This window comes from Chiloscyllium punctatum, chromosome 10 (assembly GCF_047496795.1).
Source record: "Chiloscyllium punctatum isolate Juve2018m chromosome 10, sChiPun1.3, whole genome shotgun sequence".
Lineage (NCBI taxonomy): Eukaryota > Metazoa > Chordata > Chondrichthyes > Orectolobiformes > Hemiscylliidae > Chiloscyllium > Chiloscyllium punctatum.
This window is the reverse complement of record NC_092748.1, coordinates 76291229-76435407: the sequence shown is the minus strand read 5'-3', so window position 1 is coordinate 76435407 and position 144179 is coordinate 76291229. Positions and strand designations below refer to the sequence as shown.

Here is a 144179-nt window from a genome sequence, read left to right as displayed (position 1 = left end):
CGCTTCTATCTGTCTCTCCAACCAATGCACTCGATCTGATAAGAATCGCATCCAACAGCATTTATGGCAGATATAATCCACAGTAACCCTTAAATTCTCTTTCAACTCCCACATCTGACAAGAAGTACATATCATTGTAAAGGCCATTTTTGCTCCTTCACAATCTACAGATCCAGAAAATAACACCGTCTTATTCCTCTCCAAACACTGCCCCAGGTTAAATTAATAGCTATGGCTTATATTTTAAGTTCAATCAAGAGATTTATCTCCAAAAACATATAATCAGGAAAGAACTCATTGTACTTACTAATACAGCCCTTCTCTTGGACAGACTTAAAACAACAAAGTTTGGGAGAAGATTTGTAGCTCGGGTGCTCATTGTTGTGGTTCTGTTCGCCGAGCTGGGAATTTGTCTTGCAAACGTTTCATCCCCTGTCTAGGTGACATCCTCAGTGCTTGGGAGCCTCCTGTGAAGCGCTTCTGTGCTGTTTCCTCCGGCATTTATAGTGGCCTGTCTCTGCCGCTTCTGGTTGTCAGTTCGAGCTGTCCACTGTAGTGGCCGGTATATTGGGTCCAGGTCGATGTGTTTGTTGATAGAGTCTGTGGATGAGTGCCATGCCTCCAGGAATTCCCTGGCTGTTCTCTGTTTGGCTTACCCTATAATGGTAGTGTTGTCCCAGTCGAATTCATGTTTCTTGTCGTCTGTATGTGTGGTTACTAAGGATAGTAGGATCAACAGATGCCTAAGGGCGAGACAACGGAACGAGGACATGCCGCAACCCAAAGGACTAGCCACACTATCATACATCAGCATTTCTGAACTGACAGCCAGACTACTGCGACCACTAGGACTCATAACAGCACACAAACCAACAGCCACGCTCAGACAACAACTCACCAGAACGAAGGACCCGATACCCAACATGAGCAAAACTAATGTAGTGTACAAAATCCCATGCAAGGACTGCACAAAACACTACATCGGACAAACAGGAAGACAGTTAACGATCCGTATACACGAACACCAACTAGCCACAAAACGACATGACCAGCTATCCTTAGTAGCCACACACACAGACGACAAGCAACATGAATTCGACTGGGACAACACTACCATTATAGGGCAAGCCAAACAGAGAACAGCCAGGGAATCCCTAGAGGCATGGCACTCATCCACAGACTTTATCAACAAACACATCGACCTGGACCCAATATACCGGCCACTACAGCGAACAGTTCGAACTGACAACTGGAAGCGGCAGAGACGGGCCACTATAAATGCCGGAGGAAACAGCACAGAAGCGCTTCACAGGAGGCTCCCAAGCACTGAGGATGTCACCTAGACAGGGGACGAAACGTTTGCAAGACAAATTCCCAGCTCAGCGAACAGAACCACAACAACTTAAAACAACAATTAACTTATCTGATTCTGTGCTGTGAACTTCGCCCAACAGTTCCTCCAAGATTAGTTGTGAATTTCACTTTTTGTTAATTTTCCCAGATGCACTCCGATGTCCAGTGATACACGAATTCAAACAGCAAAGGCGGTAATTGTGCTGGTTGGTTGGTTCGTTCGTTCGTTCTCTCTCTCTCTCTCTCTCTCTCTCTCCCTCGCCTGCACTGTCCTCCTTTGTTTCCTTTGTCTGCTCTTCTCCCTTTTAAAACTGCTGTTGTTTTGACTTTTATTTTCCAAAATTCCAAAACAATGCAACAGCTCCTGGAATTCAAGGAAATCACCTCCAACACCTAAATTACCTCAAAAAAAGGAGCAGCTCTTACAGCCAGAAATTTTTCCCATCTTTCATCTTGGATTACCCAGAATCCCCTTAGGACTTAGTATCATCTTATGACTCTGCTTCAATTTTAAATGCTCACTTAATCAGAAACTGCCAGCTTTTCTGTGGCCTGATTTGCTTTTTGGCACAATGGGAGGGGCAGCAGCTTGTCAGGGCTCAGAGCACTGAACAGTTAGGAAGGTGGACATGTTACTGTACTATACCATATTATGTCAAATCACAACGTTTAATTCTGAAGGACAGGATTAATCAAATACTTGGAAAAGCAGAGACTGATTCAGGATAGTTAGCACATATTTGTTCATCGAAAGTGAGAACTGCAGATGCTGAAGATCAGAGTCTAGATTAGAGTGGTGCTGGAAAAGCACAGCAGGTCAGGCAGCATCCGAGGAGCAGGAAAATTGATGTTTCGAGCAAAAGCCCTTCATCAGGAAGGACATCCAGTCTGAGTAATTCAATTGGGTTTTTTTTGAAAAGGTGACTAAATATATTGATGATGGTTGTGCTGTTGACATAATTTTCATGGATTTCAGTAAGGCCTTTGAAAAGGTTCCACATGGACAGCTGCTCCAACGAGTAAGAGATCATTGATCAGAGACAAGTTGGCACACTGGATCCAAAACTGGCTTCCAAATGGGAGGCAGTGGGTGATGATGGAGGTTTGTTATTGTGATTGATCACAGGCTTCCAGCAGTGTACCACATGGATCAATGTTGGGACCCTTGCTGTTTGTTATGTACATTAATAACTTGGGTGTGAAGGTAGAGTATAATTAGTACGTTTGCAGATGATATGAAAATTGGTGGTGTTGTTCTTAACGGGGACAATGGTCTCAGGCTACAGGCTGATATTGGTAAATTGAGTAAAGCAATAACAGATGGAATTTAATCTCAATAAATGTGAAGTGATGCATTTTGCTCGGTCTCAAAGGAAAGCATATACACAATGCATTGTACATTTCTGTTGTACGTACTGAGAACAAAGGAACCTTGGTGTACAAGTCTATAGATCCCTAAAGGTATCAGCACAGGTACAGGGTGGTGAAGAAGGCTTAAAGGATGCTTGTCTTCATTAACTGGGGTGTAGAGCAAGAAAATCTTGTTACAACTTTATAAAACATTGGCTTGGCCATAGATGGAATACTGTGTGCAGTTTTGGTCACCACATGATCAGAAGGACTTGATTGCACTAGACACAGTGTGGAGGAGATTCACCAGGATAATGCTTGGAGTGAAAAGCCATTATGAGGAGAGAGTAGTTAGGCTGTTTGTTGTCCTTGAAGCAGAGGCAGCTGTTGGGGGTGGATTTGATTGAGGCATACAACATAATGAAAGGCATTGACAGAACAGATCATGAGAATCTCTCTCCCATGGCAGCTATATCTGAAACCAGATGGCATCAGGTGAGAAACAAATGGCTTCAAGAAGATCTGAGCAAATATTTTTTCACCCAAAGGACAATGAATATATGGGACATGCTGCCCGAGAGAGGGAGGCAATTATTCTTGCAACATTTAAGAAGCTTCTGGATGAATACTTAAAATACCAAGACATAAGAGGCCACAGACCAAGTGTGCACAAAGGGATTACAGAGGAACCTCGATTATCCAGCATTCAGTGATGTGGCAAGATCACAAGGTCCTGATGCTTAGCTAAACAATGTTATCCAGCATTCAATTAACCAGAATGCGATTAACCGAACAAAGTACTCCCCGCCTGTATCCTTTGGATATTCAAGGATCCTCTGTAGAGTGGTTTGGTATTTACTGCTCAACATGGACATGATGGGTCGAAGGGCCTGTTCTTTGCTGTTTGACTCTGTGACTCTACGTGTCTGCAGCTTATGTTGCAAACACACTGCATGTACTTCAAATGAATAGTCATGTGTGAAAATCAAAGGGGAACTATCCTTAGTAGGATCAGGGCTACTTTGGTCACTGAGAGGTATTGCCACTGTCACTAAAGGAGCTTGCCTGACTTCAGCTCAAGGGTTTGACCTTGGTTAATTCTGCAGGTAAGATACAACCAGTTTCAGGATTTATAGATGCATCATTGGGATGCTTGTGGAGACATCAGTCCAGAGAGTGGAACAACCTTTTGTACAATAAGACAAAGAGAGGGACTGAGCACAGTAATAATGAATGGAAAAACAATTATTTCTGATGCAGGAGCAGAAGAGATGATAATGTTTTTCCAATGAATGAGTAGAAATGAATAAAGACAGGAAGGGCTAACAGTTTGGGAAGATGAGATGGGTGAGACCTGTTGAGTGAATAAGATGCTTGTAACAGTGAGTGTTGTCATTTATAGCCTCAGTGACAGATGTATGCCATGGCAGGTTAGTGAATGGTAGCCCTGTGCATACGGGATAGCAGAGAGAAGATGGTGGCATTTACCTTTGCGGAATGCAATAGCCCACTAATCTTTTCCCTAAACCGATTGCATTGCTTTTCACCCATGTCACTGAACTAATCAGGGTGACTATTTCAGGCACAGGCTGGATGAGACTGCTGGCATGTCCTCCTTTGCCAGTCAGCATGAACCAGCACTGCTGTAGTTTTCATTACATTTTCAAGCACGCCCTTTCTGAGCTGTGTCCTGAGTAACAAGTGTGGAGCAGCAGAATGTGAAGACCAGTTCCTGGCTTGCAGCACTTGACATGCTGTAGGGCAGGAGTATAAATATGATGCTAACAGAACTGAAGAAGCCAGTTCAGATTTAATGGAGATGAAGAATGGAAGACTGTGTGAGAATATTTAAAATGGGCCACAGTGGACTGATCACCATCAATCTCACTCAATAAAACACTGCCAAACAATGGGAAAATTCTGTCTTGAATGTCATTCAAAAGATGAATTTATAGTCAAAGTAAATATTGTTTCATTTAGGAAAGAAGATTCTTCAGAAACAGGCATACAACAATTAATGATAATGTTTGGCCCGTTTTTGATGAAGGTTCTGACAATGAACACCATTCTGCTCAGTTGCTTCACCCTCAAAAAGAATGTGGAAGTGAACAAACTGCATCGCTTACACTTTTGCAGCTTCTTCTTCTGGGAGAACTCAGATTTCTGAAATCCACAAGTCTTCACAGCTGTTCAATACAGAACAGCAATGCTCTTTCACTTCTGCTAATCTGAATAGATCTTCATCAGTGTCTGTGAATGCTGCCACCCCAGGCAAATTGCTGTTTTATTTGTGGTTTGAAAAACAACTATTTCTGGACATTTGGTTAAGAAAGATGTCCACTGTTTTACAATCAACACCAAACATAAACTGGGTGAGGATTAAGAGTTACTTTCTAAAGTTTTGCAAAATAATTAATATCAATGGATGCTTTAAACATGTGAAATTTTTGTCGTATAAAACTGAGCAATTCCTATGATCCGTAGTTTTCTTACTTTGATGACTTACCATTTATTGATGTGAGCCTACTTCTTTGTCGAGTTAATATTTTTAACCTATTAATTTCCTGCAAAAATGCCTAGATACAAAGATACAGATATATTGTCACTATCACAAAACTGTTTTGTTCGCACACAATGGTTCTACATGACAATTTTATTTTCAGTTAAATTTACCATACACAATGAGAACAGCACCAACAATGGTTAAAATTATGTACTTTAACTGATACAAGACAATAACATTGTAAAGATTTAAAAAGTGAACATGTTTAAATTCAGAAAATAATAAATTTGCATTACGAGCAGTGTAAAGTAGAAGTGCTAGCTGGAATAGCAACACACTGAAGAATGGCCAACTTGGAACATTATCGACATCCCTTCACCATTGCTGGGCTAAAATCCATGGAACTCCCTTCCTAAAATGGCCGCACCTTTACAAGTCTGCAGTGATTAAAATAGCAGCAGATTGCCACCCTCTCAAGGGCAATACTTTAAAAATTAGCTGTAAATTACAGTCATTAGTGTTTAATCACATACCCTTTCTTAAAGTAGTCATTTGATTTGAGAAAGATTGTAAGGTACACAGAAGCTGAACTGGTCGGTGGTTTAAAGTGATATGACAGTCTATTATTTGTCATTTGTAATTTTTTGAGAGCTTAGAAACAGTAAGCTTGAACAAATAGAGCATTTTGAACAAATATCAATGCTGGCATACTTCATGCTGCTGGAGCTGTGCCCATGGAACGTGCTACATGTATAGACCACATTGCACCATTTTTATTTCATGGCTTCTATCAACCATGGATTGTCTGGACACTGAGTGTCTGGACTATAATCTTGAGACTACTCTACCAAGCAACAGTGCTCCTGCTTTGAGATTACAGAACCTCCACCTTATTCATTTTGGTTTTATAGTTTTTGGAGATCTAGTTACTAATGTGAACTGTGTTTTCAAAGTAGTGGAGTCTGTCTGCTGAAGAAAAGCTTTCCAACTCTCCTGTTGCTGAAAAAAAATCCCTTGTTGCATGTCTGACGTGGTGCACTGATTCAGCTAATATCAGTAGAAAATGACGACTGCAGATGCTGGAGGTCAGAGTCGAGAGTGTGGTGCCGGAAAAGCACAGCCAGTCAGGCAGCATCCAAGAAGCAGGAGAGTCGACATTTCGGGCATAAGCCCTTCATCAGGAATCTCCTGCTCCCAGAAATGTGAGGGAGTTTGTCTCAATATTTCCTGAATTAAATTGTCTGGAAACATCCCAGAGACAATTGTGTATGTACCTAGTAACCCATCCACATGTGCTAGAATGCCATTTGAACATTCCAGACCTCATCCTTTTAGCCTTCAAGAACCAACAATGGTTTGGCAAAACATGTTTCTTCCAAAATTATCTCAGCAGGATCAGTGTTCTTATTTTTCTTTACCCGGTACATGCATTATGTTGGCTTATTTCCAGGAGCAAATATTTATACTTGCATATCATGAACGATGTATATTAATCAGTTTGTTGTCTTCATGGAATTTTTTAACAAATTTATTGAGAATTCTTCGGTTAATAATGAAACTTGGTCAATGCCTCTTTATTCTGAATCTAACACAGAGAAATTTACAATTGGCCATTTCAGCAACCAATTAAACACATCTATTTATATTGTGACCCATATGCTGGTGGGATGAGAGAGTGCATTCCTCTGTTTATTCATTCATAAGACATGGGGTGCTGCTGCCCTTGACAAGGTTGTAACATATATGGTCCAGCTAGTCCAGTGACTATATCACATGCCACCACCATTGCCTGCCATAAACAGGCACAATGTATATAAGTATCTCCAAAACGGGCTTATAATTTTTGAGCAAAAGAAGCTCTATTCAGATCAGCTACTTAATAGATTGTTTTTCTTATTGTATTTTATAAATAATGATATGACAGGTAGCAATGTAAGAGAAGAATTATTAAGTAATTTTCAAAATTAACTTAACATATTCTAAGAATGACCTACAATACCTCATAAACATCTGTCTCTTCTGGACGAAGCACAATATAAACAGTGCCAAATTTGAAGTCATCACTGCATTCCACATAATTGATTATTTCTTCAAGAATAATATTTGCTATCTTCTTTATACTGAGTGTTTGTGCTGCTTCACTGCTCACAGGAATTGCAATCGAACGAATCTTATCTTCTTTTGTAAGCTCAATACACTTTGTAATAACTTTCTTTAACAGCTATTAGAGAAAATAAAGGACAATATCTCAAATACGATACAGCAAACAACTTCACAATTGTGTGAAAGAATTTAAAATTATGCTTACCTTTTCTGAATCCAAGTGTAAACCAGGAAAATATGCCACATGGTATACATATTCACAGCTCAAATGAAATCCTGGTGTTTTTAATACGTCTCCAAAAGCTATTAGTTCTGTCTTTTTAATTCTATGAAGTTCTTTTTGAAGTTCTGGACCAGCTAATTCTGAAATTGCTTTAGAAATCTTACCCAAATTCAAATTTAGATCCCTGGATATCGTACTCACAATCACATCAGTCTGTTTTAAGACAAAAAGTAACTTCTTTCAAACCTTTGGATTATTCATCGGATTCAGATTAAATTTGAGTAGATATTTATGAGTATTAACATGGTAATATCTGACATAATAAAATTAACAAAATTCAACTGTGATTAAAAAATAATAGCCTAGAAATCCAGCTGCAAATCGATTCAGCCTCAGAGGTTAAGTGCATTAATCCCCCACCCCCGCCCCCACTAATTCCTCCATCCAAATGAAATTATTTTAAGTGATGCACAAAGTTCATTTTTACCTGATTACAATTGTCCATGTTACTCATTGGTGCATGCCTGTGTGAGGTCAGGTATACCTAAAGGCCACTAGAACCTTTCAAAGGAGGAGTATTCCACATAAGAATATACGAATTAGGAACAGGGGTAGATCAATTAGTCTCGCCAACTGCTCTGTCATTCAATAAGCTCAAGGCTGATCTGTTTCTGGCCTCAATTCCACATGCCCACAAGCCTCCAATTGCCACTCACTCCCTAGCAGCAGAGATCAGAAAACATTTGAAGGAGACTTATGGACGAAGTAAGTTCTAAGACAGCACTTAGCTTCACAACAACTGCAGCACAGGGAGAGTGACAATATCTTTCCTCCAGGGCAGTGAGCACATCAGCCATCAAGTCCACCATCAGTAGGAAAAGACCATAGAGTATACGAATGTCAGAAGATAAGTGCTTAAGGTGACTACAATGCTGTAATACATTTAATGATCTTGCCAAAGTTATTAAGGTATAAATATTTTCTTACTCTGTTCACAGTCACTTCACTACTTAACTAATCAGAAGACTTCCACCCCCACCACCCAAACCCCACTAATATCACCGTCCAACAATTATTGCACCTCAGATCTCTGCTGGACATCAATTGATATAAAACATTCCTGCTCTTACATTCCTACATGACAATAATGATCAAGAATTGATTAATTGACTAAAGTGTTTGGAGAGATCACAAATCCATGAAAGGCATGCCATAAATGCAAAGTTTTGGACTGAATTTTATATTTTAAAGTGCGAGTCTCATCATTTGTTGATTTGTTGGAGGAAGATCAAGTGAGTCTTCTTGTTTTACCTTGCCGTGGGCAGCATGGTGGCACAGTGGTTAGCACTGCTGCTTCACAGCGCCAGACACCCAGGTTCAATTCCTGCCTCAGGTAACTGTCTGTGTGGAGTTTGCACATTCTCCCCGTGTCTGCTTGGGTTTCCTCCGGGTGCTCTGGTTTCCTCCCACAGTCCAAAAATGTGCAGGTTAGGTGAATTGGCTATGCCAAATTGCCCGTAGTGTTAGTGGTAAATGTAGGGGAATGGGTCTGGGTGGGTTGCTCTTCGGAGGGTCGGTGTGGACTTCAAATGTATCCACATTCAGGGGCATTCTCATTATTGTGGCTTGTATCTGCTTTCTGCACCATCTTACCACACATTATCCCCAGAAGAACACACCACTCAGCAGACATGTGCCCAGAGACAAGTATACATTGCATCTCTGGCACTTTTAAAATCACCCTGCACCTAGTGGCCTGACATCAGGTAGCTGCCCTGCTCAGTCTAGAAGATGGAGGAGAGGTGGCTAAGAAGGGAAAGCTGGCACTGCATTTCTCTGACAAGGGTCTGGAGGGCCAAATCTGAAGATTCTTCTTCCCAATGGAAGACCAAAGGAGCGCATGGCACCGGACAATGCCAGCCTGGTCGAAGAACACCACCTGGATTTGTGCTGTCTCCAGGATAGCGAGGACTGGGCTGCAGAATAGAAAGGAGGCCAAAGACCTTCTCTGTTCTACCAGGTGAGTGCTACGTTCTGCTATTGAGTACCTTCCATTCACTCTATCTTGCCACCTCACCCAGCTTCCACTGAGGCACATACTCTCGATACACTCAATGCTGTACGCAACGCCTCCTTTTATTCGCTGTCGTTACCCACATCCCATCCTCTAACCCTGCATACCCTCCACATTGCCTCCTCACTCCCCTCTGAACATCTCAATATCTTTCCCCTATATGATCAGCCTGAACAGCCATGCCACCAATTTGCATCTAACTCATTCACCCCCTTTTTGTCATTATAGGGGAAGGCATCCCTGTAAACAGGTGGAATAACATCATGGGTGGGATGAGGGATGGTGGTGCCTGCTTTCCATGTCTTCATGTCCTATGTGGACAGAATGCTTACCTTCACAAGAGAATACCTGGACCCCACGTATGTGGGGATGCAGAGACATCCGTGTCCTGCCAACTGAGTAAGTACCACTTAGCATTTTGCTACAACACCTACATTAGCCAGGGAATGACAATCCTCTCCTCTGGTCTGGACCCTATGGAAACAAAGGCCTAACTGTAACACGTTCTCTGAAATGCAGAGGCATTGGTCCCCTGTTCAAAGCCATCTGACAGGTAGCACGGAGCTCAGTGGTTAGCACAGCTGCCTCACATCGCCAGGGACCCATTGACTGTCTGTGTGGAGTTTGCATGTTCTCCACATGGGTTTCCTCCCACAGTGCAAAGATGTGCAGGTTAGGTGGATTTGCCATGCTGAATTGCCCCATAGTGTCCAAGGATGTGCAGGCTAGGTAGGTTAGCCATGGGAAATAGGAGAAAGTGAGGACTGCAAATGCTGGAGATCAGAGATGAAAATGTGTTGCTGGAAAAGCACAGCGGGTCAGGCAGCATCCAAGGAGCAGGAGAATCGACGTTTCGGGCATGAGCCCTGCTTCAGGAATGAGGAAAGTGTGCCAAGCAGGCTAAGATAAAAGGTAAGGAGGAGGGACTTGGGGGAGGGGCTTTGGAAATGCGATAGGTGGAAGGAGGTTAAGGTGGGGGTGATAGGCCGGAGTGGGGGTGGGGGCGGAGAGGTCAGGAAGAAGATTGCAGGTTAGGAAGGTGGTGCTGAGTTCAAGGGTTGGGACTGAGACAAGGTGGGTGGAGAGGAAATGAGGAAACTGGAGAAATCTGAGTTCAAAAGTTCCCTTAGCCATGGGAATTAGCTGATTATGGGGATAGAGTCAGAGGCCAGGTCTTTGCAGGGTCGGTGTAGACTCATTGGGCCTAATGGCCTGCTTCCACACTATAGGGAGTCTATGACTGAAAGATGGATCATGGCCAAAAGTCTGGACTGGTATGGGAGGCTGCTCAAAACTAACTATGCCAGGGGCTGCTGACTGATGGGTGTTCCCACTGACTTCACTGAGAATTGCAGAAGTAATGGATCAGTTTGAAGGGCTTTTAGAGCACAATAAGGTGCTACGTGAATGCAGGTCATCCCTTTCATCAAAGCTTTCCACAGGAGTTGTGATTTTTGGATTGTTGCTTGACTCTGTTACCTTGCAGTAGTGAGATTTGGAAGCTTAAAAAGTCACTCTGTTTGAAGTGTGTGTATAATCCCTGAACAGAATGCCATCAGTAAGAATCAAGTAAATAAGTGACCCCTCCCAGCTATGAAGGACCAGACTGGAGACCAGATATTTCATCCTCAGTGTGTGCAGAGGTCACTGATCAGTCAGAGTTCAAGAAATAACAGCAACAGCAATGTGCATTCATGTAGCACCTTTAGTACACTCGAAAGCGTAGGCCCTGGAGCAGCAGCATGGTGGCTCAGTGGTTAGCACTGCTGCCTCGCAGAACCAGGGACCTGGATTTGATTCCAGCCTCAGGCGAGTGAACGTGTGGAGTTTGCACATTCTCCCTGTGTCTGTGTGGGTTTCCTCCAGGTGCTCTGGTTTCCTCCCACAATCCAAAGATGTGCAGGTCAGGTAGATTGGCCAAGCTAAATTTCCCATACTGGTCAGGGATGTGTAGGTTAGCCATGGGAAATGCAGGGTTACAGGATGATGTGGGTCTGGGTGAGGTGCTCTTCAGAGGGTGAGTGTGACTCAATGGGCTGAATGGCCTGCTTCCACATTGTAGGGATTCTGTGAAAGTGCTTCACAGGGTGTGGAGTCAGACAGAAGGTTGATACAGAGGGCAGGGCCTTCCTGATTTTGGACTGAGTCCAGAAATGGGAAAGTGTCCAGGACAGAAACCTGTGCCAGTCAAATTGAGAGAGCCCAGCCAATCTCTGGCAATAAGACAGCTAATTGGCTGCCTGCATCGTGAAGTCCATGAGTTATTGGCCAATCTGAAACTGCCAGCCCCAGCACTTGGCAGCAATGTCCCACTCCATAAAAGCAGAAACCCAGGATGAGAAACCTCCCACATGCCAGGGTACATGTGGTCTGGAGGGATCCCACGATGGGCGCGTGGGGTTCAGGTTGCTCAGAAACAAGGCTGGAATGATGGCTCTCAGTGCCTACCATTGGCCTTCTCACCCTGGCCCCCGTGTCCCATGTCCCTACCACCCCCCCATCAAACCCTCTATGAATTGTGTTCAGACTGATGTCCTCCTAAAACCCCAATCCTCCACTCCAACAACCTACCCATATGAAAGAGATTGGCCAACTCTTCCTTCTCCCACCTAGAGCTGAAATAATTATAGTGGGGGACAGGGTGAGGCCCTTAAGTCCTCATTGACTTCAGATGGAGATAAGGAGGACCTTCCTCCCAGAGGGGAGTGGATCTGTGGAACTCTTTACTATAGAAGACTGTCGAGACAGGTCTTTATTCAAGGCTGAGAGTGACAGACTTTTAATCAGTCAACGGAAATCAAGAGGTTTTAGGAAAAGATAGGAAAGTAGAATTGTATGTACAAAATGACTTGCCACGGAAACAGAGCCTTCGGTCCAACTCGTCCATGCCCACCAGATATCCTAACCTAATCTAGTTCCATTTGCCAACACTTCGTCCATATCCCTCTAAACCCTTCCTATTCGTACACCCATCCAGATGCCTTTTAAATACTGTAATTGTACCAACCTCCACCACTACCTCTGGCAGCTCATTCCATACAATCACCACCCTCTGCATGAAAAAGTTGCCCTTTAAGTCCCTTTTATATCTTTCCCCTCTCACCCTAAACCTGTACCCTCTAGTTTTGGAATTGCCCGGACCAGGGAAAAGTCCTTGGCTATTCACCCTATCCATGCCCCTCATGATTTTATAAATCTCTAAAAGGTCACAGCCCCAGCCTATTCAGCCTCTCCCTTTAGCTCAAAATCTCCGACACTGGTGCAAATCCTTTGCACCGAAGTAACTTATTTTCAATAACTTAGTTTTGAATAAATTCCTTTTCTAAGAGTTTATGCTTGATCTGACTTCAGTTAGATGTGGCTCAATAACCGTGTATAATCGAGATACTGCTTGGAGAAAACAAAGAATAACACCACCTATGCAATACCACGGTTGGGATTCATATAACATGGTGATAGTGATTTTACTTGAGATTAGATTACTTACAGTGTGGAAATAGGCCCTTCGGCCCAACAAGTCCACACTGACCCTCCAAAGAGCAACCCACCCAGACCTATTCCCCTAAATTTACCCCTTCACCTAGCTCTACGGGCAATTTAGCATACCCAATTCACCTAACCTGTACATTTTTGGACTGTGGGAGGAAACTGGAGCACCCAGAGGAAACCCACACAGACACGGGGAGAATGTACAAACTCCACACCAACAGTTGCCTGAGGCAGGAATTGAACCCAGGTCTCTAGCACTGTGAAGCAGCAGTGCTAACCACTGTGCTACCCATTGAAGAGTAACCCACACAGACCCATTCCCCACCCCTATTACTCTACATTTATCCCTAACTAATGCAGCTAACCTATACATCCCTGAACACTATGGGCAATTTAGCATGGCCAATTCACCTAACATGCACATCTTTAGATTGTGGGAGGAAACCCACGCAGACACAGAAAATGTGCAAATTCCACACAGTCACCCAAGGCTGGGATTGAATCCGGGTCCCTAGTGCTGTGAGGCAGTAGTGCTAACCACTAAGCCACTGTGCCGCGCCTTCTGGAGCAAAAGCCAGGTTCAAGTCCCATCTGCCCCAGATGTGTGTCGTAACAATCTGAACAAGTTAATTAGAAATATCTACAGTACAGTTCCTGTCAATGAGCTAAATTTACTTTACTGACTAGCAATTCCCTGAAGTTACAGCACTAACCTTTGAGAAGAAAATTCTCTCCTATGGCATCTGTCTACTCCAGAATCCCACAAAACTTGAATTCAAATATCTGAGGCAACCCTTCATGTCTAGACTCTGGTGAGCTGTCAATGACTTACACTGTCAATCAAATGCTCTATCCTAGCTCCTTGGCTCACTAGGACAACTGAATAAAGCAATTTCAATGCTTGACTGAAATGGCAGAATGAACTGCATTGCTTCAAGCTGATCTGATGTTCAAGGGCTGTGATTTCCTCAGCTGTTTCATGTTTATTTATTCTGAATTCCCAGAAATAGGACTTGCTGTTTAACTCCTCGGCTAAATTTTACTTGATCATCTTAATGTTAACTGATACCCATCTTGTGGCCAATAAGCAAAAGTCCTTAAACATGATAAAATCCTAACATTTTATACAGTAAAACAATTAGATTATTTTTCCCTTTCTGAATAAACCTATGGCCTTCTATGATTTTAATATGGCTGAAGGGCCAGATGTTAAATAAAGGAAATTAAGTTGTACATACATTTTGTTCTTCAATTCTTTCTTTCTTGATTTCTATGTGAAGATTCTGAAACCTGAGTATATCACGCATACTATTTGGCACAAAATCCATACGTAGCAAACGTTTTTGATCTGTTTCACCAAGAATATTCGTACAGGCATTTTCCACTGCTGTAGTTGTTGGATCACTGAAGTTTACTAAATGGATCTCTTTTAAAGAATCTTTGGGATTCCATATCCTATGAAAAGCTTTAACTGTACTTACGATCAATTCCACACACCTGTGTAATGGGAAACCATTTCTGGAACCCAATGATGGTATGGCAATTGAGGTCATTTGTAGTTCATTTGCCAACACAAGGCTATTTCTGATGGCAAAAGAAAGTAAGTGATCATTTTCAGAACTTGAATATTTACTCCAGCTTGGTGTCACTGCATGGATGACCTTTTTACATGGGAGCTTTCCAGCCCCAGTGCAAACTACAGAACCAACTGGCACTGCCCCATGTTGTTGAACAATATTGTCACTTTCAATTACAAATGTTTGTCCGGCTGATCTTGCCAAAGCTCGAGCAAGTCCATGCTCATGTTTTAAATATTCATTGGCACTGTTCACAACAACATCCACCTCATGTTTTGTCAGATCATCTAAACATACATAAATACGAAGCCCTCCTGGTAGAGTCTTCAGGTATCTGACTCCAGTAGGAAAAGAGCTTATTGGAGAGTATGTCTCTTCAGGATTAGTTATATCTTCAGGAGAAGATCCTGTCATAGGAACTGATCCTTTATTTTCATTTTTACAGAGTGTAGCAATACAATTAAACTTCCCTTTAATGATTTTACGGAGCAACTTTTTCTTATCCTGAAGAAAGTGGCCAACATCATCTTCAAGTGGAATCTCAATACATATGTCCTGCTGGTTTAATCCTTCAGTCTCAGTTATCATCTGTTTTCCATCTACTTAGGACAAAAAAATTAGAAATAATCTTTGGATTGTGACATGACGTAAGAATTTTTCAGTTTTTAACATCATCTATCTTTTACTTCCACATCAAAATGGAAATGAATTTTCCCTTCCCATTAATAAATTAGAAATAGTTTGGCTAGTCTATTAAGGCATCATCTTGGCACCTTATTGCTTACATCAGGAGATTCCTATTCCCTAAATGCCATGTGGAGAAAAGTATTTTTTTTAAATCAAAGCTTAAGGTCAATTGGAGGAAATAAGTCTGGAAAATGTCATCAACATTCATTCACAAAGCCAAATATCAATGGTTCATATTCATTTTTCTTATGTCTTGTACAGTTTCTATCATTGTTATGCACTGGCCAGTTCCCTATTGAAAGTACACAGTGAACCTGCACACAAGCTGGCAAACCGTTCCATACATCTGTTAATAAATTGTTCTTCTTTTCCCAGTTATTATCGACCGTATTTCTTCACTTGTGCAAATGATGAATACAACCCTATAAAACAAAAGCTAATTTATCACTTGGTGATGCTGGTGTTGGACTAGGATGTACAAAGTTAAAAATCACACAACACCAGGTTATAGTCCAACAGGTTTAATTGGAAGTATACGAGCTTTCGGAGCGATGGTCCTTCATCAGGTGATAGTGGAAGGCTCAATCCTAACACACAGAACTTATAGCAAAAATTTACGGTGTGATGTAACTGAAATTATACATTGAAAAATTGATTGTCTGTTAAGTCTTTGAATACCATGATAGTTTCACTTCCTTCATGTGTAAATCACAAAAGTCTCTTTCTCAGGTTAGCTGTTAACAATGGTACAATATGTTGAAGGCGTTAGCCCCCCTGTGTTCTCTGTCTATGCCATGATGTTTGGATTGATTCTAATCTTAAAAAGTGAGATACCAGAGTTTTACATGAAATCATGCAGTTTTTGAGCTCAGATTTCAACATGAATGCATGCAGTTTTTGGGCAAAGTTCAATGTAATCCTGAAAGTACAAATTCACCCCACAAAATATATGTGTGCATGTGGGTCTTTGTCTGTGTGTGTTTCTGTCTGGGTTGGGGGTTGTGAGTGTGAGAAAGTGTATGTGTGTGTGTGTAGTGAGTGGAGAGTGTTTTAAGTCTGTGAGGGGGTGCATGTAAGGGTGTGTGTGGGTGCCTGTGTGCACATCTGTGTAGATTAGATTACTTACAGTGTGGAAACAGGCCCTTCGGCCCAACAAGTCCACACCGCCCCGCCGAAGCGCAACCCACCCATACCCCTACATCTACCCCTTACCTAACACTACGGGCAATTTAGCATGGCCAATTCACCTGACCTGCACATCTTTGGAGTGTGGGAGGAAACCAGAGCACCCGGAGGAAACCCACGCAGACACGGGGAGAACGTGCAAACTCCACACAGAGAGTCGCCTGAGGCAGGAGTTGAACCCGGGTCTCTGGCGCTGTGAGGCAGCAGTGCTAAGCACTGTGCCACCGTGCCGCCCACATGTATATGTGCGTCCATGTATATGTGTGCATAGGAGTGCGTGTGTGTGTGTGTGTGTGTATGAATGAGAGAGAGAGTGTGTATGTGTGTAGGAGTGTCTGTGTGTGTGTATAGTGCAATGGTGGTCACCTGTAATGTGACATGAATCCAAGGTCCCGGTTGAGGGCCGTCCCTATGTGTACCCAACATAGCTGTCAGCCTCTGCTCGGCCACTTTTCGCTGCTGCCTGTCCTGAAGTCCGCCTTGGAGGGTGGTCACCCAAAGGTCCGAAGTCGAAAGTCCTGGACCACTGAAGTGTCCCCCAACTGGGAGGGAAGACTCCTGTCTGTTGATTGTTGTGCGGTGCCCATTCATCTGTTGTCGCAGCCTTTGCTCGGTTTCCCCAATGTACCATGCCTCCGGGCATCCTTGCCTGCAACGTATAAGATAGACAACATTGGCTGAGTCACATGAGTACCTGCCATGTACAAGGTGGGAGGTGTTCCCACATGTAATGGTGGTATCTATGTCCACACTCTGACACGTCTTGCAGCAACTACCATGACAGGGTTGTATGGAGTTGTCCTGACAGCCGAGCAGCTTGCTACGAACAATGGCCTGTTTGAGGTTTGGCGGTTGTTTAAAGGCAAGTAATGGAGGTGTGGGGAAGGTCTTTGTGAGGTGCTCATCCTCATTGATAATGTGTTGCAGGTCATGAAGAACATGGTATAGTTTTTCAGTTCCTGGGAAATACTGAGCAACGAAATGTACCTTGTCGGTTGCATCAGGAGACGTGTCAGTCTCCTGAGGAGGTCATTACGGTTCCTTGCTGTGGCACGTCAGAACTGGTTTTGTGATTTACACATCAAATAAGTGGAACAATCATGGTATTCGAACAGATGAAAGACTTAACAGACAATCAATTTTTCAATGTATAATTTCAGTTACATCACACTGTAAATTTTTGCTATAAATTCTGTGTGATAGGATTGAGCCCTCCACTATCACCTGATGAAGGAGCAATGCTCCGAAAGCTAGTGTGCTTCCAAGTAAACCTGTTGGCATATAACCTGGTGTTATATGGTTTTTAACTTTATACACCCCAGTCTAACACCGGCATCTCCAAATCATGACTACTATCGACACCACTAACTGCCGGCTTAAAGTGGAGAGGATCTCCAAGAAGATCACACATATCGACACAGACATCAAGTTTCTACAGGAATGCAGGCAAGCAGGAAAGATCTCAAAAGGATTATGGATCACAAACCCACTTAAGTCGACCTACAACACAGACTACGCAGAGAGACTTTGCCACCGCACCTCTCATAAACTCCTCAATCATCTCATGCACCAACTCTACAGCAGGCGCCACAACCTTGAAATTCAAATCGAGTCCACACTCTCAGCCTGCACTCAGGATACATCAGTACAATTACGCAACATTGCAAAACAGACAAGGTGACAAAACTACACCACGTACATGCACGCCAAGAACAAAAAACTGGAGAAACTTGGCATTTTCACCAGTAATAGCAAAGCCCACCCTGGAACTATAGTAGACAATATTATCACTGCGAGGAAGTCTATTATCATCTTATCGGACCACACCCTTCGACCGGAAGAGATTGAAGTCCTGAGTAGGGGTCTCAACTTCTGCCCCACCACCAAAATGGACCCGTCGGTCCTGTTAGCAGACACGGAGGAATTCAACAGTTGGATGAGACTCCGGGAATTCTTTGAAGGTGCCAGCAGTGATCCCAATGAGCCCACTGATGAAATGGAACAGTCATCACAGGGATCTGTAGAGGAGCGACCAAAGAAGGTGTCAACTTGGACCCCACTGGAGGGCCGTTGCCCTGGGCTTGACATGTATGCACCCGTTCACAGCGCAATGCCATCCACGCTTTCAAAACCAATCACAACATTGTTGTCAAACCAGCAGTTGAAGGAGGAGCCACTGTCATTCAGAATAGAACAGATTCCTGCAAGGAAGTGTACCGACAACTGAACAACCAGGAGCACTACAGGCAACTACCAGCTGATCCGACCAAAGAACACACCCGTGAATTAAACACATTGGTCATAACTTTGGATCCAGTCCTTCAGAGTTCCCTACGCGCCCTCATCCCACTTACTTCTCATGTAGGCGACTTTTACTGCCTTCCAAAGGTACACAAAGCCAACACACCTGACATCTCATCGTGTCGGGCAATGGGACCCTATGTGAGAATCTCTCTGGCTATGTGGAAGGCATCTTGAAACCTATTGTACAGGGGATCTCCAGCTTCTGTTGCAACACTACAGATTTCTTACAGAAACTCAGCACCCACGGACCAGTCGAACCAGGAACATTCCTCATCACAATGGACATTTCCACATTGTGTGGGTGTCTGTGTGCACCTCTGTGTATATGTGTGTCCATGTGTGTGTGTGTGCATAGTGCAATGGTGGTCACCTGTACAGCATCCTCCACAATGATGGCATCGCGGCAACAGACTCAGTACTCAACACCAACAACTGCCAATCTCCAAACATCATCCTACAACTCATCCGCTTTATCCTTGATCACAACATCTTCACCTTTGACAACCAGCCACATGGAACAGCCATGGGGACCAAATTTGCACCCAATATGCCAACATTTTTATGCACAGTTTCGAACAAGACTTCTTCTCTATGCAGGATCTCCAACCAACATTCTACACCAGGTACATAGATGGGTCCTCTGGACCCATGGCGAGGAGTCACTGATAAAACTACACAGTGACATCGACAAGTTTCATCCCACCATCAAACTCACCATGGACTACTCTCGGCTATCTGTCTCATTCTTGGACACATGCATCTCCATCAAGGATGGACACCTCAGCACCACACTCTACTGCAAACCCACAGACAACCTCACAATGCTACACTTCTCCAGCTTCCACCCAAAACATTAAAACAGCCATCCCCTATGGAAAAGCCCTACGCATACACCGGATCTGCTCAGATGAGGAGGAACGTGACGGACACCTGGAAGTACTCAGGGATGCCCTCACAAGAACGGGGTATGATGCTCAACTCATCGACCACCAGTTCCGACGTACCACAGCAAGGAACCATAATGACCTCCTCAGGAAACAGACATATGCTGCAACCGACAGGGTACCCTTCGTTGTTCAGTATTTCCCAGGAGATGAAAAACTACGCCATGTTCTTCGTGACCTGTAACACAGTATCAATGAGCATGAGCATCTCACCAAGACCTTCCCCACACCTCCACTACTTGCCTTTAAACAACCTCCAACGGATCATTGTTCGTAGCAAGCTGCTCGGCTGTCAGGACAACTCCATACAACCCTGTCACGGCAAGCGCTGCAAGACGTGTCAGAGTGTGGACACAGATACCACCATTACACGTGGGAACACCTCCCACCTTGTAAACATGGCAGGTACTCATGTGACTCAGCCAACACTGTCTATCTTATACTTTGTGGGCAAGGATGCCCTGAGGCATGGGACATTGGAGAAACCAAGCAAAGGCTCTGACAGCGGATGAATGGGCACCGCACAACAATCAACAGACAGGAGTGTTGCCTCCAAGTTGGGGAACACTTCAGTGGTCCAGGACATTCGACCTTGGACCTTCGGGTGACCATCCTCCAAGGCGGACTTCGGGACAGGCAGCAGTGAAAAGTGGCCAAGCAGAGGCTGACAGCTATGTTGGGTACCCATAGGGAGGGCCTCAACCGGGACCTTGGGTTCATGTCACATTACAGGTGACCACCATTGCACTATATACACACACACACACACACACATGCACCCCCTCACAGACTTAAAACACTCTACACTCACTACACACACACATACACTTTCTCACACTCACAACCCCCAACCCAGATAGACAGACCCACATGCACACATATATTTTGTGGGGTGAATTTGTACTTGCAGAGTTACATTGCACTTTGCTCAAAAACTGCATGCATTCATGTAGAACTCTGGTATCTCACTTTTTAGATTAGAATCAATCTAAACATCATGGCATAGACAGAGAACACAGGGGGCTAACACCTTCAACATATTGTCTTGCTTATCACCATTGTTAACAGCTAACCTGGGAATGCAACATTTTAAAAAAGGTGCAATGATTTACACATGAAAGAAGTGAAACAATCATGGTATTCAAAGACTTAACAGACAATCAATTTTTCAATGTATAATTTCAGTTACATCACACTGTAAATATTTGCTATAAATTCTGTGTGTTAGGATTAAGCCCTCCACTATCACCTGATGAAGAAGCGATGCTCCGAAAGCTAGAGTGCTTCCAAATTAAACCTGTTGGACTTTAACCTGGTGTTGTGTGGTTTTTAATTTATCACTAATCACCTAATTTAGTAACTTTGTAATCCATAGATTAATCAAGTTAATCAAATTGCCTCATACTTTATACCTCTCAGAAGCATATTGAATCACCTTAAGCTTATTTTGAAAACTAAATTGCTTAAACTGGGACTCTTTCTTGTGATTCTCCTCTGAACATTTTCAGAAGCATTATATAGTCTACCGTGTGAAAAGACCAGAGCTCGGTTAAGTGCTACAAATGAATGTACTAAAGTACATACAAAACTAAACAAGATTTTGTTCAAGGATAAAACAGGATGTTTATTTATAGTGTCTAATCCTGTGAATTCAGTCCATTATCCAGGCTTGGGCTGGAAAATAAATGCCGGGGCAATGACCAGCTCCAATTCGAGATCGTCACCCTTGACATTCAATAGCATTTTCCATCACTGAATCCCTAACTATCAACATCCCATGCATTACCATTGACCAAAATCTAAAATGAGAGTGTGGCACTGGAAATGCACAGCAGGTCAGGCAGCATCCGAGGAGCAGGGAGAATCAACATTTCATCAGGATTCCTTGCACCGCACTCTCAACTCTGATCTCTAGCATCTGCAGTCTTCTCTTTCTCCCCAAAACTAAAATGGCCTCACAGATAAATACTGTGGCTAGAAGAGCTAGGAATCCTGCAGTGAGTAACTCATCTCCTGACTTCACATAGTTTGTCCACCATCTACAAAGAACAAGACAGGGTTTTGTGTGATGGAATACAGCCCACTTGCTTGGATGGATGCAACTCTAACAACATCCCTGAAGCTTGACACCACCCAGAACAAAGCAACCCGCTTGAATGGTACCATATCCAATAACACCCACTGACGGTCAGTCGCAGCAGTGTAAACTATCTACAAGATGATACTCACCAAACTCCTTGGACAGCATCTCTCAAACCCATTATCCCTTCCATCCAGAAGGGTAAGGGCAGCAGGTACATGGAACAGCACCACTTGCAAATTTCCCTCCAAGCCACTCACAAATCCTGACTTGGAAATATGACACCATTCCTTCACTGTTGCTGGGTTAAAAATCTGGAATACCCTACCTTAGGATGTTGAGGTCTACCTACAGTACCAGGACTGCAGCATTTCAAGACGACAGCTCACCACTATCTTCTCAAGGCAACTAGGGAAAAAGCAATAAATGCTGGCCAGCCAACAACACCCATCCCTTCACTGAATAAAAAAAAAGTGCTGATTCATCAGCTCTAAGGTGGGGTGGGGGCAAGTGGTGCATTGGTAGCAATCTGTAAGAGGTTTCCTCTCCCATATTTTACATGATGCTCTGAGACTTGGTGTGAAGCAATCAGATTGAAAATCCATTATCAATTCTGTTGTTACATTTTACAGCAAAGGAAGAATAAAATCAAAATCATAACCATCATTTTTTTCTTTTAAAATGGCAGAAGCATTTTCTTTATAATTACTTTTATCCAGGTTTTAATTTTGTGTTTGCAAATAGAAACATAGTTAATGTCCTTGACGTAAGACTATTCAGTAAATCAATAATTCCTGTGGACTGATAAAATTCCAGGATCTATTGGTGGTCTATGTGGAGTTTGGCATTGCCAGCCAACCCATAGTTGGGGATCTGTGATAACCATAGAGCTCCCAAACTCTGCAAGGGGCAGGTTAAAAAAAATCTCAGTAGTGCTGTTTCCGTTTAGTGTCTGTCCAGTTTCTCATGTTGTTATATGCCTAACAGTGTCAGAGATGGTACATTATCAGCTGTGTGCAGTACATGTCAATAGCTGATTGATAACTCACTGTTTTTGATGTCAGTGGCAAACTAGGGCTGGACTGCAACCACCTCGGCAAGGACTCAACACCTTCAGGAAATAGGTTCAAGAAAAGTTGCAAGAAAAGCACAATCATTCAGCATTTGTGTTCCTGCAGACAAACCATTATTTAAGTTTGTCGTAACACCAATGGTAATTGTACTGTGTGGGGAAAAGACTCAATAGAACTTTAAGTATCAAGATTCAAAATTAATGAAGAGGAATTGTTTCCTAGGCTATTGATAGTTTAAGTCAATGAGATATGGTATCCAAAGATATGGAAGGAAGTGAAATAGGAAAATTGCAGATTACTGGCCATAATCTTTCCATCTTCAGGAGAGGTACTAGAAAACTGGAGAATTACGGACATCACACCCTTGCTCAAGGAAGTTTGTAAGAATAATTTCGGGAATTACAAACACAGTTTAACTTCAGTGTTAGGGAAATTCCTAAAAACAATTATTCAAAATTAGTAGTCACATGGAAAAAAGTGGATTGTTTAGGAAGAGTCGGCATGGATCTTTACAGGGAAAAAAAATCACATTTGACAAATTCACTGGAGTTTTTTGAAGTGGTAACATGAAGGGTTGATGAGGGTACTGTTGTTAATATAGTGTACGTGGACTTCCAAAAAGGCATTACCACAAAATAGACTTGTGAGAAAAGGTAAAAATCATGGAATAAAAGGGATAGTAGCAACATGGAAACAAAATTAGCTGAGCACTGGAAAACATAGTGGTCAATGGATACTTCTGAACTGAAGGAAGGTTTGTAGTGGAATTCTCAGAAATCAGGATTGGAATCCTTGCTTTTGCTCTACAGGGAACAATTTCAACAGTTGTGGATGATACTAAACTTAGAAGCATAGAAACCTTGTGAAAAACAATGTAGAAATTCAAAAGGCTATCAACAAGTTTGTGGAATGAGCAGGTAGGTGACAGATAAAGTTCACTGTGGAGAAGTGGGAGGTGATGCAATTTGTTAGGAAGAACGGGACAGATAACAAAATAGGGATGTAATACTGAAGGAGGGGTTGGATCTGGATATATACGTATATAGATCATTGAAGGTGGCTGGACAGATATCAAAGAAGACATAAAAGGGTTTTAGTTGATGAGTAATGGAAGTATGAAAAAGAGAGTTTGCAACAACTGGGGTGAGATAGCAGTAAATAAAGATGATATTGCAGAGGTAGATATTAGCAGTCTTTGTTAATAAATAGGATTTGTTGTAGTCAATTGCTAATTCAAGATTTTGAACAGTCTGCTTCTGATTATGTGGGTGAGACAGAAAATTAGTGACAAGCTGTTATGGAGTAACAATATCCTGCAAGAACTCCATCCTGTTATCCCAATTTCTCCACCTGCGCCACATCTGCTCGGAAGATGAGACATTCCACTCTCAAGTATTCAAGATGTCCACCCATTTTGAACAATATGTTTCCCTCCTTCTGTCATCCACAGCCTTCCACTGTACCTCCTTCATTCCCTGCTCCACTGCTCTAAACCCACCCTGCCCCCCTCCCTCCAAATCCAAGAAAGACAGGGTACCCCTTGTTCTCACCTACCACTCCAGCAGTCTCTGCATCCAACGCATCAGCATTAAACACTTCTGCCAACTCCAGTTAGACCCCACAACTAAGAACATCTTCCCCTCCCCACCCTTCTCTGCCTTCTGCAAGGACGGTTTCCTTCACCAATCCTTGGTTCCTGCCACTTTCTCCACTAGCCCCTCTGCAGCTGTAAAAGATGCAAAACCTGCCGGCATACCATCCCCCTCACTTCCATCCAGGGTCCCAAACAGTCCTTCCAAGTGAGACAGTGGTTCACCTGCCTCTCCTCCAACCTAGTTTACTGTATCCAGTGCTCCCGATGTAGTTTTCTGTACATCATGAGAGACCAAACGTATATTCAGGGCATGTTTCACCGAGCATCTCAGCCGTGCCCGCAGGGGCCAACCTGACCTCCCAGTCACTGTCCATTTTAATTCCCCTTCCCACTCCCTTTCCAACATGACCGTCCTCGTCCTTCTCCATTGCTATGGCGAATCAGACTGCAAATTGGAGGAACAACAATTCATCTTCTACCTGGGCGGCCTACAGCCCAGCCGACTCAGCATTGAGTTCTCCAATTCCAAATAGCCTCCCTTCCCATCCCCTGACTCCCTTTCCAGCCCCACCTCCATTCCTCCGACCGAACCTTCCTTCTAGCCACCAACTGGATTGATTCCAGCCAGGTCATACTTCTACCTACGTTCACCAATCACTACCTCACCACCTCGCATCTCTCCTCACCCAAAACCCTCCCACACAATCCCACCGCCCCTTATCTGCAGCTGCCCTTACACCCATCCCCAGTCCTGAAGAAGGTTTTCACCCAAAACATTGACTTCTTTACCTCCTGATGCTACTTGGCTTGCTGTGTTCTTCCAGCCTCCTGCTTTTCAGTTGAAAAGAAATTTTGACACATTGATAGGTGCTAGATATACAGACTGAGACAATACAGAAGTCTTTGATGAAGATGATAGTGAGATACAGATGGATTTCAGGTGCATCCACGTGGAAGTTGATCTTTAGATCATGTTGCCAAAGGAGCAGATGACAAGCAGGTGAGTTCCAGAAGAACTTTGGAGGTGATAATGCTGGAAAAAGAGAGATATTATGGCAGCTACACTGATTGTGATTCATCCAAAGATTGTCCAACACATTGTCCAAATATTAATGGTGGAGAATGGTTAGTCGAGTGGTCAAGAAGCGATAAGTCTCTATAATTGTAGTCACAGTGGGTTTCTTTTCGGATTAGGATCAGCATAGAATTGACATCATGAACTAAACAGAATATTGCAAATGCAGCATATAGGACATTAAAAGGGCCTTTGAGAGAAATTAACAAAGAAGGCAAATGGTATGGCTTATATCTGCTCCTATTTTTCATATTTCAAATGTTGCCAGAACACTGAGATAATATTATATGACAAAAAAAAGAGGTTACAGATGGGTTTTAACTGGAAATGGGGGAGAAAATGGGAGTGAGGTTTTGAAAAAGAAAAAGATGTTACTTGAACAAAAGAAAGGATTTACATTATCAGCAAGCATTATGAATAATGACAGTCAGGAATTTTTTTGGGAAAGGATTGTGAAAATAGGAGGAATTGTGCCTCATGGAAGAGATCATCTTAGGAACCAAGGGGAGAAATGAATGAGAAATGAGAGGATGCTGGAGGACTAGCATAGGGTTAATGAGGGAAGCTTGAATGGGGGCCTTTGAGCGGGGTTAAAAATACGTAATGTAGAAAAGGTTATTGTAAAACATTTTAAAAATTCTGTTTAAAGGGAATACACTCTTTTATTAATGTGGTGAGACAATATGATGTTTGTATACTGAAGACAGATGACTGACAAAAAGATAACTGTACCTTCTTCTTTCTGCTTGAACTGCTGAGTTTCTATTTCATCAGGTTTGGGCTCTTGGAAAGTCTCCTCCTCTTGCTCAATTGTGGCTTTTTCTTTTGGTCACATCACACATAGTAAAAACACAGAAATAATAATAGGAGTTAGTTTGTTCAAACATTACAGGATTTTTAAAAAATTAAGAGAGTTAAAATGGGCCAAGAAATATCCTTGGCAAGTAGGATTAAGGAAACTTTCAAGGCATTTTTTTACGTACATTAGGAGCAAGAGGGTAGCTAAGGAAAGGGTAGGTCCACTCAAGGACAATTTATGCACTGAGCCAGAGGAATTGGTTGAAGTCTTTAATGAGTATTCAGCAAGGAAAGGACATGGATGTTAGTAAGATGGGGAGGGGTATGCTGATAGGAGAAAGTGAGGACTGCAGATGTTGGAGTTCAGAGTCAAAAGGTGTGGTGTTGGAAGTCAGGCAGCATCCGAGGAGCAGTTTATACTCTAGGACATGTCAATATTAAGGACAAGGTGGTGTTGGGTGTCATGAAAAACATTAAGGTACAAGTCCCTAGGTACTCAAAGAGTCTAAGTCCATCAGAGACCTTGGAGCGCAGGTTCATAGCTCCTTGAATGTTGAGTCACAGGTGGTGAAGGAGTTTGTTCTGCTTGCCTTTATTGGTCAGTGCATAGAGTATAGGAGTTGTGAGTTCATGTTGCGGTTGTACAGGACATTGGTTCAGCCATTTTTGGAATACTGTGCACAGTTCTGGTCTCCCTGTAAATGGAAGGATGGTGTGAAACTTGAAAGGGTTCAGAAAAGATTTACAAGGATGTTGCCAGGGTTGGAGGATTTGAGCTATAGGGAGAGGCTGAAAAGCCTAGGGCTTTTTTCCTTAGTGCATCAGAAGCTGAGGGGTGACCTTTGTGAAGTTTTTAAAATCATGAGGGGCATGAATAGAGTGAATAGACAAGGTCTTTTCCCTGGGATGGAGGAGTCCAAAAATAGAGGGAATAGGTTTAAGGTGAGAGGGAAAAGATTTAAAAGGGACCTGAGGGGCAATGTTTTCCTGCAGAGTGTGGTGCGTGTAAGAGGAAGTTATAATTGTAACAGTTTCCACCAGATTTAAAAGGTTCCTGGATGAGTATATGAAAAGGAAGAGTTTAGAGGGATATGGGCCAAATGCTGGCAAATGAGACTAGATTTATTTAGGATATCTGGTCAGCATGGACGGGTTAGACTGAAGAGTTCTTCAGTGCTGTACATCTCTATGACTCTAGCTGATAGGATCTATCCTATGAAGCTGAAGGAAGCAAGGGAGTAGATTGCTGGGGCCTTGACAGAGATCTTTGTTTGCTCTTCAGCTACAGGTGAGATCCCATAAGTCTGGAGAATAGCCCACGTTGTTCCATTGTTTAAGGGCAACAGGGATAAACTAGGAAATTATAAGCCAGTGAGCCTTGCACCAGTGGTAGGAAAATTTTTGGAGAAGACTATTAGGGACAGGATTTACTTGAATTTGAAAAAAAGAATGGACTTATTAGGGATAGTCCATTGCTATGGCTTTGTGCAGAGGAGGTCTTGTCTCACAAATTTGATTTAGTTTTTTTGAGGTAGTGATGAAGATGGTTGGTGAGAATAGGTCAGTGGATGTTGTCTCCATGAACTTTACTAAAGCATTTGTCAAGGTTCCTTATGACAGGGTAGCCCAGAAGATTAGGTCGCCTGAGATCCATGGGGAGGTGATAAGTTGGACCCAAAAATTGGCTTGGTCATAGAAGACAGATGGTGGTTGTGGAGATGTATTTTTCTGACTGGATGTCTGTGACCAGTTGTGTTGAGAAAGGATCATCGCTGGGACTTCTTGAAAGGAAGCCGGAAATCAGAAACAAAAAAAGAAATTGCTGGATAAAACTCAACAGGTCTGACAGCTTCTGTGGGTTCTGGGACTCTTTTTCATAGACACCACCAGTTTTGAAAAGTTTTTTTATGCAGAAGGTAGAGTGGCGGAGCGGGTAAAGAGTAAATGATAGGTGGAGATAGAGTCCAAAGAGAAAGAACAGTTAGACAAAGGGGTGGATAATGGTCAGCTGAGGAGAATGAATAGCTGCTAATGGGGACTATTTGTGGCTAACAATGGGCACAAATGGGGAACAGCAGATAATGTGATATCAAGACCTAGTGTGTGGGTGGGTTGGGATAAGGACATAGGAGAATATGCCTCCAGCCCTAAAATTGTTGAACTTGATATTGAGTCCAGAAAGCTGTGGAGTTCCCAAGCAGAAAATTAGGTGCTGATTAGTAAGTTTGCAGACTGCACAAAAATTCGTAGAGTTGCAGATAGTGAGGAAGGCTGTCAAAGGATACAGGATATAGATCAGTTGGAAAATTGGGAGGAGGAATGGCAGATGGATCTTAATCTGGATAAATGTGAGGTGATGCATTTTTGGAGGTAAATTGCAAGAGGAAAGGATTTAGTAAATGGCAGGAGCATTGGTAGACAGAATGGTATTGAGGATTTGGAGGTGCCACTCGCATGTTCGTAGCTCCATGAAAGTGGCAACACAAGTGGATAAGGTAGTAAAGAAGGCGTACAGAATGCTTGCTTCATCAATCAGGGCATTGAGTATAAAAGTTGGGAAGTCATGTTGCATCTGTATAAAGCTTTACTTAAGCCACATTTGGGGTATTGTGTGCAGTTCTGGACCACACTAAAGGAAAGATGTGGATGCTTTGGAGTGGATGCAAAAGGATTTTACCAAAATGTTGCCTGGATTGAAGTGTAGTAGCTGTAATGAGAAGTTGGACAAACTGGGATTGTTTTCACTAGAGTGGAAGCTGAGGGGCAACCTAATCGAAGTACATAAAATTATAGAAGGCTTAGATTGGGTGGATGGTCAAAGACTGTTTCCCAGGGTGGAAATGTCAAAAACTAGGGGTCATAGATTAAGGTGAGAGGGGTACGTTTAAAGGAGATGTTCAAAGCAAGTTTTTTTTTTCTTTCACAGAGGATGGTAGGTGCCTTGAATGCACTGCTATGGAAGATAGTAGAAGCAGATACAATAGCAACATTTAAGAGGCAGACCCATGAACAGACAGGGATCAGAGGGAAGCAGATCATGTGTAGGCAAATGGGATTAGTTTAGAACAACATTATCATTGGCACAGATATGGTGAGCCAAAGGGTTTGCTTCTGAGCTGTACTGTTCTATGATCTGTGTTCTAATAATAAATAAAACCTTACAAATAAATAATGCAATCTTAGTTTTAATAAAGTAGAGCAAACTAGAAAATCCTGTAACTGGTTTTCTAGTTGTTCAAAAATACACTAAACTATCTGCCAGTATAATTCCCAACCAAAATAACAAATTCCCTTATTTTACATCATTTTATTCATAGTTCACTGTCTAAAATAGCTTTAGAGACCACAATGAAAGTGTTAATGTAATCAGAATAACAAAATCATGGAATTAGGAAACACTCTTCATTCATATTGCTTACTAATATATTTCTGTTTAACCTTATAACTGTTTACAATTCTGGAGCCATTTAGTTTTACATGCTGCGCATAAATCTGGTCAACTTTAAAAGGACATTTTTGAATATCAATAACTATTTGGAGAACTAAAAAATACTACTCCTAAATTCCATATCATGAAGCTGGGAAACACTTACCAATATCATGTTTATCATCACTCTCAACAACCTGTTAATGAAAATAAGATTGAGAACATTTTTGAATAAAAGCTTTTAATGTAAAATTATTGCAACAGAAACATACTTAGGCTAAGTATCAAGATTATATACTCTGCACGTTTAGCACTTGAGAGAGAAGTAGTTGCTTACTGAGAAATTAAAGAGTTCACCCCTTCTCTGAGTAAAACTCTGGAGTGCCAGGACTTCCATTCACCTCATCTCTGTCTGATTTCTGAAGATGGGGATCAATATGTATGCATTGTGCATTCTCAATAGAATTCCTATCTTCAAGAGGAAGACCACAATTGTGAAGGCTACAAGGGCTCTTGCTATGACAAGATAGCAAAGATAGACATGTGGAGACTGCTTAAGGAACAGTTGTTGCGAGTGATGAATAAATATGTCCCTCTGAGACAGGCAAGAAGGGGTAAGATAAAGGAACCTTGGATGACGAGAGCGGTGGAGCTTCTCATCAAAAGGAAGAAGGTAGCTTATATAAGGTGGAGGAAGCTAGGGTCAAGCTCAGCTCTAGAGGATTATAGGCAGGTGAGGAAGGAGCTCAAAAATGGTCTGAGGAGAGCCAGGAGGGGGCACGAGAAAGGCTTGGCAGAACGGTTTAGGGAGAACACAAAGGCATTTTACACTTTTGTGAGGAATAAGAGAATTGTCAAAGAAAGAGTAGGGCCAATCAGGGATAGCATAGGGAGCTTGTGTGTGGAGTCTGAGGAGGTAGGGGAAGCCCTAAATGAGTTTTTTTGCTTCTGTCATTATGAAAGAAACGAACTTTGTAGTGAATGAAACCTTTGAAGAGCAGGTGTACATGCTGGAGTGGATAGAGATAGAGGAAGCTGATGTGCTGAAAATTTTGTCAAACATTAAGATTGACAAGTCACCAGGCCCAGACCAGATTTGTCCTCGGCTGCTTTGGGAAACGAGAAATGCAATTGCTTCGCCACTTGCGAAGATCTTTGCATCCTCGCTCTCCACTGGAGTCGTACCTGAGGACTGGAGAGAGGCAAATGTAATTCCTCTCTTCAAGAAAGGAAATAGGAAAATCCCCGGCAATTACAGACCAGTAAGTCTCACGTCTGTCGTCTGCAAGGTGTTAGAAAGGATTCAGAGGGATAGGATTTATGATCATCTGGAAAAGCATGGCTTGATTAAATGCAGTCAACACGGCTTTGTGAGGGGCAGGTCATGCCTCACAAACCTTATCGAGTTCTTTGAGGATGTGACTAGAAAAGTTGATGAGGGTCAAGCTGTGGATGTGGTGTATATGGACTTCAGCAAGGCATTTGATAAGGTTCCCCATGGTAGGCTCATTCAGAAGGTCAGGAGGAATGGGATACAGGGGAACTTAGCTGTCTGGATACAGAATTGGCTGGCCAACAAAAGACAGCAAGTGGTAGTAGAAGGAAAATATTCTGCCTGGAAGTCAGTGATGAGTGGTGTTCCACAGGACTCTGTCCTTGGGCCTCTACTGTTTGTAATTTTTATTAATGACTTGGATGAGGGGATTGAAGGATGGGTCAGCAAGTTTGCAGATGACACAAAGGTTGGAGGTGTTGTTGACAGTATAGAGGGCTGTTGTAGGCTGCAGCAGGACATTGACAGGATGCAGAGATGGGCTGAGAGGTGGCAGATGGAGTTCAACCTGGATAAATGCGAGGTGATGCATTTTGGAAGATCGAATTTGAAAGCTGAGTACAGGATTAAGGATAGGATTCTGGGCAGTATGGAGAACCAGAGTGATCTTGGGGTGCAGGTACATAGATCCCTTAAAATGACCACCCAAGTGGACAGAGTTGTTAAGAAAGCATATGGGTTTCATTAACAGGGGGATTGAGTTTAAGAGTCGTGAGAACTTGTTGCAGTCCTATAAAACTTTGGTTAGACTGCAGTTGGAATACTGCGTCCAGTTCTGGTCGCCCTATTATAGGAAAGATGTGGATGCTTTGGAGAGGGCTCAGAGGAGATTTACCAGGATGCTGCCTGGACTGGAGGGCTTATCTTATGAAGAGAGGTTGACTGAGCTCGGACCTTTTTCATTGGAGAAAAGGAGGAGAGGGGACCTAATTGAGGTATACAAGATAATCAAAGGCATAGATAGAGTCGATAGCCAGAGACTATTTCCCAGGGCAGAAGTGGTCATAGTTTTAAGCTGGTTGGAGGAAAGTATAGAGGGGATGTCAGAGGTGGGTTCTTTACACAGAGAATTGTGAGAGCATGGAATGCATTGCCAGCAGCAGTTGTGGAAGCAAGGTCATTGGGGACATTTAAGAGACTGCTGGGCATGCATATGATCACAGAAATTTGAGGATGCATACATGAGGATCAATGGTTGGCACAACATCGTGGGCTGAAGGGCCTGTTCTGTGCTGTACTGTTCTATGTTCTATAGCTATTAAGATCTTATAAAATGGTGCACTAAAGATCTGAAAATTGGGTGTCACTTAGGGCAGAAAGGAATACAGTGGGTCATTACAAGGTTCTCTCATCCATGGCGCACCCACAGTAATTACCAACATTTCCAGGACCTATGCCACCTTTTTCATGTTTCCTCATAAAGTGGTGACACCAAAAGTAAATGCAAGGGAAAGCCACTGGGGTGCAAGTGACACTGTCTCCACAGCTATCTTTGTGCAGCACGTAGAGAAGCAACTCACCATGCACATTTTCTGTCCATCTTCTTTGATGGAAGATAATCCACTACACTGTCTTCTCAGTCACACACACATACATAAGTGCCTGCACATTCACAATAGTTGTCATGTGCTTCCTTCCTGTCAAACATCTTCCTTTCAGCAAACTCATCTTTTGCAAATCTTATTGCCTATAAATTTGATGTAAGTGTTGCAAATTATACCTAATGTTTCAGGAAAGCTTAAATCTAGAAGGATTGCTCGTAAAAGGCAATGCTTTCTTGTATCATATCTAGAACATAAAAGAACTTCTAAAGGAGCTCTGTTGGATTATGACAGTTTTCAAATTTCAGGCAGCCCTGGTACCATCATTTGTCACATGAAAGTGAAACAGATTCAATTGTGCATCAACTAAAAGTAGTGGTATACCTCTAAAGTCAAGTCCAATTCTGATTCTGGAACACGTTAAATTCTTTGCAAAGCCTTCCACAAAGTCATAGGCAATCTTCTATTGCACAATTTCACATATTTTACCTTAGTATCCGCTTAGTTTAGTTAACTTCTATCTTGAACACACTCAACCACATAACATGCACAGTGCTCTGGGTAAAAAATGCCAAAGATTCACAACCCTTTGAGGAAAGAAAATCCTCCTCATCTCAATCCTAAACTGTCAACCCCTTATTCTGAGAATTCTTGTGTTCTAGATCCATTTTCTGGAAATCATTTTGTGTCCAACATGTCAAACCTCTTAAGAATTTTTCAGGTTTCCATTAGATCAAGACCTTTTTTTTACAACCCATTAAATTTAAACATTATTTCCTCAATCCCTCTTATTGGAAAATCCCCTCATCCCCACTAAGGAGATCAACATTTTACACAGTATTTCAAATATGATCACATCATTGCACTGCATAATTTAGCAAGGCATTGCTACTCCTGTACTCCAATTTCTCCATTACAAAAGCTAACAAAACACTTAACCTCATATTTTCTTGATGTACCTGCATTTTAACATTTTGTAATTTATTTACAAGGACATTCAGTTCCCTCTGACTAAAAACATGGCTCGATATCTCAGCATTCAACTCTATTCCACTTTATTTGTTTCCCTATCGAAGTGGATAATTTCACACATTTTAACCTTGACTTCTCATTTGCATTATTCATTTAAACAACTGGTCTGTACCTCTCTGGATCTGTATTTCAACTGTTGGACTATAACCTTTATTCCTGATGAAGGGCTTTTGCCTGAAAGGTCGATTTCAAAGGTCCTTGGATGCTGCCTGAACTGCTGTGCTCTTCCAGCACCACTAATCCAGAATCTGGCTTCCAGCATCTGCAGTCATTGTTTTTACCTCTATAACCTGGTGTTGTGCGATTTTTAACTTTGTCCACCCTAGTGCAACACCAGCACCTCCACATTATCTCTCTGGAGCCCCTGTGCTTTCTCCTCAGATCTTACTTGCTGACTTAACTTTGTATTGTCAGCAAATAAGAATAGATAATATTCAATTTCCTTATCTATGTAATTAATACAGGAAGACGATAGAGTGCTTGGTGTTGTGGTGCGATGATAACAATCTCTCTCTCAATGTCAGCCAAATTAAGGCACTAATCATTGACTTAATGAAGAAGGGAGAAGGACACACCACCAAGTACATCAATGGAGCTGAGATGGAGAGGGTTGAAAGCTTCAAGTGCCTCGGAGTGACAATAACCAACATTCTGTCCTGGACCTCCAATGAAGATGCAACAGATAAGAAGGCACAACAATGCCTCTTCTTCCTAAGCAAGCTCAGGAAATTCGGCATATCAATAAGTAACCTCACCAACTTTTACAGGTGCACCACAAAGTATTCGATTTGGGTACATAATGGCTTGTACGGCAACTAGTCTGCCCAGAACTGTAAGAAACTACAGAACGTTGCGTGCACTGCCCAGAACACAATCTCCCATCTCTGGACTCCATTTAAACTTCTCATTGTGGAAAGGCTGCCAACATCATCAAAGACCCCTCCCATGCTGTAAAACTTTATTCCAACCTCTTCCATCAGGCAGAAGATACAGAAGTTTGAGCACATGCACCAACAAGTTCAAGAATAACTTCTTCCTGCTTTTATCAGGCAGCTGAATGGACCTCTATAATTTCAAATGTAGTGTTTGAAGTGCTTTTGTGCACTTCCTGTGCAGTCATAATCTTGTATGCCTTGCTCTGTCTAAATACCCTATGATCTGTACGTCCTTGTTTGTTATAATCTGCCTGTACTGCTTGCAAAACAAATCTTTTCACTATACCTAGGTACATATAACAACAATAAATCAAATAAAGTATTAATTCTAAATAGACAAGATCCAAGTACTCAACCTTGAGGTACACTGCTAAATACAGCATGCATAAATGACAATGCCTGTTTATTTCTGCACTGTCTTCTGGCTATTAATAAGTCCTTATGTATCCTAATTATGTATAATAATCTCTCCTGTAGAACCTGATGCTTTTTGGAAAACTAAGTACATTAATTGGTTCGTTACCTTATCTGTCTTACTAGTTAGATCATCAAAATTACTTAAAAGTTTCCATAAAATTGTATTGACTCCAGGGAATCTTAATATTATAATAGTCTAAAGTGAAAAGTGCTCTGTACTTTTAGAGTTTGGAATTATGAGAGGTGATCAAATTTAAAGAAACAAAATCCTTACAGAGCTTGACAAGGCAGACGCAGTCTCAGAATAAGAGATAGTCCTTTTAGGATTGCGATAAGGAAGAAATTCTTTACTCAGAGGGTGTGAAGCTGTGGAATTCTCTACCCAAAAGAGTTGTGAAGGATGTTGTTAAGTACATTTAAAACAGAGATCATAAATTTCTAGATATTGAAAATATCATGAAACATAGGGATAGCGTAGAAAAATGGCAATGAGACAGAAGCAAATGACAATGATCCATGATCTGATAAACTGATGGAGCAGGCTGAAGTGGCCAAGTAGGCCTATTGCTTCTTTTCCCTATGGTTCTATTGTCCTAACTACCCTGTTGCAATGGGCTGGATTTTGCACTTCCCAGGTCAGTCTCCACCCTGACCTTCTAGATGGGTAGCTGAAAATGTGTTGCTGGAAAAGCGCAGCAGGTCAGGCAGCATCCAAGGAGCAGGAGAATCGACATTTCGGGCATGAGCCCTTCTTCAGGCTCATGTCCGAAACATCGATTCTCCTGTTCCTTGGATGCTGCCTGACCTGCTGCGCTTTTCCAGCAACACATTTTCAGCTCTGATCTCCAGCATCTGCAGTCCTCACTTCCTTCTAGATGGGTAGGACAGGGACCATGGTGCCCGGTAGAATCCAGCCCACTGACTTCAATAACAGATTGTTTGCTACTGATGTTAGCTAAACTAGCCTATAGTTACCCAGTTCACTCTTTCTCCTTTCTTAAATGACAGTTTTATTAGCTTGCCTCCAGTCTTTCAGAACTGCTTTTGAATCTAAGAAATTCTGGAAGATCAAAATAAGTATGTCTATTAGCACTGCAGTACCTTTTCAAAACCTGAGGACATAGCTTGTCAGGTCCAAAGATTATCACAATTTAATCCTATTCATTTCCCCATTACTATTCCTTTATTTATATTATTCTGGGGGTTGTTTTAGCTCAGTTGTCTGGACGGTTAGTTTTCAAAGCAGTTATGCAAACAGCATGGATTCAATCCCCACACCAGATGAGGTTACCATGAAGTACCCTCCTTCTCAACCTTTTCCTTCACTGGAGCTATGGTGGCCCTCAGGTTAGATCACCACTAGTTGTCTCTTTCTATAATGAGAGAGCAGCCCTATGCTCAGACTATGATGACACACATACTGATTCCTTAGGGAACCCTCTTGTTGCACATTGATAAAGCTAGGCTGCCCAAAGTTAAGGGCACTAAGTCCCACTGCTCCAGAGGTGTGTAACTACATCTCTGAATGGGTTGGTTAGCAAAATAGGGTCTTTTTTTTATTTTAAATCTGATTGTTTTAAGTTTCTTAGAAGCAGCTTTGGCAATGGAAGAGAGTGTTCCAGTTGAAAGTATGAGAGAAGGCGAAGGGATGCTGGCCCTCAAGCACTAAAAGGTAAAGGGTGAGATCACAAAATGTTACTTTTCTAAGTTTCAAAATTAAAACAATACCGTTTTTGTCTCGTCATCCAACGTTTCTTGGTCTTCGATAAAAACGTCGTCAAGTGGGATTTTGATGTCAAGTTCAATTTCTTGATTTTTATATGAGATAAATTTATATTCAGCAATACTGTTTAACACTGAGCAGAGAAAAAAATATCATTATTGCTGTTTTCCAAATAATTTCAAAGTAAACAACAAATGCCGGAGATCACAGCGGGTCGAGCACTTCAGCTCTGATGAAGAGTCATCTCGACTCAAACGTTAGCTTCCTCTCTCCCTGAATGCTGCCTGCCCCACTGTAATCTCCAGTATTAGTTATTTTTGATACAGATTGCAGCATCTGTAGTAATTTGTTTCTACAACTGCAAAATAAATGTTTTTTGACAAAAAAAGTGGACAACATAATGTTAACTAGAAAAATGAATCACCGTTTCGCAGTTATGACCTATCTGAATATATTAACTAGAAAGCAGCAAAAATGGAATGACTGAAGTCTTATTTTCAAGAAATGTATTAATTAACTAAAAATGTTGCCACTAATTAATGGCACTCGACTTTCCAAAAGATACAGAATACTTTCTCCGAATGCACTTTGATTGTACAAAGTTGAGAATTTACCTTGTCTTGTTGTCTTCGTCAAGATAACCAGAATTTCTTGGGAGTCAAGTTTCTTGAGCTCACAGTCGGCTTGAAAGCTGTGCACCAAATCTTTGAAATGAACATAAAGTATCCCTTGGAGTTCTTCCACAACAAAGTTTTCCTTCCAGCTCACAATTAGAGTCGACCTACCGTCCGGAAACGCAACTGCCATCTTGGCCGAACTTTGCACACCAGGGTTTCTTTAACACGTTCTAGTCTTTCTGAAAAGGAAGACTCGAAATTATTGAACGCCGTGGAAGAGACAGTAGGGTATCATCTTTCAGCCACAAAGGCAAATATGCAGCGGGCAGAATCAAGAACAGTTTGTCACTCCCTGAACTGAAACGGAATGGGCTTCACGGTCTGGTTAACCTGACTTTAGTCAAAAGTGTGGCGATGTGAAAAGCACAACAAGTCAGGCAGCTTCCGAGGAGTAGGAGAGTCGACGTTTTGGGCATAAACCCTTCATCAGGATCTCGGCTCTCCTGCTTCTCGGATGCTGCCTGACTTGCTGTGCTTTTCCAGCGTCACATTTTCGACTCTGACTCTCCAGCATTTGCAGTCCTTTCTTACTTTCCACCAATCTTACTTTAGCCAACCTCGCCTTTCACTGACTCCAGAAAGATAACTGAACCCAAAACAGTGGCTAATCCGATGCAAAAGATGGAAATATGTGAACGGGTCCTTTGAATGTCTAGCTAATTAATGTTACTACGGTATGCTGTGGATGCTGGAAGTCTGCTAGGTTAAAAAAAGTTGACAATATAATACTGTACAAGTTTTAAAACGTAGGCTATATGTATAGCCGCACTCGTTCCTTAGCGTGGTTCTTGTCCTTGCCACACGAATAGAGTAAGAAGGACTCACACAGCGTTGGCAGCTGAGCCTGTAACCTGCCTGTTCTTTATACGTCACTAGAACACAATTATTGCGTTGGGGAGAGGGAGTGAACAAGGTTTGGGAGGAGACAATGTTCAAGGTCGGCCCCTGTGGAAATCTTCCTGTTTGCAACTTCCCTGAAGGCACACATGCTTATCCGAGGACGTGAAATTGACCGCTGATTTTACTGGAGGAGAAAGTGAGGACTGCAGATGCTGGAGATCAGAGCTGAAAATGTGTTGCTGGAAAAGCGCAGCAGGTCAGGCAGCATCCAAGGAGCAGGAGAAGGGCTCAGGCCCGAAACGTCGATTCTCCCGCTGATTTTACTGGACCGCCTTTCGTTCAAATAGACCCCCTCTGACCGTTCCGGAAATTGTCCCGTGGGATTATTAATAACATAGTTTCGTTTGCCTGCCCTATCCTTTTCTTCAGGTTTCCGAAATAAAAATCATTACGAATAGATTTGTTTTGTTTTAGCTGAGGCAAACATTGCTAAGTCCTCCTCTGAAACATTGATAGGATACTAAAATTACGCCCGAATATAGTTGGAATCAATTCCCTCTTCTATTGCCAAAGGCTAAATAGTATACATAATGATAGTAGTGATCAGAAAACAGAATAACGGTATCTGCAGAGATGAACTGAAGGAGGCTAGATGGTGGAGCACGATGCATTATTTTTAAATCTTTTAAAACTGATTTTGCATCAAAATTATAACTACACGTTATAGTGAAATGTAATCACTTCAAAATAATTAATCATGTGACTAATTTTGAATGTGAATTGTCAACTGGAACAATAAGTAAGGAGTACTGCGGCTATTTGTGTCAACAGCAAGTTTTAGCTTTGTCCAGCTGTCATATCTCAGCTTGGGAAAGAAAAATATTGGACAGACAGAACTTCCCAAAGGGATTGATGAAGTATGAAGACTTATAATTAGTGTAATGAACCATCTCAGGTAGCATTATAAAACAAAGTATGTCACAAAGTCACAAGAGGGTTATAATGTCAGATGAAAATGCCCAATCAATGATGTGTAGGGAAGGCTATTACAATATCATCAGGCCAATGTTCTGGGGACCCAGGTTCAAATCCTGCCACGGCAGATGGTGGAATTTGAATTCAACAAAAGAAAATCTGAAATTTAGCATCTACTGATGATATGTATCCATTGTCGATTATCAGTAAAACCCAGTTGGTTCACTAATGGCTTCCAGGAAATGGAAATCTGTCACCCTCCCCTGTTGTCTGTAAACCCACAGCAATGTGGTTGACTCTCAACTGACCCCTGAAGCGGCCTAGCAAGCCATTCAATTGTACCAAACACTACAAAATCTTAAAGAAATTAAGTTGGATGGATTACCTGGCATTGACCTAAGCACTAGAAAAGACAACGACAGAAACAGCCCTATCGACCCTGTAAAGTTCTCCTTACTAACATCTGGGGGCTCGTGCCAAAATTGGGAGAGCTGTCTCACAGACTAGTCAAGCAACAGCCTGACATGATCTGTAAGGTATGATTCTGTGTATACGACTATGTCCCCTCCCAATCACATTCCTTGGATATGTCCTGTCTCACCAACAGGTCAGACCCAGCAAAGGTGACGACATTGTGGTATAAAGTTGGGAGGGAGTTCCTCTGGGAGCCCTCAAAATTGGTTCTGATCCCCATGAAGTCATGGCTTCAGGTTAAACATGTGCAAGTAAACCTCCTGCTGATTATCACATATCGTCCTCCTTCTGCTGATGAATTAGCACTCTTCCATATTGAGCAATACTTTAAGGAAGCACTGAGGATGGCAAGGGAACAAAGTATACTCAGGGTGGGAGATTTCAATGTCCACCAGCAAGAATGGCTCGGCAGCAGCACTACTGACCAAGCTGGTCGGGTTCAAAAGGACGTTGCTGCAGCAGGTGGGGAGGGAACCAACGAGAGGGAAAAACATACTTGACCTCATTCTTACCAATCTGCCAGTTGCAGATGGATCTATCCATGACAGCAATGGTAAGAGTGACCACAGCACAGCCCTTGTGGAAACTAAGTCCTGCTTTCACTTTGAGAACCACCTCCATCATGTTGTGAGGCACTATCACTGTGCTAAATGGGCAATCTTCAAACAGATCTAGCAACTCAAGACTGGGCATCCATGAGGTGCTGTGGACCATCAACAGCAGCAGAATTGTACTCCAACCCAAACTGTAACTTCATGGCCCAGCATATCCCCCACTCAGCCATTTCCATCAAGCCAGGGAATCAAACCTGGTTCAATGAAGAATACAGGAGGGCATGATAGGAGCAGTACCAGGCATAGCTGTAGATGGGATCAACCTGGTGAAGACACCAAATAGGACTACATGCATGCCAAATAGTATAAGCAGCAAGTGATAGACAGAACTAAGCAATCCCACAACCAATGGGTCTAAGCTCTGCAGTTCTGCCACATCCAGTCGTGAATGGTGGTGGTTGATTAAACAACTCATTGGAGGAGGCGGTTCCACAAATATCCCCATCCTCAATGATGGAAGAGCACAGCACATCAGTGCAAAAGATAAGGCTGAAGCTTCTGTAGCAATCTTCAGCGAGAAGTGCTGAGTTGATTTTCCATCTTGGCCTCCTCCAGTAGTCCTCGGCATACTAGATATAAGTCTTCAGCCAATTTGATTCACTCCATGTGGGATCAACAAACAGCTGGGGTACTGAATACTGCAAAGGCTACAGACTCTGACAACATTCTGGCAACAGTACTGAAGACTTGTGCTCCAGAACTTGCTGCTCCCCCAGCGAAGCTTGCCCTATCTCAACTCCATCCTCTCCGCCTTAGTCCAGGCACTTCCCCCCCCACATCCACGAGAGTAACCATGCCCTCCATATCTTCAACAACTTCCAGTTCCCTGGTCCAAAATGCTTTCTCTTCACTATGGACATACAATCCTTATTCATATCCATACCCCACAAGGATGGCCTCCAGGCCCTCCGCTTCTTCAACTCCAATAGACCCATCCAATCCCCCTCCACCAATACCCTCCTCTGCCTAGCCAAACTGGTCCTCACCCTCAATAACATTTCCTTTAACTCTTCCCATCTCGTCCAAATCAAGGGGATGGTCATGGGTACCAGTATGGGCCCAGTAAGTCCGCCTTTTTGTTGGCTATATTGAACTACCCCTCTTCAGTACCTACACAGGCACTGTGCCCCAACTCTTCTGCTGCTACATTGATAACTGCATTGGCGCAGCATCCTGAACCCAGGCTGAACTGGACTCCACCCCACCTTCAAATTCACTTGATCCATCTCGAACATCTCCCTCCTCTTTCTTGACCTCATCATTTCCATCTCTGGTGGCAGTCTCCACATGGACATCTACTACAAACCTACAGACTCCCATAACTACCTGGACTACACCTCCTCCCACCCAGTTTCCTGCAAGAACTCCATCCAATTCTCCCAATTCCTCCGCCTCTGCCACATCTGCTCAAACAAGGAGACATTCCACTCCCAAGCATCCCAGATGTCCACCTATTTTGAACAACATGCTTTTCCTCCCTCCGTCATCCAGACAGCCCTCTGTCCCACCACCTCCATTCCCTGTTCCACTGCTCTAAATCCGCACCCCCACGCAACAAGGACAGAATCCCCCTTGACTTCACCTTCCACACCACTAGTCTCCACATCCAACGCATCATTCTCAAACATTTCAGCCAACTCCAAATAGACTGCACCACCAAGAACATCTTCCCCACCCCATCCCTCTCTGCCTTCCGCAAGGACCATTCTCTCGGATAGTCCTTGGTTCACACCAACCTGCCACCGAACCACCCTGCAAACAGAAAAGATGCAAGACCTGTCAGTACCCCACACCCCCACCTCCATCCAGGGTCCCAAACATTCCTTCCAGGTGAGACAGAGGTTCACCTGCCTCTCTTCCAATCTAGTTTACTGCATCAGGTGCTCCCATTGTGGTCTTCTCTACATCAGAGAGACCGTACGTAAACTTAGAGAACAGCTGGATCTGCAGTCTGGACCTCCCAGTCATTGCTCATTTCAATTTCCCCAACCGCTCCCTCTCTGACATTACCATCATTGGCCCCCTCCATTGACAAAACAAACCACAGTGCCTATGGAGGAACAACACTTTATCTCCCTCTACCTTGTCGTCACCAATAACCACCTCACCACCCTGGCCCTGCCTCTACTTTACCTGCAGCTCCGCCCACATCCACCCCGAGTCGTGAAGAAGGCTTAAACCCAAAACGTCGATTTTTGCACCTCCTGATGCTGCCTGACTTGCTGTGTTCTTCCAGCCTCCTCCCCAGTACAGTTACAACACTGAGAAGTACCCAATAATGTGGCAAATGTCCCAAGTATGTCCTGTAGATTAAAAAACAGGACAAATTCAACCCAGCCAGTTACTGCCCCATCAGTCTACTCTCGATCATCAGCAAAGTGATGGAAGGTGTCATCAACAACACTATCAAGCAGCATCTGCTCAGCAATGACTTGCACAGTGACAGCCAGTTTGGGTTCTGCCAGGGTCACTCAGTTCCTGACCTCATTACAGACTTGGTTCAAACATGGCCAAAAGAGCTGAATTCCAGAGGTCAGGTGAGAGTGATAGCCCTTGACATCAAGACTGCATTTGACGGAGTTAAAAATCACACAACACCAGGTTGTAGTCCAACAGGTTTAATTGGAAGCACTAGCTTTTGGAGTGCTGCTCTTTCATCAGGCGGTTGTCAACCACCAGATGAAGGAACACGCTCCGAAAACTAATGCTTCCAATTAAATCTGTTGGACTATCACCTGGTGTTGTGTGATTTTTAACTTTGTACAGCCCAATCCAATACTGGCATCTCCAAAGCATTTGACTGAGTGTGGCATCAAGGAACCCTAGCAAAACCGAAATCAGTGAGTATCAGGAGGCAAACTCTGCAGTGGTTAGTGTGATACCTGACACATAGGAAGATGGTTGTAGTTGTTGGAAGTCAGTCCTCTCAGCTCAAGGACATCTCTGCACGAGTTCCTCAGGGTAGCGGCCCAAGCCCAACCATCTTCAGCTGCTTCATTAATGACCTTCCCTCCATCAAAAAGGTCAGAAGTAGGAATGTTTGCCAATGATTGCACAATGTTCAGTACGATTCACAACTCCTCAGACACTGAAGCAGACCAAGCTGGCTGATCCCATTGTGAAGGGCAGTGACCACATCTGCAGCAAGTGTTGGTTGCTGAAAGAACTCCGAATCAGAATTGATGATCTGGAATCTGAGCTTCAAACACAGTGGCATATTCAGGAGGGGAAGAGTTACCTGGACACTTTGTTTCAGGAGGCAGTCACACCCGCTAGATTAAGTAATTCAAATTCAGTTAGTGATCAGGAACAACAGGGTGTGAGGCAGGTAGGGGGATTCTGGAGTTCAGGAGTGGAAGAGCCACAGCCCTTGACCTTGTTCAACAGAAATGAGATTTTCGTTCCCTGTATGGATGAGGAAAAGGGCCTGTGGACAGGATGAGTAGCTGACCACAGTACCACAATGCAGACGGCCATTCAAGATGGGGCAGCAAAAAGACAAGTAGTTGTTATAAGAGATTCTACAATTAGGGGGACAGATAGTATCCTTTGCGAGCCAGATCAGAAGTCTTGCATGGTGTGTTGCCTGCCCAGTGCTAGGGTGCAGGACATCTTTGACCAGCTTGGAAGGATATTGGAGTGGGAGGGAGAAGATCCAGTTGTTGTGGTCCATGTTGGCACTAACAACATAGGCAAGCCTAGGAAGGAGAACCTGTTTGGAGAGTATCAAGAGTGGGGGGGGGGGGAGGGGGGGTTGGAGTTAGACAGCCATGGCTGACAAAGGAAGTCGGGAAATGTATCAAAAGAAAAGAGAGAGAGCCCATAAAGTGGCCAAGAGCACTGGGCAATCAGAAGATTGGGAAGACTACAAAAACAAACAGCGGACAACAAAGAGAGAAATAAGGAAGGAGAGGATCAAATATGAAGGTAAGCTAGCCAGTAATATTAGAAATGCTAGTAAAAGTTTCTTTCAATACATAAGAAAGAAACAAGAGGCAAAAAGTAGAGATTGGACCGCTCCAAATTGATGCATAAAGGCCAGTGATGGGAGATAGAAAATAGCTGAAGAACTTAATAATTACTCTGTGTCAGTCTTCACAGTGGAAGACATGAGTAATATCCCAACAATTAAGGAGAGTCAGGGGGCAGAGATGAGTATGGTAGCCATTACTAAAGAGAAAATGCTAGAAAAGCTGAAAGGTCTAAGAATTGATAAATCTCCCGGTCCCAATGGGCTATATCCTAGAGTTCTGAGGGAAGTGGTTGAGGAAATAGCAGAGGTGTTGGTTGCGATCTTTCAAAACTCACTGGAGTCAGGGAAAGTCCCGGATGATTGGAAAATCACCATTGGAACCTCCTTGTTCAAGAACGGATCAAGACAAAAGATGGAAAATTACAGGCCGATTAGCCTAACCTTGGTTGTAGGTAAAATTCTAGAATCCATTGTTAAGGATGAGATTTCTCAAATTCTTGGAAGTGCATGGTCGGATTAGAACAAGTCAGCATGGATTTAGGTATGGGGAGGTCATGCCTGACCAACTTGTTAGAATTCTTTGAAGAGGTAACAAGTAGGTAAGACCAGGGAAACCCAGTGGATGTTATCTATCTAGACTTCCAAAAGGCCTCTGATAAGGTGCCTCCCGGGAAGCTGTTGAGTAAGGTGAGGGCTCATTGAGTTCAAGGTGAGCTACTGGTATGCATTGAGGATTGGCTATCTGACAGAAGGCAGAGAGTTGGGAAAAAAGGTTCTTTTTTGGAATGGTAACTGGTGACAAGTGGTATCCCACAGGGTTCAGTCTTGGGGCTGCAGTTGTTCACTTTATATATTAATGATCTGAATGAAGGGACTGGGGGCATTCTGGTGAGGTTTGCCAATGATACAAAGTTAGGTGAATAGGCAGGTAGTACTGAGGAGGTAGGGAGGCTGCAGAAAGATTTAGACAGTTTAGGAGAGTGGTCCAAGAAATGGCTGATGAAATGCAACGTGAGCAAATGCAAGGTCTTGGACTTTGTAAAAAAGTATACAGGCATGGACTATTTTCTAAACAGTGAGAAAATTTATAAAGCCATAGTACAAAGTGATCTGGGAATGCTAGTCCAGGATTCTCTAAAGGTTGACTTGCAGGTTGAGTCCGTGATTAAGAAAGCAAATGTTGTCACTTATCTCAAAAGGGTTGGAATATGAAAGCAGTGATGTGCTTCTGAGACTTTATAAAGCTTTAATTAGGTCCCATTTAGAATACTGTGTCCAATTCTTAGCCCCACGCCTCAGGAAGGACATTCTGGCACTGGAGCGTGTCCATGGAGATTCACATGCATAATCCCTGGAATGGTAGGCCTAACATACGATGAACGGCTGAGGATCCTGGAATTGTATTCATTAGAGTTTAGAAGGTTGAGGGGAGATCTAATAGAAACTTACAAGATAATACATGGCTTAGAAAGGGTGGACTCTGCGAATTTGTTTCCGTTAGGTGGGGAGTCTAGGATCTGTGGGCACAGCCTTAAAATTAGAGAGGGCCAATTTAGAATGGAAATGAGGAGACATTTCTTCAGCCAGAGAGTGGTGGGCCTGTGGAATTCATTGTCAAGGAATGTAGTGGAGGCCAGGACGTTAAATGTCTTCAAGGCAGAGATTGATAAATTCTTGATCTTGGAGGAATTCAGGGCTATGGGGATAAGCAGAGTTGAAATGCCCATCAGCCATGATTGAATGCTGGAGTAACTCGATGGGCTGAATGACCTTACTTCCACCCCTATGTCTTATGGTTTTATGTCCAAATGCAACAAATTCTGGATAATATCCAGGCTTGCTTGAGCTGACAAGTGACAAGTAACATTCACGCCACACAAATGCCAGGCTATGACCATCATCAATAAGGGGCAATCGAACCACCGTCTCTTGACATTTAATGGTGTTACCGTCACTGAATCCTCCACTATCAACATCCTGGAGATTATCAGTGACCAGAAACTCAACTGAACTCACCACATAAATGCAGGGGCCAGAAGAGCAGGTCAGAGTCATAGAGTCATGGAGATGTACCACATGGAAACAGACCCTTCGGTCCAACCGTCCATGGCGAGCAGATACCTCAACCTAATCTAGTCCCACCTGCCAGCACCCAGCCCATATCCCTCCAAACCCTTCCTATTCATATACCCATCCAAATACCTCTTTAATGTTGCAATTGTACCAGCCTCCACCACTTACTCTGGCAGCTCATTCCATACACGTACCACCTTCTGTGTGAAAAAGTTGCCCTTTAGGTCTCTCTTCTATCTTTCCCCTCTCACCCTAAACCTATGCCCTCTAGTTCTGGACTCTCCCACCCCAGGGAAAAGACTTTGCCTATTTATCCTATCCATGCCCCTCATCATTTTGTAAACCTCTATAAGATCACCCCCCAGCTTCCGACGCTCCAGGGAAAACAGCCCCAGCCTGTTCAGTCTCTCCCTGTAGCTCAGATCCTCCAACCCTGGAAACATCCTTGTAAATCTTTTCTGAACACTTTCAAGTTTCACAACATCTTTCAGATAGGAAGGAGACCAGAATTGCATGCAATATTCCAACAGTGGCCTAACCAATGTCCTGTACAGCCGCAATATGACCTCCCAACTCCTGTACTCAATACTCTGACCAATACAAGAAAGCATACCAAACGTCTTCTTCACTATCCTATCTACCTGCGACTCCACTTTCAGGGAACTATGAACCTGCACTCCAAGGTCTCTTTGTTCAGCAACACTCCCTAGGACCTTCCCATTAAGTGTATAAGTCCTGCTAAGATTTGCTTTCCCAAAATGCAGCACCTCGCATTTACCTGAATTAAACTCCATCTGCCACTTCTCAGCCCATTGGCCCATCTGATCAAGATCCTGTTGTAATGTGAGGTAACCCTTTTTGCTATCCACGACACCTCCAATTTTGGTGTCATCTGCAAACTTACTATCTGTACCTCTTATGCTCGCATCCAAATCATTTATGTAAATAATAAAAAATAGAGGACCAGCACCGCTCCTTATGGCACTCCACTGGTCACAGGCCTCCAGTCTGAAAAACAACCCTCCACCACCACTCTCTCTGTCCCCCTCTCTCTGCCCCCTCGCTCTGTTCCCCTCTCTGTGCCCCTCTCTCTGACTCCCTCTCTCTCCCCAACTCTTTCCCCCTCTCTCTCTGTCCCCCTCTCTCTGTGCCCCTCTCTGTAACCCTCACCCTTACCTTTGAGCCAGTTCTGTATCCAATGGCTAGTTCTCCCTGTATTCCATGAGATCCAACCTTGTTAATCAGTCTCCCATGGGGAACCTTGTCAAACGCCTTACTGAAGTCCATATAGATCACATCTACCGCTCTGCCCTCATCAATCCTCTTTGTTACTTCTTCAAAAAACTCAATCAAGTTTTTGAGACATAATTTATCATGGCAAAGCCATTTTAACTATCCCTAATCAGTCCTTGCCTTTCCAAATACATGTACATCCTGTTCCTCAGGATTCTCTCCAACAACTTGCCCACCACCGATGTCAGCCTCACTAGTCTATAATTCCCTGGCTTGTCCTTACCACCCTTCTTAAACAGAGACACCACATTCGCCAACCTCCAGTCTTCCGGCACCTTACCTGTGACTATCGATGATACAAATATCTCAGGAAGAGATCCAGCGATCACTTCTCTAGCTTCCCACATCTAGGGTACACCTGATCAGGTCCTGGGGATTTATCCACCTTTACGCGTTTCAAGCCATCCTGCACTTCCTCCTTTGTAATATGTACATTTTGCAAGCTGTCACTATCTATTTTCCTACAGTCTATATCTTCCGGAATAACGTGCAAGTCACTCACCTCCCGGTTCCCCAAAGCCCGTCCACCATCTACAAGGCACAAATCAAAAGTGTGATGGAATGCTCCCTGGATGACTGCAGCCCTCAACAACACTCTAGAAGCTTGGAATCATCCAGGACAGAGCAGTGCGCTTGATTGGCATTGCACAGATAGGCATCCATTCCCTCCACCACCGTTGCTCAGTAGCAGCAGTGTGTATTATCTGCAGGATGCACTGCAGAAATTCATAAAAGAACCTCAGACAACACCTTTCAAACCCACAACCACTTCCATCTAGAAGGACAAGTGCAGCAGATATATGGGAGCAACAGCACCTTCAGGTCCCCCTCCAAGCTACTCATCATCTTGACTTGGAACTATATTGTTGTTCCTTCACTGTCTCTGGGTCAAAATCCTGGAATTCCCTCCCTAATGGAATTATGTATCAACCCACAGCAGGTGGACTGCAGCAGTTCAAGAAAACAGCTCACCACCACCTTCTCAAGGGCAACTATGGATGGGCAATGAATGCTGGCTCAGCCAGCGACACTCACATCCCACAAAATGAATACATTTTTAAAAGTGTCATTATGATGAAAAGCAAAGTTGAGAGGTATTTTGTGTCAGTCTTCACAGTGGAGGCCACAAATAAGGTGGCAGTAATTGACAAAGATGAAGGTAAGTGAGGACCTGAACAACAATCGTTATCACTAAAGAGGTAGTGTTGAGCAAGCTAATGGAGCTAAGGATAGAAAAGTCTCCTGGCCCTGATGGAATGCATCCCAGAGTGCTAAAAGAGATGGCGGGAGAAATAGCAAATGCACTTGTATTATTCCAAAACTCACTGGACAATGGAGCAGTTCCAGCAGATTGAAAAACAGCAAATGTGACACCACTGTTTAAAAAGGGAGGTTGACAAAAGATGGGGAATTATAGACCAGCTAGCTTAACTTCTGTAGTGGGGAAAATGCTTGAGTCTATTATCAAGGAAGAAATAGCAAGGCATCTTGACAGAAATTGTAGAATTGGATAGACACAATATGGATTCATGAAGGGCAGGTCATGCTTAACTAATCTTTTGGAATTCTATGAAGACATTACAAACACAGAGGACAACAGAAACCCAGTAGCTGTGGTGTATCTAGATTTCCAAAAGACATTTAAAAAGATGCCACACAAAAGGCTGCTGCACAAGATAAAGATGCAAGGCATTATGGGCAATGCATCAGCATGGTTAGAGGATTGGTTAACTAACAGAAAGCAAAGTGTGGGAATAAATGAGTGCTATTCTGCTCGGCAAATAGTGACTAGTGGCGTGCCTCAGGGATCAGTTTTGGGACCGTGATTATTCACAATTTACAGAGATGATTTGGAGTTGGGGACCATGTGTATTGTGTCAAAGTTTGCAGATGATACAAAGATGAGTGGCAGAGCAAAGTATGCAGAGGACTGTGAAACTTTGCAAAGGGACATAGTTAGTTCAATGAGTGGGCAAAGGTCTGGCAAATGGAGGACAATGTTAATAAATGTGAAGTCATCCATTTCAGTAGGAATAACAGTTAAAAAAAGACCATTACTTGAATGGTAAGAAATTGCAGCACATTGCTGTGCAGAGGAACCTGAGTGTCCTTGTGTATGAATCACAGAATGTTGGTCTGCAAATACAACAGGGAATTAGGAAGATAAATGGAATTTTTTTCTTCATTGCTAAAGGGATTGAGTTTAAAAGCAGATAGGTTATGTTGCAGCTGTATAGGACGCTGGTGAGGCCAAACCTGGAGTACTGCGTGCAGGTTTGGTCTCCTTACTTGAGAAAGGATGTACTGGTATACCTCAGGTGGTGCAGAGGAGATTCATTTGGTTGAGGGGGTTGGCTTATGAGGAGAGACTGGGTAGACTGGGATTATATTCATTGGAATTTAGATGATTGAGGGGGTTCTTATGGAAACATTAAAAAATTATGAAAGGACTAGATAAGATAGATGTAGAGAGGATGTTTCCATTGACAGGTGAAACAAAATTCAAGGTGAAACAAAAGCAAATATAGGACTGAATTGAGAAGGAACATCTTCTCCCAGAAGGTTGTGAATCTATGGAATTCCTTGCCCAGTGAATTGGCTGAGGCTGCCTCGGTAAATGTTTTCAAAGTTAATTTTTTAAATAGTAAAGGAAATTAAGGTTTATGGTGAGATTGCGGGTGAGTGGAGCTGAGGCCACAAAAAGATCAGCCATGATCTTATTGAAGGTGGAGCAGGCTCAAAGACCAGATGGAATACTCCTGCTCTGAGTTCTTATGTAAACAATGGAGTGAGGAAATCCGATAGGTTGGAGCTAAGGGATCTGAAGGCAGAACAGCCAATGATTCAAGAGGTTATTTTCCTTGATCATGAGCAATATTTTAAAAATCTGCAGTAAAACCATTCTCCATTGTTTGCTAACCTACAATGGCTCCCAGTTAAGCAACATGATTTTAAAATTCTCATTCCTGTTGACAAATTCCTTCACAGACTCAGCCTTCCAGATAGCATGCCACCCAGCCCCCTTAACAATCTGAAATAAGTTCATCCTTATCTAACTGTATAGAGGAGAAGGATTTTTAACAAATCACTTCTAATGCAATGGTCACCTTTGGGATGTTAATTATGGAAGGTTTAGTGATGGTAAATGCCACTAAATATCAAGGTGTCATGCTTAGATTTTCTTTCATTGAAGAAGCCTTGCATTTGTGCAGTCCGCGTGTTATTTGCAATTTCTCAATCAAAAACGGAATATTTTCTAGGTCTTGTTATATAATGGATGTGGTCTGCTACAGTATCTGAGGAGTCATGAATGTTGCTGAGCATTGTGCAATCATCACTGAAAGTCTCATTTCTAAGCTTATGATTGAGGTAAGATCACTGATAAAGCAGCTGAAGATGGTTGGGCCCAAGATACTACCCTGAGGAAATCTTGCAGCGAGGTCCTGGGACTGAGATGGTTGATCTGCTAAAATCAACACCACTTTCCTGTATGCTCGGTATGACTCAACACAGCAAATAGTTGGGTGATTCTGATTGACTCTGATTTTTGCTATAATTCTGCAAAGGTTTGGCATTAACTTTCATTTGAATTGTAAAATCTCCATCAATTAGTTAAAGCGTGAATTTTGAAAGTGCCCGTGTAAATGTTCATTAGTCCTGATTAGTTACAAGATCCAGTCCAGGTGCAATTATGCTCTTACAGGTTTTGCAGAATTTATTAAGTTCATCCTGACCCCAACTGGTTCATGAATTCTTTGAGCAGTTCATGGTCAACCTCAGTTTGGCTATACAATACTTAAAATGATTTGATTTATTATTGTCACATGTACCTAGGTACAGCGAAAAGTTTTGTTTTGCGTGCAATACAGGCAGATCATACCATTCAAAGTGCTTTAGGGTAGTAGAACAGAGCGATGAATACAATGTTACGACTGCAGAGAAGGTGCCTAGAGATGAAGGTCAACATTAAATTTAAAATTTGACAGAATTCAGAAGGCAATATGTGCCTAATTGGTTTCTTTAAAAGTAATGGTCATCTCCCTGATATCTCTTCCTTGCGTTTCCTGATTAATTCCTTGACATGCCAAGGAATTACTTTTTAAGATCATGCTTTTTGTAACAATTTGTCTTTCTCAGCAATTAATGTCATGGATCTTTACTAAGATAAGGTAGCACCAAAGAGACAACTTCTGAATCTGCCTGGAATATGTACCACCCTAATGATTAACTACTGTCCCAAATGCTGCAATTGATATCAAAAATATCAAAACAACGACGACAAATAAGAGAAATGCTGCAGAAACTCAGCAAATCTAGCAGCATCTGTGTAGAGAGAAACAGCGAGTATTTTGAGTCCAATATGACTCCTCTTCAGAATTTCTTTAGAAAATAAACAATACTAGTGAAAGCTTAAGGCTCTTTATCTGAATGCACACAGCATTTGTAACAAGACAGGTGAGTTGAAAGCACAAATAGAAAAAATGAGTATGACTTGATAACTATTACAGAGAGGAGGTTGCAGAGCGAGCAAAACTGGGAACTCAATATTTGAAATATTGGTAAAATAGGTAAAAAAGACAAAAGGAGATGGTGTAACATTTGTAATATAGGAAGGTATCAATTTGATGCTGAGTAGTAATGTAGGTGCCCGAAAACATGATGCGGAATCAGTTTGGGTTAAAATAAGGAGAAGAGTTGCCTGACTGTAGAACAAATTATAAATGAGGAAATAATGGAGTCATGTAAGAATGGCACAACAATGATCTTCGATAATTTTAATCTGCATATTTACCAGATAAATCAGGTAAGTTAGAATTTAAGAATGATAAATGTGTGAAGTGCATCAGGGCTTGTTTCTTGGAGCAGTAAATTCCACAACCTAACTGGAATAAGCCATTGCAGCATGAATAAGGATACTTCTCTGGGGTAATGATCAAACCGTGGCAGGATTTCAGGTACAGCAATTCAGATCTCCAACCAGTATGCTCAATTTAAATAAGGGCAATCACAGAATTCTGAAAAACGACTTGTCTAAAGTGTGTAGTCTATATAGACTAAAAGAAAGATCTGTAGATAAGCAATGGCAGACTTTGAAGCAAATATTTCAAAATACTCAATGAAAACAATTATTCCGGTCAGAAAGAAGGACATGATTAGAAGGATGAACTGCCCGTGGTTAATCAAGACAGGCAGAGAGGACTCAATTAAAGGCTAAGGCTTACAAAGCTGTGAAAACTAATGCCAGAGGGTTTGAAATTGTTTAGGAACAAGCAGCAAATCACTAAAAGGCTAATGAGAAAGAGAAAAATATTATTGTGAAAGTACATTGATTTACATTTCTTGCCAAACAGCAATAGATATATAGAATGAAAGAGAGTTGCTAAAGTGAATGCGGGACCCTGGAAGATACGGTTGTGTATTTCAAATCAGGGATAGGGAAATGGCAAATAATTTAAAGCAATGCTTTGAATCAGTTTTCATAGCGGAGGACATAAGCTATATCACAAATTGATCAGTTAAGCAAGGTGCCAGTGGGAAGAAAGATCTTGTAATGGTTTCTATCCTGAAGAATAAGTAATTCGACAATCAAAAGGAAGACAAGTTACCAGGATCCAATGGCCTGAATCCAATGGTTTTAAAGGAAGTGGTTTCAAAGATAATGGATGCATTGGTGGTAATCCAAGATGGAGGATGGGAAAATTTTCTGGCTGTAACAGCTGCTCCTTTTTGGAGGTATTTTAGGTGTAGGAGGTGATTTCTTTGAATTCCAGGAACAGCAATTACTGTTTTATATGTTGTTGTGTTGTTTTGGTACTTTGGAAAAAAAAGTCTAAAGAACAGCAGTTTTAAAATGGAGAAGAACAGACAAAGGTGAGGTCAGTGCAGGAGAGAGAGAGAAAGAAAGAAACTGACACCACAATGAACCTGCACAGTTAAGGCCTTTGCTGTTTGAATTTGTGTATCACTGGACATCAGAGTGTGTCTGGAAAAATTAACAAACAGTGAAATTCACAACTGAGTTTGGAGGAACTGTTTGGATGAAGTTCACAGCACAGAAACAGATATGTGAATTGTTTTAAGTGTGCAGGTTCTTTCATGATTATATGTTTTTGAGATATGTCTCTTCATTAAACTTAAAATATACGCCATGACTATTAAATTAACCTGGGGCAGTGTTTTGTAGAGAAATAAAACAGTGTTATTTTCTGGGTCTGTAGATTGTGAAGAAGCAAAAATGACCTTTAGTAGAGTGATATGCATTTTTGTCATATGTGGGAGTTTAAAGAGAGTTTAAGGGTTACTGCAGATTATCTCTGTAATAAATGCTGCTGGTTGCGAATCCTATCAGATCGAATGGACCGGCTGGAGAGACAGGTAGAGGCTGTGAGGAATTTGCAACAGCAACAATATGAGATGGATGGCAGTTATAAGAAGAGGGAAAAGTCGCAGATACAGTCACATAGATGGGTTAACTCAGGAAAGGTAAGAGAGGTAGGCACCTCATGCAGGAGTCTTCTGTGGCTATCCTCATTTCAAAGAAGTATGCTGTTTTGGAAAATGTAGGGGGTGATCGATTCTCTGGGGAATGTAGCACGAACAGCCAAGTTTCTGGTATTGCGACCGGCTCTGCTTTGGTGGGAGGCACGGTGGCGCAGTGGTTAGCACTGTTGCCTCACAGCGCCAGAGACCTGGGTTCAATTCCTGCCTCAGACGACTGACTGTGTGGAGTTTGCAAGTTCTCCCTGTGTCTGCATGGGTTTCCTCCGGGTGCTCCGGTTTCCTCCCACAGTCCAAAGATGTGCAGGTCAGGTGAATTTGCCATGCTAAATTGCCCGTCGTGTTAGGTTAGGGGTATGGGTGGGTGTGCTTTGGCAGGTCGGTGTGGACTTGTTGGGCTGAAGGGCCTGTTTCCACACTTTAATGTAATCTAATATAATGTAATGCAACGAGGGGTTCGACAGATTCCAAGAGATCAATTGTGTTAGGGGATTCTCTAGTCCGAGGTACAGACAGATGTTTCTGTGACCAGCAGTGAAAAATCAGAATGGTGTATTGCTTCCCTGGTGTCAGGATCAAGGATGTCTCAGAGAGGGTGCAGAATGTTCTCAAGGAGGAGAGGGGCCAGCAGGAGGTCATTGTCCACATTGGAACTAATGACGTAGGAAGGGAAAAGGTTGAGATTCTGAAGGGAGATTACAGATAGTTAGGCAGAAATTTAACAAGGAGACCCTCAAGAGTAGTAATATCTGGATAACACCCGATGCTACGAGCTAATAAGGGCAGGAATAGGGGGATAGAGCAGAAGAATGCATGGCTGAGGAGCTGGTGTATGGGCAAAGGATTCACATTTTTGGATAATTGGAATCTCTTTTGAGGTAGAAGTGACCTGGACAAGAAGGACAGATTGCACCCAAATTGGAAGGGGACCAATATACTGGCAGGGAAATTTCCTAGAGCTTCTAGTAAGGTGTGTGGTTGGGGGGGGATGAACTCAGGGCATGGTTAGGAACATGGGACTGGGATATCATAGCAATTACAGAAACATGGCTCAGGGATGGGCTGGACTAGCAGCTTAATGTTCCAGGATACAAATGCTACAGGAAGGATAGAAAGGGAGGCAAAAGAGAAGGGGGAGTGGCGTTTTTGATAAAGGATTGCATTACAGCAGTACTGAGGGAAGATATCCCTGGAAATACATCCAGAAAAGTTATTTGGGTGGAATTGAGAAATAAGAAAGGGATGATCACCTTATTGGGATTGTATTATAGACCCCTCCAATAGGCAGAGGGAAATTGAGAAACAAACTGTAAGAAGATCTCAGCTATCTGTAAGAATAATAGGGTGGTTATGGTAGGGGATTTTAACTTTCCAAACATAAACTGGGACTGCCATAGTGTTAAGGGTTTAGATGGAGGGGAATTTATTAAGCGTGTACAAGAAAATTTTCTGATGCATAATGTGGATGTACCTACTAGATAAGGTGCAAAACTTGACCAACTCTTGGGAAATAAGGCAGGGCAGGTGACTGAGGTGTCAGTGGGGGAGCACTTTGGGGCCAGCGACCATAATACTATTAGATTTAAAATAGTGATGGAAAAGGATAGACCAGATCTAAAAGTTGAAGTTCTAAATTGGAGAAAGACCAATTTTGACGGTATTAGGCAAGAACTTTCAAAAGCTGATTGGGGGCAGATTTTCGCAGGTAAAGGTACGGCTGGAAAATGGGAAGCCTTCAGAAATGAAATAATGAGAATCCAGAGAAAGTATATTCCTGTCAGGGCGAAAGGAAAGGCTGGTAGGTATAGGGAATGCTGGATGACTAAAGAAATTGAGGGTTTGGTTAAGACAAAGAAGGAAGCATGTGTCAGGTATAGACAGGATAGATCGAGTGAATCCTTAGAAGAGTATAAAGGCAGTAGGAGTATACTTAAGAGGGAAATCAGGAGGGCAAAAAGGGGACATGAGATAGCTTTGGCAAATTGAATGAAGGAGAATCCAAAGGGTTTTTACAGATACTTGAAAGCCAAAAGGGTAACTAGGAAGAGAATAGGGCCCCTCAAAGATCAGCAAGGCGGCCTTTGTGTGGAGCCACAGAAAATGGGGGAGATATTAAACGTGTATTTTGATCAGTATTACTGTGGAAAAGGATATGGAAAATATAGACAGTATGGAAATAGATGGTGACATCTTGCAAAATGTCCAAATTACAGAGGAGGAAGTGCTGGATGTCTTGAAATGCATGAAGGTCGATAAAATCCCAGGAACTGATCAAGTGTATCCTAGAACTCTGTGGGAAGCTAGCGAAGTGATTGCTGGGCCTCTTGCTGGGATATTTGTATCATCAATAGTCACAGGTGAGGTGCCGTAAGACTGGAGGTTGGCTAACGTAGTGTCAAAGTTTAAGTAGGGTGGTAAGGACAAGCCAGGGAACTATATACCGGTGAGCCTGACGTCGGTGGTGGGCAAGTTGTTGGAGGGAATCCTGAGGGACAGGATGTGCATGTATTTGGAAAGGCAAGGACTGATTCGGGATAGTCAACATGGCTTTGTGTGTGGGAAATCATGTCTCACAAACTTGATTGAGTTTTTTGAAGAAGTAACAAAGAGGATTGATGAGGACAGAGCAGTAGATGTGATCTATATGGACTTCAGTAAGGAGTTTGACAAGGTTCCCCATGGGAGACTGATTAGCAAGGTTAAATCTCATTGAGTACAGGAAGAACTAGCCATGTGGATACAGAACTGGCTCAAAAGGTAGAAGACAGAGGGAGTGTTGCTGAACAAAGAGACCTTGGAGTGCAGGTTCATAGCTCCTTGAAAGTGGAGTCGCAGCTAGATAGGATAGTGAAGAAGGTGTTTGGTATGCTTTCCTTTATTGGTCAGAGTATTCAGTACAGGAGTTGGGAGGTCATGTTGCGGCTGTAGAGGTTATTGGATAGGCTACTGTTGGAATATTGTGTGCACTTCTGGTCTCCTTCCTATCGGAAAGATGTTGTGAAACTTGAAAGTGTTCAGAAAAGATTTACAAGGATGTTGCCAGGATTGGAGGATTTGAGCTATGGATAGGAAAGGTTAGGGATATGGGCCGAGTGCTGAAAGGTAGGGCTACATTGGGTTGGGATATCTGGTCGGAATGGACGGATTGGACTGAGGGGTCTGTTTCCATGCTGTACATCTCTATGACTCTATGACTGTATGGTGGAAAATTTCCAGAAGTCATTGGATTTTGGAAGTGTTCCAGCAGGTTGGAAATCATTAATGAGTCACCTTTATTCAATAAGGAAGGGAGCCAGAAACCAGGCAACTATAGGCCAATTAATCTAACATCCGTAATTGGGAAAATGCTAGACTTCATTATTATGAAGAATTCACAGGACATTTAGAAAGTTTTCATATAAGCAAACAGAGTCAACACAGTTTTGTGAAAGGGAAATCATATTTGATAAATTAACTAATGTTCTTTGAGGCTATAACAAGCAGAGTTGGGAAAGAGGAACTGGTAGATGTTGTGTATTTGGATTTCCAGAAGCCATTTGATAAAGTGCCACGTACAAATTTACTGCACAAAGTAGGAGCTCACAGTATTGGGCTGTAATGCATTAGCATAGATTGACAATTGGTTCGCACCCACAAGACACAGTCAGAATTAATGAATATTTATCAAGCTGGAAAAATGTAACTAGTGAAGTGCCACAAGGATCAGTCCTCGGGTCCAAATTATTTACTGTCTACATTAATGACTTGAAGGAGAGGACAATGTAAGTATAATATATCCTACTTTCCTGATGATTTAAAAGCATGTTGGAGGGCACATTGTGATGAATGCATAAGGGCATGGATAGGTTGACTGAGTGGGCAAAACTTTGCAGATTGACCTCAATGAGGAAAACGTGAAGTCATGCACATTGGTAAGAAGAAGGAAAAGGTTTATTCCTGTCTGCTCTATCTATGCTCCTCATAAGTTTGTACATCCCAATCATGTTCCCTCTCAGTCTTGTCTTCCTTAAAGGGAAACAACCACAATCTGTCTAATGCGTCTTCATAACTGAAACTCTCCAGCCCTGGCAACATCCTGGTAAATCTCCTCTGCACTCTCTCCAGTGCCCTCACAGCCCTTCTGTAATGTAGATTCCAGAACTGTACATAATACCAACATTTTACATAGTTCCAGCATAACCTCCCTTGCTATTAAAAACAAATTGTACTCTATACCTTGATTAATAAAAGCAAATATGCCATTTGAACTTTATTCACTTAACCTCATACCTTAAGGGATTGATGGATATGCACACCAAGGTCCGTTTGATCCTCAGTATTTCCAGGGTCCTACTGTTCATCATGTATTCCCTTGCCTTGTTTGTCTTGTCAAAGTGCATCACCTCAAGTTGGTGGCAGAGTAGAACACTTCAGCCAAAACTCTGTCCATTTCATTTTTAGTCTTTTGTGTTTTCTTTCTCTCTTCTTGGTGATGTTCTGAACTCCTGGCCTCAGCACAGACTCAGACTCTCAGCGTGGACCCAGTGTGGCAATCTCCCAGCTGGGCATGGTGGTCCCCTGGCCCAGAGTGGCAATCTCTTTCAGCAGCCCGTGATGGTCTTTCAGCTCAATGTGGCCTCAGTATGGACCTCTGGCTTCAAGGTGATTCCAGAGCAGTCCTGGCCTCAAGAGCCTCAAGATGAAGTCTGGCACAGTTTGGAGTCAAAGTCCAGTGCAGAATGGAGATTGGATGCCAGTGTGGACTGATTTGGAAAGACTGTTGTTCTGAAGTTTTTGTTTCTCTATTTCCTAATTTATTCCTATGATCTGTAATGTTGGTTTTGTAATGTCTTTATTTTTCTAATTTCTTCCCAAAGAACTTGTATTGAAGAATCTGTACCGAGATACCTACTTAAGGCGGCACCGTAAGTGGTAACTTGTAAAGTTTTCGCTGCACTCATTTGATTACATGTGACAGTAAAGCTGATTCAATTCAATTCACATCCATTTAGATTTGCCATTTGCCACTAATCAGCACATCTGACCAGTTTGTCCATATCCTGTAATCTAAGACAATCCTCCTCACTATTTACCACCCCATAATTATTGTATTGTCTGCAAATCCTCAACAATTCTCTACCCCAGAGAATTGTGGAGGTTAGATCATTGAAAGAAGAGGGAGACAGGTTTTTGAAATATTAAAGCATTGATGACAATGAAGAATTTGCACAGAAGTGAAGATGAGGTCTGGGACAGATTGGTCATGATTTTATGAACCAAAAGGGTAGCATGGAGGAGGTGAATGGTCTGGTCTGCTCCTTTTTCTTAAGTAAATACGTGGGCAGCTTTTACCTCTTTTTACCCTACTCTATTCTGAATACATATAGGAATAAGCTTGAAATAAACTCTCATCTTGGAATTCAAATTACCTAGCTTTTTGTGGAAGATTAGAAATTCAAAACTAATGGTTTTTTCCCCATGCAAATTTAGACCATTTATTGCATTTCCTTAATGTAGGTAGCTTCACCCACAAGTGGGTGACTATCTCCCAAATATCCCAATGATGTGTCTAAAAAGATCAGACCAACTTAAAGATGACAAAATTCATGACAGAAACCAATTCCAAAGTAACATATACACACATATTTATGGACCAGATACCTATTTCAAATTATAAAACTAAACCATTTTAAACATAGTGCCTTGAATTTAAAAAAAAATTACCTCAGAACATTCTCACATGTATCAGCTTAAGTTTATGTTTGCACACACCATAAAACAGCAATAAAACCATAAGCCAATGACATTATTTTTGACCTGGGCCATATGGCATTCTTTAATAGAAAAATTGTTTACACCTAATCACTAATCAAACGAAATATAATTTAGTCTTGATAAGCTTAATCAACTGTAAGTTATTAATGATTGAAAAATTCAATCCTATAATTGCTTGATGTCACACTGTCAAATGCTGCCTTTACAGCATGGACAAGTTAGTCTCACATCACCTCTGAAGTTCCGCTCTATTGTCGATGTTTGGGCCAATACTGTAATGAGGTCATAAACTGAGTGGACGTACAGGAACCCTAACTGAGCATTGGTGAGCTGGGCTTATAGCACCGTTAACAACCCCTTGCATTTCTTCACTGAGGAGTGTGAGTAGATTGATAGAACACCATAGAGTTGGGATTTTTTTAAAATCTCTAAATCAGATCATTAAGGGTTAATCATTAAGGATTAATTGAATCCTACACTCACCATTGGAATGGGGGTCCATGAGACCAGTGCCATGGAATCGGAGATAGAGCTACAAGTGCCGTCACCACCAGTTCCCATCGAGCCAAAGGGCAGTGAGACTCATTGTTTAAGTAAACAGATTCGCTCATTAGTTTGTATATAAAGTAGATAAAGCTAATAGATTTACTCATACGTTTTTGTATGTATTAAATAGATTAAGCTGATAAATGTGCTATGTATTGAAGCGCACGTTTTCTTTTATTTATTATGATCAGACCTTAAGGAACCCATTAGGTACTTTCAGCCTTACACGTTGCTAGGAGCAGGATTTGAACAAAATGTTTAAGAAGGAGGATGACTGGCCTGGGGAAATATGCTGTGTCCCAGAATGGTTCTCTAATGGTGGGTTCGATGTATTAGCGAACTGGGTTGAGGCCCCTGCAGGTTTAGAAGGGATTTGGAGCAAAATCTCAAGGGGATACTCCATGCCAAAAAGGACTCTGGAAGAAGTAGGTTTCGCAAAGCAAACTGAAGGTGGGTGGATTCTGCTGACCGGCCTCTGTATGTTGTTTTGGGAGGTGGGAGAATTAAAGACGGCGAACGGTATATTGACTACGGCACTGGCTGTAGCAAATCAGCAGGAAGTGGTGCTGGCTGGGCTGTCCAGGAGAGATGGTGGATTAAAGCCGAAGGAAAGAGACTAGTTATAGCCGGCAGGTTGGCCACCGCTTAGTGTAAAGTTTGAAAAGTAAATCCAATGAAAGTGTATTCTTTACTGACGTCAGCTGATGGATCATGCATTGGGAGAGTTTTCTCTGGGTGTGAATTCTTCGGATGTCCCTGTCAACTACTGGATTAGTGGTGCTGGAAGAGCACAGCAGTTCAGGCAGCATCCGACGCGCAGCGAAATCGACGTTTCGGGCAAAAGCCCTTCAGGAATAAAGGCAGTGAGCCTGAAGCATGGAGAGATAAGCTAGAGAAGGGTGAGGGTGGGGAGAGAGTAGCATAGAGTACAATGGGTGAGTGGGGGAGGAGATGAAGGTGATAGGTCAAGGAGGAGAGGGTGGAGTGGATAGGTGGAAAAGAAGATAGGCAGGTCGGACAAGTCCGGGCAAGTCACGGTGACAGTTACTGAGCTGAAAGTTTAGAACTAGGGTGAGGTGGGGGAAGGGGAAATGAGGAAGCTGTTGAAGTCCACATTGATGCCCTGGGGTTGAAGTGTTCCGAGGCGGAAGATGAGGCGTTCTTCCTCCAGGCGTCTGGTGGTGAGGGAGCGGCAGTGAAGGAGGCCCAGGACCTCCATGTCCTCGGCAGAGTGGGAGGGGGAGTTGAAATGTTGGGCCACGGGGCGGTTTGGTTGATTGGTGCGGGTGTCTCGGAGATGTTCCCTAAAGCGCTCTGCTAGGAGGCGCCCAGTCTCCCCAATGTAGAGGAGACCACATCGGGAGCAACGGATACAATAAATGATATTGGTGGATGTGCAGGTGAAACTTTGATGGATGTGGAAGGCTCCTTTAGGGCCTTGGATAGAGGTGAGGGAGGAGGTGTGGGCACAGGTTTTACAGTTCCTGCGGTGGCAGGGGATGGTGCCAGAATGGGAGGGTGGGTCGTAGGGGGGTGTGGACCTGACCAGGTAGTCACGGAGGGAACGGTCTTTGCGGAAGGCGGAAAGGGGTGGGGAGGGAAATATATCCCTGGTGGTGGGGTCTTTTTGGAGGTGGCTGAAATGTCGGCGGATGATTTGGTTGATGCGAAGGTTTGTAGGGTGGAAGGTGAGCACCAGGGGCGTTCTGTCCTTGTTATGGTTGGAGGGGTGGGGTCTGAGGGCGGAGGTGCAGGATGTGGACGAGATGCGTTGGAGGGCATCTTTAACCACGTGGGAAGGGAAATTGATGTCCCTGTCAACTAACAGTTAACCCATTGTGAGCTGGTTTGTAGGGCTACCAAAATGCTGTCTCATGACATTTGAGTGTCTGTCCCCTGAAGCTCGCGATCTCGAAGGCATTGAGTTTACTTTTATATTGTGTATGGTGACAGTTTAGTGTGTACTTGTATCAATGTGGCACATGGATGGCTACATTGCTGTCCAATTCAAGCAACGATTAATGGTTGTATTTTTTTTTTAAAAACTGAAGAATGTTTATTTGGAATGTGTTTCTTTAAGGGTTTGGTAAAAATTTCTCTTTTGGAATTGATTTGATTTAATTGTTATGTGTACTGAAGTACAGTGACAAGCTTTGTTTAAGAGCAGTACAGGCAGATCATAGCAAGCAAGGATGTACAGATCAGAAAGACTTAGATAGAGGCATACAGGTTACATTGCACGGGGTGTGCACAAGGCAAGAGCATAATTAACAAGGTAGCATTATTTGAGGCTATAGAGTCCATTCATCAGTCTAATAGCAGCTGGGAAGAAGCTGTTTCTGAAACTGCAGATGTGTGTCTTCACGCCTCTATTTTCTTAACTGAAGAGTTTATAGGAGATCATTACCGGGGTGCAATAGGTCTTTGATATTGTCACTAGGAGAAAGTGAGTACTGCAGACGCTGGAGATCAGAGTCAAAAGGTGTGGCACTGGAAAAGCACAACAGGTCAGGCAGCATCCGAGGAACAAGAGAGTTAATGTTTGTGACATAAGTCCTTCATTCCTGATGATGCCTGAAACATCGACTGTCCTGCTCCTCAGGTGCTACCTGACCTGTGCTTTTCCAGCACCACTTTTTGACTTTGATATTGGCAGCCTTTCTGCAGCAACGAGTCGAGTAAATGGGGTCTAGGGATGGAAGGTTGGCTTCTGTGATCATCTGGGCTGTGCACACAATCTTCTGTAGTCTCTTACTGTCTTAGGCAGAACAGTTGTCACACCAGGCTGTTATACACCCCAACAATCTGCTTTCAATGGTGCATCTGCAGAAATTGGTGTGGGTCGTTATTGACATGTCAAATTTCCTGAGGCATTGTTGTGCCTTCCTGCCCGTTGCATGTCTGTGGGACTCCAGGACATGTTGTTGTTTATCATCGCTCTGAGGAACTTCATACTGTCCACTCTATCAACCTCCATTCTGTTGATGTAGATGGGGGCACGTTCACCTCCTTTCTTTCTGAAGTCAATATTCAGTTCTTTAGTTTGCCAACATGGAGAGAGAGGTTGTTCTCATTGCACCATGTCACCAAACCCTCTATCTCCCTTCTGTATTTTGACTCGTGGTTAGATATCTGTTCAGCTACAGTAGTGTTATCAGCGAACTTTGTAGATGGCATTCATTTGGAATTTGTCAACACAGTCCAGATGTACAGTGAATATGGTAAGGGCTGAAGGGGAGGTGTTGCAGTTGTATGAAATCATTGAAAGGAAATTGAAGTTAAATGACACAACTTATTTCCTCTTTTCAAAAAAACACTAGGGGGTATTTAGATCAGAAGTTACATGACACCAGGTTATAGACCAACAGGTTTATTTGAAAGCACAAACTTTTGAATGTTGCTTCATCAGGTCCAGTGAAGAGAACCACACAGGCACAGAATTTGGAGTCTTAGACAAATAAAGCATGGAAATAGACCCTTCAATGTAAGCCATCCACAAGGACCAGATATTCTAAATTAATCTAGCATTATTTGGCCCACATCTCTCTAAACCTTTCCTATTCATATACCTATTCATGTGCCTGTTAAATGTTGTACCAGTCTTCTCCACTTCCTCTGGCAGCTCATTCCATGCACACAGCATCCTCTGCATGAAAAGGATTCCCCTTAGATCCCTTTTTAAATCTTGCCCCTCTCACATGTAAACCAATGCCTCTAGTTTTGGATTTCTCTACCACAGCAAATAGACTTTGACTATGCACCCTACCTATGCCCCCTCATGATTTTATAAACCTCGATATGGCTGCACTCCAGCCTTCGACGATCTAGGGAAAATAGTCCAAACCTATTCAGCCTCTCCCAACAGCTCAAATGCTCCAACCCTGGTAACATTCTTGTAAATCTTTTCTGAAACTTTTCAAGTTTCACCACCTCCTTCCTATACAGGGAGACCAGAATTGCACAGTATTCCAAAAGTGGCCTAACCAACGTCCTGTACAATCACAACATGACCTCCCAATTCCTTTGCCAATGCTCTGAGCAACAAAGGAAAGCATACCAAATACCTTCTTTACTATTCTATCGACCTGTGATTCCACTTTCAAGGAACTATGAACCTGTACTCCAAGGTATCTTTGTTCCCTCAGACCTTACCATTACATATAGAAGTCTTGGCCTGACTTGCCTTTCCAAAATGCAACACATTACATTTATTTAAATTAAACTCCATCTTCCACTCCTCGACCCATTGGCCCACCTGATCAAGATCCCATTGTATATGGAGGTAACCTTTGCTGTTCGCTACACCTCCAAATTTAGTGTCATCTGCAAATTTACTAACCATACCTCCTATGTTGACATCCAAATCATTTATATAAATGAAGAAAAGCAGTGGACCCAGCACCAATCATTGTGGCACATTGCTGGTTACAAGCCTTCTGTGTGAAAAGCAATCCTCCACCACCACCCTCTGTCTTCTATCTTTGAGCCAGTTCCATATCCAAATGGTTAGTTCTTCCGGTATTCCATGTGATCTAATCTTGCTAACCAGTTTACCATGAGGAATCTTGTCAAACACCTTACTGAAGTCCATATAGATAACATCCACTACTTCACCCTGATTAGTCCCCTTCATTACTTATTGAAGAAACTCAAGCAAGTTAGAGAGACACAATTTCCCACACACAAAACCATATTCATAATCCCTAATCAGTCCTTGCCTTTCCAAATACATGTAAATCTTGCCCCTCAGGATTCCCTCCAACAACTTGTCTGGATCATCAGTCCATAGTTCCTGGCTTTTTCTTACCACCTTTCTTAAATAGTGGCACCACGTTAGCCAATCTCCAGTCTTCTGGAAGCTCATCTGTGGCTGTTGATGTTCCAAATATCTCAGCAAGGGGCCCAGCATTCACTTCCCTAGCTTCCCACAGAGTTCTTGGGTACACCCTGATCAGGTTCTGGGGACTTGTCCAATTATATGCATTTTAAGATGTCCAACACCATCTCCTCTGTACCAATGGTTAAAATTCACTGGAGAATGTAACTTTTAAATGTTCTGCGATTTACATAAGAAAGAACTGAAACCAACATGCTTATTCTAAAAGATGAGAGAATTTAACAAACAATCCAGGTCCTTTTCGATGTATAATTTCAGTTACATCACACTGTAAACCTTTGCTCTAAATTCTGTGTCTTACGATCTTATACTCCACAACCACCTGATGAAAGAGCAGTGCTCTGAAAACTAGTGCTTCCAGGAAAACCTGTTGGACTAGAACCTGGTGTTGTGTGATTTTTAACTTTCTGAAATCAACACTGATAAAATTACTTGATACAAGTTTCTATTTCAAACCCGCAATGGAAAATTCAATTGAAGTTTAAATTGCAAATAACTTTACATGTTTAAATTTTAATTTAAAACAAGAGCCAATGGAAACAATCAAGGTGGTTTTAATTTGTATTTGAGTCTACTGTTATCAATTTTAAATTTGGAAAGTAGTAAAAGCAAGAATAATCTACAGAGAGAAAATCATATGTACTTTTTTTGGAAGAAAGACAAAGTAAGGTTACTGGAGCCGGTGACCATAATTCTATTAGTTTTAAAATAGTGACAGAAAAGGATAGACCAGATCTAAAAGTTAAAATTCTAAATTGGAGAAAAAGGCCAATTTTGACATTATTAGGCAAGACCTTTCAAAAGTTGTTTGGGGGCAGGTGTTTGCAGGTAAAGGGATGGCTGGAAAATGGGAAGCCTTCAAAAATGAGATAACAAAAAATGAAACACCAGAGACAGTAGGGAATGCTGGATGTCAAGAGAAATTGAGGTTTTGGTTAAGAAAAAGAAGGAAGCATATGACAGATAAAGACAGCAGTGATCAAGTGAATCTTTAGAAGAATATAAAGGGAGTAGGAGTATACTTAACAGGGAAATCAGGAGGGCAAGATGGGGACATCAGTTCGCTTTGGTAAATAGGGTTAGAGAGAATCCAATGGGATTCTACAAATATATGAAGGACAAAAGCATAACTAGGGAGAGATGAGGGACTATTAAAGGTCAGCAAGGTTGCCTAAGTGTGGAACTGCAGGAGATGGGGAGACTCTAAATGACGTATTTTGCATCCACGTTTGCTATGGAGAAGGATATGGAGGATATAGAATGTGGGGGAATAAGTATTGATATTTTTTAAAATGCCCATATTACAGAGGAGATGGTGTTGGACATCTTAAAATGCATATAATTGGACAAGTCCCCAGAACCTGATCAGGGTGTACCCAAGAACTCTGTGGGAAGCTAGGGAAGTGAATGCTGGGCCCCTTGCTGAGATATTTGGAACATCAACAGCCACAGATGAGCTTCCAGAAGACTGGAGATTGGCTAACGTGGTGCCACTATTTAAGAAAGGTGGTAAGAAAAAGCCAGGAACTATGGACTGATGATCCAGACAAGTTGTTGGAGGGAATCCTGAGGGGCAAGATTTACATGTATTTGGAAAGGCAAGGACTGATTAGGGATTATGAATATGGTTTTGTGTGTGGGAAATTGTGTCTCTCTAACTTGCTTGAGTTTCTTCAATAAGTAATGAAGGGGACTAATCAGGGTGAAGTAGTGGATGTTATCTATATGGACTTCAGTAAGGTGTTTGACAAGATTCCTCATGGTAAACTGGTTAGCAAGATTAGATCACATGGAATACCGGAAGAACTAACCATTTGGATATGGAACTGGCTCAAAGATAGAAGACAGAGGGTGGTGGTGGAGGATTGCTTTTCACACAGAAGGCTTGTAACCAGCAATGTGCCACAATGATTGGTGCTGGGTCCACTGCTTTTCTTCATTTATATAAATGATTTGGATGTCAACATAGGAGGTATGGTTAGTAAATTTGCAGATGACACTAAATTTGGAGGTGTAGCGAACAGCAAAGGTTACCTCCATATACAATGGGATCTTGATCAGGTGGGCCAATGGGTCGAGGAGTGGAAGATGGAGTTTAATTTAAATAAATGTAATGTGTTGCATTTTGGAAAGGCAAGTCAGGCCAAGACTTCTATATGTAATGGTAAGGTCTGAGGGAACAAAGATACCTTGGAGTACAGGTTCATAGTTCCTTGAAAGTGGAATCACAGGTCGATAGAATAGTAAAGAAGGTATTTGGTATGCTTTCCTTTGTTGCTCAGAGCATTGGCAAAGGAATTGGGAGGTCATGTTGTGATTGTACAGGACGTTGGTTAGGCCACTTTTGGAATACTGTGCAATTCTGGTCTCCCTGTATAGGAAGGAGGTGGTGAAACTTGAAAAGTTTCAGAAAAGATTTACAAGAATGTTACCAGGGTTGGAGCATTTGAGCTGTTGGGAGAGGCTGAATAGGTTTGGACTATTTTCCCTAGATCGTCGAAGGCTGGAGTGCTGCCATATCGAGGTTTATAAAATCATGAGGGGGCATAGGTAGGGTGCATAGTCAAAGTCTATTTGCTGTGGTAGAGAAATCCAAAACTAGAGGCATTGGTTTACATGTGAGAGGGGCAAGATTTAAAAAGGGATCTAAGGGGAATCCTTTTCATGCAGAGGATGCTGTGTGCATGGAATGAGCTGCCAGAGGAAGTGGAGAAGACTGGTACAACATTTAACAGGCACATGAATAGGTATATGAATAGGAAAGGTTTAGAGAGATGTGGGCCAAATGCTGGCAAATAATGCTAGATTAATTTAGAATATCTGGTCCTTGTGGATGGCTTACATTGAAGGGTCTATTTCCATGCTTTATTTGTCTAAGACTCCTTCAGGCTCACTGCCTTTATTCCTGATGAAGGGCTTTTGCCTGAAACGTCGATTTCGCTGCTCGTTGGATGCTGCCTGAACTGCTGTGCTCTTCCAGCACCACTAATCCAGTATTTGGTTTCCAGCATCTGCAGTCATTGTTTTTACCTTGTTGATTTTAACCCTACTGCGAATCCTCTTGCAAGGATGCCTGCCTTGAAGAAGTTTTCCTCCTCTCTCTACAAGAATCTCAGGGAGTCCCTCTCCCACTGCAACTCCCAGGTCATTTCCTCTGCTCTGAAGCTCTTACTCTATGCTACTCTCTCCCCACCCCCACCCTCCTCTAGCTTATCTCTCCATGCTTCAGGCTCACTGCCTTTATTCCTGATGAAGGGCTTTTGCCCGAAACGTCGATTTCGCTGCTCGTTGGGTGCTGCCTGAACTGCTGTGCTCTTCCAGCACCACTAATCCACCATTGGTGTCATGTCAGCCCAGATAATGCATTTAAGGTGTGAGCTGCCCTTTGTGAGACTCTAAAAAATGGGTTTAAAGAATCTTATATGGATTCATGCAGTTTTTGAGCAAAGTAAAATGTGGTATTGCAAGTATAAATTCATCCCACAAACTGATCTGTGTATGTGTCCATGTGGGGGTGTGTTTGGGAAAGGGAGAGGGTGATGAGTGTTGGTGACAATGTGTATAAGTCTGAGAGAGGGTGCATGTGAGTGTGGGAATGTACGTGTGAGCGTATGAAAGAGGGTCTGCCTGAGTGTATGGGTCTATAAGGTGATGTGCGGGTGCAGTGCAATGGGGTCACCTGTAGTGTGGCATGAACCCAAGGTCCCAGTTGAGGCTATCCCCATGGTTACTGAACTTGGCTGTCAGCCTCTGCTTGGCCACTTTTCGTTCTTGCCCGTCCCAAAGTCCACCTTGGAGGATGGTCACCCGAAGATCTGAGGCCGAATGTCCCGGACTGCTGAAGTGTTCTCCGACTGGTAGGGAACACTTCTGTCTGTTGATCGTTGTGTGGTGCCCATTCATCTGTTGCCGTGGCCTCTGCTCAGTCTCACCAATGTACCATGCCTTAGGACATCCTTGTCTGTAGTGTATGAGATAGACAACATCTGCTGAGTCGCATGAGTACCTGCCATATACATGGTGGGAGGTGTTCCCACACGTGATGATGGTATCTGTGTCAACACTCTGACACATCTTGCAGCGTTCACTGTGACAAGATTGTATGGTGTTGTCCTGAAAGCCGGGCAGTTTGTTACAAACAATGATCTGTTTGAGGTTTAGCAGCTATTTAAAGGTGTGAAGTGGAGGTGAGGGGAAGGTCTTGGTGAGGTGCTCATCCTCATTGATAATGTGTTGCAGGCAGTGAAGAACGTGGCGCAGTTTTTCGACTCCTGGGAAGTACTGGACAATGAAGGGTACCCTGTCAGTTACAGCATGTGTCTGTCTCCTGAGCAGGTAATTATGGTTTCTCGCTGTGGCATGTTGGAACTGGTGGTCGATGAGTTAAGCAATGTACCACGTTCTTAGGGCATCCTTGAGCATTTCCAGGTCCCCGTCACTTTCCTCCTCATCTGAACAGATCCAGTGTATGCATAGGGCTTGTTCAAACGGTATGCCTGTTTTAATGTTTTGGGTGGAAGCTGGAGAAGTGTAGCATTGCGAGTTATCCGTGGGTTTGCGGTAGATTGAGGTGCCCATCCTTGATGGAGATGCATGTGTCCAAGAATGAGACACAGTAGAGAGTAGTCTGTGGTGAGTTTGGGATGAAACTCATTTGATATCACTGTTAGTTGTTTCAGTGACTTCTCGCCATGGTCCAGAAGAAGAAAGTATCATTAATATACTTGGTGTATTCTGTTGGTTGGAGATTGTGTGCATAGAGAAGAAGTCTTGTTCAAACCTGTGCATGAAAATGTTGGCATATTGGGGTAAAAATTTGGTCCCTGTGGCTGTTCCATGTGTCTGGATGAAGAACTGGTTGTCAAAGGTGAAAATGTTGTGGGTGAGGATAAAGCGGATTAATTGTAGGACACTGTCTGGAGATTGGAAATTGTTGGTGTTGAGTACTGAGGCTGTTGCCACGATGCCATCATTGTGGGGAATGCTGGCGTAGAGTGCTGAAATGTCCATTGTGACAAGGAGTGTTTCTGGTTTGACTAGTCTGTGGGTGCTGAGTAATGTCATGAAAACTCTCTGTAAATACAATAAGGATCCTGATCCTTTGCCCACAAGGAGCAGGAAACTGGGCATCACCACCAGTGGTAATCAAGCTTCTCTCAGTACAGCCACAGGAAAATTCACTGGCAACTTTCCTGACCCCCTTTAACCAGATGAAAACAAAGTTCTCACCTAGTGCTCCACTTCTACCCCACTACCCATTGGCCTTGTGGTAGACACAGGAATTCATCAAGTGAATGAGGGTCTGGGACATCTTCCACTGACCCCAAGATGTCAGCAACAAACCCAATGAGACAACCAACAACCAGGATAGTCGACAGATCTGCAAAGTGGCAACTAAAGAAGAAAAGAGTTGATTTGGACCCCTCTGGAAGGCTGCTGCCCTAGAATTGGCATGTGTGGTCAAGCTGGCTGGAGATGTCAATGTCCGATTCATCTTTCGCACTTGTGTGGTAGCCCAGAATGTCGACCAAGCACAACACAATGCATCCAAGCTCTGAAGACTAATTGCAACATCATAATCAAACCAGTAGACAAAGGAGGAGCCATCATCATACAGAATAGAACAGACTAATGCAAAGCAGCATACCAACGACTGAACAACGAGGAACATTAACACACCCAGCAAATCAACAGACTGATCAAGACCTTTGAACCAAACCTTCAAGTATCCTATGCATGCTCATAGTTGTATCTCTCCCATAGGAGACTTCTTCTGCCTTCCAAAGATACACAAAACCAATTCACCTTGACATCCCATCGTATCAGGCAATGGGCCCCTTTGTGAGAACCTCTCTGGCTATGTCAAAAGCATCTTGCAACCAATTGTACAAGGGGCTCCCCACTTCTATTGTGACACTACAGATTTTTAAAAATGGAAACTCAACTCAAAACCCATGGACCAGTCAAACTAAGAACATTCCTCATCACAATGGATGTTTTGCCATTCTACATCAGCATCCTTGGCCCCCAACGCCTCATCTTCACCATGGATATCCAATCCCTCTACACCTCCATCCGCCATGACCAGGGCTCCAAGACCTCAGTTTTTTTCCTCTCCAGATGTCCCCAACAGTACCCTTCCACTGACACTCATTCATTCGTTTGGCCGAACTGGTCCTCACCCTTAACAATTTCACCTTTGAATCCTCCCACTTCCTCCAGACCAAAGGCGTAGCCATGGGCACACGTATGGGCCCCAGCTATGCCTGTCTCTTTGTTGGCTATGTAGAACAGTTGATCTTCCGTAATTACACCGGCACCACTCCCCAGCTCTTCCTCCGCTACATTGATGACTGCATTGGCGCCACCTCGTGCTCCCGCGAGGAGGTTGAGCAATTCATCAACTTCACCAACACATTCCACCCTGACCTTAAATTTTCCTGGACCATCTCTGACACCTCGCTCCCCTTCCTGGACCTCTCCATCTCCATTAGTGACGACCGACTTGACACTGACATTTTTTACAAACCCACCGACTCCCACAGCTACCTGGATTACACCTCTTCCCACCCTATCTCTTGCAAAAATGCCATCCCGTATTCCCAATTTCTCCGCCTCCACTGTATCTGCTCCCAGAAGGACCAGTTCCACCATAGAACACACCAGATGGCCTCCTTCTTTAGAGACTGCAATTTCCCTTCCCACGTGGTTAAAGCTGCCCTCCAACACATCTCGTCCACATCCCGCACCTCCGCCCTCAAACCCCACCCCTCCAACCGTAACAAGGACAGAACGCCCCTGGTGCTCACCTTCCACCCTACAAACCTTCGCATAAACCAAATCATCCGGCGACATTTCCGCCACCTCCAAACAGACCCCACCGCCAGGGATATATTTCCCTCCCCACCCCTTTCCGCCTTCCGCAAAGACCGTTCCCTCCGCGACTACCTGGTCAGGTCCACACCCCCCTACGACCCACCCTCCCATTCTGGCACTTTCCCCTGCCACCGCAGGAACTGTAAAACCTGTGCCCACACCTCCTCCCTCACCTCTATCCAAGGCCCCAAAGAAGCCTTCCACATCCATCAAAGTTTTACCTGCACATCCACCAATATCATTTATTGTATCCGTTGCTCCCGATGTGGTCTCCTCTACATTGGGGAGACTGGGCGCCTCCTAGAAGAGCGCTTTAGGGAACATCTCCGACACCCGCACCAATCAACCTAACCGCCCCGTGGCCCAACATTTCAACTCCCCCTCCCACTCTGCCGAGGACATGGAAGTCCTGGGCCTCCTTCACCGCCGCTCCCTCACCACCAGACGCCTGGAGGAAGAACGCCTCATCTTCCGCCTCGGAACACTTCAACCCCAGGGCATCAATATGGACTTCAACAGCTTCATTTCCCTTTCCCCCGCCTCATCCTAGTTTCAAACTTCCAGCTCAGCATTGTCTCCTTGACTTGTCCAACCTGCCTAGCTCCTTTTCCACCTATCCACTCCACCCTCTCCTCCTTGACCTATCACCTTCATCTCCTCCCCCACTCACCCATTGTACTCTATGCTACTTTCTCCCCACCCCCACCCTCCTCTAGCTTATCTCTCCAAGCTTCAGGCTCACTGCCTTTATTCCTGATGAAGGGCTTTTTGCCCGAAACGCCGATTTCGCTGCTCGTTGGATGCTGCCTGAACTGCTGTGCTCTTCCAGCACCACTAATCCAGTATTTGCTTTCCAGCATCTGCAGTCATTGTTTTTACCTCATACTTCACAATGCCGCAGTACTCAACATCAACTGCCAATTCTCCAGAAGCCATCCTACAACTCATCCGCTTCATTCTCAACCACAACGTCTTCACCTTCAACAACCAGCTCTTCTTCCAGACACACTGAACAGTCATGGGGATGACATGTGGACCCCAATACGTCAATATTTTCATGTACAAGTCCAAACAAGACTTCTCTGCATAGAACCAATGCTATACATCAGGTATATCCAATGACCTCTTCTTCCTTTTTGGACTCATGGTAAGGAATTACTGAAAGGAATACACAACTATACTATGGACGATTCTTAAGAATCAGTTTCGTTCTTGGACATGCATCACCAGTGTGATGCTGCTCCTTTTTAACAAGATTGTTGTTTGGTTATTTTCAAGAGATCGTAAAGACATTGATTCTAAAAAGTCTGAGGTTGGATGGGTTTTAAAGCCAATTTGATTATAATCTAACCAATATTACCTCAGGGAAAGTGCTTTCAAGTATTTTTCAAAAAGGTTCTTGTACAATGAAAGGGGAGTGGCTAGTTCTCCTAACTCTGCTTTTCTCTGGTTTGATTTGTTTTGTTTTCTGGTAGTCTGGCTGTTCACTGAAAGCAGTCAGGCAGTTTTGAGGCTGCCTTTTATCTCTTCCCAAAGGGATTTCAGAACAAAATGAAGTAACGGAATGGATTTAGTAGCCAGACTGGACACCAACAGCAAGACTGCTGCTGCCTTTGTGGGGTGAGTCTCAAAATAGCACACACACACACATGCAGCCACACACCTTTTTTTTTTTGGCAAGTTCTCACTCTGCCCTGTAAAGGGCAATGTTGGAGAGATTATCTGGGGAAGGTGGGGTTAGGGTACACCACAGTGTCGAACTCTAGGGAACATGTGGCAAAGGGAGAGTGAGATCGGGCATTTGGAAACAGTCCATTTGGCTTCCATCGATGTCCTGAACTGTTCTTGGCAGCATTGCTGGTAGCCAAATTCACTTTTAATCTTTTGTAAACAAAAGATGCGATCAGTGTTAGTAACACCTCTTTGATGTAATATTTCTATCAGGACTTTACAGATTATCCGAAGATTGTCTCAATTCGGATAATCAAGGTTCCTCCGTTCTTCCCGGAATGGAGAAACTACGCTATCGATGATGAACATCTCGCCAAGATCGTCCCTATACCTCCACACAACTGACAAACCTTAGACCATTCTTCACAACAAATATTTAAAAGGCATTTGGATGTGTATGTGAATAGGAAGGACTAATTTATTTAGAATATCTGGTTGGACCAAAGGATAAGTTTCCTTGCTGTATATTTCTATGACTAAATGAAATTTGGTAATGTTTGAAACCACACTGTAATGTTTGCTTTTCACTTTTAAAGCAATAGTGGAAAAAATGCCTTTTGTTTTCTTTATGCTGGACAGTAAAGTTTGCTCCAGAGTTTCTGAATCAGATATGATGATTAATGGGGGCAACACTTAGGAAAAAAGAATAGTGACAGGGATAAAGCAACATCACATCATTTGGAAAAGGGAATGACTCTCCTTAGGTGTAGCTAAATGGAAGATATCCAATGAAATCCAAGTGGAGCTCAAATTAGATAACGTACAGTTTTCTCTTGACAGATGTGTGCCTTGTCTGTGTTTTCTTTTAAAAGGGACCGGAGTTGCATGATGTGGCCACCATTCAGAATATTGGCAAGGAGAACACACATGAATCCTCTATTATTTGGTCCTTTAAGATTGGGTGCAAGTCAACAATGCACAGAATAGCAATGTAAGTGTGCAAAAGTGATTGTTCTATCTGAAACACGTTGGCTCAGTGGGTTAGCACTGCTGCCTCACAGTGACAGGGACCCACGTTCGATTCCCACCTCAGGCGACTGTCTATGTTGAGTTTGCGCCCTCTTCCTGTATCTGTCTGTGTGCGTTTCACCTACAGTCCAAAGATGTGCAATTAAGGTAGATTGATAAAGCTAAATTTGCTGATAGCCTGCACATCATTGAACACTATGTAGATTAGCCAGTGGGGTAAGATGGGGTTAGGGAGATTGGGTAGGGTTTGGATGGGATGTTCTTCAGAGTTGCTGTGGACTCGAGGGACCAAATGGCCTGCTTCTACAGTGTTGGAGTTGTATGATAAACATGAGACCGCACTGAAGAACGGGCCTCAGACACTTAATTGACAAAATGGTTCTTGTGGCCTGAAAAGGTACAAACAAAACAATTTAAAAGATAAGGCACTGCTACATAATCTATGGAGATACTGACTTTAAAGCAGTGTTGGTGAAAAGGGGGTAAAATTGAAACAAAGGTAATTTGGTGTTACATCAAAATCTTAGAGAAAGGGGGTGGGGGAGTTTATAGTGGGTTGAGTGGAATGGCCCATCAAATGAAATAGTTACCCCTTCTTCAGTGGTTGTATGGTACCATACAATGTTAGAACCAGTAGTGAATTTTGTAATTTGTTAGGATGGTTAGTGAATACCAAAGGAAGCTGAGCTAAGAGTCTGGTAGTGCAGCAGAGTGTCATCCAGGGAACCTTGGGTGGGGTGGGGGGAGCAGAGGCAAGAAGTAAAAGCAAAAGGTAACACGTAATGAATTGCTTGCTTCCTTATTGAAAGCAGAAATAGGTGTGTTTAAAATCTACAGATATTACAAAGTAAGATTGCAAAGGTTGGGCAACTACCTTGGGAAGCTATTAAATTATCTGTTGTCTGGACCAAACAATTAACACTGTGGCAAATTGGTTTCTGAACAACACTGTTTGGAGGATTGCTAATAGCACCATCTGGACAACATGCCACACTCTCAGACCTTAGTGTATTTGACTATCTTCAGGATTGTAAACGGAGAGCTATATGGTTTGACATAATGGCATGAACTAACCAATTGCTATCTGGACATTGGTTGTCTTGGAAACAACTATTTAATTTCACACATGCTAACTTAATACTTCAGCCTCATTTCTTAAATACAAATTGCAGTTTATAAATGAAATATTTTTGGTTTTAAATAGAACACACCAGAAAATAATGGTGCCAGTCCCATCCTATCCCATCTGCTTGGGGAGATACTGTGCGTACCTGTGCTTTATGACTGGATGATTGAGCTATGGCCAGAAGACTTAGTATGTCCCTTCCACACCTCCACCTTTTTTTTTGAATCATTTACATTGCAGCATAGCAGAAGCACTTGTAGCTGGAGGAACTTGCCACTCTTTGATACACTTATGCACCAAAATTGGCCCCAACCACCAGGGTGCCTGGCTAGTACTCAGACAGTCTATCTTAATGATTTTATAAAAAAAACACTCGTCAACTTATAAGTGCAAAATTTATGTTCTCTATGATACAAATAAATTTAAAACCTTAAAGAATGGGGGTGATAATCATATATTGCACCACTGATCAAATGAGTTGGGTACCTCTGCACCTTAAGCTTAGAAATTGAGCTTTCCTTGCATAGCATCTTTTTTTTTGGCAAAGTATACCATGACTCTCAGCCACGATCAATTTATTCGCAAAGTGGATAGCTAAAGAACCTTTATTGTACATCTTTGGGATATATTTCAGGAGTGGTCACCGAAAGCTTCAACGGTACTCTCGTTCTCGTGGCATCCAGTTATTATATTATTGTTCATTGTTTCCTGTTTTTATATACCTGAATAATGGTTCATTAAACTCTATCACATATTTCACCAATTTGTAGCAACTGAACAGTATGTACACACTGGTATAAGGTTTTAATGGCAGTTTTGAAGATATTAGAGAGTGGTGTGTAATGCTGGGCTTACAAAGTGATATCTGCAAACCATATCGTTTAGGGTGAATTGTTAAGCAGTTGATTGGACATGACAATGAGCAAAGAAAGAAAGTGGAAAATTACTCAATCAGGTCCCATGGGGGAAAAAAAAACAGCCTGTTTTGTTTGGAAGGTAATGGCAATGACGTTGGTGGGGTTGGGAACAGACATAAACACAGATACCTGCAATTTGTTTTTGCATAATGGAATGCCTTGAAAAGTACTAATGTATGCTGCATCACCTTTTCTTGGGGTCAGAATAGTATTAATAGTAGGGACTTTTGTCACTCATTGGATATTCACCAGACCGGAGCTACGAACATTTTCCATCAGACTGGAAACCATGTGACTAGTGCCATGGAATTGGAGGTAGAGCTCTAAGTGCCAACTTCACCAGTTTCCATCGAGCTGAAAGGCAGTGAGAGTGATTAGTTTGTTCATTATTAAAGTAGTTTGAGTGAATCTAATAAATTTGCTGTGTATTCAAGTCTACCTGTCTACTTGTATTTCAGTTTGATCAGAGCTTAAAGAACCTATTAGGTACTTTCAGCCTAATAATAGACACTAACTGGTTAGGTTAAATTTACCATACTTTTTATGCCAGCATATATATATATACACCTGTGCAATTTTTTTTCACATTGGTCAGTAGATGCCAGCCTCGTAGTTCTAACTACGAGTAGAACTAAAGAATGACTCATACTGTTCTAACTCATCTTGCATGTTGCAAAATGCAGCTCTACAGTGACTCATATGTTCATTTCAAATTATCCTGGTTTGTTTTTGAAGCTGTGTTTTCCCCCGTGGAACTTCCCTAAACCATTTTTAGTATCAATGTCTTTACCATTTCTTGAAATCTGTATATAGAAAGGAGTAGGTACATTGGGATCATACCATGATTTGATACTATACATATTTTTTTTGCAGAAACTGACAAAATATTAGTGAGAGCTGGGCTTAAGAGGAATTCTGTAGCAACACCATTTATTTCTGCCTTCATGGTGTCATTCAAACTGAATTTAAAGTGCAATTTGCAAAGTTAAGTTCACTGATTACAGATTCAAATAATGGTGCTGCAATGCCATGATATCGTGATAGAACATAGAACATAGAACAATACAGCACAGAACAGGCCCTTCGGCCCACGATGTTGTGCCGAACTTCTGTCCTAGATTAAGCACCCATCCATGTACCTATCCAAATGCCGCTTAAAGGTCGCCAATGAATCTGACTCTACCACTCCCTCGGGCAGCGCATTCCATGCCCCCACCACTCTCTGGGTAAAGAACCCAGCCCTGACATCTCCCCTATACCTTCCACCCTTCACCTTAAATTTATGTCCCCTTGTAACACTCTGTTGTACCCGGGGAAAAAGTTTCTGACTGTCGATGGTGGAAATGTCCGACTTCTTTGTATAGTACATTAGTGAAGAGGGTTGCAATATGAAGCAAGCGCATGAACATGATATTGCTATTGATTTGCCAATCCTGTGTGCTCTTCATAATGGAGAATGCTGGAGAAACTCAGTAGCTGTGGCAGCATCTGCGGAGGGAGAATTGGATAGTGCTTCGAGTCCACTTGGACTCTTTCCAGAACCCTTCAGCGTTTATGTAAAATAAAGTTGTTTAGAATGACTTGTAGCAAATCGCTTTAGTTGGGGAAAAAGGGGACATCGTTTAGATTAGATTAGATTACTTACAGTGTGGAAACAGGCGGCCCAACAAGTCCACACCGCCCCGCCGAAGCGCAACCCACCCATACCCCTACATCTACCCCTTACCTAACACTACAGGCAATTTAGCATGGCCAATTCACCTGACCTGCACATCTTTGGACTGTGGGAGGAAACCGGAGCACCCGAAGGAAACCCACGCAGACACGGGGAGAATGTGCAAACTCCACACAGTCACTCGCCTGAGGCGGGTGGAATGGCCAGCCCACACACGGAAATTGTCACATAAACCATTAGACATAACTTTTACACAATCCTTACTTGGTTTTATGATCTTGAGCAGACAGTGTGAGGTCAGGCCAAGTATTGGATGTAAACTTGGAACTGTTACAAAAGTACTGTGTGATTAAAGAGCACATCGGCTGAAAACCTATCTTTAGTCTTCAACAGGAAATAATTGCGAAGATTAAAATTTAGAGTGAAAACTTAGGGAATTTGCAAGCCATATATATCTTAAAAGGGAGAAAAAGCATTGTGGAACGTAATTTTAGAAATGTCATTTTTTAAAAAAAAAGTGTAAAGTCATTTTCTTCAAATCACTTGGACTAAAGTTTCGTTTGACGAGAAACGAAAGTGAAAGCGATTGTAAAACCTCGCAGTGTTGCCATTCTCCTGTGAGCGATGGCGGCGAGTACTGACTATCTCTATCCCGTCCTGGTAGAAGGGGACTGGGGTCCAGACGTCGCTAAAGTTTTGAAAATTAAACTTCAGCTTTACTTCCAAAGTAGAAAAAAATCGAACGGCGGAGACTGCGTCGTGGAATATGAGGATCTGTCAGCAAAGCAAGCAGTCGTCTGTTTCGCCTCTCCGGAAAGTGCGTGAGTTTCTTTGATATTGAAAGTTCCCACTTTCAAGCACCATTCGATAAAATTCACAGTTACACGGGACTCTATAAATGCAGCGTTTGTGTTAGAAATTCACTCGTTGGCGATAGATCACTCTCTATTGGGGGGGGTCTCATTTCAGGGAACCCCGAAAGTGGCCAGGGTGTGTGTCTCAAACACACAGAGGGGGACAAACACAATGATGCGGTCAGTATTTGTGGGGAAATAAATGGCCCTGTTTTAGCGGCCTGAGATCTTAACACCGTTCGATAACAGCAGCAAGAAGAAACTTGGAGGATAGACGTCCGAAGCGAAAATAGTTAGCAGCAGCAATAGAGAAAGAAGCAGATTTAACGTGTGGAATTTTGTTGGAGCTTTGCCTGCCGGGTGAGAGCATTGGACTCCCTAATTAGCCACTTCAGGGCCTTGATTGGCAGTAGGGCGTGAAGATTGACATTTACTTGTGGTGGAGATGAGAAAACAGAATTTGCCTAAGGGTACGTCACTACTCTTGCTTACGAAATATACTCCCACATTTAATCTTGATTTGGAGATGCCGGTGTACAAAGTTAAAAATCACACAACACCAGGTTATAGTCCAACAGGTTTAATTGGAAGCGCCGCTCCGAAAGCTAGTGCTTCCTGGTGTGTGATTTTTAGCATTTAGTCTTGCCAGCCCCAGGAACAGAAGGTTCTTCCTAACGTTTGAGTCCAATACAACTGTTTTTCCCACAGATGCTGATAGACCTGTGCTATATTTCCAACACCTCGATTTCAAGTTCAGATTTCCAGTGCTCCATTTTTTTTGTGTGTGTATCTTTTTTTTAGATTAGATTACTTACAGTGTGGAAACAGGCCCTTCGGCCCAACAAGTCCACACCGCCCCGCCGAAGCGCAACCCACCCATACCCCTACATCTACATCTATATCTACCCCTTACCTAACACTACGGGCAATTTAGCATGGCCAATTCACCTGACCTGCACATCTTTGGACTGTGGGAGGAAACCGGAGCACCCAGAGGAAATCCACACAGACACAGGGAGAACGTGCAAACTCCACACAGTCAGTCGCCTGAGGCGGGAATTGAACCCTGGTCTCTGGCGCTGTGAGGCAGCAGTGCTAACCACTGCGCCACCGTGCTGCCCTATCGTAGGCGTTGGAGAAAGATAATCAAAAAACCTGATGTTGAGGCAACATCTTGTCTTTTAAGGCACTAGTTGAGAGTCTTAAGAAATAGTGCTGTTTTCTAAAATTGGTAGGGAGCATTTTTTTTTGAAACTTTTCTGCAGTGACTCCAATGATTGCAAAATCTATTATAGTTGTTGGGAGCAAATAGCCAGGAAGTCGAAGCTAGATATTTAGCATTTTATTAAATTTTTACTTAAGTATACTGGACTTTCCCATTCAAGAGCCATTTGCAAGCAAAATATCTGAATCCTTCAGACAGCCATCAGTTTCTGGAATTTAATTAGTTGGATCCTTTCTAGGGTAACAGTGCCTAGAAATAGCTATTAGTGATGCATCAAGCAGTTTAGTGACATTAGCTCAATAGGAGAAACAGGAAATCAGAACCTCCAAAAAGAGAAGATTTGGAGGAGCTGGTGTTGGACTGGGGTGGATAAAGTTAAAAGTCACAACACTAGGTTATAGTCCAACAGGTTTATTTGGAAGTACTAGCTTTCGAAATGCTGCTTCTTCATCAGGAGGTTGTGAAACAGGACCATAAGACAGAATTTACAGCAAAAGGATTACATTGTCATGCAGCAGAAATTAATATTAAACAAATTCAGATTAAGTCTTTCATCTTTTAGAATGGGTTTGCTAGTTTTGATTCTTTAATATGAAAATCCCAGAACTTCTTTTAAGTTACATTCTCAAGGTAGCTTCAGGTTTTCTAAGAAAGCTGCCATCTCAGCTCAGACAGTGCATTAAAGGTACAAGGTTAAAGTCTGTCTGTGTCCCAACCTTGAGTCAGACTGGTTCCATTTCTAAAGTGGGATTTACAGAATCTTACATGGATTGACCATAGTTATAATTTTGTTTTTCTCAAACTCTAACATTTTTGAAGAGACATTGCACAGAAAAAGTCTTTCAAATAGAACAAATTTAGTTCACTTCAAATTCAATAATTAGTCCAACAATTAATTCCAGTAGAGTTGATACCTTTGTTGAAGTGAGTATCGTGGAATTACAGCGATGTAACAGCACAAAAAAAACCTTCAGTCCATCTCATCCATGCCAGCCAGATATCCTAAATAAATCTAGTCCCATTTGCCACCACTTGGTCCATGTCCCTCTAAACCCTTCCTAATCATAGAACCATCTGGATGCCTTTTAAATGTTGTAATTGTACCAACCTCCATCACTTCCTCTAACAGCTCATTCTATACACACACCACCCACTGTGTGAAAATGTTGCCCCTTCGGTCCCTTTTATATCTTTTCTCCTCTCACCCTTAACCTATTTCCACTAGTTCTGGACTCCCCCACTGCAGGGAAAAGACCTTGTCTATTTACCCTATCCATGCCCCTCATGATTTTATAAACCTCTATAAGGTCGCCCCGAGCCTCCAACACTCCAGGGAAAACAGCCCCAACCTCCCTATAGCTCAAATCCTCCAATCCTGGCAACATCCTTTTAAATCTTTTCTGAACCCTTTCAAGTTTCACTACATCCTTCTGATAGGACAGAGACCAGAATTGCATACAATATTCCAAAAGAGGCCAAACCTAGGCCCTGTACAGCCACAACATGACCTCCTAGCCCATCTACTTGATGCTCTGACCAATAAAAGAACCATACCAAACGCCTTCTTCACTAACCTATCTACTTGTGACTCCACTTTCAAGGAGCTCTGAACCTGCACTCCAAGGTCTCTTTGTTCAGTAACTCTCCCAAGGACTTACCATTTAAGGTAGAAGTCCTGTCCTATTTGCCTTTCCAAAATGCAGCACCTAACATTTATTTAAATTATACTCCGTTTGCTACTCCTTGGCCCATTAGCCCATTTGCTCAAGATCCCATTATACTCTGAGGTAACCTTCTTCGCTATCCACTACACCTCCAAGTTTGGTATCATCTGCAAACTTGCTGACTATACGTCCTTTGTTCATATCCAAATCATTTATATAAATGACGAAAAGCAGTGAACCCAGCACCGATCCTTGTGGCACACCACTGGTCACAGGCCTCCAGTCTGAAAAGCAACCCCACCATCTTCTGTCTTCTACTTTCAAGCAGTTCTACATCTAAGTGGCTAGTTCTCCTTGTATTCCACGTGGTCTAATCTTGGTGACCAGTCTACCATGAGGAACCTTGTCGAATGCCTTACTGAAGTCTACGGATACGGATATCACATCCACTGCTCTGCCCTCATTAATCCACTTCATTACTTCTTCAAAAAACTCATTCAAGTTAGTGAGACGTGATTTTCCACACAAAGCCATGTTGACTATATTTGCCTTCCAAAATACATGTAAATCTTGTCCCACAGGATTCCCTCCAACAACTTGCCAACCACCGATGTCAGGCTCACTGGTCTATAGTTCCTTGGCTTTTTCCTTACCACCTTTCTTAAGGAGTGACACCAGTCCTTAAGTGAGGTCTTTTGGCACCTCACCTTGTGACTATCAATGATCCAAATGTTGCCACAAGGGGACCAGCAACCACCTCCCTAGCTTTCATGATTAACTTGAAACATTTATGCTGAAATCTCTATACCTTAATCATTAGTTTACTTTTCGAATCAATGAAGAGCAATAAAAAAAAAGGTTATGATTAAGCAGTGGAAAGGAATTAGTATTAGAACAAACTTTAGCAAGTGACCATCCTGAGGCTGCATGTAGCCCCCAGGAGTCCATCCCATAGTTCTGTCCGAGTAATCATTGAAGGTGAACCAATGAGTAGAGTGTGGGCTGAATTCTCATGTCCAGAAATCTTTGGCACCTAGCCAGTTTACAACCCTAACCTTAATCCTATTTTAGTGTTCAATACCATTCACAAATCTTCAGATATTGAAGTATTCCATGTCCACATGTAGTAAGCTGCAGAACAGTTCGGTTTGAGCTGATATGTGGCAATTTACAAACCTGCTGCACAAAGGCCATGCAGTGACCATCTCCAGCAGCAGTAATTCAAAGCAGTAATTGAACTATAGACATTCAATGACATTATCAATGCTCATTCTCCCACTATCACCATCCTGGAGGTCATCGTTGATCAGAAGCTGAATTGGTCTGGCTATGTAAGCTATAAGAACAGAACAGAAACTGAAATTTTGGAGTAAGATATCATCTGCTATTTCGCTAAAGCCTGTCCACAATCTGGCAAGGCTCAAGTCAGAAGTAGAATGGAATATTGTCCTGGATAGGTGCACTTCAAGCAACTATCAAGAAGCCCTACAATATCCAGAACATGCTACGATTAGCATTCTACCCTCTGCTTTGAACATTCACTTCCTCAATGCTAGCACAGAGGTAACAAAGTGTAACCTCTACAAGATGCACTGCAGTAACTCACCAATAGTCCTTTAACGGCACCTTCCAGACCCACAAATTCTTCCAGTCAGATGGACAAGGACTGTGGATGCATGAGAATACACAATTTGCAAGCCTCTCTCCCAAGCCACAAATTTCTTGACTTGGAATTGGTGGATTAAAATCTGGCCCAAGAGGGAACCGACAGCTCAATAATCTTGGGAACCCCACTGTAAGAGGGGAAGAGACTATGACAGAATCTCAACATGGAGTCATACTCACGAAATCCAAAACTGCTATGAATTAAAGTTGGTAAGACCCTGAAGAGCAGACAAGAAATCATCCTGTTAGGTTCTTTTTTCTTGAGATTCTTGCGCACTTGATGTAACTGCAACACTCCAACTTCTGTGAACAAACAAAATTTGATTAAGCAGAGGACAGTAAAGTTTTCTGGAGAAACCCTTAACACTCTTCGCAATGCTTGCAAAGCCGTGTCAAGGAATCGCTCTCTGAACAAAGGAAACAGTCCTTCCTTTATACAAAATCATTACATCACAATCAGTAATGCTTACAAGACAAATCCCAACCATTCCCCCTGCAGTCACATGCTACTCAAAACACAATGTAGTGACCATATAATTTCCAGAAACAATATAATGTAAATCATCTCTTAATGGTCAAATCTGTTGTGGATCTGCAAAATTCCAACTGCAATGTTCTTATTGATTTCTGAATAGGGGAATGATACTGTAATTCATTTATGCTGAATAACTAGGAAAAGCCGTGTAAATGGCCCTGAATGGCAAGAGATAGATTGGAAAGAATTTACATTCCCAACTGTTAGAGAGAGACATTCTACCCCAGCCTCGGGACATCCAATTTCCATCAGGTCAGCAGAGCAAATTAATCCTTTAATATCTCAGTCTGTAAGTTTTAGTTACTTTGACAGTATGACCTTTACTACATGCAGCCCTATCATTGAAGCATAGAGTTCCAAGGACCACCCCCACAACTTACCACAGTGCATCCACACCTGTTAAAATAGTGATGGGGGAGGGACACGTTGCTGTTGTAAAATTGCCAGCAAGACCACCAAGTTCACCCTAATTTGGACCTTAATTACCTTAAGTGCTGTCCACCTTCATGGTGCAGGTTAATTAGATAAGTAAATAAACAGTAATGGAGAAGTAGTACAAATCTGAAAGCCTGCAAATCACCTGGACCTTTTAGGCTCAAACAGTTTGATTTTAAAGAAGGTGTCTACAGAGATAACAAATACATTGATTTTCACCTTGCAGCATTCCCTAGATTCTAGAATAGTTCCCTGTAGATTAGAAGTGAGAAAAAAATAAACTTGTTATTTAAAGTCAAGGATGAGATAAATAAAAATCTGTAGGTAAAGTGAGCTGACATCAGTGCATCAGTTCGTGTTTACACAGTGAATCCCTAGTGACTCTTCCAACAAGTATTTAAATCTTTTGTCATAGAGAAAAGTAGTTGGGGATTATCTTTGCATTCCAGCATGATATTGGAATAGTGAGTAGATTCAGAAGATGAGAGCAGAATCCAGTAGTACTTTTAGTGTTCAAGACAGGTCAGGAAAGGAAATGGGTAAGCCAGTTGTTTACAATATCGTTTCACGTCCATTAGAATTCTGGGACACATAGCAACATAAGGGGAATGGCCAGGGTGAACAACTGTCATGATTTTATTGTGGAATAGGACATCAAGGGCAGATGGGAAAGTGCAGTTGACTAAATCAGCAGCTGCAAAATGTTGCAAATGGCATCAAAGATTAAATATGTAATTTGAAAGTGCAGGTGGAAGTGAATTGGGGAATCGTTTATCCAATGCCAAGTATAGAAGTATTAACATGACTGAGAATCCCACGTTTCTCTCAGTGACAATTAATTTCCCGACACCATGTTTAAGCATAATACCTGGTTTCTCCCTCCTTGTTTGATTGGGGGTGTTATACCTGACACCCCTAAAAATATATTTTCAGTTAAGTGGTTTCCTGCCTATCTGAAAACATATAGGCTTTAGACGCCAACTTATCCAATAGAATTGCTGATATTTAAACCCTTTCTTGTGGTAAATCAATCTGCATTCTATTGTTTTGTGTTACTGCACACTGAAAGACCAGTAAAATCAAGTAGGATGGTGGTGGCTCAGTGGTTAGCACTGATGTGTCACAGTGATAGGTAGGGTTCGATTCCAGCCTGGGGAAACTGCCCCATAGTGTGCAGGAATGTGCAGGCTGGTGGATTAACCATGGGAAATACTGGGTTACATGGATAGGATGGGGGTGGGGTGGGTTGGGATGAGATGCTTTTTGGAGGGTTGGTGTGGACTTGATGGGCTGAATGGCCTGCTTTCACAATGTAAGGATTCTATGATGATGAAAACAAAGAACAGCGGTTGTTTAAAATCTAGACAAAAATGGAAATTACTGGAGAAACTCAACAGATCTGGCAGCATCTCATACTGACGAAGGGTTGCTGGACTCAAAACACTGACCGTGTTTTCTCTGCACAGGTGCTGTCTGACTAGCTGAGTTTCTCCAACAATTCTGTTTTTGTGACTGAAAGGCCAGTATTTGACAATACTGCCTTAATACAATGTTACAGTGTTCTTCTGAACTTTTTCTGCAGCAAGATGTCGAGTGTTAGAGAAAGAGTCACATGAAATCGATTTGCAAAAGAGAGGAAAACTTCGCTTAACTGTCAAACCTCTAGGAGATGCTGATGGGGACTGTGCCACAACACCACAACTGGCTTCAAGACAGTCTGTAAGTTAATGTGTTCAGGTATTTCTGTGTTCTTCTAGTAATCTATTTCAAATTATTTTCAAATTATTAGGTTTTATAAATAACAGGGCTTACCGAATCACACTGTTCCATTTTTGTTTAAGCACAGTTACGGCATATGAAACACAAAATGCTTTGTAATTATAGATTCATAGAGATGTACAGCACGGAAACAGAGTCTTCAGTCCAACCCGTCCATGCCGACCAGATATCCTAAATGAATCTTGTCCCATTTGCCAGCACTTGGCTCATATCCCTCTCAACCCTTCCACCGTGGGCGGCACGGTGGCACAGTGGTTAGCACTGCTGCCTCACAGCGCCAGAGACCCGGGTTCAATTCCCGCCTGAGGCGACTGACTGTGTGGAGTTTGCACATTCTCCCCGTGTCTGCGTGGGTTTCCTCCGGGTGCTCCGGTTTCCTCCCACACTCCAAAGATGTGCAGGTCAGGTGAATTGGCCATGCTAAATTGCCCGTAGTGTTAGGTAAGGGGTAGATGTAGATGTAGGGGTATGGGTGGGTTACGCTTCGGCGGGGCGGTGTGGACTTGTTGGACCGAAGGGCCTGTTTCCACACTGTAAGTAATCTTAAAAAAAAAATCTAAAATCTGTTATACCTATCCTGATGCCTTTTAAATGTTGTAATTATATCAGCCTCCACCACTTCCTCTGGCTGCTCATTCCATACACGTACCAGCCACTGCGTTAAGAAGTTGCCAGTTAGATCCTTTTTAAATTTTTCCCTGCTCATCCTAACCAATGCTGTCCAGTTCTGGACTCCCCACTCTATTTACACTATCCATGCCCCTCATGATTTTATAAACCACGAGAAGATCACCCCTCAGCCTCTGCACTCCAGGGAAAACAGCCCCAGCCTATTCAGCCTGTCCCTATAGCTCAAATCCTCCAACCCTGGCAACGTGCTTGTAAATCTTTTCTGAACCATTTCAGGTTTCAAAACATCCTACCGATAGGAAGGAGACCAGAATTGCACACTGTATTTTAAAAGTGGCCTCACCAATGTCCTGTACAGCCACAATGTGGCCTGCCAACCCCTATACCTGATGCTGTGATCAATAAAGGAAAGCATACCAAACATCTCCTTCAGTATTCTATCTCCCTGCAACTCAAGTTCAAGGAAATATGAACCTGCACTTTCAGATCTCTTTGTTCAGCAACACTCCCCAGGACCTTTACAGTTACATATATAAAAAACCTGCCCTGATTTGCCTTTCCAAAATGCGACCCCTCACATATATCTAAATTAAATTCCATCTGCCACTGCACAACCCATTGCCCCATCTGACCAAGATCCCATTGTACTCTGAGGTAACCTCTTTGCTGTCCATGATACCTCCAATTTTGCTGTCATCTGCAAATTTACTAACTATACCTCCTATGTTCACATCCAAATCACTATGACTAAAAGCAGTGGAGCCAGCACTGAGCCTTGTGGCATACCACTGGTCACATGGGCATATTCAGTCGGTATTTTAAACACACACTGCTTTGCTGTCCACTCACTTGCTTCTGCTTGCTGCCTCTCCTGACGACCTCATTTCTTCCCGCTTGCTGCCTCTCATGACCCTTTCATTCTCTCCTGTTTATTGCCTCTTCTGACCCTCTTGCTTCCCACTTCACTCTCCCTCCTACTTACCATCCTGCTCAATGCTGCCTATTACTTGCTGTCGTTGACTTGAACCCTTACTTCTTGCCACTCGCTACCTTGCTGATTGACTCCCTCTTGCACCCACTTAGTGCTTTCCACTTGCTGAATTGCTTGCCACCTCCCTCTGCAGTCATCACTGTGAGAGTGAGCTAAAGAGAGCGGTAGTGAGAGGAAGAAGTGAGGGGGTCAGGAGAAGTGTGATAAGTGGAAAGGAAAAGTAAGCAGTGAATATGAGGTGAATATCAGGCTAGGAGCAACAAACACAAATGAGTGAGAGGGTGTGAGCAAAGTGCAGCGAATGAGAGAGACCTGGGAGATTGAGAAAAGAGGCAAAGGTATGAGGGCATTGGGAATGGGAAACTATGAGCAGAAAGAGAAGCAATAACCAATCTGGCAAATTGGAAGCGACAAGCAGGAGGAAGTAGTAAAAGAAGATTTTTGGACCAGTTAGGTTCAAGGCTGACGATAGGGTTTTAATGAAAATGTTATTAAGTCTGGAAACTAATCCAGCCTTGTTACATGTTTCTTATGGGAATATGATTTTTGTTTCACGGATTTTCATTTGGCATTCAGTTTTTAGGAATGTGTTAGGAACACTAATCAAGGCATATGAATTGTAAAATATAATTTAGATTTCTTAAGTATAATTTTGATTTAGAAAAAACAAATTTGACATTTTACAGGACCTGGATACTGTAAGAAAACTACGCAAGACAGAAAAAGGTACACTAACTTTCTTCTCAAAAGTTAAAATGTTGCTGCATTGGGAGGAATCTATTCCTCCTATTGACACTTTATGGCAGGAGACAATCAATCTTTCTACAAACAGGTGTATGTGGACTGTATGTTTTATTGAATGTGACTGGAATATGTGTAATTGTGTGACTAAGTCAGAAAGTAGAAGGAAAATACTGAAGAGTAAATCAATTTAAGACATTTTGATTAGGTGGTAATAAATCTATTTTATTGGTGATTTAGTTTTGGGGGTTGAAGATTAGAATCCGAGGAGAAACCAAATGAAAAGACTATGCTTCCCTGTCTTTTTTTATTAAACCCTTTGACTATATTTGATTGTAATTTTAGTGAATATTGAACTTGTACTGCAGTTTTCATGCATCAGTTGTTCATCCAGAATCTTAGCAGTGATTCAGGCTCAAGGGACTAAATTCCTTTTCATATAGTTTCTCCAAGTTTCACGCACATCTTAGAAAAATTCACATATTTTTGAAGATCTTTGTCCCATTGGCATAAAAAAGCTATACATATATTTAGGGATTTAGAAATGCATTGGATCTTGCAGGACCATTGTCACACTTCTGAGTGTTGCCACAGATTCAAACTTCTGAATTTGTTCAAGTTTAGAACATTTCAATATTTTTTTCCAAATACTGCCAACTGTAATATGGTGACAGAATAAAAAGATTTTTAATTAAAAGTTGAGTACTAGCTGTGTATTGATTGTGGTGCAATAATTGAATACAAGAGGAGTAATTATTTCTTGATATTTTGTGCAAAGGGTTCAGGTGAATATTAGCCTCAAAATCTGACAGCTTTTGATCCTGCTGATCACAAGAGGATGTAGATGGGCTTGTCAAATGAGCTGATTAGTGGCAAAGGATGGATGTGATATTATAGCTGGAATATTAATCCAAAGACTCGGGTAATATTCTGGAGATTTGGGTTCAAATGCTGAGCAAAAGTGAGGGAAAACTGAGGGCTGAACTTTTACCAATCACTGCAAGCATATTACTACCAAACACATTATAAAATAATCGCTTTCCTCTTGCCAGCAAAAGCATCAAAAAAGGAGAGATATGAAAATTACATTTTGATATTGAGCTAACGCTATTGAAATTTATGTTTGTGGCAAAACAAAGACTTTCACATCTGAAGAAGTCATAGGACAGCTTAGTTCAAAGTTTACAAGATTTGTTTAACTGTCTTACAAATCTGTGGAATTTTTCTAGTTCTGTTAAGTGTATTGAATAACTTGGGAATAAAATTGCCTGCAAATGTCAATGTTCAACTGAGAACTGATGTTAACAAAAAACATTATTTTTTTTCAGAATCAGAGAGTAACTATTTGGACTATGGAGCTTAATTGGTAGCAGAACAAAATATTTTCAATTATTTTCACTGTTGCTAGATTTAAAAAAAAAACCTGGAACGTTGTTGAAAACAGCAGTATAGGTGTACCTTTATCAGATGGACTGCTGCAACTCAAGAAAGCAACTCTATCACTACCTTCTCAAGCAATGGATGACAATGCCACATTCCTTTTTTGTTAAGAAGTAGAAAATGGTAGAAATCAGGTCAGGTCAGTCAGCATCTGAAACGGAAAGCTCTATTGACGTATAAGGGACGATCTTGGGCACTCAAAGATAATGTTTTAAAAAGTACTTCACATTTTGTCTCCCCAATTAGGTAAGCTAACAAAAGTGGTTCTCAGGCCTTACCGTTTGAAAGATCTTATTTCAAACGAAGTAATAATTACTGATGCCCATGTTGATTATAATACAATAAAATTACTTTCTGAATGATACATTCACCAGTGCCTTGTTAAAAGAAGTTGACAGATTTGAACAAGCTGTCTGATTTGGTAATTAATGATGTAAACACTCGTATATTGCCTTTAACTGCAAGATAACTTTACAGGTTTGGCAATATGCCTTTTGAATACTTCACTGGAAGGCACACCTCTCATTGTATTCAGTGACATTGTGTATGCTGAGACTCAATTAATACAAAAGGTTGTTTGTCCCTCCCTCACTGCTATTCCTAGCCCATCTTTGCTGAAACACTATTGGCATGCTGTCAAAGACTTTCCTGTAACTGGGCCGCCCAACAGTACGTAGGTGTCCACTGTTCCCAACTTGTGCTCCTTGCCTCTTCAACTGAAAACAAAGTGATGAATCAGTATACCCCTATGTTTAACATCAGTTGAAGGAAGCACTCAGGATGCAAGGGCATAAAATGTACTTTAGGTAGGGGCTTCAATGTCCATCACTAGGAGAAGGTTGGCAGCTTCACTATTGGGGAGAAAGTGAGGACTGCAGATGCTGGAGATCAGAGCTGAAAATGTGTTGCTGGAAAAGCGCAGCAGGTCAGGCAGCATCCAAGGAACAGGAGAATCGATGTTTCAGGCATAAGCCGTACTTCAGGAAAGGAGGGCTTATGCCCGAAACGTCGATTCTCCTGTTCCTTGGATGCTGCCTGACCTGCTGCGCTTTTCCAGCAACACATTTTCAGCTTCACTATTGACCAGGCTGATTGAATTCTAAAGGATGTAGCTGCTAAATTGTGGCTGTGGAGACAGCAGGGAGGAAATCATCAATAGGGAGAAGTGTACTTAACCTCGTCCTTACTAATCTGCCTGTACCAAGATGTATTTGTCCATGACAGAATAATAGGGACATCTGCTATACAGTCCTTGTGGAGACCAACTGCCACTTTCACATTGAGGAAATCATCCATTATGTTGTGTGATTTCACCATGATACTGAATAGGATAGATTTCAGACTGCTGTAGTGACTCAAGACTGGGCATCTATGAAGTGATGTGGGCTAAAAGCAGCAACTGAATTTGATTCAACCAAAATGTCTAACCTCTTGCCGAGTTAATCCTTATTCTCCCATTACTATAAAGACAGGCAATCAACCCTGGTTCAATAAAGAGTGCAGGAAAACATGAGATATACTTAAAATTAAATGTCAGCCTAGTGAAACTGAACTTCTAGCATAAGTAGTATGTGATCAACAAAGCAAAGTGATCTCTCAACCAACAGATCAGATCCATATTCTACAGGCCTGGCATATTTTGTCAAAAATGGTGGTGATGGGCTCCACAAATATCTTCATCCTCAGTGATGGGGGTGTCCACCTTATTGTTGCCAAAGACAAGACTGACGTGTTTTCAAGCATCTTCAGCTAGTGGATTATCTGTCTTGCTTTCCTTGTGAGATCCCCGGTTACAAAAAATGAGCCCTCGGCTAATTTGCCTCTCTCCACATGATATCAAGAAACAGCTAAAGGCACCAGATACTACCTTTAGCAGCCATAGGCCCTGACGACATTCTGATAGAAGTACTGAAGGCCTGTGCTTCAGAATTAAATGTATCCCCAGTCAAGTTTTTTCATATACATCAGTTTTCCACATTGTTGGGAAGATGCCACTGTTGGTCAGATATGTCCTGTCCACAAGAATAAGGATAAATCCAACCTAGACAATTACCACCATATCAGTCTCTTCCCAGCAATCAAAACTGACAAAGCAGTCATCAACAATGCTACATCGTGGTACTAGCTCACCAGATGTTCAATTTGGATTTTGTTAGGCTCCTGCATTGCCTTATATGATTACAGCCTTAGTTTAAAAATAAAAGCAAAAGAGCTGAATTGAGAAGGGGAGGTGACAATGACTATCTTTGATCTCTGATGGAATGTGGCATGTAAGAGTCCTTGCAAAACTGAAATCAAAGGGAACCAACAGGAATGCTCTATTCTGGTTTTAGTCATATTTAGCAATGGAAGAGGATTTTGATTATTGGAGGCCACTCATCTCAGCCCTAGAACTGAGAGCCTCTGCAGGATCCTACAGGGATAGGTTGTTAGGTCCAACCATCTGTAGCTGTTTTATCATTGACCTTTCCTGTACCATAAGGTCAGAGGTGGTGCCATTTGCTGATAATTGCAAAATGCTTATGTGCAAATGCAGAAAGATCTGGAAAACATACAGGCTTGGGCTGATAAATGGCAAGTAAAATTAACATCACACAAGTGCCAGGCAATGACCATCTCCAACAAGAGAGAATCTGACCCCATTACCCTTCCGTTCGACAAGGTTCCCCATGGGAGACTGATTAGCAAGGCTAGATCTCAGGGAGAACTAGCCATTTGGATACAGAACTGGCTCAAAGGTAGAAGACGGAGGGTGGTGGTGCAAGGTTGTTTTTCAGACTGGAGGCCTGTGACCAGTGGAGTGCCACAAGGATCAGTGCTGGGCCCTCTACTTTTTATCGTTTACATACATGATTTGGATGCAAGCATAAGAGGTACAGTTAGTAAGTTTGCAGATGACACCAAAATTGGAGGTGTAGTGGACAGCGAAGAAGGTTACCTCAGATTACAACAGGATCTTGACCAGATGGGCCAGTGGACTGAGACGTGGCAGATGGAGTTTAATTCAGATAAATGCGAGGTGCTGCATTTTGGGAAAGCAAATCTTAGCAGGGCTTATACACTTAATGGTAAGGTTCTAGGGAGTGTTGCTGAACAAAGAGACCTTGGAGTGCAGGTTCATAGCTCCTTGAAAGTGGAGTCGCAGGTAGATAGGATAGTGAAGAAGACGTTTGGTATGCTTTCCTTTATTGGTCAGAGTATTGAGTACAGGAGTTGGGAGGTCATTTTGCGGCTGTACAGGACATTGGTTAGGCCACTGTTGGAATATTGCGTGCAATTCTGGTCTCCTTCCTATCGGAAAGATGTTGTGAAACTTGAAAGGGTTCAGAACAGATTTACAAGGTTGTTGCCAGGGTTGGAGGATCTGAGCTACAGGGAGAGACTGAACAGGCTGGGGCTGTTTTCCCTGGAGCGTCGGAGGCTGAGGGGTGACCTTATAGTGGTTTCCAAAATGATGAGGGGCATGGATAGGATAAATAGGCAAAGTCTTCTCCCTGGGGTCAGGGAGTCCAGAACCAGAGGGCATAGGTTTAGGGTGAGAGGGGAAAGATATAAAAGAGACCTAAGGGGCAACGTTTTCATGCAGAGTGTGGTACGTGTATGGAATGAGCTGCCAGAGGATGTGGTGGAGGCTGGTACAATTGCAACATTTACGAGGCATTTGGATGGGTACATGAATAGGAAGGGTTTGGAGGGATATGGGCTGGGTGCTGGCAGGTGGGACTAGATTGGGTTGGGATATCTGGTCAGCATGGATAGGTTGGACCGAAGGGTCTATTTCCATGCTGTACATATCTATGACTCTATTCAGTATCATTATTATCACTGAATCCCACATTTGCAACATCCTGAGCCTTACCATTGACTTGAAGCTGAAACAGTCTGGCCATAAAAATATGATAGCAACAAGAACAGGTCAGAAACTAAGAATTCTGAAGCATGTAACCACTTTCTGACTACCCAAAGGTTGTCCACAATTTACCTGGAAAGTCCAGGGCATGATACAATGCTCTCCACTTGTCTGGCAGCCCTAGCAACACTCAAGGCACTTAGCAGCATTCAGATCAAGAAGTCTTCCTCTGGCCACATTTTCTAATTCCACAACATCTTCCACTTAGGAATACAGAGGCAACCAGTAGAGTGAAAACTAGCACCTTTGATTTTTGATCCAAGCCTAACTTGAAAATATATGACCGTTCAAACACTGTCACGGTGTGAAAATCCTGGAACTAACTTACTCATATCACTGTGGGTACATTTATTTTTGGCACTTGTTGGCTATTTGCACCTTTTGAATTGACAAGAAATTAGCAAAATGATAGTCAACTGAGGGTAAATCAGTAAAAGACTTAATATTGCTCATAATTGTTGTGCTTTCATGTTGTAATTTGTCTTGTTAAGGTGCTCAGGCAATGTTGAACCAAGAAGCTCATTCAGTGGAGAATGACCAATTAATGAGGAGACTTCATGAAGATAAGAATGAAGATCCTGTACAATCATCAGCTGTAGTGCTACGAAATCTTCCTAAAAGTACCACATGCGAAATGCTAAATCTACTGATTGAAAATTTTACTGGATTAACTCAAGAAGCTGATTGTTTCAGCGTGGAAATATTGAATGAAATGAATGTGGCAGTTGTGACATTCAAAACTAACATTGGTAAGAATTAATATTCAGCATTTTTTTTTGTTCAAGATGATGTGTTTGAGAGTTAGAGGATCCAAGATCAACAAAACTAAAATAGACAAATTTTGATTTGAGGAGTTAGCAATACAACATGATCAGAAATACTCACTTAGAGTCATGTTTGCATGCCTGATCATTACAACTTGAAATGAAGCAACTTCAAGGAATCAATGTTAAAACTGAAAACCAAAGAATTGTATATGCTGGAAATCAGAAATAAAATCAGAAATTGCTAGAAAAGCTCAGCAGGTCTGGGAGCATCTGTGGAGAGAAAGCAGAGTTAAAGTTTCTGATCCAGTGAAGAAGGTGTACTGAAGAAGTGTCACTGGACCCAAAACATTAACTCTGCTTTCTCTCCTCAGTTGCTGCCAGACTTGCTGAGCTTTTCTAGCAATGTCTCATGTTGGTCATGTTAAAATTGGAACTAGGTTCCATATAGACTTCCACAGCAGAGAAAAGAAAAATGCATTGTTACTGGTAAGTTGCAAAACAGAACATTATTTGTCTAAAATTCTACGTTGGTAATTAAATAACTGTTAAGATACAACAAATTTAAAAATATGAAAGATAAACTGTAACATTCCACTGTACTTTTGGAACCTCTGTGGACCCTTTGGAACCTGGGCATGGCTGCCTAGAGTCAGTGCTAAAGGACCTTTGCTCATCTGGCTCCAAGCTACGTGTTGGGGCTATTGCAAGACCTGCTTGAATTTTTGAGGGAACACGGGATCCCTTTTTTTGCTGGCTGCTGCTGCTTCACTGATCCCTTTGCATCAGTGCTTAGTGAGGCTGTTGTTCCTGGCTGGCGACAGAGCATTGGCCTTCCTCGTCCTGGCTGACTGATAGGGTTTGGCTGTGGTTGGGCTGAACAGATTTTATTCCCCTGTCTCCATCTGGGCTGCGGTGTTCCTATAACAGTTCATGGCTGGTGGGGCCAGATGGGGGATCCAGATGGAGTTTGCTGGATCCCCTGCATTATTTCACAATTCAGTGAGTTACAGTCTGCTGCAGGAGTGCTATGGTTCTGGCTTCTGCCTGTGAAGTGGAGCTGGTGAGTCCAGTTCTGGCCAAGGGTGGGAGTGGACAGCACATTGCCAGGGAGGATCTGCTGTGTCTGAGCTGATCTCTGGGTTGGGGGTGCTGTCAGGTGATAGTGCAGCAAAGGAAGAGTCTGCAAATCAAATATTGGACACAGGCAACAGTCTCAAGCACTAAAGTGGGAGAGATCATGCAAAAATAGCACAAATCGGGTAAAGTACTACAGTAAACAACAAGTTTTGAGAAGAATTGTAGCTCAGGTTGAGGTTCTGGATGTAAGTTTGCCCGCTGAGCTGGAAGGTTAGTTTTCAGATGCTTTGTCACCATACTAGGTAACATCATCAGTGAGCCTCCAGTGAAGCACTGGTGGTATGGTCCGCTTTTTTTTTGTTTCTTTTTTACCCCCACACTACCGCCTAACTGCGGTAGTGCTTATTTTTTCCCCAGCACCCATGGTGTGTGTGTGCAGGTGTGAGACACAGTGAAAGACACAAAGTGCACGAATCTTTATTCAATTTCCTCCACCAGGAAGATAGGAAAACACCTGAGTGGCCAGTGACAAGCACTGCCCTTCACATCAAAGGGCAGTGCTGTGTGATCATGGTCCGCTTTTTATTTGTGTGTTTTGGTTTCCTTGGGTTGGTGATATCATTTCCTGTTCTTTTTCTCAGGGGGTGGTAAATGGGATCCAATGCTTTGTTGATAGAGTTCTGGCTGGAATGCTATGCTTCTAGGAATTCTTGTGCGTGTCTCTATTTGGCTTGTCCTAGGATGGATGTGTTGTCCCAGTTAAAGTAGTGTCCTTCCTCACCTGTATGTAAAGATACTAGTGAGAGTGGGTCATGCCTTTTTGAGGCTAGCTGATGTTCATGTATCTTGGTGGCTAGTTTTCTGCCTGTTTGTTCAATATCGTGTTTGCTATAGTCCTTGCAAGGTATTTTGTAATGACATTAGTTTTCTTTGTTGTCTGTATAGGGTCTTTCAAGTTCATTAGCTGCTGTTTTAGTGTGTTGGTAGTCCACAAACCCACCATGATGCCCAGAGGTCTGAGTAGTCTGGCAGGCATTTTGGAGATGCCTTTGATGTAGGGGAGAGTGGCTAGGGTTCCTGGACGCGATTTTTCTGCTTGTTTGGGTTTGTTGCTGAGAAATCAGCGGATTGTGTTCATTGGGTAACTATTCTTTTTGAATACACTGTATAGGTGATTTTCCTCTCCTCTTCGTAATTCCTGTGTGCTACAGTGTGTGGTGACTCGTTGAAATAATGTTCTAATGCAGCTCCGTTTGTGGGTGTTGGGATGATTGTTTTTGTAATCCATTATTTCGTCCGCATGTGTTATTTTCCTGTAGACTCTTGTTTGAAGGTCCCCATTGGCTGTTCACTCTACTGTGACATCTAGGAATGGCATTTTGTTGTTGTGTTCCCCCCTTTAGTGAATTTTATGCCAGTAAGGGTATAATTGGTCTTGAAGGTTTCCTCTAATTTGTTTCGTTTAGTGCTGACAAATATGCCATTCACGTAGTGGACCCGGAGTTTGGGTTAGATGGTCGGCAGAGCTGTTTGTTGGAACCTTTGCATTACTGTCTCTGCTAAGAACCCTGATGCCGGAGATCCCATTGGTGTTCTGTTGGTTTGTCTGTAGGTTTTGTTGTTGAAGGTGAAGTAAACAACATTAAAACGAGTCTAATGTTCAACAACATTTCAGCTCTGAATCACTTAAAGCAAAATCATTAAAGCAAAACCGTGCCAAATGGGCAAAGTTAAATGTGGAGTCACTATATAAATAATGTTGCAAATGTACAAATCATCCCTTAAAGGGGAAGTTTGTTTTAGTGAGAATGAGTCGTAGAGATGTACAGCATAGCAAAAGACCCTTCAGTCCAACTTGTCCATGCCAACCAGATATCCTAACCTCATCTAGTCCCATTTGCCAGCACTTTGCCCATATCCCTCTAAACCCTTCCTGTTCATATACACATACAGATGCCTTTTAAATGTTGTAATTGTACCAGCCTCCATCATTTTCTCTGGCATCGCTTTCCATGCACCCACCACCCTCTCTGAAAATGTTGCCCCTTAGGTCCCTTTAAAATTTTACCCACTCTAAACTTATGCCCTCTAAGTTCTGGACTTCCCCCACCCCAGGGAAAAAAGACCTTGTCCATTTATCCTATCCAGTTGCTGGGGGAAGAGTGACCAAGCTGTAAGAAAAGTCATGCTGACAAAAGAACAAAGACAGCTTGTGCCAAACATCTCTTATTTCCCTCTGAAAGATTTGGTGCAGGAAGTGGACATGAAAAGCAATGTCCTGTCACAGTGGGGGGCAGAACTATCATTCTGAAGGCAGTGGAGCCAGGGAACATGTATGGTCAATAATATATGGTCAATATTAGCAGCCTTGCCTCAAAGATCTGAAGGTAATATTAAACAAAGTTCAGTAACTTCACAAGATTAGTAGTACAGCTTCAAATATCACATCCTCTGAATGGAACTACTAGTCTTACATGCTGCTCAATATACCATCCATCCTGTCACTCACCTACAAACAATCTCTTTCAATTGTGACTCTCACCTCACCCCCATACACTTTGAATTTCTGCAACCCTCACAATATGGTAGTTTGACAATGTTGCGATTTGTTGAGAAAAATCTGGCTTGAATTCAGTGACAGTTGAGTTAGGACAGTGGCTAGATTCCCAAATATTTCTTTGATCTTCAGTCTTTGATTCAGTGTGACAATGCTGAAAATGTGTTGCTGGAAAAGTGCAGCAGGTCAGGCAGCATCCAAGGAGCAGGAGAATCCCCCTTCAGTGTGACAATGTCAATATTGCAGGGTTGGGCTACAATTACAATTCCTAATAATCAAAGGAGTTATGAGTATTAAGCTATCCTTTCAATTTGTACCTTCTATTTATTAAGAATCCTCAGATATATTTCCAGAAAATGTATCATGTCTTTTTTTTCATTTTAATTTACTTTTAGACACAAATGACTTCATTGAAAAGTGCTCCAGAAAAGTATTGAGTAACAGCCAACAGATTATGGCACAGCAGCTGGAGATAACAACAAGCGTGAGAGTGGAGAATCTACCTTCCAATGTCAGTGACCAATTCTTAAAGCTGTACTTTGAAAATCCGAAAAATGGAAGCGGAGATGTGACTGCCATTGAAATGACACCTGAGGACAATGTAGCAATTGTTTCTTTTGAAAGTTCTAATGGTAATATTTGCATATTGGAAAATGTAGACCATTTAAAGTAAAGAAGCTGAATTAATGGCCACAGCTGATGTTAACCCCTCTTTGGTCATTTCCAGGCACCCTGAATAACCAAAAGCCTTGGTTGACATGAGGGTTTGTGGTTCACAGTTGGCCATTAAGCTCATCAGGTCTGCACTAGCATTCAGTAAGATCATCATTGATCTGATAATCCTCAGCCCCACTTTTCTGCCATTCCCCATAACCTCTAACTGATTAAAATGTTATCTCTCTTAACTTTGAATGTACTTAATGACCCAGCCCCTGCAGCTCTCTGAGGTAAAGAATTCTGCAGATTCATTACCCACTAACAGACTAAGGTCCTCCTCATCTCAGTTTTAAATGGGTGACCCTTTATTCTTAAATAATACCCTCTGATTCTAGACTCTCCCACATGGGGAAACAACCTTTCCGCATCTACCCTGCAAAGTTCTCTATGAATCTTGAATGTTTTAATAAGGTTGCTTTTCATTCTTGTAAACTTCATTGAGTACATGATCAATCTCCTCATAAAAGATTCTCTCCATACCCAGGATCACCCTAGTGTATCTTCTCTGGTCTGTCCCCAAAGCCAGTGTAGGTTTCCTTAGATAAGGGTCCCAAACTGTCCACAGGACCTTCCAGTGCACATGTCCTACTATCAATTGATGACTGATACAGTGACTGGCAACATTTTTTATACCAGTGGTACCAGTGGAAACAACACCCCCTTCCAAACGCCCATTTTCGAGTGATAGAAGAGGATATGAATTATCGTTCATTAGTCATGGAATGTGAGTGCAGCTGTCTGGTCCTGCATTCATTGCCCTCTCTAGTTTTCTTTGTGAAGATGGTTGTGAGCTGTCTCCTTGAACAGCCACAGTCCATTTGATGTAGGTACACCCACAATGCCAGTGTGAAGGAAGTTCTAGGATTTCAACCAGTGACTCTGAAGGGACAGCATATTTCCAAGTCAGAATTGAGTGGCTTGGAGGGGATCTTGCAGGTTGTGGTATTTCCATGTACCTGCTGCCCTTGTCCTTCTACATGGAAGTGGTCATGTGTCTTGAAAGTGTTGTCTAATGAACCTTAGTGAAAGTCTGCATCTTACTGCTACTATGGAGTGTTGATGAGGGAGGGTGTGAATTTTATGGATGTGGTGCTCACCTAGCAGGTTGCGTTGTCCTGGATGTTGTCAAGCTTTATTGAGTTTAATTCTGCTCATTGTTCCAAGAAGATGTTTTGTGAACATAACTTTGTTTGTCTCATTTATAGTTCTGGATACCATCTTGGCTAAAACACACATTATTGAGGAAACTCCAGTCTATGTCTATCCCTACTTCAAGAGTTTGGGTTCAGCTTTATATGGCAACAAAAGACCAGTTGTGAAAATGCCTGATCCCTTCACCATCAAGATTAATCCCTACATTTTACAGTTTCTTCAGAAAGACAGAAGGCGAATTGCAGAAATCAAAGACAAAATGTCAGTGCATCATTGTAACATTGACACAGACTTGTCAGATTCTATCAAGATATCTCCAACGTTTTCAGGACAAGAAAATTCATTCGAGAAACTTGTTAAGAAGTGGAATCAAGTGGCTTCAGATAATTTAACTGATATCCTGTCAAAATACAAAGCCGTTGAAAATAATGTGAGGCGACATATCTGGGAAACAATTCAGAGAGATCTTGACCAGTATTTGAACCAAGATATTGTTGTAATACCAGCTCTTTCAAATGGACAAATAATACTCGCTGGAGAATCTGACAGTGTAGATACTTTTCACCAATTATTCCAATCAGTTGTGTGTAAAGCCATTGATGAATTGGAAAGAAAGAAACAGAGTTTGACTGAGAAAGTGATCTGTGATCCTGCTGTATATAATTTATTATTGAGCACTGGTCTTGAAAAGCGTATTTCCACAACATTCCCAAACATTAAAATGGAATGGAATGCATCTGCAGGTCATATTACATTATATGGTTTGCCTAAAGATGTTTATGCTGCCAAAAGTGACATTTTAGAAGAACGTGTTCAACTAAAAACAAAACAAGTTGATATGAACCCTCACCTTATTGATTTTCTACAAAAGTTAGATTCCACTGAAATGTCCTGCTGCTTGTTCATATCAAATGGAATCAATGCTGTGTATGACATTAAAGATAACAACATGCTACTGATAGGAAAGGATTGTTTTATACGTGCAGCAGAGGAACAGATCAGAAAACATTTGAATTTCAAATATATTGAGGTAGAAGATTCAGGAGTCATTAAAATGCATGAGTGGGCACAACTGAAAAGAAAATTGTGCATGAAGCTAAATTCTCCCATGATACAGGTTGAAATCAAGGAGATGCCACTAGATGACCATGTGCAGGTCATTATCTTTGGCCATTCTGGGCCTGTCATGGATGTTTTTGAAATGCTTTCAGATTTTGTCAAGAAAAACACAATCATTCAAAAAGAAGTTTCCTTGAAATCTGCTGGAATCGTGCAGTTTTTGATGGATATTAAGAAACCTGATTTTCTCCACACAGCAGCAAAGGACCTGAAAATTAAAATTAATATTGTGAAAAATGGTTCAAGTGTTTTACTTTCTGGTCCCCAAATGTATGTCCTTGAAGTAGAGAATGATCTTTTAAGTGAAGCTGCCAAGGTAATTAGTTCTGTCTTTGAAATTACTAAACCGGGAACAAAGAAGATTTTCAAAGAAAAAGAAGATATATATGTTTCTACAGTGATGCTTAAATTTGGTTGCATTCTAAAGATGGTTGAGCCTGGAGTCTTTGCAGACAATGCTAAATTGGGCAAAGCTCATGATAAAGTGCAGTTACCTGGTGGGCCTTTAGTAATTGTTTATAAAGGAGACCTCTGCAAGAGTGAAGTTGATGTGGTTGTCAATGCAGCAAATGAAGAACTGCAGCACATTGGAGGCCTTGCAGCAGCTCTACTAAAAGCAGCTGGCCCAATATTGCAAAATGACTCCAACCGGATTGTTCATAGTCAAGGATCCCTTGCACCTGGAGATGCAGTTATTACTGGTGCTGGTAAACTACCATGTTCCAGAGTAATTCATGCAGTTGGTCCAAGATGGATGGCAACTGATGCAGACAAAGCTAAGAAACACTTAAGGAAGGCCATAATTCAAAGTCTGCATCTTACAGAAAGCCACAATTTGAAGACGATAGCAATTCCTGCTATTAGTTCAGGAATATTTGGATTTCCATTGAATTTATGTGCAGAAGTCATTGTCAGATCAATAAGAGAGCACTATGTTGATTCACTGGGTGGCAGTTCAATAAAAGAAATCCATTTAGTAAATCTTGATGAACAAACAGTTCAAGCCGTTTCAGTTGCAGTTAAGAAAATCTTGGGTGAATTTGCACTTATTGGACCTACTCCCACACCTCCAAAAATGCCTTACATTGGCAGCAAGATAAGAAGCAGAAGCATGAATTGTGTGCATGAAGCCCAGACAAAGGAAGGTCTAAATGTTTTTATTCTCAAAGGTGGAATCCAAGATGTCGCTGTAAGTCTTCATTATAATTCATTTTGTTGAGACTGTTATGAAACATGGAACAGAACAGCACAGAAAGAGGCCCTTCAGACCACCATGATGGTGTTCTAAACTAATCCTACCTACTTGTCCATATCCAACCATTCTCTGGCTTTTCATGTGCCTGTCTAAATGCCTTTTAAACCTTCCTATCATATCTGCTTCTACCACCTCTCCCAGCAGCACATTCCAAGCACCTGCTAACCTCTGTGTAAAATACTTCCCTCCCACATCTCCTAATAACTGTCCCCCCTCACCTACATTTGCCCCCTAATTTTGACAGTTACATTTGATTATCCACCCAATCCATACCTCTGATAATTCTATCAGGTTGCTCCTCAGCCTCCAACCTCTAGCGAAAATTTTTTAAGTTTATCCAATCTCACCTTGTAGCTAATACATTGCAGTGCAGGCAGCATCCTTGTATATCTCTTCTGCATCCTCCCCAGAACCTCCATATTATTCCTATTATGTGGTGACCAGAAGTACACACTAATACCCCAAATGTGGCCGAAGTAAAATTTTATACAGATGCAATATGACTTGCAAATTTTTATTTTCAGTGCCCTGACTGATGAAGGCAAGCATGTAGTATGTCTCCTTTGCCACCTTATCCTCTTGTGTTACCACTTTCAGGAAGCTATGGACTTGCATCCAAGATCTTCCCTGCGTACAGTTCTGGTCACCATACTACTAGAAGGATGTGGATATTTTGGAGAGGGTTTACCAGGATGTTGAGTGATTTGGGGGATTTTAGCTATGAATCATGTTTGGATAAACTAGGTTTGTTTACACTGGAATGCAGGAGGTTGAAGGGTGACCTAATAGAAGTTTATAAGATTGTGAATGTCATGGATAGAGTGGCAAGTATGAGGTTTTTTTCCCCAAGGTGGAGAGGTCAATTACTAGGGGACACCAGTTCAAGGTGTGAGGGGGAAGCTTCAAAGAAATAATGCAAGGCATGTTTTTCAAAGGGTGCCTGGATTACGTTATGGTCCCATCAGGCACTGGGGTCTTATATAGCTTCATTTTTTTCAAGACACCCAACACCACCACCTCCTTAATATCAACATGCCTTCATTATCAACAAATCACTCTGTAAATTTACCATCATCCGTGTCTTTCTTTCAAGTGAATACCGATTTGAGGAACTCATTTAGGACCTCACTCACTTCCTTTGTTTTCATACATAACTTCACTCCTTCGTTCTTAAGTGAACCTACCCTTTCCCGAGCTACCTTCTTGCTCCTAATATACATATAAAATGCTTTGGGACTTTGCTTAATCCTGCTTGTCCTCCTAATTTCTTTTTGTAAATTATTTTCTGTTTTTTGACACTGGTAACGCAGTGAATATTGTCTACGTGGATTTACTAAAGCATTTGTCAAGGCTCTGCATGGTAGGCTGATTCAGAAGATGAAATTGCACAGAATTCATGACAAGTTGGCAAAGGTCCCCCCAATAGCAGCAGAGATGTGGAGAAACAGATTGGGAAACAGATTTTGGAAAGGTGCAGAAGCCACAGGGTCGTAGTCATGGGTGATTTCAACTTCCCAAATATTGATTGGAAGCTCTTTAGATCAAGTAGATTGGATGGGGCGGTGTTTGTGCAGTGTGTCCAGGAAGCTTTTCTAACGCAGTATGTAGATTGTCCAACCAGAGGGGAGGCCATACTGGATTTGGTACTCGGTAATGAACCAGGACAAGTGGTGGGCTTGTTAGTGGGTGAACATTTTGGTGATGGTGACCACAATTCTGTGACTTTCACCTTGGTTATGGAGAGAGATAGGTGCGCTCAACAAGGTAGATTTTACAATTGGGGGAAGGGAAATTACGATGCTGTAAGACAGGATTTGAGGAGCATACGTTGGGAGCATAGGCTGTCAGGGAAGGATGTGGTGGAAATGTGGAACTTTTTCAAAGAGCAGATACGACGTGTCCATGATATGTATGTACCTATCAGGCAGGAAAGAAATGGTCGTGTGAGGGAGCCTTGGTTGACGAGGGAGGTTGAATGTCTAGTAAAGAGGAAGAAGGAGGCTTACATAAGGTTGAGGAAACAGGGTTCAGACAGAGCAGTGGAGGGATACAGGATAGCCAGAAGGGACCTGAAGAAAGGGATTAGGAGAGCTAAGAGAGGGCATGAAAAATCCTTGGCGGATAGGATCAAGGATAACCCCAAGGCATTTTATGCGTATGTGAGAAACCTGAGAATGACGAGAACAGGGTAGGTCCGATCAAGGACAGTAGTGGGAGACTGTGTATTGAGTCGGAAGAGATAGGAGAGGTCTTGAACAAGTACTTCTCTTCAGTATTTACGAACGAGAGGGACCGTATTATTGAAGAGGAGAGTGTGAAACGGACTGTTAAGCTAGAAGAGATACCTGTTAGGAAGGAAGATGTGTTGGACATTTTGAACAACTTGAGGATAGACAAGTCCCCCGGGCCTGACGGGATATATCCTAGGATTATGTGGGAAGCAAGAGAGGAAATTGCAGTACCGTTGGCAATGATCTTCTCGTCTTCACTGGCAATGGGGGTGGTACCAGGGGACTGGAGAGTAGCGAATGTTGTGCCCCTGTTCAAAAAAGGGAATAGGGATAACCCCGGGAATTACAGGCCAGTTAGTCTTACTTCTGTGGTAGGCAAAGTAATAGAAAGGGTACTGAGGGATAGGATTTACGAGTATCTGGAAAGACACTGCTTGATTAAGGACAGCCAGCACGGATTTGTGAAGGGTAGGTCTTGCCTTACAAGTCTTATTGAATTCTTCGAGGAGGTGACCAAGCATGTGGATGAGGGTAGAGCAGTGGATGTAGTGTACATGGATTTTAGTAAGGCATTTGATAAGGTTCCCCATGGTAGGCTTATGCGGAAAGTCAGGAGGCATGGGATAGAGGGAAATTTGGCCAATTGGATAGAAAACTGGCTAACCGGTCGAAGGCAGAGAGTAGTGGTAGATGGTAAATATTCAGCCTGGAGCCCAGTTACAAGTGGAGTTCCGCAGGGATCAGTTCTGGGTCCTCTGCTGTTTGTAATTTTTATTAATGACTTAGATGAGGGAGTCGAAGGGTAGGTCAGTAAATTTGCAGATGATATGAAGATAGGTGGAGTTGTGGACAGTGAGGAGGGCATTTGTCGTTTGCAAAGGGACTTAGATATGATGCAGAGCTGGGCTGAGGAGTGGCAGATGGAGTTCAACCCTGCCAAGTGTGAGGTTGTCCATTTTGGAAGAACAAATAAGAATGCGGAATACAGGGTTAATGGTAGGGTTCTTAGTCAGGTGGAGGAACAGAGGGATCTTGGGGTCTATGTACATAGATCTTTGAAGGTTGCCACTCAGGTGGATAGAGTTTGTAAGAAGGCCTATGGAGTATTATCGTTCATTAGCAGAGGGATTGAATTCAAGAGTCGTGAAGTGATGTTGCAGCTGTACAGGACTTTGGTTAGGCCACAGTTGGAGTACTGTGTGCAGTTCTGGTCGCCTCACTTTAGGAAAGATGTGGAAGCTTTGGAGAGGGTGCAGAGAAGATTTACCAGGATGTTGCCTGGAATGGAGAGTAGGTCGTACGAGGATAGGTTGAGAGTTCTCGGCCTTTTCTCGTTGGAACGGCGAAGGATGAGGGGTGACTTGATAGAGGTTTATAAGATGATCAGAGGAATAGATAGAGTAGACAGTCAGAAACTTTTTTCCCGGGTACAACAGAGTGTTACAAGGGGACATAAATTTAAGGTGAAGGGTGAAAGGTCTAGGGGAGATGTCAGGAGTGGGTTCTTTACCCAGAGAGTGGTGGGGGCATGGAATGCGCTGCCCGTGGGAGTGGTAGAGTCAGAATCATTGGCGACCTTTAAGCGGCATTTGGATAGGTACATGGATGGGTGCTTAATCTAGGTTAGAAGTTCGGTACAACATCGTGGGCCGAAGGGCCTGTTCTGTGCTGTATTGTTCTATGTTCTATGTCTTGTTTCCAAAACCTTACTTACACTTCCGTTTTCTTATTAACTAAACTTACAACTTTTCTCATCATACGAGGCTTCCGACGCTTGCCATCCTTATCTTACGTCCTTACATGAACATGTTTGTCCTCAACTCTGGTCGACTGGCTTTGAAAAGATTCCCACATGTCATGGACTTATCTTCAAACAGCTGCATCATTCCAATATTTTCAGTTCCTGCCTAATACTGATGTAATCAGCCTTCCTCCAATTTAGAGCTTTCAGCTGAGGACCAGTCTTATCCTTTTACATAACGACCTTAAAACCTATGGCATCATGAACTCTATTCCAAATATGCTCCCCCACTGAAACTGTGATTACCTGGCCAGGCTTATTCTCCTAACCGAGGTCAAATATGGCCCTTGTTGGGCTACCTACATATTGGTTTAAGAATCCTAGATACAACTAACCAATTATGCCCCATTTTAGCCCTTGGGAGTCCCAGTGACTATTAGGGAAATTAAAATCACTCACTATTACAAACCTGTTGTTTAGACATCTGATTACATACCTGTTCTGCTAATTCCAACTAACACTTGGAAGGTCTGTGGTATAGTCCCATCGTGAAGATTGCACCATTGTTATTTCCTAAATCTCTTAATGCAGCTGTGACATTTTCCTTAATCAGTCATGCAATCCGCACATCCCTCTTACATTCCTCTGTATCATTTCTGGAACATTTAAACCCTGGAACATTGAGTTGCCAACCTTGGCCATCTCTCAACCAAGTTTCTGTCACAGATATATCATTATAATCCTATGTACAAGTTCAGGTTCTAAGCTCATTTGCTTTATCTGTTATGCTCATTCCAAATATCATCTTTTACCATTATTCTAACCATTTGCTTTCTATTTCCAGACTGATGTCATTGTAAATGTCATTGGAATGGATTTTGATCTTAACAGTGGTGCAGTTTCCCAAGCACTGTTAAAGAAAGCTGGTCCGAACCTCCAAAAGTTACTGTTACATGAAAAGATGAGTAAAAAGCATGCTGTAGGAAAAATTATCGAAACAAAAGGATGTAATCTTAACTGTACTGAAGTCTTTCATGTTGTTGCTCCTCTTTGGGATCAAGGGAAGGGAGATGCATACAAGGTAATATATATTTTAATGACAGTTTCAATACAATAACACATGTTTATGAAGTATTACACTACTGAATAAAACACTTCATGTGAAATTACTTTGCAGTTGTTAAAAAATATAATCAAAGACTGTCTGAAGAATATAGAAGCATTACAGCTGTCTTCCATCGCATTCCCAGCAATTGGAACAGGAAAATTGTGTTTTCCAAAGGACCTTGTTGCAAGCTTGATGATTGAAATTGTTGTCAAGTTCAGTAGTAAGGGAAATATAAAACATCTTCAGAACGTTTATTTTGTGATACATCCTGATGATGATTCTACTTTACAGGTATGGATTTATTATAATGAACTTCATTTTCAAATCTCTTGTTTCAAATCTAGTGAAGCTAAATTTTGTAAAAATGGGTGACTGGTTTATACGTTGATTCGGATAACAAAATATATTGAAATGAAATATGAAGAAATAATCTTGTACCTTTTACTGAAACATTTTAGCTTAACCAGTTTGATTAGATAGTTGAATAGCTGTGCTTATATTTCTGTTTTAGTGCAGTTACTGTACATGTGCTAACAGCATTGTTGTAAGTGGGGTTGCTGAATCTGTTCTTGAATACATTCTGTTTTGCTCAATGGGTCTCTCAATCCTCTCATTCCCTCTCAATCACAGCCTCTCCCAATCTTCACATTCCAGACCACTTGTCATCTCACTGAATCTTTTCACTCACTGGCTGTCCCCAAACCTCCCTCTCTCTCCCACTTGCTGCCTCTGCTAATCCCCACATTACTTTTTCTCCCTGAGTCTTCCAGCATCTCTTACTCACTTCCATTAGCTGCCTCTCCCTTACACCTTGCTCCCCTCTGCTTGCCTGTTCTTCCAACCGTCTCTTTCACTGCCACTCACAGCTTCTCCTGACCCTGTGCTTCCTGCTTGCCAACTCACCAGAAGCCCCAAGGTCTTCCTACTGACCAACGCTCCTGAACCTTTGACTGTCTCACTATCCTGCTGAGCATTTCCTATCCAAAGCACTTTGCTAATTTCTGCATATCATCTCATCACAGCTTCTCTAACCACAGAAGGGCAGAAACTGTGTTTAAAATACAAGGGAGAAAGTGAGAACTGCAGATGCTGGAGATCAGAGTTGAAAAGTGTGGTGATGGAAAAACACAGAAGATCAGGCACTATCTGAGGAGCAGGAGAATCAACATTTCAAGCATAAGCCCTTCATCAGAGATGTCCTGGAGCTGAGATGACTGACCTCCAACAACTATGACCAATTCCTGATAAAGGGCTAATGCTCAAAACATTGACTGTCCTGCTCCTCCGATGCTGTCTGACCTGCTGTGCTTTTCCAGCACCACACTTTTCAACTCAAGTTACATGGGAGCAACTGGTGAATCCTGCAAAAATTCTCAAATTTCCCTGGAAAATTTGACTCTCAGGGCTAACCAACTGAAGAAATATTGCTTCCATAAGTTCAGTGGAAGGAAATAGTGAAGAATTGGTTCTCCGATCATAGGTCGGTTGTCTTCCATGGTTGCTGCCAATAGGATTGCGAGGATACAGATCCACGTGATATCAAGAAATGTTTGAAGGCACTGGATACTGCAAAGGCTACAGGCCCTGACAATATTCAGGCAATATTACTGAAGATTTGTGCCCCAGAACTTCCTGTTTCCCTAGCCAACCTGTTCCAATGCAGTTACAACACTAACACTACACGATAGTGTGGAAAATTGCCCCAGTATGTCCTGTACATAAAAAGCAGGACAAATCCAACCTGGCTAATTACCGTCCCATCAGTTTACTGTCAATCATCAGTAAAGTGATGGAAGGTGTCATCAACAGTGCTATAAAGCAACACCTGCTGAGCAATAACCTGATCAGTGATACCCAGTTTGGGTTCTGCCAGGGCCACTTAGTTCCTGACCTCATTACAACCTTTGTTCAAACATTGCCAAAAGAGCTGAATTCCAGACATGAGGTGAGCATGATAGTCCTTGACATTAAGACTGCTTTAGACCAAATGTGGCATTAAAGAGCCTTAGCAAAATGAGAATCAATGGGGCAAACTCTTCAGCAGTTAGTGATAGCTGACACATAGGAAAATGGTCTTGATTGTTGGAGGTCAGTCATTTCATCTCCAGGACATCTCTGCAGGAATTCCTCTGGGTAGTGCCCCAGGCCCAACCATCTTCAGCTTCTTCATCAGTGACCTTCCCTCTATCATAAAGGTCAGAAGTCAGGATGATCACCAATGTTTGCACAATGTTCAGCACCATTCACGACGACTCAGGCTCTGAAGCGGTCTGTGTCCAAATGCAACAAGATCTGGACAATATCCAGGCTTGGGCTGACAACTGGCAACTGATATTCGCTCCACGCAAATGCCAGACATCACCAATAAGAGGCAGTCTAACCACTGCCCCTTGACATTTAAGGTGTTATCATCACTGAATCCCCTACTATCAACATCCTGGGGATTACCATTGATCAGAAACTCAACTGGTCTTGCCACATAAACGCAGTGGCTACAAGAGCAGATCGGAGGCCAGGAATACTGTGGCAATTAACTCACATCCTGATTTCTCAAAGCATGTCCACCATCTACAAGGCACAAGTCAAGAGTGTGATGGAATACTCCACACTTGCCTGAATGAGTGCAATCCCAACACTCAAGCTTGACATCATCCAAGGTAAAGCAGCCTGCTTGATTGGCATTATATCCACAAGCATCCACTCCCTCCACCATCGACACTCAGTAACAGCAGTGTGTACTGTTTATAAGATGCATTGCAGAAATTCTTCAGACAGCATCTTCCAAACCCATAACTGCTTCCATCTAAAAGGACAAGGACAGCAGATATATGGGAACACCACCACCTTCAATTTCACCTATAAGCCATTCGCCATCCTGACTTGGAAATATACTGCTGTTCCTTCACTGTTGCAAGATAAAAATCCTAGAATTCCCTCCCTAATGTGGGTCAACCCAGAGCAGGTGGACAGCAGCGGTTCAAGAAGGCAGCTCACACCAACTTCTCAAGGGCAAATAGGGACAGGCAATAAACACTGCCCAGCAAATAAACACTGTCCACATCCCAGGAAATAATTAAAAATAAATAGGCGAGAGAGTTGGACAGAGAAATGGCAGATGGAATTGAACTGGGCAGATGTGAGGCGATGTGTTTTGGGAGATCAAATGCAGGAGGGAAGTATACAGTAAATGGCAGAACCATTAGTAGCATCAACATACAAAGTGATCTAGGTGTACAGATCCCTAAAAGTGGCAACACGAATGGATAAGGTGGTCAAGAATGCATCTAACATGCTTGCCTTAATAATTCTGGGCATAGAGCATAAAAATGATCAAGTTGTATTGCAGCTGTATAGAACTTTACTTAAGCCATATTTAGAATATTGTGTATAGTCCTGGTTGCCACATTACCAGAAGGATGTGGAGAGGGTACAGAAATGGTTTACCAGGACGTTGCCTGGTTTGGAGCATCTGAGTTTTGAGCAGAGGTTTGGACACTCTTTGGAAACTAAACAATAGCAATATTTAATATGTATCTTGACAGATGTATGATTAGACAGGGAATAGAGGAGTACTGACGATGTAGAGGCAAAAGGTTTTTAGTTTAGAAAGGCATCATGTGTTGGTCTAGTTTTAATGGCTTGATGGACCTGTTGCTGTGCTATACTGTTTTGAAGTGAGTAAGTAAGCAGTGCTGTTGAGGAGTTTCAGAGAGAATGGAGAGGAGATAAGTTCAAAAGATAGGAGCAGAATTAGGCTAGTTGCCCCAAGGAGCCTGAGCATATCATGGCTCATATGCTCCTCATCTCTATTTTCCTGGCTTCTCTCCATATCCCTTCAACCCATTAACAGTTTAAAAATCTGTCTAATTCCTCCTCAAATTTACTCACTGTCCCAGCATCCACTGCACTTTGGGATAGCGAATTCCACAGATTCACAACCCTTGGGAGAAGTAATTTCTCCTCAACTCCGTGATGACACTGGCAGGAGTCTGATGACTTAGGTCCAGGATCTGGAAGGTTATGAGCAGTGAGAGGTTTGTGGGGAAGTCCAAGAGGCCAAAGGTTAGATCTGTCCATAAGCCCACCTCCACTTTGCTGTGGCTGGGAGGAGTAGCCACAGCTGGGACCAGCCTTTTTGAGGTCTGAGATTTGCGGAGATGAATGAGGCTGCAAGAGTACTGTAGCAAAGAATGCACGGAGGCTTGGAGAAAATGAGAATGGGCTTGGGGGAGACAGAGTCCACAGGGACTAGGAGGAACAACAAGACTGCACTAGGATTGTGAGAGATAGTGAATCATCAAAAGGGATTGGTGAGAGACAGGGAGACTACAAGGAATCTGGTGGGATATATAAGGAGACAGTAGGGGACTGAGAGGGTGTGAGGAAGCTTTGTGAGGACCACAAAGAGGAATAATGGAAGAGAAGGAGATTTCAAGGGGATTTGGAGAGAGAAGGCTTCAGAGCAGATAACAGCTAGGCTACAAAAGAGGATAAGAGAGAAAGAGGCTACAGGGAAGAGTGAAGAATTTCAAGCCTGTTAACAAAGACCAAATAAAATTATCTCCAGGTGAGAAAGCAATTGTTGAGCATTCCAATCCTGGACTAAATCAGAAGACAAGAAAGCAGTGGATCTACACCACATATCTCCCTGCACCCATCCCCAATGAACTTTTGATTTCCTTTTTGTAATTTCTCCTGAATGAATTGGGTGGGTTTCCATTTTTTTGTTTCTTATTTTCAGCACCCACAATATTTTACTTTGGTTGGTGATTACTTTTATGTTGTAATTCAACTTTTTCTTTGAAAATGTTTGTTTCATTACTCATTATTAGCTTTCATTTTATTCAACATTTTTGATTTTGTTCATGTAAAAATCATGCTGCAAATGCAAAGCAGTTCATTTTCTTAGTACTTGTTGTGAAAGGTATCTTTATTGTTTGCAATATTAACAATATTTTTAAACTTAGGCAATGTCCCACGAATTCAAAAGAACTTTTAACCCCCAGCAGAAAATGACGCAGAAACCCTCAGGTTGGTGATTATTCAAGTCACATTCTAATTGAATTGATTTATTCTAGCAAGCACACTAAGTTTGAAAGAAACATTTCTTACCACAATTAATTCCCTTCTTATCATTCAGCAATTGTTAGATCCAGGTACAGTTTAATAATTAAAAAAAGAGTATACTGTATATTGCATTTTCCTTCTTATGGTTTCCAAAGATGGATTAAATAAATATTTCGCCTTTTAAAAAAAAAATACAAGATTCAGCAGAATATTTTTGTGCTTCCTTTTATGTAGTTGCACTGTCAAACACATTTCATTTTTACTGATTTTTTTTTAAACTGTAATTAAATAAGTTAATGTCAAGTAACTACTTAGGTCCTGGAAATTGTATAATATATAATGAAATATTGAATGAAAGCTGACTGTAAATTTACAGATTTTCAGCACATGTAGTGTTTTCTTATATTTGTTTTTATGTATATTGTTCTCCTTTTCCCCAGTCGAGTACTCATCTCCACATTCCAATTTCACGATTTCTAAAGTTGAATACTTATATTATAACCCCCAATTTATATTCAACCATCAAAAGGATTAAGTTATATTTTTATAGGAATGTCTGTGAGCCCTGGACATCTATGGGCATTTGACTGCAATTTTGGCAAATGATGTGCCAAACACATACAAAATGCTTTTTTAAGTAGTTTGCTATAGTCAAGGTTTTCGCAGTTTATCTGCAAAACCTTAAGATTTGTGTTTCATCAAGTGCACTGAATTTGTCATTTAGGTTAAGCTCTTACTGATTAGGATTCTTGAGGTGCAATGGTAGTGTCGCTATCCCGAACCAAGAGGCCTGAGTTCAAGTCCCACCTGCTCAAGAAGTGTGTAATAGCATCTCTGAACAGGTTGATTAGAAAAATGAGTTAAATTTTTAAAAATTTAGTGATTTGGATTCTCCTGTGGTGCAGTGGTAGTATCCCTACGCCTGAGACCCAGGTTCAAGACCCATCTGCTCTAAAGCTGTGGAATAACATCTCTGAATGGGTTGATGAGTAAAATAAGTGAAATAAAAAAAACTGCTTCTGATTTGTTTTGTTTACAATTTGGCAAGTGCTTGGGAGTCTGTCATGTCACTTCTCAATTTGATTATTTTCAACAATTTCTATTTACTAATAATATCACGCAAAACATTATATCCACTTCAAACTTTTTCATAGATTTTCTTAAGCATTTTTCACCAGAAATGTTTACAGAGTTGCAATTCACCAACAAAGAATACTGCAGGGTGTGCACACCCTCACATAATCTCAATACTGTACTGTAATCTTACTTAACAATTCAATGAAGGACACACAAATTTCAGAAAACATCTTTACCTTATTTACATATTTACCCAATCATCTCATTAGGTTTTAACTTTCAGTATGAAAAGTAAAGTCTGACAAACCTTTCCAGGACTTGAATATGTCTAATTTAGAAATTGCATCCCAAATATCTCACAGCCCAGCCCATTTCTCACAGCTGAGGCTTACACAATTGGTCGAAAATTCCCTTAAGTCAGTGTGTCCAATTTATATTATAATGATATCGTTGGATCTCTTCAAGAACTGGAAAGTTACAAAGTGATTTATGTGTCAGATACAGTGGCTCAGTGGTTAGCATTGCTGCCTCACACTGACAGGAACTCAGATTAGATTCTAACCTCGGCTGGCTGACTGTGTGGAGTTTGCACGTTCTTCCCATGTCTCTGTGTGGATTTCCTCCAGGTGCTCCAGTTTCCTCCCACAGTCCAAAGATGTGCCATTAGGTGAATTGGTCATACTAAATTACCCATCGTGTTGGGTGCATTAGTCAGGGGTAAAAGCAGGGTAGGGGAATGGGTCTGGGTGGGTTAGTCTTCGCAGGGCCGGTGTGGACTTGTTGGGGATCTGTAGGGGATCTAATTGAATCTAAGTTGTCCATAGTGTTCAAGGATGTATAGGTTAGGTGTATTAGTCAGGGAAAATGTAGGGGAATGGGTCTGGGTTGATTACTCTGTGGAGGGTCAGCATGCGTTTGTTGGGCCGAATGGCCTGTTTTCACATTGTGGGGATTTTATGATATGTTTTTCGCATAATTATCAAAAGGGGAAATCATATTACTTCATTCATTTAATTCAATGTTGTCACTTTGAAATGAGCAAAATGAAAGCAGACTTTACAAACCACCATGAGGAGAAGGAGTGGGGACTAGGAAAAACTGAACAAGGAGAGATGGTGAACTAGATAAAACAACATGAGGAGGGAGAGTGAATATTCTAAGAGTGACATCATAGGAAATTTGAGAATCGATTGATTTTCAAGCAGCTGCTGCTGGGGGCTGTATTTTAGCTGCAGTAATTTTGGAAGCTAAATTTTTTAACTTACGTGGGGAAAGTATAAATTTAGAGGCTTGAGAGAGAAAGAGAGAAACCTGACTTGTAAGATCAAAGAGGTCCTACATTGTACTCCTCTATAGTTTGCTTGAGTAACATTAAAGTGCATTAAACGAAGTTGAAGTACCTAAATTTAAAGTAGGTAAAATAATTTGCAAGTATGAGGTGAAGGCAAGACAGAGCAGTTCAGATATATAGTATGCCTCTCCAGTGGCTTATGGGGAGTAGTGGACACTTCTCGTGATCTGAACAGTCACCGATTGCACAAAAGTGAGCTCTAGGTTTCATACCTTGAGTAGCAGCTAAACTCACTGAAGTGCATCCACAAGGTGGAAAAATATGTTAATAGCATGTTCAAAACGGTGGTCATACCTCAAGTCAAAAGCAAGCAGGCAAGTAGAAAATGGGTGCTTGCCAGGTGTCCAAGAGAAGACAGGCAGACAGTGCAGGAGTCTGCAGACACACGAGCTAGATTTTCTGTCTGGAGAATGGTGAGGATGATGTATCCTTTAAGGAGTACTAAGCTTCTGGCAGCACAGTTCACCCAGCTGTACAGGAGTGGAGGAAAAAGAATGGGAAAGCAGTATGAATAGAGAGTCATTTATTCAGGCGAACAGATTGGAGTTTCTGTGGCCAACAATGTGACTTCAGGATGGTATGCTACTTCATTGGTGCTAGAGTCAAGGATATCATAAAGCAGCTGCAGGATATTCCTCTTGGGGAGGTGAACAACCAAAGATTCATAGACTACATTAGTTCCAGAAAGAAGGTAGGAGGAGAATGCAATTGGACTTTAGAGGGCTAAGTAGAAAATTGGCAAGCAGGATATCTAAAGTAGTAATTTCTGGATTACACCCAGTTCCACGTGCAAGTGTACATAGAAAAATGAAGATAAACCAGATGAATTTTCTAGATGGCTTGAAAAATGGTGCAGGAGGGAGAGTTTTAGTTTCCTAGGTCACTACGGGGAAATAGCACCTATACAAACTAGGTAAGCTGCATTTAAATAAGGCTAGAACTGACTTCCTTGCAGGATGTTTTCCTAGTGCTACTGGGGAGGATTTAAACTAACTCCAGATAAAAGAAGCAATGGTGTTACTTTTGGTTAAAGGGAGTAGTACTGGGGAACTAGGATGTTTCAGAGGATTCGAGGATAAAACCAATTTGGCTTAAGCTAAGAAATAGAAAGGGTGTTATTAAGTTGATTGGTGAAATCTATAGACCATCAACTGGTGAGAAGCATGTGGAGGAACAAATCTGCTAAGGAATTATGAAGAGGTGTAAACATCATAGTGTAGTTGTAATGGAGGACTTGAATAATCTGTATATCAGCTAAGATATTGATGGCATAAAAGTTGTGAGGGGCAGGCTTTCCTAGCCTTTATTCAGGAGAATTTCTGATGGTAATATGTGTCCAATCCAACACAAATAATAATGGACTGCTAGACCTGATTCTTGGTAATGAGGTGGGCAAAGTAGATCAAGTGAAAGGACCTTTAGGAGATGGGGTCAGTGTATTATAATGTTTAGCATGATCGTGGGCAGTGCAGAGTCAAAAAATAAAAACTGGTGGACAGCTGACTTCAATGGAACAAGAATGAAGCTGGGCTGGATAAACTGAGAATAGCTGAATAATAGGCTATCTGAAGAAGAGATGGTTTGAGCACAGTCAAGGTATATTACTTCAAAAGTGATTGGTAAGATAAACAAATCAAATCTCCCTGGATGATGAAAGGGATCAAAATTAAGTTAAAGAAGAAAAGAATGTACTTGTGACAGGTGTCAGGTATTAAAACATTTAGGAGGTAAGCTGAATACAGAAAGCTCAGAAAGGAAGTGATAAAGCAAATAAGAGAAATGAAGAAGTATTAAGAAAAGACTTGAAGCAAACACAAAGGGAAATCCCAAAGTCTTCTATAAGCACGTCAGTAGTAAAATCAGAACCTACATGGAGGCAGTGGGCATGGCCGGGGTTGTCATGTAATACTTTGAACCTGTCTTTATCTTCGAGGCAGATGCTGTCCAGTCAATTGTGATAAGGGAGATAACTCAGTAGAAGAGATTAAGATTGATGGTGAGGAACCATTGATTAAGCTGTCAGTATTTAAAGTTGAAGGGACACTGGGACTAGATGAGATGCATCCAGGGACATTAATATTGAATATTTACGATGTTGAAGGAAGTGACAATGGAGCTGTATAGATGCTGGCAATAATTTTGCCATCTTTCCTTGATTTGGAGGTGTGCTAAAGATCCAGGGTAGGGGAATACAGAATTAGAGGGCACAGGTTTAAGGTGAGAGAGGAAAGATGTAAAAGGGACCTAAGGGGCAACTTTTCCATGCAGAGAGTAGTGTGTATGTGGAATGAACTGCCAGAGGAAGTGGTGCAGGTAGATACAATTACATCATTTAAAAGGCATCTCGATGGGTATATGAATAGGAAGAGCTTAGGGATATGCTGTAAATGGGACTAGATTAATTTAGGATATCTGGTTGGCGTGGACAAGTTGTATCAAAGGGTCTGTTTCTATGACTTGACGCTTCCAAACAATTGCATTACTGTTTAACAAGGCTTATAAAAATAGGTCTAGCAATTACCAAACAGGTTTTAAGAAAATGACTTTGATTGGGAAAAAACCTTTAGAAACGATTGTTAGGGATAGAATTAATATTCATTAGTTCAGAATGAAAAGCATATCTAAATGATTTGCTGGAAATTCTAAAAAGTTTTTCTTGGAGGAGGCTAAGGCTGTTGGTGTGTGTGTTTGATTTTCCAAAGGGGATTTGGTGCAGTGCCATACAACAGAGTTGTGAGGTAACTTATAGGTTATGGAATAAAAGGGACAGTAGCAACATGGATACAAAATTGACAAAGGGATTGAAAACAGAGAGCACTGATTAATGGATATTCTTTGATCTGAAAGAAGTTCTTAGTGGATTTCCTTGGCGTCAGTATTGGTATCCTAGCTTTTCCTGATTTTGCTTTGAAGGGGACAGTTTCAAAGTTTGCAGATGATGCAGAACTTGTCAGAATTGTAAACTGTGAGGAGGAGAGTGTAGCATTTCAGAAAGAAACTGACAGGTTAGTGATAAAGGAAATTCAATGTGGAAAGTTGTGAGTTAATACACTATGGAGCAAAGAGGTTGGAGATACGATATGAAACAAAGGGTACTATTCTAAAGGTTGTGCCAGAGCAGAGAGACCTGGATGTATATCTATTTTAAGTTAATAAAGATGGCAGTGAGACCTACTAATAAAGCATTCAGCATTCTGGGCTTCAGTATTTGAGGCAACAAGTATAGGAGGAAAAAGGTCATGATAAATGTTATACAGCTCATTAGACCTCAACAGGAATATTGTACAGAGTTCTGGACTCCACACTTTAGGAAGGATGTGATTGAATCAGTGAGTGTACGGAAGAATGAAAAACTTCAGTTATGAAGAAGGGTGGTAAAAGTTGGGAGTACTTTCCTTGGAAAGGAGAATGCTGAGGAGAAAATTGACACAAAATCATGAGGTGTCCAGACATAAATGATAGAGTGAAGTCTGTAAAAGAATCAAGAACTAATTGTTTTGCAAAAGAAGCAAAAGTGAGGAGAGAAATAACTTTTTCACATAGTCTGTTGTGAGGGTCTGGAATGCATTGCCTTGAAATGTCCCATTGAATAGGGTATTAGAGGGTTATTTAAATAGGAACATTTTGCAGGGTTACAGAAACAGGCAAGAGTTTGCTCATAAATTAAATTGTTCTAAGGGCTAGAATGGACTTGATGGGCCGATTGGTAGCCTCCTGCATTTTAATAATGCTGTGATAACATGTCTGAGCATTGACATTTATGACTATTAGATTAGTCATTGACTCTTAATATCTTCCATCTCTGAGTCTGTGTTTATTGTTACATATTTCACATGTAATTAGTCCTTATATTAATACAAACTCATGCATGCAGTTTCTTTTAGCAGATCCTTCTCTCATTAAATAGAAGGAATAATGTGTCATTAACATTGTGCTTTTATTGATTGTCACACTTCACAGGGAATGTGTTTGGAACAGTTTCCTCACATGCATCAAATCATGTTGAAGTTCAAGTAGGACCGATTTCAATGGAAGTTGTAACAGGAGACATAACTTCTGAGAAAACTGATGTCATTGTCAACTCAACAAACAGTAATTTCACTCTGAGAGCAGGTATAATGTACAGTGTTCAAAAGTTTTTTTAAAGATGCAAAATATAATTATTCATCTTTAACTCCTGTCCAGATTTTGCACATGAAAATACAACACAGCTGAGAATGACTTGGACTTTATTATAATATTAATGGTAGGGAATTTAGCACTCATTGTTGTCATAGGAGTCTAGTGGCCACATCGCACAAATTCAGGTTTTGCTGCTGGAGCAAGTTGCTTCTGCAGAAGATGGACTCTTACAGTTCTCCCTGACCAACTTGACAATGAATTTGGTTTGTTGGCATGAGGTAGGGGTACTAATCCATTCACTGAATATGAAAGAAAGGTAAAAAAATGCTCATGCATTCAAAAGTAAGTGAGATTTTAATGGCCTAATAAATGATGATTAATACTGAATAACCTATCTATCCCAAGAATATAGTTTTACAAGTGTGAGGTTGCACAAATTCAGAAAAAACATTATCAGCAATAATGTTTTTAAATGCTAATATTTTTGTCAATTTTGTCACAATGAATCCATCAATATTTTGAATCCACATTGCATTTTCTGCAGATGGAAATCAGGTTAAACCTCCACCAGTCGTCTCTCCCTAATCAGAAACCAGCCCTATGATCCTCGGGGACTCTGGTGACTTGACCTATATTCTCGTTTTATTCTTTGTGGTTGAGCTCTGTGTTTCTCACTTAAGACGCCACTCTGATTGAAGAGCTTTGCTATTTCTTGCCTTATTCACATGCCACAAATTTGAGTGGATATGATTATTCCATGTTCTGGATTAGTGGTACTGGAAGAGCACAGCAGTTCAGGCAGCATCCAAGGAGCTTCGAAATCGACGTTTCGGGCAAAAGCCCTTCATCAGGAATAAAGGCAGTGAGCCTGAAGCGTGGAGAGATAAGCTAGAGGAGGGTGGGGGTGGGGAGAAAGTAGCATAGAGTACAATGGGTGAGTGGGGGAGGGGATGAAGGTGATAGGTCAGGGAGGAGAAGGTGGAGTGGATAGGTGGAAAAGGAGATAGGCAGGTAGGACAAGTCCGGACAAGTCATGGGGACAGTGCTGAGCTGGAAGTTTAGAACTAGGGTGAGGTGGGGGAAGGGAAAATGAGGAAACTGTTGAAGTCCACATTGATGCCCTGGGGTTAAGTGTTCCGACGCAGAAGATGAGGTGTTCTTCTTCCAGGCGTCTGGTGAGGGAGCAGCGGTGAAGGAGGCCCAGGACCTCCATGTCCTCAGCAGAGTGGGAGGGGGAGTTGAAATGTTGGGCCATGGGGCGGTGTGGTTGATTGGTGTGGGTGTCCTGGAGATGTTCCCTAAAGCGCTCTGCTAGGAGGCGCCCAGTTTCCCCAATGTAGAGGAGACCGCATCGGGAGCAACGGATACGATAAATGATATTAGTGGATGTGCAAATAAAACTTTGATGGATGTGGAAGGCTCCTTTAGGGCCTTGGATAGAGGTGAGGGAGGAGGTGTGGGCGCAGGTTTTACAGTTCCTGCGGTGGCAGGGGCAAGTGCCAGGATGGGAGGGTGGGTTGTAGGGGGGTGTGGACCTGACCAGGTAGTCACAGAGGGAACGGTCTTTGCGGAAGGCGTTGGAAGTAAAACTTTGATTACTTGGATGATTATTCCATGGTTGACTTAGTGATCATTTATAACATAACAGATTATTTTATGCTGCTATAAATTAATTCCTTCATTTTCACTTAAATTTCAGGTGTTTCCAAGGCGATACTAGATGCTGCGGGTCAAACTGTAGAAGATGAATGCAAAGTCCTTGGTATAGTTACTGTAGAGATATATTTTGTTGCCTTATAACTTGCGCTAAATAATGCAATTTACACTTGCAATTATTCCTGGTTAACAAATTTCTGTACTAAAACATAGATTTTAAACAAATCATCAAGCACTGCAGTAAGACAGAATCAGGAGAACTATTGAGCAGTGTGGCATGCAAAGAAATTTTGGATGTATGTGTAATGCCAGATTTCTTAAAAGATGCTGAGAGTAGTTTGAATCAAATTCCTTTCAACTGTACTCCTTGCAAAGCTCCTAGATCTTATTCAACAATATCACTAAGCTGTGGTTCTCAGAATGCTTCTAAGCTGTTGATCTCAATAACATTACCCCTTCTACTTCATAATCTGCTTGGTGGTCATTCCTAAAGCATACCAGTGATACCCATTTTCAAGATTTTTCCTCATGTGCCTAGGTCTTTGGACCCCTTCCACATTTTCTCTGGACCCCTGTTCACATGTTCTCTAAATACCTGAAATTTCCTCTATTTTCCCTTGAATATTACCAAGGTGGATTTTTACAAGCAGCAGAAAATTAAATAATCACACCAGGGCTGCCATTCAATTAAGGACAATGGCCCATTTCTCAGCGTTTCTGGTCAAATTAAAGGTCAACTGCTCAATAGCTTATTTGCACTATTCATAGGGAAGGCCACTATTGGATCTGTAAGCAGAATTCTTGCAGAAGAATTTCTTCCAGAGTGCCTGTACCAGGCTGGTAGGCTCAAGCGATTGGAATGGTGAAACTGCCGTCTTGTGCTATTACTTCTGGGGAAGATCCTTACATAGACTAAGACAGGGTCATTAAGGAAGAACCCCACTTCAATCTCTTGGGAATTCTCTGTGAGGCTGCTTTGATATACCTGGTGGTTTCTCTACTCACAGCATCTCATACATATCACAGTAAAATGTCTGCAATGGAGAAGAGAGCATTGTGACTGCTAATTGGTCCACTTAATGAACTGTTTGATTCCTCCTCCAGTTAGTGGGTAGCTGTAATGCTACTGTACCTGCTTCTCAAAATACTTGATAACATTGGGAAGAAATTTAGGTTCCTGCCAATGGTTTCTGAATCCATTTTAAGAGTATTTCTGCCTCCCAGTCCATACAAGGGACTACCAAGTAATTCATGATTACTCATCTTGATTTTGTTAGCCAATCCTATACTTAGAACATAGAAACATAGAACATTACAGCGTAGTACAGGCCCTTTGGAACCAATCTGAAGCCTGTCTAACCTCATTGTCACTAATCCGAGAGCGGAGTACCAAAGTTAAAGTTTGTAATTTTTTAAGTTCCGTAAGTCACCAAATCTATTCTTACACTTTCTTTGATGTTCCAAACTATTTAAAAGTAATAACATTTCTATTTGGACCATGACTTTTTTTTAAACATTACTGGTACAATATTTGAGCTTGTGGAGTTTCCACAACTGTCACATGATCACTGTCATCTAACCTAAATACAGCAGGTGGCAGTGCATAAATGCAAGAATGCATTGCAAACTGTGTGCCCCAGAATTCGAATTAAGGCTGCTCCCTTCCTGAACCTGATGAACGCTCATTGTAGTTGTATATTTTCTTGATGAATTAAATCTGCTGTTGTCACCCGCTTCAGGTCCCAAGCATTTCTGCTTGCAGTGGCACAAGAACAAGAAACTAGGCCCACTCTGTCCTTGGTTCAACTCGGGGCCTCACATCGTGCTACATCTTCATTTTACATGTTTTACATTTTACAATTAACATTTCATCCAACCCTTTGCTTTTTGTTTTGATTTTGTAATCCCCTAATCTCTGTTAGGTTCCCAGCTAAGTGGCCAATCCCTGGCTGTGTCCTGGACTAAGTATGAACAGTGCAACAGAAAATAATAAATGTACCATAAAAAACAGTTAAAATTTTATGTATAGTAAACATTTCAGAACTGTTACTTTCTCCATTGTTTCCATATTACAATGAAATTTCAAAAATATTGTTGAGGTAATTCTCTATTTACTTCAAGGCATCCAGCCAAATAATGGAATAATAACAACAAATGCAGGAAACTTAGCATGTAAAAAGATAATTCACATGGTTGGACAAACAGACCCAAATCAAATACGAGCTTTTATTGGTACAATTCTTCAGAAGTGTGAAGATGAGAAATTTTCCTCAGTTGCTTTCCCTGCACTCGGAACAGGTTTGAATTTTATTCATTCATTTATTTGTTGACTCTCTGTTTTATTTTGAAGAGCAAAGAAGAACAAAAATATCCAAAAAAATAGTTATTACCCCAATTAAGGTTGGACGAACTGGCATGTGCAAGTTGTATATTTAATTTGATTAAATGTTATGACTCAGTATATGAGATGAAAGACATGAGTTTGTTAAGGAAATAATTTTGCAACAGACTTTAGTATAGTGGATACAAATAACATCCCAAAAATAATTGATAATCAGGAAATGGAAGAGAGGGAATTCAATAAAATCACAAACACCAAGGAAATGGTACTGAACGAATTGTTGGAGCTGTGTGTTGACAAGTTTTTTTTTAATTTTAAAAAGAAAGAGAGGTCAGAGTGAGCATTGGCCCCTTAGGAAATGAACCTGGTGTGAGATCATTATGGAAAACAGTGAAATGGCAGAGAAGTTCAGGGTGGCATGGTGGCTCAGTGGTTAGCACTGCTGCCTCATAGTGTCAGGGACCTGAGTTCGATTCCAGCCTCAGGTGACTGTCTGTCTGTGTGGAGTCTGCGCATTCTCCCCGTATATATGTGGATTTCCTCTGGGTTCTCTGGTTTCCTCACAAGTCCAAAGATGTGCAGATAAAGTTGTTTGGCTATGCTAAATTGCCCACAGTGTCCAAGGATGTGTAAATTAGGTGGATTAGCTATTGAAATGCAGGGTTACAGGATGGGGTAGGGGTGTTGAGAGTTGGAGTGGACCTGATGTGCCTAAATGGCCTGCTTCAATACTGTAGGGATTCAATTATTCCATAATTGTCTACCTCACTCTTGCTTTCTCTTTTGGCCTCTACTACTCTTACCACCTGACCTACTTCCTCTTTCTTATTTCCCTCCCTGTGACAATATAGCTATGGCAAGTCTATATACCATAACCAATTTGCCTTCCTATGACCAGATAAGTCACTATATCACTTTCAATTAAAGTATAGGAATTGGTGAATCTTTTTTTCAGAGATCTACCTTGTAAAAGTATGAATGCTAACAGTTCATCTCCTGTTTGAAATGGTCCACTTGTAACATGCTTGTCTGCCTATTATTTCATTGTTGCCTGCAGAGTTTTCGAAACAGAGTTTGCATGTTCCTGTGAGTCTTCAAGAAATATGGGCAGTTAATGTAACATTCAGGTTCTTTTTGTTTAAAATCTTTGGATTGAGCTTTCTCTTTTGAAGAAAAAGGAGTTACCGTTCCTTTTGACAAAAATAGTCTATATCTCTCATCTACTTAATTCACCTCTCTAAACAGTGTTTACCTTTAGTTTCAAATTTGTGGTTAAAGCTACAATTTGATGTGTGGCATTTTCCTTTGAATTGTCTATTCAAACTCACTAGGAGAAAGTGAGGACTGCAGATGCTGGAGATCAGAGCTGAAAAATGTGTTGCTGGAAAAGTGCAGCGGGTCAGGCAGCATCAAAGGAGCAGGAGAATCGACGTTTCGGGCATAAGCCCTTCTTCAAACTCACTCCCAAACTCTTAAGTCCTCATTCCTGAAGAAGGGCTGATGTCCGAAATGTCGATTCTCCTGTTCCTTGGATGCTGTCTGATCTGCTGCGCTTTTCCAGCAACACATTTTCAGCTCTGATCTCCAGCATCTGCAGTCCTCACTTTCTCCCCTAATCTGATAATCTCCAATTCCAGGTTCTTGCTTTTTCCCCTGAACCCTTGATTCCCTCACTGATTAATGATCTATTTTTCTCAGCCTTGAGCATACTTAATGACCCATACTCTACAACACCCTGCGCAAAGAATTCTGTAGATTTATATCCATCTGAGAGATTAAAATCCTCCTCAGCTCTGTTTTAAATATGTGACCTCCTAACCTGAGGGTATGCTGTCAGGTCCAAGACTCTTCTACAATGGGAAACAACCTCTCCCCATCTAACCTCTCCTAAAAATCTGGTATATTTCAATAAATTCACCTTTTATTAATCTAAACTCCCATATGTACAATTCCAATCCACTCAACTTCTCCTCCTCCTCCTAAACAGTACCTCAATAACTAAAATCAGCCTAAAGAATCTTCTCCAGATTGCCTCAGTCCATTATATCTATCCTTCTATAAGAAACTGAAAAGCATTTGCAATATTCCATCTGTGGTGTCACTAGTGTCTTGCATGATTTTTAGCAAAACTTCCTTATTTCTTACCCAACTACCTTTGCAATAAAGCACATCATTCTACTTGTCTTCCCTATTACCTGTTGAAATGATTTGGAGATGCTGGTGTTAGACTAGGGTGTACAAAGTTAAAAATCACACAACACCAGGTTATAGTCCAACCAGATTAATTAGAAGCACACTAGCTTTTGGAGCATCGCTCCTTCATCAGGTGATAGTGGAGGCTCAATCCTAACACACAGAATTTATAGCAAAAATTTACAGTGTGATGTAACTGAAATTATACATTGAAAAATTGATTGTCTGTTAAGTCTTTCATCTGTTAGAATACCGTGATAGTTTCACTTCTTTCATGTGTAAATCACAAAACCTTTTTTTAAAAGGTTGCATTCTCAGGTTAGCTGTTAACAATGGTGATAGCTAGACAATATGTTGAAGGTGTTGGCCCCCTGTGTTCTCTGTCTATGCCATGATGTTTAGATTGATTCTAATCTAAAAAGTGAGATACCAGAGTTCTATATGAAGGCATGCAGTTTTTGAGCAAAGTACAATGTAACCCTGCAAGTACAAATTCACCCCACAAAATATATGTGTGCATGTGGGTCTTTGTCTGTCTGTGTGTCTGTCTGTCTGGGTTGGGGGTTGTGAGTGTGAGAAAGCTTATGCGTGTGTGTGTAGTGAGTGTAGAGTGTCTTAAGTCTGTGAGGGGGTGCATGTGTGAGTGTGTGTGTGTGTGTGTGTGTGTGTGTGTATGTAGGAGTGCCTGTGTATGTGTAGTGCAATGGTGATCACCTGTAATGTGACATGAACCCAAGGTCCCAGTTGAGGCCCTCCCTATGGGTATCGAACTTAGCTATCAGCCTCTGCTCGGCCACTTTCCTCTGCTGCCTGTCCCGAAGTCCACCTTGGAGCATGGTCACCCGAAGGTCCGAGGTAACATGTCCTGGACCACGGAAGTGTTCCCCAACTGGGAGGGAACCCTCCTGACTGTTGATTGTTGTGCGGTGCCCATTCATCCATTGTCGTAGCCATATACACAGACGCGCACACACACCCTTACACCCTTACACCCTCACACACTCACACACACACACACACACACACACACACACACACACACTTTCTCACACTCCTAACCCCCAACCCAGACAGACAAAGACCCACATGCACACATATATTTTGTGGGGTGAATTTATACTTGCAGAGTTACATTGTACTTTGCTCAAAAGCTGCATGAATTTATGTAGAACTCTGGTATCTCACTTTTTAGATTAGAATCAATCTAAACATCATGGCACAGACAGAGAACAGAGGGGGCCAGCACCTTCAACATATTGTCTAGCTATCACCATTGTTAACAGCTAACCTGAGAATGCAACTTTTTATAAAAAAAAGGTTTTGTGATTTACACATGAAAGAAGTGAAACTATCACTGTATTCTAACAGATGAAAGGCCAACAGACAATCAATTTTTCAATGTATAATTTCAGTTACATCACACTGTAAATTTTTGCTATAAGTTCTGTGTGTTAGGATTTAGCCCTCCACTATCACCTGATGAAGGAGCGACGCTCCGAAAGCTAGTGTGCTTCCAATTAAACCTGTTGGACTATAACCCGGTGTTGTGTGATAAATTGGTATGCTAGCTTTTTGTGATGTATGCTTGAGGACAGCCAAATCCCTCTGTTCTGTAGCTTTCTGCAGTCCTCCATTTTAGGAATATTCAGCTCATCTATTCTTCCTGCAAAAATGCATATCTCACATTTATTATCTATAATCTACATTATTTTCCATCAGCTAAGCTTTTACCCACTTACTTTACCAGTCTGTGTCCCACTACAGACTTTTTGAGTCATCCTCAAAACTTGCCTTCCTACCTATTTTTGTGTCATTTGCAAACAGAGCTGTATCACATTCACTTTCCTCATCCAAGTCATTAATTAATATTGTAAATATTTATGAGCACTGATCCTTGTGATGCTCCACTAGTAACAGCTTGCCATCCGGATATCCTTTCCCCCTTATTCCAAATCTCAGCCAATCCTCTATCCATGCTAATATATTACCTCTAACAATGTGGCCTCTTATTAAATAGCCTAATGTAGCCTTCTCTTCAAGAAGCCATGTTTTTTCTTTTTGATCATATTATGCATTTCTAAATGCTGCACTAATACATCCTTTTTAATAGACTCCAACATTCTCTCAATAACAAACATTAAGCTAACTAGCCTTTAGTTAACTGTTTTGTTTACTTTTGTTTTCAAATAAAGATGGTACATTGACAGTTTTCCAATCATAGGGAATTTTTCCAGAATTCGTGTAAGATTAGTACTAGTGCATCCATTGTCTCTTTATCTTCTTCTTATGCATCCCATCAGCACCAGGGGACTTAAGTTTTTAGTCCCATTATTTCCCTAATATTTCTTTCCTTTCACAATAGTTGTTCAATTTATTTCCTCTCCACCTTTTTCCCCTTGATTATTTAGGAATTTTAAAATGCTATTAGTGTCTTCCACCATGAACACAAATGCAAAGCATTTCTTTCAATCCCTTTCCCACTTTATGGTTCTCCATTTTATTTCCACAGCCTAAGCTAACTTTGGCCTTTCTTTTTATATTGAAAAAACACTTTTGCTATCAGTCATAATATGACTTACAAATTTACCCTCAATGGTTCTCTGCTCCCCTTTTCTTTTGGTCACCTTTTGTTGGTTTTTACAATTCCTCTAGTTTACTGACAATGTGTGGTTTTTTTTCTCGCAATTTTATGCTATACTTCACTTCCTTGGTTAACCCTGGCTGTTGACTTATCCACTTCCTAGAATCCCTTCTTATTGTGAAATATCTTTGAGGTGAGCCATGAAATATTTTCTTAAAGGATCTGCCTTTTTTTTTCCTCAAGTCACCTTTGTTGTTAAATGTCTTTCCCTATCCATTCTAACCAGCTTGGCCCTCTATCATTTATAATTATCTTTAAATTTAGCACAGTTGTTTCTAACTCAAGTTTTTCCCTTTTAAATAGAATGTTAAATTCTACCATGTCACAGTCACTATTTCCAAGGGGTTCTTTTACATGGAGATCTTTTAGTAAACCTGCCTCATTGCACATCACCAGACTCAAAATAGCCTAACTGAATTCCCATCATATTGTTTTAGGAAACTGTTGTGAATACACATTTTAATTTTTTCATCATGGCTACCTCTCCCAGACTTTCCCAATCCACTTGAAGATGAAATTCAGTTATGATTAATGCATTGCCTTTTTTGAACATGCCCTCATAATCTGATTTATTCTCTGTCCCATTGAATAGCTCCTGTTTGGGCCTAAAGATTGCTTCTTCCCCTTTTTGTTTCTTACCTTCATCCAATTAAAATCTATGTCTTCCAATTCAATGTGTTCTGATTCTATCCCTCCTAACATTGAGACACCATGACTCATTCCTTTTGAAATGTCAATGTGTTATGACATGGGGATAGATAGCTGTACCAAATCGGTCTTTCTACCTCTGTATTTGCAACACAGTAAAATTAAACTCTCAAAGGCCCTGAAAAGTGACCTCAATAGTTCCTACATAGACTTTTGAATAACCAATTCCAGACTTTGCAAATGACTAACTAATTCTGGACACTGGTTTGTAGCTTAAACAAAGGATTTAGCAACATACTAACAATATAGTAACTTTAGTAGAATAACCTTAAACAACAAGTTATCTAATTGCTCTGTGTTTAAAAAAAAACAAGAAGACAACAAACAAAGTAAAAGGATAAATAAAAGAAAATAACCTTCAGTCGTTTGTACAGTCCACTGTTCCACAGGCAAAATTGCAGGTTTCTTGGTTGATTTTCTGAAACTATTGATCAGGGTCACCTTTCAGTTCACTCCGATAAAGGCAGTAGTACTTACAACTTCTGAGAATCATAGCCTGCTTCCACATTGCAGGGAGTCTATCTGTCGCATTGAGTCCATACAGACCTTCCAAAAAGCATCCCACTCAGACCAACACCCCCACTTAGTTTTCTCTTTGTGAGCTTCTGACATGCAGAGGTGATTGCCCAGTGGTAGTATTGCTTGGCTTTTAATACAAAAGTCAGCTGATGTTCTTGGCATCCAGAATCAAATCCTGTTAGTGCAGATGGTGGAAGTTGAATTTAATAATGAAGAATCTAGAATAAAGAATCTACTGATGACCATCAAAAGTCTGTCTGGCTCACTAATATCCTTCAGGGAAGGAAATCTGCCATCCTAACCTGGCCTAGCAAGCCACTCATAGAGTCATAGTGTTTTCGGTATGGAAACAGACAATTCAGTCTAACTTGTCCATGCCGACTAGATATCCTAACCTGATTTTGTCCCATTTTCCAGCATGTGGCCCATATCCACCGAAATCCTTCCTATTCATGTGAAATTCACAAGATCACCATTCTTTAGATGAAGAAATTTCTCCTAATCTCAGTAATTCCAATAGTATAGTCTCACTTGGCCTTCATCTCACTGTGCTGAATTGTGCACATTGCTTGTGCTTTTTATTGACCACCCTCTACCACCCTCTATCCCTTCTGGGTTTATGAGGGTAATTGGAAAATGGTGTACCTTTATGGATCAGTTCATAATCTGGGCGGCACGGTGGCACAGTGGTTAGCACTGCTGCCTCACAGCGCCAGAGACCCGGGTTCGATTCCCGCCTCAGGCGACTGACTGTGTGGAGTTTGCACGTCCTCCCCGTGTCTGTGTGGGTTTCCTCCCACAGTCCAAAGATGTGCAGGTCAGGTGGATTGGCCATGCTAAATTGCCCGTAGTGTTAGGTAAGGGGTAGATGTAGGGGTATGGGTGGATTGCGCTTCGGCGGGGCGGTGTGGACTTGATGGGCCGAAGTGCCTGTTTCCACACTGTAAGTAATCTAATCTAATCCTAATAATTGTCAGCTATTCCCACCATCTGACTCACAGTGGCTACCTTCTGGTCTTTAACAAGGGTTCTAATTGAGAAAGGTAGTGAGCTTTTAGATTATTCCAAGAGAATGATTTCAATAAGAGCTTCACATGTGGTATTCACTCCAAATGACCATATCAACCAGTCAAAGTAACTTTGCTTTATTCTTTCAAATTTAAGGTAGGTTTACGTGGGCTGTTAATTTGAGTTTTAAATCTTTTGCCTGTATGCCTCAGGAACTAAGTCGTATGTGCTTAGAGTAAGCTTTCTTGCAGCATCAAAATCCATAGTAATCTCCGCTGACAGAGATGTATATGTAGAACTGTTTAACCTTTCAACCTGCTTTGCATGCACCATGTCCAGTTTTTCTCCAGCCGTTTCATTTATTTCAGTACCTTTTTAAATTAACATAAAGATTGAGCCCACGTACTTTTCCTTTGAACTTTGGTTCGGCATATAAAAAAGAATTCCTTACTGGATTTAGATTATGACTAGGATTTTCCTCATTAGAACTTTCCTCTACATCTGAGGCTTCTTTTTTTAACCCACAACTCTTTAAGCCAGTATTCTTTTTTCCTCTTTCTCTTTCCATTACCTCTTTGTTTTACTTTACAGCTCTCAAGTTCCAGGCACTTAAATACTGTCTCTTTGCTTTCTCCTCTCTCTCTCTCTCTCTCTCTCTCTCTCTCTCTCTCTCTCTCTCTAAGGTTCAAGTATTTTCATAACCATCTACACCCTTTGCAATTCCAGTGTTATTTCCATGATTTTATATGTTCAAGCTGCTTTTAAAAGCACTCACCCATAATTACCAATAATGACTGCCTGCTTGAAAGGCTTGGTCTCTGTTGTATTTCCATTAATTCCAAGTCATCAGGACAACTTGCAAAACAAAAAATCAAAACACAGAATAAGCAATGTTTATACTGAATAAGAGAGGAGTGTTGACTGGTTGGCAAGTGGACTCTGGTTGAGGTTGACATGGAGAATGCAGTTAATGCAGTTACAATGATTGACAGTTAACTGCCAAGCTTTGTTTAAATATTGACTCTGATTGGTCAAGGCATTGTCCTGAGAAATGTTAAAAGAAGTTAAAGTAACATCTATGAAAAGGGACAAGAAGATAATCAGAGCTGAAGTACATCTTTTATAATTGGTATCTTTTAGTTGTTTGGCACAATGCATAACAATGTTATTCTTGATACATGAATACATGTAACAGAGATTTTTATATGATATCATGGGTTGTGAATTGAAATCCTTTTAAGAAGAAAGAATTTGCATTAAAAATTTAAAAATCTGGGACTTGACCGTTAAGTAAACAACTAACTTTAGGCATGGAAAGGGATGAAAGAAATTGACTTCTCAACAAAATAATTATTTTCATGATGACTAGAAGGCCAAATCGTGCATACAAATTTTAAATTTTTCTTTGCTCCAATACATAGGACAAGGACGAGTAAACCCTTCCCAAGTTGCCAATGCAATGATTGATTCGGTTGTTGATTTTGTAAGCAGAAAATCTTCAACTTATTTGCGGAAGATTCGCATTGTTATTTTTCAACCACAAATGTTCAGTGAATTTCAGAACCGTCTGCAAAAACATGATAGGTCTAATCTGACAGAATCAGAATCTTTTTGGAATAAAGCAAAAAGTAAGTCTCAGAACAATTTGTTAAAGATTTTTCTTCTTCTGCTTGTGTTTTATTCTATAAGAACTGCCTTGTTCTAAAATGTAATATTTCTGGCACTCCTAGATGCAGTTGCAGGAATTTTTTGGCCTGATCAAAGTAAAGAGAAGAAACAACACTTTACTGAAGACTATATTGTATTCAAAGATCAGATAGATCCTGTTCCGTTTGAAATCTGTGGAGCAAATGAGCAAATTGTAGAAAAGGCAAAATCCTGGGTAGAACAGTTAATTTTTTCAGATCATGATGAGAAAGTCATTAGCAGTGATTACTTATTTCAGTTCTCCAAAAAAGAAGAAGAAGAACTAACAGCACTCCAGAAGAAACTGGAAATCAAAATAGAGTTGAAATTGAAACCATCTGGAGCTGAGGCCATTGTTTCTGGCACCGCTAAGGATGTTTCATCTGCTTATTCGAAAATTCAAGAAATGATTAATAATCTGAGAGAAAGTGAATTCAGAAGAAGAGATGAAGAACTTCTCAACAATTTAGTAGAATGGTCCTTTGAACAAGGCGCACAGTTCGTGCCTTTTGACAAGGCTGTCAACCTCAATCTGGAAAAGGCATTCAATGAAGACAAAACTCAACTCGACATTGATTGGCAAGCCAAACATTGGAAGGTGGATTTAAGTAAAAATACTGCAGTTGACAATAAAGAAAATGTAATTAAATTAAAAAGGGTTTTGAAAACAGAAGGTAAATCTTTTTGTTTTGATAAAACAAATACTGTTCATAGTTATTCATTTAGATATATTTTCTACAAAAGATGAGTGGGTGTTGCTGTAGATCAGTTCACTCATTTTGCCTTACGAGCAATGGCATGCCAGAAAAGAAACCTATATAAAATCACCTTAGCCAATCTTAATTCGATTTCAAGTGCATATTAGGTCCATAGTACAAAACTCCATGGTTGCATCATAAATATAAATTAAAAAGCAATATCAAGAGTTCCATATGATTTGTGTGGTGAACAAAAATAATTTAGCTGATGCAATGAGGTATTTTCTGACTTGGAGATGTTAGGACATTGTATTCAGTCATTTTTTAAATGCTTTGCAAACATTTAAATTTGTCCAGAAGGGAAAGTGAAAAGAATTGATGTTCTTGGAGATTCAATTAATATGTCCAATTACTTTGCAATCAGAAGATGTCATACTTCATGTTTGTAGTGTACAAGAACAAAATTATTCCTCAAATGCTTATATAATTAAATCATCATTCCTTTTAATCCAAAAACTGTAAGTATTTGACTTGTCTTATAACTAACATGGTAGAAGTTAATAATAACATTGGATGCTTAAGTCTGGAATAAATATCCGAGCATTGACAGCCAATTCTTGAGGCTAAAAAAGATGATAAAATGATATAAATGATGATAAACTATGTGATTCATTCGATTTATCTACAGGATTGAAAACAGACAACATTCCACACCATTGGGATAACATGCAAAAATCACAATACAAATCTGTGCAGTTACAACAACAATCCCAAGAATTTCAGGAAGTCGTGAAATCAGTAACAAAGTCAGAGAACCTGGGATTAAGAAGACCGATTAAGATTGTGAAGGTATTTTAATATTTGTTGATAATGTAATCCTCTTTCATGGCATTTGGGCAACAATATGTGAAAGTGAACAAACTTTCAATTAATATATGATTGTTTTGAAGCTGCAAATCATGAAGCATTAACTTTCTTTTTTCTCTCAACTATCAGTATTAACTTATGGGGCCCTATCTTGTCATGTGTATCGTAAAAAATTGGCATAAAAATAATTGCTGGGCATACGTTGCCAAAGAAATGAAGGGATATTCTTCTGAATTAGAGATGTTTTGGATGGGATTTGAGCAGTGAATAAACATAATGGAATTTGGAAGCTACCATCTAAAATCCTTCCCAAAAAGAAACCAACAACTTTAAAAAAATTCTTTCAGTGGATGTCAGCATCACTAGTGAGGGCAGCATTTATTGCCCATCTCTAATTGCACGTAAAAGTTGTGTGTCTGGAGTCATGTGTGGTCAGTCTACATAAAGATGGTCGATTTCCTTCTTTAAGGAATGGTGATGGTATAGTCATGATAGTATAGAAGGTACATTTGGCCCTTAAAGTGATTTCATGTTTGCTGTCCAATCAGTCCCGTTACCCCATATTGACGTGTACATTTAATTTCCCTGAAGGTTTCCTTTCTCTTCCTGGCATGGGCTGCTTGAGCTCTGGAAAAGGTAGAGGACAAGGGGCAGAAGGTTTGGCAGAGGGAGTGCAGGCCTAAAGCAGTACTGTCACAATAGATGAGCTCACAACAATGACGTTTGTAATGGAAGAAACCACACATGCACTGGCAGTTGCAGTGAGAGCTACTATACCTGGTACCTAACCAATAGACACACGAAATGAATGTTTACTTCTCTATGTTGCCTATCCTTAATTAACTTAAACATTTCCAAGTGGCCGTTGATTCCTTATCTCATTATTGTTTATGAAACCTCACCCATCACTGCAATCAAAATGACTAGCTTGTGACTATTAGGGATCCTTGTTTGAATAAGGATGTCATAATTGCCACTATTCATTTCTTGGAACCACCTCCTACCGAGGCAAGAATGGAAAAGAGTGACAAGCTCATTCAGTATCTCCAGTCCAATTTTCTTAAGTATTCTGGAATAGCAAGCTTCCTGGATCAGACAACTTATCTACTCTAAGCATAACAAGACTTTTCCCACACATTTCCTACCAAGTTTCATCTTTTCCATTACCTTGACCTTTTTTTGAATGTTTAGTCAGCATCTGCTTCCTTAGTAAATGCTGATATGAGGAATATGGGGATAGCACAGGAAAATGGCATTGAGGTAGATGACTAGTCATAATCTAAAAAGGCAGAAGATGTTTGTGGCTAAATGGTTTACTCCTGCTCCAATATTCAATGTTATTGTTATTCTATTATTGTCCTGTACTATACATACGTACAATCTCTTTAAACCTAATGGTACTCACTGCATCTCTTTGTACCTACTTGTTATTTATATGCGAGAAGCCTTTGGAGTTCCTTTTTATTGTTAACGGCAGTCTATTCTCATATTTTCTCTTTCACAGTCTTATTTTCCCCATCACTTGTCCTTTCAACATATCATTTTATTCTGGTTTACCTATGAAGAATTCACCTGACATATAGTGGCAACATTGTCTACAATATATGTTTTGGCAAAAACCTCGACAGTGATTTTAGTAAGAAATAGAGAAATATAGATAGTTTTAACTTGGGCTATCCCGAGATATTTATCCTATTTACATGGTTAAATTATATGACTTGTTCATAATATTATGAAGTAATCCAAATTGTTTTTCAAAATAATGTCCTGTGAACAACTAAAAGATACCACCATGTTTTTACATCTTGTGAAAAAAACCCACACAAATGTAACATAATGACGACTCAAGGAGTTAACTTAATTTCCAAAGCAAACTGAAAATAGTTCCTTGGGCGTGTGCATGCACTGGGGCTGGGCACCAAATCCAATGAAAGAACCATTCTATGCAATTTCATCCTGATCAGCATGGGATAATGCAAATAAGTTATAAAATCTGACATTTAAATGCATAGATTTTCTCCAGATTGAATGAATGAGCATATATACAACAGAGTCTTGTGAAAGAAACCTAGATTTTGAATGGAAAACCTAGAAACATAGTACCCAAAAAATAGATCTAGTTGGAAAAACATAGAAGTGGCAAGTTTGATTGTAGACTTTTGCTCATTTCATCATCTTCTGTCTTTTCTTGATCCAACTAATCATTCTGACCATTTTTCCCAAACTAAAGTAATTTCAATTGCCTGCATTTGGCCCATATCCCTGTAAATCATTTCTATTCATACACCTGTCCAAATACCTTTTAAATGTTGCAGTTGTACCTGCAATTACCATTTCCTCTAGAAGTTCGTTCTACTTATAAACTCTCCTCATTGTGAAATAGTTGCCCCCCCAGTTCCCTTTTTTAAATCTTTCTCCTCTCACCTTAAAAATGTCACCAGTCATAGGGAAAAGACCTTTGTTATTCACCTTATCTATGCCCTTCATGATTTTGTAAACCTCTAGAAGGTCACCGCTCAACCTTCTATGCCCTGTTGCAAAAGGTGCCAGCCTATCCAGCCTCTCCTTATAACTCAAATCCTCCATTCCCTGGTAAAACTTTTCTGAACCCTCCAGTTTAATATTGTTCCTACAGCAGGGCAACCAGAACTATATGCAGTACTCTAAAAATGGCTTCGCCAGCATGTCCAACTCCTATAGTCAATGGCCTGAGCAATTTACCTGTAAAGCAACTATCAAAGAACAAGGTACCTGAACTGTTAGGTGTCTCTGTTTGACAGAACTACCCAGGGCCCTCCCATTAACTGTCGAAATCTAGCCTTTGTTTTACCAAAATGCAATACCTTGCATTTATCTATATTAAACTCCATCCACTACCCCTCAATACATTGGTCCAATTAATCAAGATCCTTTTGTAATCTTAGATAACCTTCTTCACTGTCAACTATACCACCAATTTTGGTATTATCTGCAAACTTACTATCCATGCCTTCTAAATTCTCATCCAAACCATTTATGTGAATAACAGACAGAAGGGGACCAAGCATTCATTACCTAAGAAGCCTTTGCTTTGGTTCATCTGCCTTTCATCCATATTAGAATATATTTAGGATTAATACATGAAATCTCTGCTCCTTGAAAGCCATCTATTGATCCAATATTGTTATCCTGTTAAATCTTTGTTCCAACAGCTGGATGCACATGGAGGTTAGTCCACTTCCAGTTTAAACAGTCTGTGTTTGATTGCTGCTTGCTCTTCAAATTCACATTGAAACCTTATGATTCAATGATCATTGTTCTTTAACTGCACACCCTCCCACACTTGACCCACCTCATTCCCCAGTGCCAGATCCGGCGATATAATAAAAGCAAAATACAGTTGAAGCTTGGGATCTGAAATAAAACCAGCAGAAATTTGGCTACCCTGGGCAGGATCTGTGGAAAAAGAAAGCCAAACTTCCACTCTAGTAAGACTATCTTTTGGAATTCCAATTGAGACATGGATTTCATTATGGAAATGTCCTTTTTTTAATGTTATTGAAAGCAGTAGGTAATATTCTTTAAAACATGTTTACCTAACCACAATTCAACTTTTATCTTTAGTTTTAATATGTATTATCAAGTGGCTACCCCAAAGAGCAACTTCAGTTCAAATGAATGGAAAAGATTTCAAACATGGTGGCTAATTGTGAGCAGAATCATTTGTACACATGGAGATGTTTAAAGTGACCAAAGTTGAGATTTCCATGACAGACAGATTTTAAAATACTTATTTATGGGATGTGGGAATCACTGGGCAGCATTTGATGTCCATCTCCAGTTGCCCTTGAGAAGGTGGTGATCTGCCTTCTTGAATTGCTTCAGTCCATATCATGTTGGTAGACCCACAGTGCCCTTAGGGATGGAATTCCTGGAATTTGACTGAGCAATATTGAAGGAGCAGTGAAGTTGAGTGGCTTGACGAGAAACTTACGGGTGATGAACTTCCATGTAACTGTTTCCTTTGTACAGTGCATCTTGTAGATGGTATACATTGCTGCGGCTTAGCGTCAATGGTGAAGGGAGTGAATGTTTGTGAATTTAGTACCTAGATAGTGTCAAGCTTCTTGAGAGTTGTGTGAGCTCCATTCATCTAGGCAAGTGGGAAGTATTCTGTCACATTCTTGTGCTTTGCAGATGGTAGACAGGCCTAGGGTACACAGGAAGTGAGTTACTCACTGCTAGATTCTGAGCCTCTAAACTACTCTTGTAGCTACAGTACTTGTATGACTAGTCCAGGTCTGTTTCTGGTAAGTGAAAACCCTCTGGATTTTACATGGCCATGTCAGAGACTTTACGGTCAGGTCTCACAAATGCATCTTTTCCTTATGTGTTTCTACCATTTCTACCTTCTCGCTGGGAGCTACAGACTGATAAGGTCTTATGTAAATTTCTATGACTGTAATTTCTATGAATACCAAGATAGCTCATAGATAATTTTGAAAATATGTCAGATGCTGACTGAGGACTCTCAGCCCATGAGTAAAGCATCGCATGAACTGGTCAAGATTGCAATTTACTGCTTGTTGAGTGACTTAGAATCATAGAGATGTACAGCATGGAAACAGACCCTTCGGTCCAACCCATCCATGCCAACCAGATGTCCCAACCCAATCTAGTCCTACCTGCCAGTACCCGGCCCATATCCCTCCAAACCCATCCTATTCATATACCCATCCAAATGCCTCTTAAATGTTGCAGCCTTACCACATCTTCTGGCAGCTCATTCCATACACGTACCACCCTCTGCGTGAAAATGTTGCCTCTTAGGTCTTTTTTATATCTTTCCCCTCTCACCCTAAACCTAGTTCTGGACTCCCTGACCCCAGGGAAAAGACTTTGTCTATTTATCCTATCCATGCCCCTCATAATTTTGTAAACCTCTAAAAGGTCACCCCTCAGCCTCCAACTTTCCAGGGAAAACAGCCCCAGCCTGTTCAGCCTCTCCCTGTAGCTCAGATCCTCCAACCCTGGCAACATCCTTGTAAATCTTTTCTGAACCCTTTCAAGTTTCACAACATCTTTCTGATAGGAAGGAGACCAAATTGCATGCAGTTTTCCAACAGTGGCCTAACCAATGTCCTGTACAGCCGCAACATGACCTCCCAACACCTGTACTCAATACTCTGACCAATAAAGGAAAGCATACCAAATGCCGCCTTCACTATCCAGGAGCTATGAACCTGCGACTCCAAGGTCTCTTTGTTCAGCAACACTCCCTAGGACCTTACCATTAAGTGTATAAGTCCTGCTAAGATTTGCTTTCCCAAAATGCAGCACCTCGCATTTATCTGAATTAAACTCCATCTGCCACTTCTCAGCCCATTGGCCCATCTGGTCCAGATCCTGTTGTAATCTGAGGTATCCCTCTTCACTGTCCACTACACCTCCAATTTTGGTGTCATCTGCCAACTTACTAACTGTACCCCTCATGCTCACATCCAAATCATTTATGTAAATGACAAAAAGTAGAGGGCCCAGCACCGATCCTTGTGGCACTCCACTGGTCACAGGCCTCCAGTCTGAAAAACAACCCTCGACCACCACCCTCTGTCTTCTACCTTTGAGCCAGTTCTGTATCCAAATGGCTAGTTCTCCCTTTATTCCATGAGATTGAACCTTGCTGATCAGTTTCCCATGGGGAGCCTTGTAGAATGCCTTACTGAAATCCATATTGTGTTGCATTAATCATTTACCAGCTTAACATTAAGTTAAGGTCATCAACGCTCTCTTCAGGAGGTCTTCATAATTAATTTCCTTTCCAATGGAACCAAAGAAAAATCTAAACTAAATCTAGGTCTGTAGGCCAGCTGATTTTCCAATTCCAAGTACGGTGGCTCAGTGGTTAGCACTGCTGACTGACAGTGCCAGGGACCCAGCTTCGATTCCAGCCTCTGGCGACTATCTGTGTGGAGTTTGCATTTTCTCCCATGTCTGCATGGGTTTCCTCTGGATGCTCTGGTTCTCTCCCACAGTCCAAAGATGTGTAGGTCAGGCGAATTGGCCATGCTAAATTGCCCATAGCATTAGGTGCATTAGTCAGAGGCAAATGGGTCTGGGTGGTTTACTCTTCGGAAGGTCAGTGTAAACTTGTTGGGCTGAAGGGCCTGTTTCCACACTGTAGAGAATCTAATCTAAAATCAATTGACAAAGTTCAGGTACCACTCAATCCTCCTGCAAAAGTGGTTGAATAAGATCAATATGTAGCTCATCCATAATATTATCACTTGATTGAGTATTAGTATGTGAATACACTACAGATACTTACTAAGTCTTTTAGTACTATTACCAGCAACATAGTCATGCTGGATTCATATTGCTATAAGTTTCATGACTGAATGATTGTAATAAGAGTTAGAAAGAAAACTCAAATGCAGGAACTCTGTAAGGCCAAAAATATTCAGCATACAGCAGATCAGGAGAGAGCAGATGAGTTAACACTTCAGGAATGAATACATTATTTTATTGAAGCCAATTGTGTTTTTTTTAATACTTTGAGTCTTGTTTTAAAATTAAACTGCCTATAAAATGTAACAAAGAAATTTTATTGAACAGATCGAAAGATTGCAAAGCTTGTGTCTTTGGAAAAATTATATGATTAAAAAGCAACAGCTGGATGATAAGAATCCTCCTGGCACTAATAATGAACACATCCTATTTCATGGAACATCACAAGACACCCTTGAATCAATCAACCATCATGGATTTAATCGTAGTTATGCAGGAAGGAATGGTAAGGAACATAATTTCCCTAATAGTCAAAATGGAAAATTTAAATGCTGAAAAGACTGTCACTATTTGGTATTTACTATATGTCAAATCTTATCAAAACATTTTAATGATGAAGTACAAAAAAGAAACAAATTGCTGGAAAAGCTCAGCAAATCTGGCAGTATCTGTGAAGCGAAATCAAAGTTAACATTTTAAATCTGGTAACTCTCAGAACTACTGATGAAGTGGTTTATAAAATGTTCAGTCTTAATTTTGACTGTTATCAATAAACTGGTCTGATGTTTGGATGGTTGTTGATCTTTTTAGACTGTGAAATAGATCAGTGAGCTAAAGTAAATATGATAAATGTGTCAGCTGACTTGATTTTCCAGTAGGTCTTAAAGGAGGTCTTTGCTCTTGCTGAATGTGAGATTGCACTGCAAGCATGACCATATCCAAATAAAATTAGCTTCACATTTCTCGAACCTCTTAGTTTTATTTATAAAAACGTTTTTAATGAAGACAGTCTTAAAAGTGTTTCATTTAAAAATGGTCAAAGCAAATGAGTTTTCTCAAAAAGACAAATTGATATGTCATTTGATGCTTTTGGTATATAAAATGACTGCACATTATTTGTTTTTCTTTTATAGCCACAGCACTCGGGAAGGGCACCTATTTTGCTGTAAGTGCAACTTACTCTGCTCAGGAAACGTATTCAAGGACTGATTCTAATGGATTTAAGTATATGTATCGCGCTCGAGTACTTACTGGAATCTATTGTCAAGGACAGTCAGGAATGGTCACTCCCCCTTCAAAGTCTCCAACAAATCCTACAGACTTGTATGACAGCGTTGTTGATAATCAGCAAAATCCAACAATGTTTATCATTTTCAATGATATTCAAGCCTATCCAGAATACTTAATCACCTTCACATTATAGAATCATTTCAGATAGAAAAGCCATTACATTGGCGTATATGTGTTCTCTTAAATTTGTATAACTCAACTAAAGTTGGTTCCAACTTTCTTAATCTTTCAGTCAATATAGTAGTATTGCTATCCTGAAATTAGATTTTAGTTCAGGAAAATAACTCTGAATAGCTATTGAAATTATTAGGTAGCAGGACCAGAAAACTTTATTTCAGGTCTGAACAATGAGATCCAATCCTGATCAGATTGAGATTAATTTCTGAATTTGCTATCTTTAAGTATCTAACACAAAATTATCTTGGACAGTTTCAAGCCAGTTTCTAATTGGCATAGGACTTAAGAATAAACTTCTGAGAGAAATAACTCTATTCTAGCAAATAAAGATTATACCGATTCTTTACATAGTATTTTTGAAATATAAGTTTTTTGAATTTTGGAGCTCCAAATCTCAGGAGCAAAATTTATATCAGCTCCCCTTGAAATTGCTGTAATGTTTCCACGTATTTTTAGTAAAGTGCAGTTTCCCAAAATAATTCAAGTCCATGCATTGATGTCAGGGCAACATTACTGAAAAACCTCACAAAATATTGAAGTTAAAAGGAAAGCCCGCTGTCTAACTGTAGCTCAATTGCTGGTATTTGATGTTTGTCCTTGCCATTTTTGATGAGATCATCACCAGGTGAATTCCCGTAACTTTATTTGCAACCAATATTGGATGTAATTGTGATAATTCTTGCATCTGTGAATCACTTGACAGTTAACTAGAGCAGATCCATGATCATTTCTGATGTTAGCTTCCTTTGGTTGGGAATTGCTCATTCAAAGTGAAAGTGAATGGGTTAAAATGGATAAGTAAGCAGTGGTAAGGCCAGTACTGATATGTATGCCTGTGGTTTAACTTTATTTGAAAATGCTCCTAATTAGAACACTTAATGGGGAAGCAGACATCAGAAATTCAAGTGGAGATGACCCACTGGATCTGGGCTTGTCTGAATACTCAACATAAGACTGGAGGTGGTATCAGAAACATAGAAAATGACGCAGGGAAAGTGAACATATTTCAGGTGGGCTAGAGTAGAGGAAACTTCAGCTTTCATTTTTAAAAATTAGGTTAACTGCACTGTCTGAGAGGAGTACTTCAAGACATGGAGCTAATAAACTCATTGGTTGAGGTGTTTCTATTTGCAATCATATAAAAGCAACTCATCTTTTCAACTTTAATTGACAAGGCCAAAGTTCAATCTCATTTGACCATTTTCTCTCTTGGTGTAAAGCTATAGTTTGGGACTTCATAACTGCGAAGACAATATATGCAAAGAACCATTAGTATTTGCTAATATTCTCCTTTATTTGGTAACTAATGGATTTCAATAAATTTTTGACAAAAGAAAGAATTTCTGAAACCTATTGATGCCAAATTCACTAACTATCAGTGACTGCTTTGAAATATTCAAATATATCACATTCTTCCTGTTTGCAATTTATGTTAATGATTGTCATGCAAAATTAGAAATGTGATTTTCTATTTCATTTTGTATTAATGCTCTGATTAAAGGTTTATGACATGCTTGTAAGGTATATTATACAGAATTAATAAAACTACTGGATATCTCCTAAACAGAACTATTGAGAGATTTGGTTGATCTTATAGTCATTTTATTTATTTGTTCATTAGATGGAATGGTTGCTGGCTGTGCCAGCATTTGTTGGCCATCCACACTTGCCTTTCAAAAGGTGCTGGTGAGCTGCCTTATAGAACTGCTGCAGTACACATTGTGTAGAGATACCCACAGTGCTGCTAGGAAGGAAATTCTGGGATTTTGACCCAGTAGCTGTGAAGGAATGATGATATAAGTTGGGATGCAGTATTGCTTGAAGGGTAACTTTGAGGTGGTGGTGTTTGAATGCATTTTCTGCTCTAATCTTTCTAATTGGAGTTCTTGAATTTGGTATGTGCTGTCAAAGGAGATATGGCAAGTCATGTGGATGGTACACACTGCATCAGAGAAGTGATTATTCAAGGTGGTACGTGGGATATCTGTTAAACTACTTTATCCTGGATGATATTGATCTTATTGAGATTTATTGAAGTTGCATTCATCCAGTAAGGAGCGAGTATTCCATCACACTCCTTGTAAACAGGGAAGAGTGAAAAGTTGAGTTATCCGCTGTAGAACTTTCAGCTTCTAACCTGCACTGTGTTTATATGGTTGGTCAATGAAAAGCCCCAAGATATTCATGTTA

The 144179-nt window shown here is 41.5% G+C and overlaps 1 protein-coding gene across 1 annotated transcript; it reads left to right on the top strand.

The window, feature by feature from the left end:
- Window positions 1-79317: 79317 nt before the first annotated feature.
- On the top strand, window positions 79318-143537 carry LOC140482316 (protein mono-ADP-ribosyltransferase PARP14-like). The gene is made up of 17 exons (XM_072579594.1): window positions 79318-79545; window positions 86689-86825; window positions 89193-89232; window positions 95089-95346; window positions 99394-99630; window positions 100921-103175; window positions 108058-108294; window positions 108391-108612; window positions 113289-113352; window positions 119777-119929; window positions 121638-121700; window positions 123716-123892; window positions 132426-132632; window positions 132735-133364; window positions 134077-134237; window positions 140850-141027; window positions 141656-143537. Exons 1-17 carry the CDS (start codon window positions 79353-79355, stop codon window positions 141943-141945), a joined length of 5502 nt encoding a protein of 1833 aa, XP_072435695.1. The 5' UTR covers window positions 79318-79352; the 3' UTR covers window positions 141946-143537.
- Window positions 143538-144179: the final 642 nt, after the last annotated feature.

Excerpts from the sequence above, each read along its gene's own strand:
- LOC140482316 (XM_072579594.1), top strand. The coding sequence starts at position 79,353 with ATGGCGGCGAGTACTGACTATCTCTATCCCGTCCTGGTAGAAGGGGAC. Across the intron at positions 79,546-86,688 it reads CTGTTTCGCCTCTCCGGAAA|CAAGATGTCGAGTGTTAGAG; the intron begins GTGCGTGAGTTT and ends CTTTTTCTGCAG. Across the intron at positions 134,238-140,849 it reads GACCGATTAAGATTGTGAAG|ATCGAAAGATTGCAAAGCTT; the intron begins GTATTTTAATAT and ends TTTATTGAACAG.